The sequence below is a fragment of the Engraulis encrasicolus genome, chromosome 1, assembly GCF_034702125.1.
Source record: "Engraulis encrasicolus isolate BLACKSEA-1 chromosome 1, IST_EnEncr_1.0, whole genome shotgun sequence".
Lineage (NCBI taxonomy): Eukaryota > Metazoa > Chordata > Actinopteri > Clupeiformes > Engraulidae > Engraulis > Engraulis encrasicolus.
Genome location: NC_085857.1, coordinates 57,824,233 through 57,940,001, shown reverse-complemented (window position 1 = coordinate 57,940,001; position 115,769 = coordinate 57,824,233). Strand labels below are relative to the sequence as shown.

Genomic DNA, 115,769 nt, shown 5'->3' with positions numbered 1-115,769 from the left:
GTCGCAACGTCGTGCACACGAGGATTTTTCTAACTTGTCGTGCGCCACCAGCGACCATGCAGGTAGGCAGACAAAGCAGGAGTTGCGAAGAGAGGCTACAACTACTGTAGGCTACTACAGAATGGATCCTGCATCATTTTGAGGATAATAAATGTCATAGAGAGTTATTTTATCTTCTCTCTTAAATGTTGTTCAGTGAAACAATTGTTTACTTTGTTCAGAAGCACGTTGTGTTCGGCGATCTATTTATAAATTCTGCCGCCAGAACAATGCTCTCACATGGTCTTGGAATGATCTGGCAATGTAGGCTACAACAAAAAATATATGTTTCAATGTGGTAAGTCACAAGTCAGACGTTCAGTAGCCCTACAGCAGCCGTGTTTGGCTCTCTATTTTATATATCAGTAGAACTCACGCTGCGAGTTGCGAAAAATACTGCCGTTTCTCTCATGAACAGCAGAGGGCACTTCCGACAATGCGAGCAAGGCGCTTTTGAAGTATGAATAGTCTGTCGCAAGTGATGACGTCATTAATGGTTCTCGCGCCACTCGCGACAAAGTGCGCACGTGAAGTATGCAGAGCCCTCAATGCTCCCTCCTGCTGAGGCTGCTACATATCCTTATGTAAGTCCTTTGGTGCCCCCTGCAGTCTGAAGAGTGCCATAACACGGAGCTTAGCACCCATGCTGATGCTCCCTCTCTCATCAACCAACCGTGTGTGTGTGCGTGCGTGCGTGTGTGTGTGTGTGTGAGGGGCTGGACTATGTCAAAATGAAATGATAATATCATAGAGGAGTAGTGGGCTGGACTGTGGCAAAATGAAATGATAATATCATAGAGGAGTAGTGGGCTATGTGAGGGGTTGGTCTATGCCTAAACGCCCAGGATGTTTTTCACTCCCAGTACAGACCTGTGCACCTCTGTCATTAGATACATACGACTTTGATGCACTAGATCGATGTTGACAAAGCATGTGAGCCAGAACTCTCGTGTGTATTGACCCGTTTACTGTTTGTAAACAGATATGGCGTTTTTTGACTAAAAGAGGTTTCTGAGGTCCATGTCGTGACACTGGTCAGACTGCAGAGGGAGCCAGAGAACACACACACACACACACACACACACACACACGCACACACTGGTATGAGGACATCATCAGGGCTCACCTCTTTTAGTCAAGTCAAGTCAGCTTTTATCGTCACTTTCTTCATATGCACAGGTCATACAAGGAAAAGGAAATTACTTTTCTCTCTCTATACCATGCCAAGACATAGACATACACAGGACTGACATTTTACAGACTGACAAAATGCAGGACAGGACAGGTAACTGTGTTGGACTGGTAACAATAATGAAAAATAATAAATACAATGAACATTTAACATTGAACATTTAACATGTAGACAAGGAAGGATAGGAAATATAAGAATAAGATGGAAGACATTACAATAATAAGACAATAATAATACTGACAGTAGCAATAATAACATTAAATAATAATAATAATAGTTATGTACAAAAGTGGTAAGATTGGAGTAGCAGAAGTGTAAGCAGCATGTTAAATTGTCTTATTGTTCAAGTGAGGTAGTGCAGGAAGGTGCAAGACACTTAGTGGAGTTCAAGGGAAAGCGTAATGTGGTTCTTTCTGCGGGGGGGAGGGGGGGGGGGGGTGGTGTTGCAGGATCCAGGCAGTTCTTGTTAGTGGAGGACTGAGGTAGTTCAGGTAAGGTGCAGTGCCAAAGGTGCTGTGTGTGTGTGTGTGTGTGTGTGTGTGTGTGTGTGTGTGTGTGTGTGTGTGTGTGTGTGTGTGTGTGTGTGTGTGTGTGTGTGTGTGTGTGTGTGTGTGTGTGGAGCAGGTGCAGTCACATAGTGCAGTTCCATATGTACTGGTGTGTGTGTGTGTGTGTGTGTGTGGTGCAGGTGCAGTCACATAGTGTAGTTCTGTGTGTGTGTGCGTGTGTGTGCTTGTGTGTGCGTGGTGCGTGCGTGCGTGCGTGCGTGCGTGCGTGCGTGTGTGTAGTGCAGGTGCAGTTCCATATGTACTGGTGTGTGTGTGCTCTTGTGGGGTGGTGCAGGTGCAGTCACAGTGCAGATCCAACGCCAAAGGTGCTGTGTGTGTGTGTGTGTGTGTGTGTGTGTGTGTGTGTGTGTGTGTGTGTGTGTGTGTGTGTGTGTGTGTGTGTGTGTGTGTGTGTGTGTGTGTGTGTGTGTGTGTGTGTGTGTGTGTGTGCGCGCGTGCGTGCGTGTGTATGTGTGTGTGTCCTTTTTAAGGTTTTAAGGTGTGTAGGATGGTGGCCAGGCCAGAGTATGTATTGCAACTATGCTGCTCATTGAATTTGGCAGTACACGGCACAGTTTCAATCTTTTCATAAATATTAACTAAATGTTGAACTCATATTTACTACTATGACCAAAAAAAAAGTTTTGCAGCTAAAAAATTATATTTCTGGAAATTCAACATTACGGACGATGGAGAAGATCCCACTTCTCCTGTATAGAAAGTGCCATTTTTCCAGTGGTTAGGAAAACTTCGATGGTGGCAACATTTGTGAATGGGCAGCATGAATTCTGGAAATAAGTTATTAAACATATTACACATGGCATCTTTCAAGGCACTATGTTATAGCTTATCTAATATACCACATACTGTATTTCAATGCATAATCTAAAAGTAACATATGGAAATCTAACATAATCTGTCATCATTAAAATATAATTAAAACATGTATCTTTCATGTATGTTGTATAAAGTGTATTATTATGCACAAGTTGGAATGTGACTCCCAGTGTTCCTACTGGCATCAATCTGTGATGATGCTTCTTCTTTACCGCTATACGCCTCTGTCATAACTCTTGCACCAGTTGGAATGTGGCTTAGTTAAAAATAAGTAATATCATGCTACTATTAGTGTTATAATTACATCCGTAAATCCGTACTTAGTCCGCTTTTACTTTATTAACCTCTGTCAAAGGCTGGGGCCCCTGCTTTACTGTATAGACCTCTGCCAAATACTGGGCCCATGGTCTACTGCACTGGGCCCCCCCTGTTCTACGGTATACACCCCTGCCATCAATGGGCCTGTTGCTTTGCACAGGTTGATCCTGGTGAGAGCCCTCCTCACGCTATCAACAGGTAGACACAGTGCCTGGTCGTGTGGCGGGGGAGGTGTTTTCTGTGGATGGGTCTTGTTTTGTTCCTCGAAGCGTGCGAAAAAGCTGTTGAGGTCGTTGTGTGTTGTTTTCGCAGCTCAGACGTGGCGTCTTGTAGTCAGTGATAACTTGGATGCCCTTCCATAGGCTACGTGCATCTTTGCTTTCACTGAAGTGGAGATTATTTCCTGTGTGTATTCTTGTTTTGCATTACTAATGCCTCGTGACAGGTTGGCCCTTGCTGTTCTCAGGCCGCTTCATCCCCAGCACTGAAGGCTATGTCCATGATATGATTATTGTTTTTGTGTCTGTGACGTCGTCTATGCATACCGTATTGTTTTTGTCTGTGACGTGGTCTATGCATACCATATTGTTTTTGTGTCTGTGACGTGGTCTATGTATACCCTATTCTTTTTGTGTCTGTGACGTCGTCTATGCATACAGTATCATAACTGGCATATTTGTGTTCTGTGTACACCCTATTCTAAAGCTTTAATGAAGGGTTATGTATTTCTGTAGACTAGTCTACAAATTACTACATGGTTCAAAACTGGGAACCATCTAGTCTTTCTTGAGGAACTGGTTTCTCTTCATTCATGGCCTTTTTAGTCATTCATTGAGGACTCGGACAATAGCATGTCTTTAGCTGGAAGGCATATTTACTGAGGTGGCCTTTCACCGGAAACCATACAGGTACATAACCAGCACAGAGGACCCTAACATACCACAAACCACACCCATGTACAGTAGATGAACTTGGCAAATGGGAGAAAGCAGTAGTACTTGATGAAATATACACCAGTCAAATGTTTTAGAACAGTACACTTTCCCAAATATACTTTTTTTTTTTTTTACTATAAGTTAGGTTAGGTTTAGTTTCTTTATTGGTCTCCACAAAGGAGACATTTGTCTTGGAGACAGGGAAGTTGCAGCACCATACAACACATAATGTCAGTTGAATATCCTGTAAGGTGCAGTTATGTAATTGACAGAGCAGAATAGGCTAAAAATAGTTCACTTTGGTATGCAAGCATGAAAATTGGCTCACTCTTTCAGCACAGGGCTTTGGCCACACAAAATTCCAAGATGGCCACCCTCTCCACTTGTAAATAAGGCCAAGAATTGTTCACTTAAGGATGGGAGCATACAATTTGATACAAATGTTCATTATAATGCACTCTTCTATGAAAAAGCATTGGCCATAATAAAATCCAAGATGGCCAACCTCTCCTCTTGTAAATAAGGATAAGAATAGTTAGCTGACTGATGGAAGCATATACTATGGCACAAATGTTCAATAGAATCCACTCTTTCAAAAATGTGTGTTGGCCATGAGAAAAAATCCATAATAGCTGCCTTTTAAAAAACGGAAAAAAAAGATGGCCACCCTTTTCACTCGTAAATGAGGCCTACGATAGTTCACTTAATGATGCAAGCATGACATTTGGCACAACACTCTTTGAATAACAAGGTGCAGGCCATAGGGAAATCAAAGATGGCAGCCGATTTTCAAGATGGCTGCATTCCACCAATGGTTTCTTATACCCTTAGGCTGAATCTCAAATGGCGCACTTGTGCACTTCGGGCACTATGTTTCAGTGCGTAACTAATACGGCATACGCACTGAAACATGAACATTTAAGATTCAGCCCAAGTCTCAATCCTCGCACTTGTGTCAGTGCACTGACAGTTAGTGCACAGTGCACACAGTGCACTGGGGTCTTTGGGGCATAGTGTCGTGGAAAAGTTTGAGCACTATGCACTGTGCCCTCGCTGGAAGTGACGGTTGAACATAGCATTAGCTCACCAAAATATCGGTTGACTACTGTTTGCATTGCACAGCGTCTCAGGCTTGTATTTACATTTTCTTCATCCCAAAGGGCAACCATCACACACACAATACTTGGCTTGGCAAGAAAAGGTTGGTGTCTCAGCAACATTATTTACAGAACTAGGACACTGTTGACCAAACTCTACTGAACTGAACGCCACGTTTCTTCCGTTTCATTGTCAACATGGCTGCCGTTCATTGCGTGTAGCGTCCATCATTCAAGCACTGCATTTTTCGCCATTGTTAGGGGATCATCCGGGTGCTTTCAGTGCACCGACTCAACTGAAATGTTCATCGTGAGCGTCCTATGCACTAAAACACAGTGCCCGAAGTGCACAAGTGGTACACTGTGCAGGAAATGGTCATCGTTCAAGCACTGCATTTTTCGCCATTGTTAGGGGATCATCTGGGTGCTTTCAGTGCACTGACTCAACCGAAATGTTCATTGTGCGTGGATTGAGACACAGGGACCGTTAACTGATTTGCAATATGTATAATTATGTCAAGAAAAAACTAAAAGCATGATTGCTTTTTAAGTGTGACTGAATACATCGAATCAAAGTTGGGAAAAAAGTCTGTGTTTTTTTCTAAAATAGCATTCTTAATGCCAAATATTCAACAAATACTTTAAGTGTATGTCACGGGGTGACAAAAGCTGTTGGTGGTCGGATCTGAAAAGTGGTTTCTGTTTCTCAGGGGAGGGTTTTAACTAACGGACATAAACAAGAGACTGGTTGTAATGTGGACTAATGAACTTGACTGTGTGCAGGTGCGAGGTGTGGGTGTCGGGAGACGTGATTGGTGCATATTGGGTGGGTAAGGGTTTTTATGCGCAGGTGATGGAGCACTCGGGAGCGGAGGAAGCGGACGAGTGACGACGCAGCAGGGGGAGGCGAGAGGAAGAGAGAGAGAGAGAGAGAGAGAGAGAGAGAGAGAGAGGGGGAACCAGGCGAAGATGAGACGCGAGACGTGACCTGAGCCAAAGCCGTGAAGCGGATGCCGGAGGCCTGGGGGACGCCAAGCCGGTAGCCGGACGGGCCTAGGAAGAAGTCGGACGAGCACAGATGATCCTACGGATCGAGAATGGCCACCTGCGACCCAATGGAAGAGGCGGACGGCATTCTGCCCGATGAGAGTCCGTGACCTGGGCGCAGTGTTTTATGCCACGTTGGAAATGGAGGGGTGAGAACGCTCGCCCCTCAGAAAGATAAGTGCATATTTCGTGACCTAGTCTCCGTGGCACTTCAAGTCTAAGAAGCCCCCTCCCTCCAAGAAGGCAGACCGCTCAGCCCTCCTGCTCTCTCTCTCTCTCTCTCTCCCTCGCGCTCTCCTCTACCCTTCCACTGCTTCCTCCGACTCACACACTCTCTCTCTCTCCTGGGCCCCAACCTCGTCGCCTACGATCGTAGTGAAATTATCCTCAAGATGCATAAACATGATGGCCGTTCCTAGTTTCTTTCACTGTGTGAAGTTTGAAGTGCAGTACTAATGTGTGCCGAGTGCTATGGTTTTGAACTCACGTGTGTTATCAGAAAACGGCTATCCCGTGCGCATATTTATAAATAATAAGAGTAACGACGGTGGCATCATGTATGAACACTGGCTGGTGACGTTTTCATTGTCATTCCCAGCCTTCCGCCAGATTGCCGGGATGGATATGGAATCTCTGATGGAAACTAATGGACTGGTATTGACTGGGGGCCCTACCGGAGAGAGAGACAAATGGACCCGCCCCCGTTGATGAACTGGTTGCACGCATCCACGCACGCACACAGACACACACACACACACACACATTACACCACATTAGGCCCACAGGATACTGTGTCCACTTGAGAGAATAAATACTTAAACCTCAACTGCTCTGGTGTCTTGGTGTCTTTGGTTGTACACTGCTCCTCGGGGTATGCGATAGTAAGTGGAGGTGTCGCCTGGCAACGTGCACCTCCCACCTGTGACATGTACTTTTATGAGAAAAACCTCAACAGACATGATATGTATCGAATGATCAAACAGACTAAACTTAACATGTTATATAATGCTGGATAAATAAGACAAAGCCTGTATCATTTGCACCTTTCTGAGACATTGTCAACTCTTCGCAATGGGAGATCCAGTTCCCCAGAAGACTTAACATTGTTCATCAATCTTCTGGATTTTAACTAGTCTTGGCCATATCAGCAGATAAATACCAAAATACCTCAGAATAGCAAACTTTCTCATCCTCAGACAAGTCAAGTGTAGTGTAGTGACTGCTCTTGCCTTGATGGCATTTAACTCTTTGGAATCATGCTGTACTGGTAACACCAGCCCCTACACCTCTCAATGAGTGGAATGTGGCCAATAGGTTTGATCTGAACCAGGTGAACCAAGTCTCCTGAACAAGTTAGAGCAGTTTTTCAAACCAGAGCTGACCTCACTACTCCCACCCAAGCGCTCCAGGGCATCAAGGATTGAAACAAAAAAAATTACGAAGTAATTAGTCTTATTACTTGGTCCTGGAAAGGGTGGCCATCTAGAAGAGGGCGACCATCATAGATTTTACTGAAGTCAATGCCCTTATATAAAAAAAATGGATTCAAGTAGACATTTTTGCCAAATCTTATGTTCTCATCATTAAAGTAAACTCTTGTCCTTATTTATAAGTGGAGAGGGCGTCCATCTTGTAAAAATGGTGACCATCTTGTATTTTTGCGTGGCCAACACAATTTTTTGAAAGAGCGCATTCTTATTAACATGTGTGCCAAATTGCATGCTTACATTATTCCTAATCGATTAAAAATGTTGACAATTTTTCTAATACTATTATGATATGATAGCCTCGCGAGCCATCCTACGTACTTCCGCCAAAGGATTGGCTCCACTACTGTAGTCTGGCCGTGCTTCTCTGTGGACTGCCTGGAGCAGTAGAATTTTGATCGCAACGCCCCCCCCCCCAGAAAACAGCCAATAATCGAATGCGCCCCCCACGTGGGGGCGAAAGGGGGAGGACGCTTGTGACAATGACGTACACATCTGCGCCAGAGCCATTGGTCTGCGCTATGTTGTTGTTGAGTAACTGCCAGCGATTGGGTGAGAGGTGTCCAATAATTTCAAACCATAACAGTGCAAACTTCCTGCTTCCTACAATCGCTTCAGAGCAAACAAATGCCAGACCATAAATACGAAATGAAATGGTAGTATTATGGGATGGTCAGGACCAGGCTAATGATATGATGCACTACTTGCCGAAAACCAAATACAGCCATTTTTGCTTGTATAACTTTAAACAAAACAAGATGTTGCTCCCTTTTTTGAATTTCATCTTTCATTCCAAAATAGAATAATGAATGAACGAAAAAGCACTACTCTCGCGGTCCGTGTACTTTTTCGCTCATTCATTATTCTATTTTGGAATGAATGATGGAATTCAAAAAAGGCTTGGGTCCGTGTACTTTTTCGTTCATTCATTATTCTATTTTGGAATGAAATATGAAATTAAAAAAAGGGCCCAACTTCTTGTTCTGTTTAAAGCAGTGCAAGCAGAAATGGCTGTATTTGGTTTTCAGCATGTGTTGCCTCATATCAAAATAGTATTAGAACATTTAACAACATTTTGATCGATTTTCAATTAGCAATATTTGATTATTCATTTATTAAAATTAATTTGACTGCGCTTTTACCCGGAAGGATATACCGTCCGATTCGCACCAGCGAAAGTAGATACCTAGCGACGACCTAGCAAACGCGTTTCATACACAGCCAGGGTAAATGACAGAAAAGTAGAAGAATGAAAAAAACACATCCTTGGCATGTGCAGAGCAGGCGTAGACGTAGTAGGCCTATGCGCGGCACGATATGGCCAGGCCAGACTCAAGCCAGACTCAAGAACGACCGTCTTATTGAATAACGAGCAACATTATGGACATAATTTCATCAATCTAAGGGTTACTTAAATCGATAGCCTTCATAGCTTATTGTTGGCTTCATTTTCACACGTAGGATATACACCTTAGGGAACAAATAGTTCAAATCAATGGTGAATGCGACAGGCATGGTTAGGTTATTGTGATACCTTATGTCCTGCATTATTATTTTGCCACCGTTTTCTTTTTTGAAATCTTGCAGGTTAAACATTCATCTCTGTGAACGGACGCCAAGAATAGCCTACAACAAAGTTTAGTGGGCATATTCTTTCGCTCTGAAGTCGGGGACAACGTGGAGTCTGAAGTCTGCACAACGGGGACATTGACGGGAACGTTGGCAGCCCTGATGATCAGCAACCTTCACCATTTACCCACACAGCAGAGGACTCTGATGCGGATCCACGTTCAAGTCACCACATCCGTGTCACTGGGTCTTTCTCAAATGCTATGCCAGTGTCCTTCCAAGTGTATCAGCCTAATTAGTCACGCCCAGTGATTGGATACTTTTTGGTGAACTCTACAGAATATCCAATCACTGGGTGTGACTAATAAAGGGTATCCAATCACTGGGTGTGACTAATTAGGCTGATACACTTGGAAGGACACTGGTCTAGCATTTGAGAATGCCACATTCGTTTGGGTTCCACTTGGTGGATCAGAGTCGCCACCGTGCGCCGCCCCAAATTCTACTGTCAAAATGCGGACCATAACCGGATCCATATCTGATTCACAAACGCGGACGCGCCGTAAAATCTAATGGACATTGGTACAGTTTTTGCTGGGGCAGACACGACCAAACAACGCTCTCCAGTAAGTATTGATTTATTTATATTAGGTGATACACAAAGGTTCAAGAAGTATCTGAAGCTTTTATACTATCAGTGCTTATTAATATTTCGTAGGATTTTATTTTATGACTTTAAAAAGTGTATGTTAACCCTAGTTGTTTTAAAAACGAGACCGCTAATTCATTCATTCAATGACATGGAGAACTACATTGGCTATTGTAGTATTTCCTAAATGCTGTTAAAATATGATGCCATTCGATACATGGAGGAAGTGCAGTTGAATAAAAATTATCTATGTTGTGCCCATTTTAACAGCCTTGTTTACGTTAGCTTGCTAGCCAGCTACTAGCAAACCGGTTGACTGAAGCAAACTTGTGTAAAGTTAAACGTAGGTCTAAGTGTTCAAATACTCTCATGAAACGGCTATATTGGTCTGAATTTGGCTCGTGGTACACTTTTACACGGATTGGTGATGCTCTCAACAGGTTTGGCACCAACTGTGTTTTTAACGGTGCAAATCCACAAGCGGTGGCATCATGTTCTCCTCACGTTAACGAAATCCAGGCTAATTATTTATTAGCAATTAATGGATGGCCATGAACTGCGCCCTCGTCCCATATTCTGTCCATCATTGGTGAATGAATGAAGTAGCTGGGCTCATAGTTTGATATAGATGTCTGTGGTTGGGCTACGGATATCTGAATTTGTTCTGAATCTTGTGCAACAGTAAACAGGTGGAATTACCTCTGGGTCGGACAGGGCTAGCCAGCTGTTATCCACCCTGCTACGGTGATGCCCGCCTGCCTCCCGGCTTTTACGACCAAGAGTAAGTAGGACATTGTATATCTTATAATATTCAACATCATTACTGTCACGGGATAGAGATGTGAAAGAGCGTTGTCCATTCCATATGCAATGCAATGTCTGATTGTCATCCTTCGAAATTTAAATGAAAGTTTAGCTCTAGACCTGTTGCCTTTTCAGATCGGAACGTTGATGTGATGTTTCCCCGTCAACTGGAGAGAAGGAAGAGAAGGCAGCCACGACACGCGATTGTTCAACATGACAGTGAGACAGAAAAATAATGTCAAGATAAATAAAAAATCATGATGAGTGAAGTTCTCCGTCAGGTTGTTTTTTTCGGGAGCTTATTTAAACGGTGTCTAGGCTAGGTCTGTGTTATCTGTAGAATTAAATCTAAATGCTGTTTGAAACGGTTAACTGGTTTAGTGTTCGTTTATTGGGATTATAGCATAATAAGAAAGTAACTTTATGAGCACGGATCCAAAATGGTCCCGGCCCGGAACATCTATGAGTCCGGAATGGGTCCATAACTGATAAAAAATAGTGGATCCGTGACGGATGCAATAAGTGGACACGGAATGAGTCCGCATCGAATGTCGCGCCTCCGAACCGGGCTCACTGCGGAGGTACGCTTCTGCACGCGGATCCGTTGCGGGTGACAAACGGGTCCCCTTTGAGTCCGCACCACGCTTCCGCGTTGGATGATAGGCGGCGTGCAAGTGGACGCCGATACGGATCCGTTTACCTCCGGATGGTGGACTTCGGGGCGGATCCATTACGGAGTACTTTTGCTGTGTCTGGCCTGTAGATGTAGTCAAACTGGAAGTACCCATGCCACTTGGTCCGTGTAACGCTTTGCAGTGCTTTGATCCATTTTTAGAATTCACTTGGAAAATATGAAAATTGGTTTCAAAACTTCAACTTTCAATTTTAAAGTTAGTCCGTAAATAGGTAATTAGAGTTATTGTTTCATTCAGTCACTGATCAAACACGATGAAAAAAAAAAAAAAAAATCAACTGAAACAAAAGTAAAATGAATGGATGTATTCGTTGTATTGTTTACGACTTAAGTTGGGCTGAACTATAAGTGTGTGTGCGGTTGGGGGGGGGTTGACTCATATAAGGGGAGCACAACCCATTTACTGTTCTCTTGCCTACTGCTGTTGAGATGAATGGCTATCAAGTTCAGTTTAGTGTTCACCAGGGCTCAAAGAGACTAATAATGGCGGCGTGTGATATCATGTGTGATAGACTGGAGGCGATTTTCAAGGTGAGAATAATTCTGTGGGTGAGAATATAACGTAGTGGTTGCCATTCCTTAACTTGTATTTTCGTAACCTAAGATACTTGCTTGGGCAAGTTATTGTAGCTAGCTGATAACAGTTAGCCATCTTCCATCAGCTAGCAAGAAAATGAATCCTTCTTCATACTTTTTCATATAGATCGAGCCAACCTCTATGTATTTAGAAGATGACATCACAAGGGAGACGTTTTTTCCGGATACAAACGGGATTTTTGACACCAGCATCATGAGGGACAGGGGCTCATTTGCCATTTCTGGCACGATGAAGGAAGTCTTGGCAGGACCGTCGACGTCGACTTCGGTCCCAACAACATCAACACCCACACCGGTTCATCCCCTTCCCTCCATTCACCCCAGAATCGGTGGTCATCCTTCCAATTCATTCCAGAACCCGCTCCTAAGAGCGAAGTCTGTAAGGAAGCAGATATATGTGTTGAATGTCCTGGACAGCGGAAAAATATCTGCCTACAGTATGTCTATCTGTTAAAAAAACCTTCAATGTCACAGAATTCAATGTCACTGAAAATTCAAAACCCTAACTCAGTTTTGTTTTAATGTTATTTTCTATCCTAGCGACTGTCCATGTGACCATTTGCGAATGCCAAGGGGTTCCGACGGTTGGCCAAACGGTGCAGGAGTACTTAAATTCAGCTGGCAGCAATACCATTTGCGATACTAGAGACCAAAAATGGGCCATATCACTTTTACAAACAAATGCTTTAGCTGTTTGGCTAGCCTACTGTAAAACTACTCAAAGAAAGTTGTTGAAAGTCTGAGGACCTAGAAGAAAGGCCAAAGAAAAGGGTAGATTGTTGATTAATTAAAAACTGTTAAAGCTTCTACAATTGCAAAGAACAGTAGCCTACTCAGGTCAACATAACTTTAATATGAAACTGGTTTGACAACAGTACAGACAATCAAGGCGATTTTCAATGAGAAAGGCAAACATTCAACGTGTTTCTGATATGGCAATGAAGTCCTGGCCTCGTTTTAGTAAGTAAATATTTGCTGTGCTTTGCTGGTGCAATATGCTTTCAACATATTAATACCTTTTCTTTTTACATCTTAGAACTGGACTTTTGGAAAACACCAGGGCTGTAGTGGAGGGTAAACGCACGTAAACGCCGTTTACGCACCTCTGGAATTTAGGAAATAGCGTTTACCCACCTCTAAATAGCGTTTACCCACCTCTAAATAGCGTTTACGCAGCTCTTAATGGCAATTACGCACGTCAAAGTTCCCTGCGCCTTGTGATCTGCCGTTGGAATAATCCAAAATGAATTTGGTGTCATTTAAAAAATATTGTTGAACATACTTAACGCTTTAGTAGGAATCATTTTCATCCACTCCAGGTTTCTCTCTACCGTTCGCAAATTAGTCACGCCCTTCTCATCAAATCTAGCCACTCCGCAACGTTTGTCCGAAAGAAGTAGGGGACAAGCCAGTGCGCCCCATGTTTACAAGCGAAAGCGCATCTGCCCGCCGGTTCTACGGACGGCAATGCCGATAGAAACGCAAATGCACGTTCGCGGTGGAGTTGGGGAAAAAATCCCGCGTGTGAAGCCAGGTATGAAAGTAAGCCAGGAGTAAGCCTAGTAACACCACCAAATCCATCATTTAGGGAGGTACAAGTTTTGTTACACCTTGTCACAAGACTTAGCCTAAAAATTATTTAATGATCTGACATGTCCAAGTTATTTGCAAAAGCAATTTCTCAGAGCTAGAAGGACTCATTCCTGAGTAAAGAAATTATAAGCTTCTTCTTCTGTCTATTTCCTTTGCAGTTATTGATAACGCTGTATGGGTTAGCTTATGAATGGTAGGTAAAACTCCAGTTCCTCTCTTAATGGCTGCAGTGCCTATTGCTAATCTATGAGCACCATGCCACTACAAGTAGGCCCTAGCCTAGCTAAGTAGGCCTAATGGTTGATGGTGGTGGGGTAAATTGTGAGGTGTCTTATAAAAATATAAGCCTAAAATGTAGCCTAATAGCACTTCATTATCAATTCAGTTGAAAACCACAAATGCTGTGTTTTTTATATTTAGTTTCCAATGTTATAGCCTAATGCCATTCATCTTTGTGGGGAATGGCTGAGATGGGCCTACAGTACATGATGATGAATCTATTTTTAAAAACCTAATGCAGAAAGTGGAATAGGCCTATGAAATTGAACTGCATTGTTATGCTGTTGAGCTACTCCAATATAGGTGTTAGGCCTACTATCTAGGATTGTAGCAAAGGCACACTCTGCATCATATGATCACACAAATTATGTGATAGGCCTATAGGCCTAACTGAAGAGATTTTAATTGTCATTTATAGTAGACAAATGAATGTGCATGCCAAAAAGTTCTAGTGGCTTTTAAACAAATGACCATTTTGGATGCGTTGATACCGATACTTTATAGGCCTACTATCATGCCTGGCCTCAAACCCATTTTCATACCTGTAGATACACAGATACACCGATGATACACGCGTCGCGTCGCGTCACGGTCTGTCTGATCAAAAAATTCATAGTTTACCCACCTCTAATTTGACCACTACAGCCCTGGAAAACACCATCCCGAAAGTTGTACGCCATCAAGAATCAAGACCTGTCCAAACGGAAGACAAGCAGACGAGAGAGCACAACAAAAAAGAAAAGGTAACTTTTTAAAACACAGATACTACTCTAGTGTCCCACTTTTTAGGTTATGGTGCCCCACCATAGTCAAATGTGCCCCCCTCTAATTTGCATTCATGCGTTTTACTGTAATTTACCAGTGCTAATTCTGGAGCATAGGACTGTAGGAATGGACTAGTTTAAGTACTGTTAATCATTGGTTCTTAATATTGCCTGCAGGTCCGTGACAAAGTTTGCTACCTAAATAAACTGGTCTTTAAGAGATGGAAGTACTCAGACACGACCCTGTACCTGTAGACCTGTAGAGAATAACTTTTGGATTGTCATATTTTGTCACATGCAATGTAACTTCCATTTTAAAGAACCAGGGGGTCAAGAGCACACAGATTAGAGGAGGATCGTTAACATGCGCCATTTTCAAATACGTATGGCGTCCTAACTTTGAACCAGATAGCTCATGCACGAGAGTGATGTTGGGCACAAGCACATGCACATACAAATTGGTGGGTGGCTGCATGTCAGGCGCTTACAGCTAAATTTTACCCCAGGTAGAGTAAAAGCAATACTCCATGATCTTTGGTTAGTCTTTGCTTATTTCTTGAGGAGCATATGAATTAAACGGGTATTGTCATGCATGTTATAAAACGTCAAACAGGTTCTGTGTTATTTCCAGCTGTGGAACTTAGCGCATGGGCAGCATGGGCAAAGCCGTGGTTCAAAACTCCAGTGTTCATAATGGTGTTGACTATTAATTTGCATTATTTACTAGCCTAGCTTTGGCCATTTAGCTCTATGGAGGGTGGGTTAGTCTCCAGTTTATAAATAAACTCTTTGTAAAGAAGAGTAGCTATATAGTTCCACATAAGGAGTCCCCAGCCCAATTAAGTTTGAGAACCCCTGCTCCTGCTCTCTACCATTCTTCTGCAAAATGCATAGGTCTATACTGTGTGCTGATATTGTCCTACAATTGTGTGGCTTACTGGCCTAACAGGGGTCAGTACTGAGTGTCTCTTGCATTGCTCCATGTACAGTAACAATTGTGATCAGAAATACCCTGCTGTGTGCACACAAACATACACGTGCACACATACACACTGTCATCTGTAGATCAAGCTCAATTTTAATAGCTTGACAACAAACAACATTTTTTGCTTTGAATTTTTCCCAGACATTAAAGTAATTACGGTTGATAGCAACTGAATTTGTGTCGCTTTAATTTGTAAGCATGTCACTGTAATAATGATTGTACCAATATATTTTTAGGATGGACCCCGAAGAAAATGAGGTGCTTGATGGGCTGCAAGAAGTAGAGCTTGAAATAAAAAATGCTACTGCCAGGGTGTCCGAAAACCTAGATGAAAAGTTAAACGAGCTCCAGATTTTTGTCGGGCATATTAACACTAATGTGAGGAGATGGCATAACAATGTCAGGTGTTACAGATCGCCTCTTTTCTGCCACAGGCATTAACATGCAGAATGTGTACAGCTATTCCAGACACCGTCCTTGTTGTAACCATTTGCTGTGGGCAGGTGGCAGGGTGTGGCCCTTGTGTCCAGACCTATGTAAGTGGGAATGACACCTGTCTGTTGTGCAAGACTCCAATGTTTGCCAGCAAACTGGTATTTTTCAGAGGTCTGGCCGAGGTACTGTCTAAACTTAACAACTAGGCAACATAAACAAAGACGCAAAATACATTACACTGTATTTTTTGGTGTTTCTGTAACACTTGGTTTTATGGTTTCCAATGACGGACCATCGCACCTACGTTGCAGGGCCGGGGCATATCACCAATGCCCCCTCAACATTTATTTTTGTATGTTATGTAGTCATCCTATGTGTGTTTAAGTGATTCTGAGGGTTAAGATGGAAGCTTGTTTTCTTTGGGTTTGAATTTCCGCAGGGTCTGGTTGGAGTGGGGTTGTAGTCTTTCATTTTCTTGTGATGACATTGTGTTTATATGACAGCCACATATGTATATGTACTAATGTTTGGGGTTGAGATAGGTGTTGTATTAGTTACAAGGCTTTTTGAGTTGTAGAGTAATGCAATTTATAATGTAGGAAATAATTGGGAATTGTACAAAATTCATTGCATGGATAGACATAAAGGTGCACTGTTTGTAATGTTTTTAGTAGTTAATTTCCAGAGTTCATGATGTTGATTCACAGGTGTTACCTTTTATTTGTTTAATTAAGAAAGAATAAGCAATTCTACTTTTTCACACACACACACTCAAACACACTTTTCCAACGATCAAGTTTAGCACTTTGGTAAACTACATGCTAGCATGGGGCTGGTGTGATTTGTGAAAAAGGGCCTGGAGTAAGTTGTGCCTCATCCAATCTTGGCTGACTCATTTTCTCACTCTCTATAACACACACACACCCTATCCTCAGAGTTGACAGTCATACCACCACATCTACAATACTCAAGTAAACATAACTTTAATGTCATGGACAAAACTGGTGTGCCAACAGTACAGCCACTCAAGGAGATTGTCACAGAGAAAAGGGAAGACAAAACGTGCCTGATATGACCAAGAAGTCCTCGCCTTGGTAAAGAAAGTCAACTTTTGCTGCGCTCACCTGGTGCAATATGCTTAAAATAAAACTTTGTTTTGAATTTATAGCATTATTTTTTCTGAGATCAAAATATATGGTTGCACTTAAAATTCCAATGGCACAATGTATAGATAATTTACAGTACACACCATGAGTAATTTTAAGGCCATTCGAGTTCTCAAGTAGTAGTGCAGAGCATTATGTTGGGGCTGTGTTGTGTGATTTTTGTTTGCAGAAACGCAGGGCAGAGACGGTGTTGGGGAAGTTATGTGTGAATGTGTCGGTCTGACACTGTTGAAATGTAATAACTAATCTTTTATTTTTAGTATAATTTACTTGCGCTAGGAATAATTCAGAGGAGTAGACTACTTGATCTGTACATAATTACAAAGACGTAATCACAGGGTTACATGGCATAGTTTCTAAATGGCCACGAGACTCAAGTGGCTTATTGCGTATATAACACTATTACACTTAATCGCTGACCAAATGTCTTTCAAAACGCTTTAATGACAGTTAATTTCATCCGCGACGAGTTGACAAGTTGAGGAAGTGATTGTGGTTACCCCGGCAACGTTACTTGGCGTGCGTGCGTCGCGTTGCCAGAAAACACACTTCGCTTCTAAAACTCAGCAAGGGGTGATAAACACCGCAGGAATGAAATGTGTTTGCAATCACACTGATACCCCAACCACAGATGGTGCAAAAATGTGCTCTTCTTGCTGCCCTACCCCAACTACAACATATTCTCATTACCGACGTACAAACCCCAACTCCATAGAGGTTGGGACACAAGGTAAATTGTGAATAATTACAAAATACTGCCATTTTCAAAACGTATGATTCTTACATATCATCTTAGATGAAGAATGGCACAAAGAAACCATATCAGCCATCAAAACTGACCAAAATTATTGTTTTGGGGGATATTCGTGAATATGTAAAAACAACACGTCTCAAAAGAGTTGGGACGGGGACAATAAAAGGCAGCAAATGTTGAGGAAGACCAAAAACAAAACAAAAGTCAACACTTAACAGTTAAATACATTAACCGATGAGATGGTTTTATATAAAAAACAGTGTTAATTCCTATCCTCGACATGATTTCAACAGCTTAAATGGTGGGTGTATTCCTTGTCATGTTTTGCATATTTTCCTTTCTCTAGTCCTTACAGTATGACAGGTATTGAGCAATAGCCCGGCATTTTATCATCTGCTGGTCCTTATGATTAAATGTATGGGCTTATACCTGGACACTCATGTTTTCTTTTTTGGATATTTATTACATTTCACTGATCCCCGTCCCAACTCATTTGAGAGGTGTTGCACTTATCAAGTTAGAAATTAGTACATATGTCCCCCAAAACAATATTTTTTCTCGATTTTAACACTTAGTATGTTGTCTTTTCAGTATTCTCCATCTAATGAATGGATTTGAATGTTTTGAAAATGATAGCATTTTGATTTTATTCACTGTTTACCAAACGTCCCAACTTCACCGGAGTTGGAGTTTGTAGTATGCATCTAATGACAGAGGTGCACAGGTCTGTACTGCCCTAAGACCAAGAGCAGTTAGTCCTGTAACTACTTTAGTCAAAACTGAGTTTAGACTGACAATGGTCTTCATTACATCTCCTTTATCTTGTGACAAATCCTCATGGATTTTATTCACAGTTTACCAAATGTCCCAACTTCACCGGAGTTGGGGTTTGTAGATGCGCTGGGTCTAACTTGGACGTGCATAGAATCTTCATGTGAAAGGTGTAGGTTTACGCTCTATTGACCACAGCTATCAGCCAATCAGAATCGAGAACTGGACCGCACAGTGTTAGATTATCAAACATGACATGAAAGGTGCGAGGCAACGTCTGCTAGCTGTGGAGAATGTCTGACTGGAGTGCACTAGATGCATATGAAGTTATTATCCGTAGGTTAGTGGAGGAGCAGTCCTGTTCGTGTAAGCAGGTCAGGGAAGCGCTGCGGAATATCAATGTGGTCTCGAGAACGGTTCCAGTCTTTCCTCAATTTCGAATTTGTGCTCGTAAGAAAATTCAAAGATATGGTTACTCATGGCTTGGGTAAGACGGTGTAGAAGCAGTCGTGCCTCCAGCAGTGGCCGTTTATGGCAGGAAGGTGATGACAGGCATGCTGAGAGCCTCAGGATACAGGCTGGGCGAACGAGTTGTAAAGGGCCGTACACACACGTCGCTGCTATTTACTCGCTACTTGCTCACTCGTCTACTTGCCACTCGCTCTGGGTGATTTTGTTTACTGGTTGTCATGGTTCCCGCTGTCCGCACCAATAACGTCCGTACGAAACAAAATGTAGGCCTACGCTGTTTAACGTTGAACGTGTGCTGTGCACAACCATGCATATGAGCCTTTGATGGTGTACACTGTATGTATTTTCCTCAACACTTTTAACCAAAGTGTGATGGCGTGCAGAAGTTGGGTGGTCAGAACACTACAGGGGCAACGTCACCTGTCAATAATCTGTATTCTGCATTCCAATTGGTTACTTGCTTAACTCGCGTCGCTCGAAGATAAAATCAGTTTATCTCGGAACCCGCCCGCATCGCATCGCTTGTACTCTCCTCGCCTACTCGCCAGCGAGACTCACTGGAACACGTAGACATTCTATTGACTTCATCCGCTGAGCGAGTAACTAGCAGCGACGTGTGTGTACGGCCCTTTAGGCAGGCTCTGACGCAAATGACCCCACAGTAAACCCAGATGCGCAGAGAGGGGACGGCTCGCCAAACAAATCCACACCTTTACTATGCGGAGTATCCGGGGCATAAATTGCACGCAGATCAAAATAAGAAGTTGGTGGATTTTGGGGTTACAGAAGTTATTGCCTCAGATGGTTTCAGTTGGAAAATATTGGCATTTTCTGTCATGCCCATAAAAAATAACCTAACAATTTATGATGAAGTTTACCAGGATATTTGCTTAAACAATGGCCTTTTTGACCAATTAAGAGTGGACCATGGCCGTGAGTTCTACTTAGGTCTTTATCAACAACACAATCTCCAGGCCCTGCGCACTAACGTTAAGAGACTGCCCTTCATTCAAAGCCAATCAAGGCAAAACCATGCCGCAGAGCGAAAATGGGTTGAGGTCAACGCAAGAACCAATAACCCAATCAAACACATATTGTGTGCGTAGGGTGGCCATCGGTCCGTTTTTACGACCTGTTCACGACGTCCGTGTGTCCCTCTCTTTGTCTTTCCTTTCCTCCTAGCCTTTTGCTTATGTCCTCGAGTAACATGGAGGCCGCAGATATCGGAAACGCGACCGACTGTCAAGGTCTAGTTTGCGTCAATGACGTTGCCTCGCATCTCGAGGCCATAAGCAAAAGGCTAGGAGGAAAGGAAAGACAAAGAGAGGACGTCGTGAACAGGTCGTAAAAACGGACTGATGGCCACCCTAGCCGGAACCCATGTATAGCCTAGGCTAGAACTCTGCTCTACTGACCGTTTTAACAAAATGTAGGCCATTCGTGCCCAAATAGGTGGCATAGGCAACTCAGCCAGAGATTGTTTCTAGCAACCATCTCTGACTCAGCATCACCGTTTCTTTAGCTATAGGCTACTGATTGATGCAAAGGCCGTAAAACATAGGCCTATCACAATATGAAATCATGCCGCGAATAGGGTACTGTTTTGGAAAGTTTGCAGGTTGGCATAAAGCTGAGCAGTCGTTCTGTCAGATCTGTATGTCTCAAGCTGACTTGCCGTCCATTTCATTTGTAGGCCTATCTCTTCATCTGGCGCTATTTGAGAAGAGAGAATCTTTCTGTTGTAAAATATTGTTTTCAGACTCAGAGTACACAGATGTGTGGCAAAAAATATATTTTACATATTTTTCTGACATTTAAAAAATTGCACTAATTTACTGTGAAACATTGTGTACCACATGAAAGTGATCTCTTGTATTGCATATTTTGGAACTAAACAAATGTGTGTCCTTACTGCATCCATTCTTATTTCATTAATATCACATGAAATGTGTATCCTTATGGGATGACTTCAGATTGTAAACAGGTGTGAAGAGAGTTTACCCATATGATGATGAAGTGAACATAGTATGGCAGTTGATTTTGAATGACAGTGTGTTCCGTGTGAGAAGCATGGATTTTCTTCAAAATTGTGCCTATAGCCGGGGAGCCAAACTCTCAAAAGTGCTTTAAAATGGGAGGAACCTGACATGGCCTGCCATACTTTTTATTCGTGATTTTTTTGTTAGTTCTATCCCTTAGGACAAATAATTGGAGGGTCTGCTCGGGCGGAAATATCGCGAAAAAAAGTTGTGCCTATTTGAATGTATGTACCCTTCATTTTTCGAGAGAAATTTCTGAAAAATGAAAAATGACCTGAAATCCTTGGTGGCTTGGGTAAGCTGTCAATAAAGGCTTTCCAGGTGCACAGGACATACATGCTGACAACATTCAATTGAAAAAATATTTTAAAATCACATTTCAATAGGGTTTTGACTCAATTTGATGCTTCAAAATTAGGCGTTTTTTCACTTTTTTGCTATATTTACATCTTTACCTCATTGGCAATCAAGTTTTTCTTCATGTTTTGACATCAAACAATATGCCATTCTTTGTATTAAGAAGTATAGTGATACCACAACAAAAATTATGAAAATACAACCAAAATCAATGGATCTGTGATGACTGTAGTGTATGTACCCTTCATTTTTAGAGAGAAATTTCTGAAAAATGAAAAATGACCTGAAATCCTTGGTGGCTTGGGTAAGTTGTCAATAAAGGCTTTCCAGGTGCAAATGACACATCTACTGATGATATCCAATTAAGAAAATATTGTTAAACCACATTTGTACATGATTTTGGCTCAATTTTATGACCTAAAATTAGGCGTTTTTTCACTTTTTTGCTATATTTTCATCATTTCTTCATTGGCAATCAAGTTTTTCTTCATGTTTTGACATCAAACAATATGCCATTCTTTTTATTAAGCAGTATACTGATTCCACCGCAAAAAAGACCCAACTACCATAATCAATGGATCTGTGCGACTTCACCTCTAGTTGGTGATCAATAGGCCCGGAAACTCAATAGGATTGCCGGCTACAATCAAAATGCTGAAAAGCATACTGTATACTTAGCAATGATATAGGCCTACATCCTCTCTCACACACACACACACGCACACAAGTAATTTGGGAATTCTACAATGATTTGCACCCCAGGTGACACCCCCCACAATGTACATGTACTACGTACAGTACATCACCCGTACACTCTGTACATACTTTGTGGATGTGACAGTGAGCTATTTTCACAGAAGGGGGAGACCGCAGAATTACACAACTACCATTCAACACCTTCTGCCATCTACAGGCACAGTAACCCAGAGGAAAGCCTAGACTACTCTCAAAATTCTGAAAGATACACTGTGTGTACTGTTGAGTAGAGTACATAACTATCAATCCTGAAGGAAATTAAGGTCTCTAGCAGCATAAATAAATAGATATGCAAAACATGATACATATTATTGCACAACATATTTAACATGTAACACACATTTAGCCATAAGGCATTTCACACAACCACACACATACTGTTCTGTAATACACATCATATACACACAGCGCCTATACATACAGCAGTATGTCATGGAGATGAGGTTCTAGCGATTAAATGCCCATTCATTACCAGGAATAAGCTCACTTATAGCTTGAAAGTTGTGGGCCCTCATCTTCCAGAGGGTGGGGTAACCATAATAATATGTATCAAATTCAGGCAGGCAAAAAATGCATATGGTGCATATTATAAGGTCATACTCAATTTGCAATATCTGGACTTTTCCCATCTACTGTTGCTTTAAGTTTTTACCAAGGTATTGTATGATGGTAGAATTTGAACACTATGTAAAGCCTTCTCCAACCAACCTCAAGAATCTGAATGAGAGATCTAAACTCTGAGGAGGCTAATACCAATTGTGTTCCCTGAACCAATAGGTGCAACAACTTGTTTCTAAGTTCTTAAAACTTCTTTAAAGAAATGACCATATAAGGTCATATAAAATATGTCTGTTTGAGTGGTTAAATAATTTCCATCAACAGTCACTGAAATACTTTGTATTTGGAAAGCTGAATCAATATGCAATTATATCAATGGATTAAAAAATATATATACAGGCATATTTCAAAATTAATCAGGCTCAAATTATAAAATCATGATTCAGGAAGCATGAGCGATCATTGTTACACATGGATTGGCCACCACAGAGTCTAGACCTCAACCTCACTGAGAATCTTTGGGATATGCTGGAGAAGGTGTTACATAGTGTCCAGACTCTACCATCATCAATACAAGATCTTGCATTGGTGAAAACTTGGTGAAAGTAAGTCCATACATTGTATACATTTATTAAGACAATACAACACCAAATTTGTATCATAATTTAAGAAAAGGGTGGTCATATAACACAACAGTGTGTGAGACCTTTCCGATGCTGATGTTTTAGACCACACTGTGTAGAACCCTTTCTGATAGAGTGGAGGGGTGGTTCTCCTTATGTCAATCTCTAGTTTTTATGGAATTCCGCTGCAGCTAGTTGGTCCGGCACCAAGTTATCCACCTGTCGCCTGTACTCCCCATCCTACCCACCCTTGATACATCTCACAATTGCAGTGTCATTATGGTAACTTGCATGTGGTAGGTATAGCAAAAGCATGTGGTAGTGCTGTAGCAAAAGTAGGTGGTAGGGTGAACAACACCAAGGAGAACACCATTGTGGCACTCCAGTGCTGCTGACCACAGTTTGTGATGTAAGGTCATTTAGTCTGATGTGCTGGGGTCATTTATCCAGGTCACCAGAGCTGTATCCACCATCTGCAGAAGTTAGTCTCTCAGCAAAAGTGTCTGGATGTTTGAGGCACTACTAGAGAAATCAAAGAACATTATTCTCACTGTCTCCTTTGTCCAAGTGAGAATGTTCCCTATGTAGCAGTTACAGGATAACGTTCATAACTCCCACATTATCCTGATAAATAAACTGTATGGAATCCAGAGCATGGCAAACCTGGGTTTTCTTTCTGTTGAGCAGCAGTACCCACTCAAATGTTCTCATTATGTGAGAGCAGCTGGTCTGTAATCATTGTTGTGTTGCTTTTTGGGGACTGGTATGAGAGAAGAGGTCTTCTACTGTAGGCACTATCTACAGGTGCCTTAATCATTTATACACTCTTGTTGAAGATGTGTTGCAGTGGCTAAGCTACCTCTTTTGCACATATTTTAAATAATATTACAGGCTTGAGGACCAAAATGGATACATGAAATACACAGTACACCAATACTTCACAACAGCATACTTTCATACAGTAGCCTACATACAGTACATATAAACAGGGAAGCTAATGAAGGCACTTATACCAGTGTTCCCAGCTCATAGACATGTCCCTAACAAAGCTATGACCTGGATCAACCTGCGCAATCAGTTTCAGCCATCAGGATGCAGGATGCACCACAGATACTTTGTGGCATTTGCTACTGCCAGCTCTTAGATAGATAGATAGATAGATAGATAGATAGATAGATAGATAGATAGATAGATAGATAGATAAACAGGAGGGAACTTGAATCACAGTATCACACTCTTCCTAACATTGTTATTAATGTCAAACTCTACCTCATAATCAGAACAGATATAAAGGGGCTGTTGGAACTAACTCTTACTTGGAGATAGAATGGTAAGGTTGGCTGCATATAGCAAGTGATTAGTCAACACCAACTATCACCAACTATAAAACTTGTTTGTCATACCTCATTTCATCCATATAAGCATTGAATAAGGCTGGAGATAAAATGTTCCCCCGTCATACCCCGTTGATAACATTAAAACGTGTAGAGAGGATGTTTGCCCATTTAACATGCACACACACAAATTTGTACCAAACTACTGGGAACTCCCCCATGCAGATGTTTCAGCAGCTGCAGAACAGACCAATTAGTGGAGTCGAAGCAGTATTTCAGCGCTTCTTCTGCTTTTGGTGTCCACATCCTGACAGTGCGTGTGGTTGATAGTACTAATCTCTGGTAGAGGCATCCCAGGGATTTTCTGAGCTGTTGTCATCACATGCTGGAGTGCCTACTTGTCCTCTGATGGCACAGATGTGGAAGTTGACCAACAGTGGCTTCAGGATTTGGTAGCCCATCAGTTTATTCTGGTAGAAGAGACATTTTTGGACCTTGCTGACCACTGAGGCCATGTGAATACTCCAGGACACGTTCTCCAGGGATTTAAAGCTGCTGACCCTCTCCACCACTGTAGGAGTCACCAGAGGGGTCTGTGACTTCTGTGATTGTTTTTGTGAAAGTCCACAATGATTCCCTTGTTGATTTTGGAGTCCAATACAAAGTAATTGTTGTTACACCACGGCGGAAGATGTTTTGTCTTGTTCCTGTAGTATGTCTTGTCTTCATTCATAATTAGTGCGACAACGTGTCAGCAAATGAGGAGAAAGAGGCAGTTGTGGGTGGATAGGGTGTAGAGCAGAGGGCTTAGCACACACCCTTGAGGTGTGCTGGTGTTGATAACAAGAGGGAGCAGTTAGAGAGGAAATCCACAGTACATGATGGTTGTACAGTCTCAGATGGTGGGGTTTAGAACAAAGACTCTATGGCTGGATGGTGCTGGAGGCCAAACTGTGGTCCAAAAATGTGCATATATGTTCCTCAGCTCCATGTTCTCCAGTAGTGTATGAAGCATGCTGGCGATGATGTCCTATGTAGAACAGTTTGCCCTGTGTGCAAACTGCAATGGGTTATGTGATTCCTGAAAATATAGGCTTTCCAGGCTTTGTGTAGGCCCGCCTTTGCCCCCATCTGTGTAAATAGCTCACTGTGTCACATCCAGGAAGTAGGGCTATGTATGTGTAGGGTATGTACGAAGCATGTACAGTATGCAGGGTGTCACCTGGGGTGGAGATCATTGTAGGATCCCCAGATTAGGTGTGTGTGTGTGTGCGTGCGTGCGTGCGTGCGTGCGCGTGTGTGTGTGTGGGTGTGGGTGTATGTGTCTGTGTGTGTGTGTGCGCGCGTGTGTGTGTCATATTGCTCAATATTCAGCATGCATTTCAGCATTTTGATTGTAGGCTGAAATTCTATTGGCTTTCTGGGCCTGTTGATCACCAACTAAAGTTGGAGTCCCCACAGATCCATTGATTTTGGTTGTATTTTCATAGTTTTTTTGCTGTGGTACCACTATACTGCTTACTAAAAAGAATGGTCTATTGTTTGATGTCAAAACATGACAAAAAACTTGATTGCCAATGAAGAAATGAAAATATAGCAAAAAAAAGTGAAAAAACGACTAATTTAAGGTCTTAAAATTGAGCCAAAATCATGTACAAATGTGGTTTAACAATATTTTCTTTATTGGATATCATCAGTAGATGGGTCCTTTGCACCTGGAAAGCCTTTATTGACAGCTTACCCAAGCCACTAAGGATTTCAGGTCATTTTTCATTTTTCTGAAAATTCTCTCTAAAAATGAAGGGTACATACACTACAGTCATCGCAGATCCATTGATTTTGGTTGTATTTTCATAGTTTTTGTTGTGGTATCACTATACTTCTTAATAAAAAGAATGGCATGTTGTTTGATGTCAAAACATGAAGAAAAACTTGATTGCCAATGAGGTAAAGATGAAAATATATCAAAAATGTGAAAAAACGGCCAATTTTTAGGCATAATATTGAGTCAAAATCTTATTGAAATGTGGTTTAAGAATATTTTTCTATTGAATGTTGTCAGCACGTGTGTCCTGTGCACCTGGAAAGCCTTTATTGACAGCTTACCCAAGCCACCAAGGATTTCAGGTCATTTTTCATTTTTCAGAAATTTCTCTCAAAAAATGAAGGGTACATACATTCAAATAGGCACAACTTTTTTTCGCGATATTTCCGCCCGAGCAGACCCTCCAATTATTTTTCCTAAGGGATAGAACTATCCAAAAAATCACAAATAAAAAGTATGGCAAGCCATGTCAGGTCCAACCCAATTTTGGGACTTTGGCTCCCCGGCTACTAATCCAGAGAATTATGTGTAGTCTTTTGAAAAGAATGTGTTTTAAAAACTGAAATGTGAGTGCAAAGAAGGACTTATAGTTGCTTATTTATAGTGCTTATAGTTCAGTGACATTGGTTAGGGGAGTTGGGAAATGGGTGAGATGTTTCCAGAACTGTGTGTGAAGTACCAGAAATTGAGTGGAAACAATGGAGAAAAACTGTTAACAGGCAAACGTCATAGGAAGAATATATCATAATAAAAAGTAAAAATTATCATCTCAGACCTATGCGGGAGAAGCATACCATATCACAAGCATGTTTGTGTTCTGTATACACCCTATGCTATAGTTTTAATTGGGGGTTATGTAGGCTATGTCAGGAGACTGACTAAGAAGGCCATGCATGAAGAGAAACCAGTTCCTCAAGAAAGACTAGATGGACTAGATGGATGGCTGGCCACTTGCATCTCAACCGCAACGGACTTAAACATGCTTTCATAAATCAATCGATTCTAGGGTTACTACAAGGCTCACGTGAGATTTACTACAAATGCGTACCACAACAATCCTATCGTAAGAAGGAGCAGCTGTTGATAAATCCAGCATCTGAAAACCATCGTAATTAGAATAACGCCTTCTCTAAAACGGCGGGAAGGAGACCGCACCCCTCAGTTTGCGACATGGAGAGATGCAAACCGGCTAAAACCTCTGCGTTTCTGGTTGAATGACAGCTTGAAATTAGGCATTACGGGAGGTAGACAACAAAATAACACGTGGAAATAATCAACAACCGCAGTTAACAGTGTTTCAGTTGTCAATATGGAAGGAGGTTGATTGATTTCCTAATAATGATCATTATAATTAAATATTTGATTGACTACAGCAGAAGTATTGAAGATAATGATACACTTCTTTTAAATAATGATAATAAACTTTATTTGAAACAAGGTCAAGAATAAAGGGTCCTACGTGAAACTGGCCAACAAACAATGCCCAAACCATTTCTTGGGGAAGGAGAGTTTTGTCCAGTGCGGTGTGCGCCACGTGTCAAGTGTATTCGGATAGTAGTTGTGTGCGAAACTCAACCGGGAGCTTATTATGTGTTGCTTGATGTGCGCCTGAACTTGCAGCTGTTAAAAAAGAAGGGACGTCAGTTATTCATGGATGCTGCAGGCACACTTGTAGCAATTGTACAGTCCGCCATCCAAAACCTGAATGTGCATAGCATGTGCATTTGCATTTGTGCTCTGTTCCTCAGGACCATGGGATTCTCATGACCCACTCCATGGGAAAAAACATCTTGTGGGTGTCACTCAAGTAACCTACCTATCTCACCCGTGTGCCCACCAGCGACCACGAGCGTTAGGACACCGCTGGTTCCATTGTTCCCACGACTGAAGGCACGCTCCAATACGTGTTGTATATTGCACAATTATTCACACATCACATCAAATCACAAATTAGTAGTCTCTTGGTGTTGTTGACCTATGCCAAATTGAAGCAGCGCTCCCAGCAAGGCTGCACCAATTCAAACGGGTAGAGAAGTTGGGTTATAGTCAAAATATGCAATGTAAAAATGTTTTGTAATTATATAAGGCCACATATTTATGATAATGACTTGTTGGCTACAACTGCTGCTCAAGTGTGCGATCATAGTCATCTCAGGTACAACTTGAAAACTGCGTATCCCATCTGAGACCTGTCGTACCAATTCCATCTTCCCTGCGCTTACAATGAGATTTGATAAATGCCAACCTGTCGCAGAAAAGAACGTACGCATCATGTACGCATGTTTTTCGTCTTACGTTAGCTTGATAAATGAGGGCCAATGTGTCTCTGCTGTTACCTAACTAATACGCTTATGTTACTAATAGTCTTAAACATTCAAGCAAAATTCCTCTTGAATATACATCTGAAGAGCTCTTTTCCAAAATGAGAGATCCATTTTATAGAATGTTGGGAAATTGACATTTTTGTATTGGGAATTCCATTGAATTGCATTGCAAAATTATTTCCATGGAGGTTTAAAAAGTATGTTCTCAAAACATTTGAATGGCAAGAATTCACACAGAGATGATAGGACTTCTTAACAGTCAATTCCAATATTAAACTGCAAAAAGTCAAAAATGGTGGATATAGCGTTTTGGAAAAGAACTCTTCATATCTTTCTGTATATTTGGCAATATGTTTATTTATTCTGGGGTCATATTGACCCTGAGGATAATAGATTAGGTATAGGTTACCATCCTTGATAAACAAATTTGTTTTTCTTTTCAGATGTTATAAATAACAGAAATTCATAGAGTATTCAGAGTATATGGAGCAACTGAAATTCCAATAATATCTGTTTATCTGTTTTAGATGAATCACTGACATTTTATTGCTATTTTCAAATTTTCCTCATGGGTTAGTTTTTTGGTGTGTGGGTGCTGGGATGTATTGACTTTTATGTCACCAACAGAGCAACATTAAATATCTGAGACGAAAAACGTGTGTGTCATGTTTGGTTTCTGCTGATTTTGAAGACATTTTAGTGGCTGGAGTCAAAATGACTGCAAGGATCACGGATGTTACCTAAATCTGAGGGTAACACACACTCACACACACACACACACACACACACACACAGAGGTATAAACACGCCCACAACCAGTTAACTGTCAAAAACCCCCGCAATTCCATGAGCACTAAGTTGTTAAAGACACCCACAGATGCAGGTGTACAAAAGGCCGAGTTGGACGGAAGGAAGTATGGCCATTGGGTGTGCTCTACATACTTTAAGTGATGACCAAAAAGAGGCAGTTTGGAATGTTTGGAACTTTACCAATGTACACACACACACACACACACACACACACACACACACACACACACACACACACACACGTAGAAACACACCCTTTAAGACACCCACAGATGCAGGTGTGCAAAAGACAGATTTGGAAGGACAAGTGTGGCCATTGCCATCCTGAGACAGAGAGAGACTGACAGAGACAGAGACACACGCTCGTAGACTAGGGGGAATACAGAAAAGAAGAATTACCTAAGAAACTGAGGCAACCTAGTTACGTGGGGTGGACTAATACTGAGAAAAACAAACTGTGACAAAATCTGCATCTTCTCTACTAGAGAAAACGTATTATCTTAGAGACTCAGAGTTTCAGAGAAGGGGCCTACTCTGGTGCTAAGGAGAACTGAAGAGGAGGGTCTTGGTTGCCAGGGACAACTAAAGAGAGGGTCTTGGTTGCCGGGAGCGACTGGGAGATGAGGGTTCCAAGCAGTTGGCTGTGCCTCGTGGTGGTGGTTGGTCTCCTGATGCAGGGTGAGTCTCCCATTGGCCAGACAGACATCTCACTGCAATTCTATTGGTCGAACTGACCTATTAACAATGTTTAATTGACAACTTAATTGACCAATTAATGTTACCATTTGCTAATTAGTGTTACCTTTGCCTCTGACTAGAATTGTGTTGGTCAAGAGGGATGAAAGCTGACATATTAAGAAGTTGTTTGATTGGTCAAGCTGGATTGGTCAATTAACTTGTCAATTAGTGGCATTGTACCCGATTGCTGCTGACGTGTCGTTGACTATTTCGTTCTTACACACTGTAATGAAATGCATTTAAATAAGTAGCCTAAAATATGTATGGAATAGCGGCCGACGAGGTGTCCCGATATCAAGGGAAATAATGGACGAGGCGGAGCGTTCTAAACAGCCCGACGGCGCAGCCGAAGGGCTGTTCGCTTCGCCAAGTCCATTTTCCCTTGATATCGGGACACCCCGAAGGCCGCTATTCCTCTTATCACCCGGTTACCAGCATTTAAGTATTAATTTATTAATATGTTGACCTAAGGCTTTGTGAGAAAGTAGATTCACTACTGCGCTTGGTACGTTGCTATGGGCACCACTTCCTAATCTAGTGAGACTAGAATTAGTAACGGGGTCTTGACTAGACAACCAGATGCGATAGAACTAACGACGCGGTTTTAACTAGACAACCAGATGCAATAGAACTAGTAACGGCACTTCGCCAGAAAGTTAGAAAAGAAGCAACTTGGACGCCCGCATGACATCATAGGTGTCCTGCTACCGGGGAATAAAGGACACCTGCTCAGCCAATCAGAAGACGTTCCGTCTGCTCACTGGGTGATAAAGGCTTAAATCATTAACAATTGGCAAGATATATGTCGCGGTACAGACTTTTGGCTGTTGTATGCATTTCTGAAAAGTTGATGGTTGCTCTTTGGCTTCAGTTTGGCGAAAATACCTTTCTTCACTTAAAGTTCATTAGCCAGGTTTTTCATCATGCAAATCCAAAATGGCCACTGGGCAGTCCCATAAACTGCAATGTGTCATTTCTCCTGTGAAAGGAGTACAGCTGTATTTCTGGTGTCTATACTCATATGTTTTCATGGGCAGGTAATCCATTTCTGTGTTGTATTATAAGAATTTTGCTAATTTTTTGTTATTACATGTGTGCATACCAAAAACATAAAAAAAACATATTTACCATAGTGGCTGCCAATGTTGGCACCTTAACATGTAGAACGGGTCTTGCACTTTCCATAGAGTTGATGTGCCAATGAGCTAATGATCCAGATTCATAGCTTGGTGGATTCAAATGAATTATATGATTTCCCATTTCCTTGCATTAGATTGGCAGGATAATTGTGACTCTATCCGAATCGTTACTTGCAGTATTTACCACACTAAGATTATAGAAAAACAGCAAGTCAACACTTTTTAATATTCATGTTATACATTGAAAAATTAAATAAGTTGACATTTTGCCTTTATCCTGCTATACATTTCTTCAGGGTGGTTTGGACCAGAACATCAAACATGTCTCTATTGATTATAGGTTTTAATATTGGGAGAAAAATGATTAAAGATTTTTTGGGTTGTTGTACTACCATATCAGCTATAAGACATGGATAACATAACTACTAATTGTATCACTTTAGGAAGTATAAAGAGTGAATTTGTAGAGGTTTTCATAGTTTTGGTGGTCAAAAAACGAGTTGCTTATTGAAAGATAAAATACCTGTGAAGTCAAAAAGATGAATGCATATAATGGTATGGATATGACTGTATACTAAGTTAACTATGAGATGAAAAACCATATTTGATGAGAACTAATCTTTTTAGGTATGGCTGAATTTCTATCATGGGTCAAAAATGACCCGTGAATGCCATAGGTGTATACAGCTTTTCAATTAAACTAATGAAGTCTCTGCGGGCCAGATGAAATGACTCAATGGGCCACATGTTGCCCAAGCATAGTTGCTAGCCACCTTGGGTAGTTGCCAATGGGAAATCTCATTGCAAAAACAACAAAGTTGCTAACATAGTTTAGCTAATACAGTATGCCTTTGAGGATTGCAAGACCAACTGGAAGCAGATGTGTCTCATCCCGAAGTGTCCTTGACCAAGTCACCTAACCACACTGAAAGCTGGAGAGATTTAAATTTCAAATGATTTCATGACATGTTCAGTTGTTAAATGTTAAATTAAATGTTCATTTCAAATATTCCAGTTATTGCGCAAACGCCCTAAAGCACTCATGGACTCTAGTTACTCCGTGACTGAGCTGTTTCCCAGGTGAAGTAGGGTAATGGTAAGAGTACCTTGAGCAATGTGAAGGTCTGGACCTCACTGATTTTGTCCAAGGTTTATTATTATTATTATTATTATTATTTTTTATACATATATATTTTTACGCCAAATATGCCAAACTTAATCAAACATACAAAATTCAAAACCTCTGTGAAATGCGCTTTGCAAATTGTGCTTAACATCCATGCGCTATGTTTTCTATTTTTAACTTTCTGTGCTCTGTTTGTTCAACCACCACTACAGCTCCAGCGACCACCACCACCACCACCACTACAGCATCAACCACCACCACAACTCCAACCACCACCACCACTACAACTCCAACCACCACCACCACCACAACTCCAACCACCACCACCACTACAACTCCAACCACCACCACCACCACTACAACTCCAACAACCACCACCACTACAACTCCAACAACCACCACCACAACCACCACCACCACCACTACAACTCCAACCACCACCACCACAACAACTCCAACCACCACCACCACTACAACTCCAACCACCACCACTACAACTCCAACCACCACCACCACTACAACTCCAACCACCACCACCACTACAACTCCAACCACCACCACAACAACTCCAACCACCACCACAACAACTCCAACCACCACCACCACCACCACTACAACTCCAACCACCACCACCACAACAACTCCAACCACCACCACCACTACAACCACCACCACCACCACTACAACTCCAACCACCACCACCACCACCACTACAACTCCAACAACCACCACCACAACTCCAACCACCACCACAACAACTCCAACCACCACCACAACAACTCCAACCACCACCACTACAACTCCAACCACCACCACTACAACTCCAACCACCACCACCACTACAACTCCAACAACCACTACAACTCCAACCACCACCACCACCACAACAACTCCAACCACCACCACAACAACTCCAACCACCACCACTACAACTCCAACCACCACCACCACCACCACTACAACTCCAACAACCACTACAACTCCAACCACCACCACCACTACAACTCCAACCACCACCACCACTACAACTCCAACAACCACCACCACTACAACTCCAACCACCACCACCACCACTACTACTCCAACAACCACCACAACAACTCCAACCACCTCCACTGCAACTTCAACCACCACCACCACTACAACTCCAACCACCACCACTACAACTCCAACCACCACCACTACAACTCCAACCACCACCACTACAACTCCCACAACCACCACTACAACTCCAACCACCACAACAACAACTCCAACCACCACCACCACCACTACAACTCCAACCACCACCACTACAACTCCAACCACCACCACCACTACAACTCCAACCACCACCACTACAACTCCAACCACCACCACCACTACAACTCCAACAACCACCACTACAACTCCAACCACCACCACCACTACAACTCCAACCACCACCACTACAACTCCAACCACCACAACAACAACTCCAACCACCACCACCACCACTACAACTCCAACCACCACCACCACTACAACTCCAACCACCACCACCACTACAACTCCAACAACCACCACCACTACAACTCCAACCACCACCACCACCACTACTACTCCAACAACCACCACAACAACTCCAACCACCACCACTACAACTCCAACCACCACCACCACAACAACTCCAACCACCACCACAACAACTCCAACCACCACCACTACAACTCCAACCACCACCACTACAACTCCCACAACCACCACTACAACTCCAACCACCACCACTACAACTCCAACCACCACAACAACAACTCCAACCACCACCACCACCACTACAACTCCAACCACCACCACCACCACTACAACTCCAACCACCACTACAACTCCAACAACCACCACCACTACAACTCCAACCACCACCACCACCACTACAACTCCAACCACCACCACAACAACTCCAACCACCACCACCACTACTACTCCAACCACCACCACTACAACTGCAACCACCACCACCACTACAACTCCAACCACCACCACCACCACTACAACTCCAACAACCACCACCACTACAACTCCAACCACCACCACTACAACTCCAACCACCACCACCACCACCACTACAACTCCAACAACCACCACCACTACAACTCCAACCACCACCACTACAACTCCAACCACCACCACTACAACTCCAACCACCACCACCACTACAACTCCAACCACCACCACCACTACAACTCCAACCACCACCACCACCACTACAACTCCAACCACCACCACTACAACTCCAACCACCACTACAACTCCAACCACCACCACCACCACCACTACTACTCCAACAACCACCACAACAACTCCAACCACATCCACTACAACTGCAACCACCACTACAACTCCAACCACCACTACTACAACTCCAACCACCACCACCACTACAACTCCAACCACCACCACTACAACTCCAACCACCACCACTACAACTCCAACAACCACCACTACAACTCCAACCACCACAACAACAACTCCAACCACCACCACTACAACCCCAACCACCACCACCACCACTACTACTCCAACAACCACCACCACTACAACTCCAACCACCACCACCACCACTACAACTCCAACAACCACCACTACAACTCCAACCACCACCACCACTACAACTCCAACCACCACCACTACCACTCCAACCACCACCACCACTACAACTCCAACAACCACCACAACAACTCCAACAACAACCACCACCACCACAACAACTCCAACCACCACAACAACAACTCCAACCACCACCACTACAACCCCAACCACCACCACCACCACTACAACTCCAACCACCACCACTACTACTCCAACAACCACCACTACTACTCCAACAACCACCACCACTACAACTGCAACCACCACCACTACAACTCCAACCACCACCACCACAACTCCAACCACCACCACCACCACCACTACAACTCCAACCACCACCACCACCACCACTACAACTCCAACCACCACCACTACAACTCCAACAACCACTACAACTCCAACCACCACCACAACTCCAACCACCACCACCACTACAACTCCAACCACCACCACTACAACTCCAACAACCACCACCACTACAACTCCAACCACCACCACTACAACTCCAACCACCACTACAACTCCAACCACCACCACTACAACTCCAACCACCACCACCACTACAACTCCAACCACCACCACAACTCCAACCACCACCACCACCACCACTACAACTCCAACAACCACCACAACAACTCCAACCACAACCACCACCACTACAACTCCAACCACCACCACTACAACTCCAACAACAACCACCACCACCACAACTCCAACCACCACCACTACAACTCCAACCACCACCACCACCACTACAACTCCAACAACCACCACAACAACTCCAACCGCCACCACTACAACTCCAACCACCACTACAACTCCAACCACCACCACTACAACTCCAACCACCACCACTACAACTCCAACCACCACCACCACCACTACAACTCCAACCACCACCACTACAACTCCAACCACCACCACAACAACTCCAACCACCACCACCACTACAACTCCAACCACCACCACTACAACTCCAACCACCACTACAACTCCAACCACCACCATCACCACTACAACTCCAACCACCACCACAACTCCAACCACCACCACCACAACTCCAACCACCACCACCACTACAACTCCAACCACCACCACCACCACCACCACTACAACTCCAACCACCACCACAACTCCAACCACCACCACCACTACAACTCCAACCACCACCACCACCACTACAACTCCAACAACCACCACAACAACTCCAACCACAACCACCACCACTACAACTTCAACCACCACCACAACTCCAACCACCACCACCACCACCACTACAACTCCAACAACCACCACCACCACAACTCCAACCACCACCACTACAACTCCAACCACCACCACCACCACTACAACTCCAACAACCACCACAACAACTCCAACCACAACCACCACCACTACAACTCCAACCACCACCACTACAACTCCAACCACCACCACCACTACAACTCCAACCACCACCACAACTCCAACCACCACCACTACAACTCCAACCACCACCATCACCACTACAACTCCAACCACCACCACAACTCCAACCACCACCACCACTACAACTCCAACCACCACCACCACAACTCCAACCACCACCACCACTACTACTCCAACCACCACCACCACCACCACCACCACTACAACTCCAACCACCACCACAACTCCAACCACCACCACCACCACCACTACAACTCCAACCACCACCACCACCACTACAACTCCAACCACCACCACCACTACAACTCCAACCACCACCACAACTCCAACCACCACCACCACAACAACTCCAACCACCACCACCACTACTACTCCAACCACCACTACAACTCCAACCACCACCACCACTACAACTCCAACCACCACCACTACAACTCCAACCACCACCACCACTACAACTCCAACAACCACCACTACTACTGCAACCACCACTACAACTCCAACCACCACCGCCACCATTACAACTCCAACCACTACCACTACAACTCCAACCACCACAACTATAGCTCCAACCACCACCACCACTATATCTCCAACCACCACCACTTCAGCTTCAACTACCGCCAGTGCAACTCTAAACACCACCACTACAGATCTTAACACCACCACCACTACAGCTCCGAACACCACAACTACAGATCTTAACACCACCACTACCACCACTACAACTCCAAACACCACCACTACCACCACTTCAGCTCCAAACACCACCACTACCACCACTACAACTCCAAACACCACCACTACCACCACTACAACTCCAAACACCACCACTACCACCACTTCAGCTCCAAACACCACCACTACCACCACTACAGCTCCAAACACCACCACCACTACAGCTACAACCACCACTACTACAGCTACAACCACCACCACCACTGCAGCCCCCACCATCACGCAGGTCCCAAATCCGACGGTTGTTGTGCAGGTTGTGATTGTCATCGTCTTCACCCAGGAGCTTACCGACACCCAGAGTTCTGCATTCCAGAAGCAGGCTGCGGAGGTTGAAGCAGTGGTAAGTCTAAAGCTTTTATAAATAATATTAATGATAATAACAACAACAACTATTATTATTGTTATTAGTAGTAGTAGTAGTAGTAGTATTGTTGTTATTATTTTGTTGTTGTTTCTGTCGTTGTTATTGTTGTTGTTGATGTTGTTATTATTAAGCGGGCTTGCCACGCTTTTAGTGATCTCTAAGTCCTGTTTATTATTGGTTATCTAGTGCAGGTCTGTAAAAATGGAAGCCGCTTCTCCTCCCAGGGCTTTTGAGAAAGACACCGTTCAAACACTAAAACAACCGGCTCGGCTTGGAGATTTCAAAAAATGCTTTTTGTGTCCATACCCCTTATCGTTTTTTTCCGTTTTCGTCGATTTTGTGCAAGTTTGGGTCCCCATAGAAAACAATGGTAGAATCTTCCGTCCACTCTACAGATCAGAGTGTAGGAGACTTTTTCCTTCATAAATCATCAACACTTGCACCTAGAAGTTTAGTTGACGCGTTGTTAGCCTGCTCTATGAGATGACTCTAAACGGTGAAAAGTTCATGTCCCAACTCCCATTACTTTTTAACCCTCTGGTTGTGTTAGAAACATGGTTAGTAGTTTGTTTTTAATTTAGGTATAGAGATATCAAAAATAAAACTGCTCAGCTCTGCCCCAAAAGGCAAGCCCGCTTCCAGCATTTTCTGCGAAAATGCAATCTAGTTATAATTGGTACCCCGCTTCCTAAGACATATCATTGTCATACATAACCATGACAGAACACTTGGCATGAGCATTCAAGATTTCAATGACTGTTGTCATTAATTATCATGTAGTCCATTATGCCACACTTTTTACAGTCAATCTGACATTGTTGAGATGCCTTTGTTATGACAACATCACATTTACCACGATGACAAAGACTGCTCATGCCTTTGTCACGACAATTTGACATTTGCTCAGAACCCTCGCTGGGAAGCATCTATGTCATGGCAACTTGACATTAATGACTTGACAATTATTGACAGCAGTCATTAACATTCATTAATGTTATGTCATAGTTATGATTATGTTATGCCAGTCATATGAAAGGGGGTGTCAAGTAAAGTGTTACCAATAAGGGTAATAATTAGTGCTGTCAAAATTGTCAAGTTAACGCATTATTATTGAGTTAACGCAACTCCTTTTAACGCCAATATTTGTTTATCTTAAGTTTAACGCTCACTGTGCCCCAGTAATTTTTGTTCAAAAACTGGCTAATCGCCGAGTTGTTAGACTACAACTCCCAGCATGCCCGGTAACAGACACGCTGTGAAGAGTGCCCCCTCGGGACTCGGCAGTTGGGAGCTTCAGCTGTCAAATACACACGCACACAGCGTCCGACCTCCAACAGTGAGGTAGACAACAAGGAAGGCGTTAATAAATTAACTAGGCCTATTTCATAGCACTTAAGTTGGAACTAGGCCGACACTTGAAAATTGTCATTATTAATGTCAGGGCTGTCATAAGCAACATTTGAGCTTTATCTTCAGGCTTGTTGGTTTTCTAACTAAGTAATACATCTTTATGAATGTAATAGTAGTCTGCAAATATCAGCTGAAAGGCCTAAAATATAATAGGCCTATAATTCTTCAAGAGTGGCAAGGTGCAATCTGTTTTGCTCACCCCTATTTTTATCATAGGCCTATGCTATTATTGCAGATGCCAATATATTTAACCGTCCATGTTTTCAGTTAAAAAAAAGTACTTTTGCACAAACCTAGCCTATTTTCTGTACATTGATAATCGTATTAAACATTATTTTCAATGAAACAAAATTGTGTGATAAAAATGTGATTAATCGTGAGTGAGTTATAAAAATGTGATTAATCGTGAGCATTTGTGCGATTAATCGAGATTAAAATATTTTAATCAATTGACAGCACTAGTAGTAATAAAATTGATAATAATGATGATAATAACAATAACAATTACTATAATAATAGTAATAATAGTAATAACTAATAACTGCACTCTTTAATAGTAATAGTAATAATAATAATATTAACTTCTCTCGTTCATTTCTCTGCAGTTTGATGGTATCTACAAGAAAATATATGGAGAGCGTTTTGAGAGGACAATTGTCACGGGCTTCAGGTAGGCATGTGGGTTGAGTGTGTATGTGTGTGTTTCTGTGTGTGTGTGTGTGTGTGTGTGTGTGTGTGTGTGTGTGTGTGTGTGTGTGTGTGTGTGTGTGTGTGTGTGTGTGTGTGTGTGTGTGTGTGTGTGTGTGCGTTCCTGTGCGTGTACACTTGCATATTAAGTTTGTGTGTGAAACTAATCGTCTGTTTGCATCCTACCATAGGCAGAAAGTGTCTGGTACAAGCAGCAGCAGCAGGACGGACAATGTGGAGACGGATGTTGAGCTGGTGTTCAATGAGGAGTCCACCGACCCACTTCCTGCCGATACAGAGATAAAGGAGGCACTGGTGGAGGCCGTCAACGAGCCAGGATTCAACAACACACTGAGTCTGGATACCAACTCTGTTGTTATCACAAGTAAGGATCTACACACACACACACACACACACACACACACACACACACACACACACACACACACACACACACACACACACACACACACACACACACACACACACACACACACACACACACAACCTAGGGCTGTCCAATATGCCAAATCTGTATTGTGATATCAATATTGCTGTCAAACAATATCAAATTCCATGATATCGAGTTGAAACTATATTGTCATTTGCCTTTAGTGCCAAAAGGTAGGTTAAGCTAAGCAGAATACATTCCCCTCCAATTGAGCTACTGCGAGCACAAAACAGATTTGCTACCCAACACTCATGCAGAACACCAAGGTGTGTTTCTCTATGGCCCTCCACTTTCACTGCTGAAGGGAGGGAAGATTGTTAATTGTTTTGCACAATTATTTGTCTTTAAAAGAAATATCATCTAAAAAAATGTCAATATTGACTAATAATCGTGATATTGATTTTTCTCATAATCGAGCAGCCCTAAAACACTCATGCACGCCCACGCACACACACACACACACACACACACACACACACACACACACACACACACACACACACACACACACACACACACACACACACACACACACACACACATACACACACACACATACACACACACACCATAGACTCCACCTAATGAACCCATGTTGTCATACTTCCAGGTGCTCCGAGGTCCACACCTAACGTCCAGTTCAAAACCAATGAGACGTTTACAGCCGACCTGACCAACTCCAGCTCCACAGCGTATCAGGACAGAGCCATGCTCATCAAAAAAGAGGTAGGAAACGTCACACATACAGTACACTACAGAGAAGGCAATGCCACACATGCACTACACAGATACACATGTATAAGGACAGAGTCGTGCTCATCAAAAAAGAGGTAGGTAGTATAATGACAAGAGCTAGGCTCATCAAAAAAGAGGTAGGCATTTCGGGGCAGTATCATGGTTAGGGAGTTGGACTCTAGATTACAGGGTTGCATGTTCAATCCCCACCCATACCAATCCCTCCGCTCCGTGGATAGAGTGTTCTGGAGCAAGGCACCTACTGTATCCACACACTGCTCCAGGAACTGTGACCAATACCCTGTAATATCTGTAAATCACTTGCAATGTTATTTAACTGCTCCAGTGACTGTAACCGACACCCTGTAATATCTGTGAGCCACTTGCAATGTTATTCAATTCAAAATCAAAGTATTCAATATGACTGGAAAAATTGCGCTTTTCATACATGAAAAGGGGGATCTGCTTGATGGTCCGCCATTTTCAATTTCCAGAAATAGCCATTTTTAGCTACGAAAATGACAGTACTTGGGCCATACTAGAAAATATTAGTTTATTACTTAGTAAACGTTCATAAAAAGATCAAATTTGGCAACAGGCAACCCAGTTTCAATGAGCAGCATAGTTGCAGTAGGCCTACCTTTTTGACCATTTCCTGCACAGTGTACCTTTAAGCATCAGCCAACTTGGGACGTAATTAATTAACCTTTTAATTCTACCCTATATCCCTTTAATGTGCATAATGTGGCCAGCCGTGGCCAGGTGATTAAGAAGATGGGCTTTAGCACAGAGGGTTGTAATTTCAAATCCCATCCCTACCTCTCCTTACCACACTCCATGGCTGAGGTGGCCCTTGAGCAAGTCTCCTAAGCCCACACTGCACCAGGGACTATAAATAATAACCTGTACTTAAAAGAACCGTAAGTCGCTTTGGATAAAAGTATCAGCTAAGTCTAATGTAATTTAATGTAATTTAATGCATACCCAAACCTACAAACTGTACTAATGTGGCAAATGTTTCTTCTTTCCAGCTTGAGCCGTTCTTCATTCAGGATTACTCGCCCTTGTTCATAAGTCTGACCACCAGGAATTTCAGGTTGATATTAAATACTTTAATTTGATGAAAACTATTAATGATTTGCATGGTTTTGACTGACCGTGTGCTTGACACTCCTGTGTATTATTATTGCTATTGTTATTGTTATTACAGTTTTTTTGACAACCAGGGATTTTCTTCATGAAAATTGGGTGTAATCCAGATAATTGTGTGTAGTGGTTTGAAAAGAGTGTATATTAAAACTGAAATGTGAATGTAAAGAAGGAATTGTGCTTAGTGTTCAGTGACATTGGTTAGGGGAGTTGGGAAATGGGTGAGATGTTCCGAGAATTGTGTGTGAAGTACCAGAAATTGTGTGGAAGCAATCGAGAAAAACTGTATTACCTCTGCCAAGGAGATTATATTTTCGGTTACGTTGGTTTGTCTGTCTGTCTATATGTCAGCAGGATACAGTAACTCAAAAACTTACAAACGGATTTGGATGAAACTCTGGAGTTGTTGGAAATGACCCAAGGAGAAAGTGATTAAATTGTGGTGGTGATCCGGATCACGAACCGGAACCAGGATTTTTAAAAAAGATTCTTCACCATTGATAGCCTAGAAATCTAGTCGCCCCTAGTGACCGCAAATTGAATTGCGGACAGGGTGAATATTGGCATTTCAGTTTCTAACTCCACAAAAAGAAGGCAGAAAGATTTAAAATAAAAAATATTGTGTAACATAGTCAAATGTCCTATCAAACAGCTTCCTTGGCAGAGGTCTGCACTCTCTGAGTGAATTTCTAGTTATTAATGTTTCCATTCTATTTTTATCTAGTTTTTTCTATATGTTAAATGTTCAATGTTAAATTTTCAGTTGTTATTTATTAATTCATCACGTCATTGTTACTACTTCATCACTGTTATTTGTTCTGTCTCATACTTTAATGTCTGTCTGTAAATGTCCTGGCCTGGTATAGAGAGAGAAACATAATTTAATTTTCATTGTATGACCTGGGGTAATGAAGAAAGTAACAATCAATGCTGACTTGACTTGACTGTGTGCTTGACACTCTTGTTCTGTTTATCTGATCTTTCAGCCAAGGCTCGATCATCCATAACACGGATCTGACATTCACGGCCAATGGCACCCTTCCAAACACCACAGAAATATACACCACCATGCAGCGAGCTGCCCTAAGTGGAAACCTCACTTTCACTATCACCTCGCTCAACGGTATAGGTGAGTCACTTATTACGTAACTAGCTGGTGAAAAATGTCAGAGGTCAAATATATTATTTGGCATATTCTGTTTTAAATCACATCTTCCTCTTTTATATCGCATAACTCTGGCTACAGTTGAAATGTGACATAGGATCTATACAGCATAGAAGAGACAGAAGGATAACTCTCACTCCAGTTGGAATGTTACTGACGTGCTCATGGTCCTTCTATGTAGCATACAGCTCATACCACACTAAAATGTGACGTGATTTATTCAGCATGGAATGAATAAAGGGATAACTCTTAATCCAGTTGAAACATGACTGCAATCCTTATGTTGTATAATTCTCATAATCCCTCTCCAGATGAGATGTAATTGATGTCCTTGTGTGTCTTTTATTTCATGTATATAAATCCCGTAAGTCTTGCTGCAGTTGAAAAATAGTTGATGTCCACCATTGTTTTCCTTCTATTTTGTATAAATGGGTAACACTTAACTTGACGTGTTCCTGCATAACACATTCATAGCAGCTGTTATAAAGTCAGCATGAAGCATTCATGATTATTTTTGTTTCCTTCTGCCATCAGCTGTTTCCTCTGGCATGGCCTGCAGTGTCAACATTGTCGTCACCTGGATTCTGGTGGGCGGGGCTCTCCTGCTACAGGGGCAGTGGTTGGCTCTGTGAAACGCCGCTCACCAAACCATCCAATGATGTGAGGACTTACTCACAGAGGAGGGTGAAGGATCCATTCCAAATGAAGGACTATTATCATATGTATAAGAAGTTATTTAAAATATTCTTAATATTGTAATCATGCTTTGACTTATTTATGTCTTCTCTGTCTGGATTACACATATGAAGTCCAAATAATTTATCATATGTAATGTTTCGGTGACAATAGTTTAAAATGGGAGTTTCCTGATTTTACATGCCTCACTGTATATGTCAAATAAATAATTTATTTTCTTTGAGGGTACAGTATGACTTTTTTTTAGTACTTAAGTACTGAGATTTCAGATACCCGTTCACAAATACAATCTTTTCCCAGTCTATTTATTACCATTGTCAATTCAGTATAGGCCTTTTCATGTTTTCATAAATATCCGGTTAACCCCTTAGTGCCCGAGAGAAGCTGTGCACCCCCAACCCAAACTTTTACACATGCACTCATAAAAATGGGGAAGTGTTTAATTACATTGACTCTTGCTCAAGACCTTAATGACTTAACATGAGGACCAAAACATGTTTAAATTTGGTTTTGATTTGGCCTAAATATAATCTTCACAAACAGACTTTTGGTCACAACCTCAACACTGACAAAAATCTGCGGACCCCCTGCCCTGTCTGGCATGCCCCCAGGGGCTGCCTGCATCCCATGTTAAGAACCATTAGTGTAGTGTAGTGTTGCATGCTGGGTAGTGTAGTGTAGTGTCACCCCCAGGGTCTGCCTGCATCCCAGGTTAAGAACCACTGGTGTAGTGTAGTGTTGCATGTTGGGTAGAGTGGTGTAGTGTCACCCCCAAGTTAAGAACTACTGTCTAAATCTGTAATGTCATACCAACATTGTTATGAAGTATTTGAGTCTTTTCATCGAAGAGAGAAAGGGTCTGCCGGCATGCTCTTCTATTCAAAGAAAATAATTAATAGTTGCCAATACCTGATCTGGCTGCAATCCTACTACATGCTCTACCTTTAAACCACTGATGCTGGATGTTGCGTTGCACAACATTGACCTTTGGTGCCTGGAGCTGCATAACGCAGCATTCAGGCTCATGAGATTTGAGGTATTTTATTAAAATGTTGGTATGTTACAACTGAAAGAACACATAATTCAAAATGCGCGTCTTAGTATTTAACCCGTTAACCGTAGAGGCTATTTTTGAGTTCTTTGAGTTCTTGCATAAGGCCTACTTAAATGGTTCCTGTGTCTGCATACTTTGACAGTAAAATTGGTCTCTTGTTTGGATAATCCAACTGCGTTCATAAGAATTTTGTTTGTTCCTTATCATTTTGACCTTGATCCCATTGGAGGTCAGTGAAAGATTTAAAAGTGCGTGCATGCATTGTGTTGGTCATTGAAATGAGACAATTGGCTTTTTTTCCTTGATAGCCTTGGGCCACTCATAGCTGCCAAGGAATTCGTAGACTACGTTTCCAATTAGGGCTATTGTCGGGCTTTTGGCAACAGCGTCTATTCCCAGGGGTTTTCAATCATCATGATATCCCGGGAGTCGAGATACCGTTTCATCTTGACAGGCTTAAAGGTACACTGGGTAACATTTTCAGTTGTTTATTTCCAGAATTCATGCTACCCATTCCCTAATGGGTAACACTTTACAATAAGGTTACATGAGTTATGACAGAATAATGTCTGAAGTAATGATTGATTAATAGTGAATAAACAGATGAGTCATGTATACAGTAATGTCTACTCCATTAGTAGTCATTAATTACTGATGGCTGGAGTAATAATGATTCACTATGAAGTAAATGTGGTACATCAAGGGTTAATTAAGAGTGTGAGTTCCAAATGTTAGTAAATCATGTGTTAACATTGCTGAAAAAGATCATACCATATCTTTCTGATCATATATGAATCAGACCTTAGTTAATGGTGCATGAGTAATAATGGAATGATTTGGTCAGTAATTTCAATTCATGGTCTATTTATGGTGACATAAATAATACATTATTTTTGCAGTTTTAAGTAACATGTCTCACAGCATGTTGACAACAGCCTGCCATGCTCCAACTAATTCCCCACGTCCTGTTTCTAACACTGTGACATCTTATGTCAAAATAAAATTTGTATTCATGTTTTACATGTATTCATGAATTACACACTGAATAAAAGTCCCAAAATCTTTCATATCTGCCTGAAGGCAGGGTTGTAAAGACACTAACTCAGGGAAGGTTTTCTTAACAAATTATAGTAGCATCACACAATTTTCTCACTCTTTCCACGGTCAAATTCAGGTAAAACTGTCCCTGGATCGATATGGCATGCCTTTTTCTGCAATGGTAATACTGGATTGGTAAAATCCTGCAATTAATTCATCAACGATGAACCACATTTACTTAAAACTGCAAAAATAATTTATTATTTGTTTCACCATAAATACAGACCATGAATCGGAATTACTGACCAAATCATTCCATTATTACTCATGCACCGTTAAAGGGACAGTTTGGTCAATTTCAACATGCAGTTGTATTGCTCACGCTACCCTTGACTTGTCAGTACCTGGTGATGCCACATTTTTCGGCTCAGCCCTTTCCGAGATATGAGCAATTCTAATGGGGGCAGCGTTTGTTTACATTTTTTAAAAATGAAACATATGCCAACTCCAAATATTTTCCCAAAAGGTACTGCTGTTTGCTAGTTGTCTGCTGATGTTTTATAACCTTTTGGATGTTTTTGGGAATAAATAAAAATGTTTTTTTGAAATGTAAACAAAGAGCTGCCCCCATTACAATGACCAGGATCTCGGAAACGGCGGAAGAAGAAGAAAAAAAAAATCTCAGGTACTGACAAGTCCAGGGTAGTGTGAGCATTACAACTGCATGTTGAAATTGACCAAACTGTCCCTTTAACTAAGGTCTGATTCATATATGAACGGAAAGATATGGTATGATCTTTTTCCGTTAACACATGATTTATTGAGTGGAGGTGCAAAACGCACACCAGAAACAGAGGTGCTGGCAACCAGAAAATACAATTGTAGAAGGAGAGAGGTGCCGCACACTCACAAGTTAAATAAACAGTTTTTAATGTGACAACGTTTCGGCCTGTCGGCCTTCTTCAGGTCACGTGTCACACGTGACCTGAAGAAGGCCGACAGGCCGAAACGTTGTCACATTAAAAACTGTTTATTTAACTTGTGAGTGTGCGGCACCTCTCTCCTTCTACAACACATGATTTATTAACATTTGGAACTCACACTCTTAATTGACCCTTGATGTACCACATTTACTTCATAGTGAATAATTATTACTCCAGCCATCAGTAATTAATGACTACTAATGGTGTAGACATTACCGTATACATGACTCATGTGTTTATTCACTATTATTCAATCATTACTTCAGACATTATTCTGTCATAACTCATGTAACCTTATTGTAAAGTGTTACCCACTAATGTTACCTTTTTCATGAATACTTACCACAACCATCAAATTCTAGGTATTCATTATGACTGGAAAAATTTTACTTTTCATACGTGAAAAGGGGGATCTTCTCCATGGTCAGCCATTTTGAATTTCGTGAGCTTAGAATTATAAGGTTCTATCTCCGTTTAGGTTAGTTCTGAAATATTGAGCATCAAAGTTTTTACATCCCAGTCGTTTTGTGAGATAGAACCTTTTTATTTTATTAATAACAATGTGAAATAATACTTTTTAAACAAAATAACACCACACAGGCATTAATAAAAATGTCATGGGTCAGATTATGTCAAAAACTCAATTTTACCAAAAATGGAGATAGAACCTTATAATTCTCAGCTCACGATTTCCAGAAATGTACTTGCTGTACTTGAACTGTACTTGCGCCATACTAGAAAATATTAGTTTATTACATAGTAAACTTTCATGAAAAGATCAAATTTGGCAATAGCCTAGGCAACCTAGTTTCAATGAGCAACATAGTTGCAGTATCTTTTATGGCCTTTTCCTGCAAAGTGTACCTTTAAAGTTTAATAGCACGACATGTCATACCTTTATTATTTCCTTTTTTCCTCATCTGTTTATTCAAACGCCTCCTTTACTGATGGGCACGCGTTCTATTTTTAACAAGCAGGATATCCCACTGCAACGCAACTAATTTTTACGGTCATAAAAGGAGTGGATACATAGCCTACAGTAATTAAAACAGACCTTATTGTGAATTCATTTCATGTGATTGGTTAACACATTTGGCATGTGACATCCTTCCTGGTGTTCCTGTGTTTGCCTCTGGCACCATATGGTCGTCTGCCTATTTCTGATGGATCATATCCAGTTGTGAAAAAGTTCATTTAGAGCCCTGGATGTGAGTGACTTATCAGCATCTCTATGGTTTCTTTCTAATATGCGGACTCCCGTCCTCTCTTGCGCCCTTGCCTGCTTGTGGCCTCGTGATGGCGTCACTGACGACAGAAATGTATTTCAATATCTTGCAAAAGCGCAATTCTAATATCAGTTTCTCATTTGCAATCGGGATGGTGAGTGAAGAATTGTGCGCCAAAAGCTGCTGTGGTTAGGCTGACAGCAGGGATACTTTATTGTTTTGTTCACGGAGGCGGGGCGTCAGCGAAGCGTTAGACCACAAGCACAGGCCGAGGACGGGAGTCTGAATATTAGAAAGAACCCTATGTGTGTCTACTGATTTGAGTGGTATTAAGTGCAGCGTTTGATACAGTTGATCATGCCATACTACTACATAGACTGGAACACTGGGTTGACTTTACAGGCATAGTGATCAACTGGTTAAAGTCTTACCTACAACAAAGAAGTTTTTTGTCGCCATTGGAAGACATACCTTATCACCGATGTCTCTGAACTGTGGGGTCCCCCAGGGCTCCATTCTGGGACCACTATTGTTCAATCTGTATATGCTGCCACTGGGACACATTATCAAGAATAACTCAATAAATTTACATAGCTATGCGGATGATACCCAACTCTATCTATCTATGTCCCCCAATGACTACACCCCCCTTGAATCACTTGATCGTGGCATTGACCAAATTAACAAACTGATGTCTCACAATTTCCTCCAGCTGATCACAGATAAATCTGAAGTAATTATATTTGGGAAAAGAGAGGGGAGACAATACAGTAGATTGCTACTATCCTTGAAAGGAAGGGACTGAAAGCAAGGGATACAGTTAAACAATCTTGGGGTCCTCATTGACAGTGACCTAAACTTTAACAGTCACATGAAAGCCATTACTAAGTCTGCATTTTATCACATAAAAAAATGTCTCTGAATTTAGGGGCCTTATGTCAAAACATGATCTGGAGAAGCTACTACATGCCTTCATTTCTAATTAGGTTGATTACTGTAACAGTCTTTTTACAGGCCTCCCCAAAAGACCACCAAACAGCTTAAACTTGTACAAAATGCAGCAGCAAGGGTTCTTATGAAAACAAGGAAGTTCGACCACATTACTCCAATCTTGAGATTGCTGCATTGGCTCCCAGTAAGCTACAGAATTGATTTTAAGGCAATGCTGTGTTTAAATCATTAAATGGAATGGGACCCACCTATTTACTAGATATGTTTCAGCTGTACGCACCAACCAGGTCACTAAGGTCAACGGAGAAGAATTTGCTTGTGATTCCAAAAGTCAAAACAAAGTGTAGAGAGGCAGTTCACATTATATATCATTCTTATTCATATTTTTATGTTTATTTTTTACCATATGTTTTTATCTTAATGTTTTAAATGCTTAAAATGTTTTAACATGTTATCGTAATGTTTTAAATGCTATTTTACGCTAATATCTTTCTTTCTTTCTTTTCTCATGTCCTTTCCTTTTTTGAACCACATTGAGTTGCACCTGTGTTTGAAATGCGCTATAAAAATAAAATTGACTTGACTTGGTATGCATAAATTACCAGTATTTGTGTCTACTTACAGTATGTGAATGGATCCCCAGTTAGAATATCCCTCCCATCCTGGTGTTCCGTCTGGCATCAGGCCTAATGTTGAACTCTGGCTCCATCTGATGTCTGCGGTGTGACTTACCAGTATGCATGGAGGAAGGAAAAAAATACAAATATAATCTCTTCTGTTCTGCACTTACAGTGTTCGCTAAAGCTCACTTTTTGTAACTGTTAACTGTTTGTGGAACTCTTAACACAGATGCACAACACAAGGAAGCTGTTTGATAGAACATTTGACTATGTTACACTCTAATCTTTTTCAAGCCTTTCTGCCTTGTGTGTGGAGTTAGAAACTGGAATGTCAAAATTCGCTCTATACCACAATGGTGTAGAATCTTATAAAAAGTTCCTGGATCCGGATCACCACCTAAATATAATCACTTGTTCCTTTTGTCATTTCCAACAACTGTTCATAACTTTTTGAAATATCCTGCTGACAGACAGACAAACAAACAGACAGACAGATAGGCAGACAGACAGACAAACCAATGCGACCGAAAACATAACCTCCTTGTTGGAGGTAATTAGCCAAACTAATGTGTGTGTGTGTGTGTGTGTGTGTGTGTGTGTGTGTGTGTGTGTGTGTGTGTGTGTGTGTGTGTGTGTGTGTGTGTGTGTGTGTGTGTGTGTGTGCGCGCGTGCATGCAGGCATGTGTGTGTGTGTGCCTGTGTATTTGTGTGTGTGTGTGTTTGTGTGCGTGTGTGTGCGTGTGCGTGTGCGTGTGCGTGTGCGTGTGCGTGTGTGTGTGTGTGTGTGTGTGTGTGTGTGTGTGTGTGTGTGTGTGTGTGTGTGTGTGTGTGTGTGTGTGTGTGTGTGTGTGTGTGTGTGTGTGCATGGTGGTTTCCCATCAGTCAACCATACATTCCGCCAACCCACATCCTGGGTCAAAATATCTTCATGTTCTGGGAAAAAACAGCCTAACCTGTCAAACCAGTTTGCTTTTCAAGATAAATATGCATTTTAAAAAATGACCTTTTTAAAGGTGCACTGTTTAGGATGGTGGCCAGAGAAGGTATTGCAACTCTGCTCATCCTTCAAACTTTGCTGTCTATTGCCAAATTTAATCTTTTCATGAATATTTACTAAATCATAAAGTAGTATTTATTAGTAGGACCAAAGTACAGTATGTTTTGCAGCTAAAAATGTCTTCATCTGGGAATTCAAAAAGGCGGACATGGAGAAGATCCTCCTTTTCATGTATGAAAAGCACAATAAAAGTGAAGTTAAAGTGAAAACCCAACTGGGAATCTCCAACTCCCATTGTCATTCTGACACAGCACTTCACAGCACACAAGTGAGCCCTGCACATTGTACACATTTACATTTACACCTCAGCCTCACCCGTGCAAGGGGGGAGCCCCCAAATGGCGCCTGAAAGGGAGCAGTGCGGCAGGACGGTACCATGCTCAGGGTACATCAATCATGGAGGTGGATGGGGAGAGCAGTGCTTAATTACTCTCCCCCATCATCCTGGCAGGTCGGGAGCCAAACTGGCAAACCATGACTGCCCCATTGTCCCAGTTGTAATGAATACTTAAAAATTGATATTCAGCAGTCAGAGACATGGCCGAGGTAAGAAAGGCTAACACCAGACAATCAGTCGACATTATTAAGTCAAGAAATATCTAAACACCTGAAGAGTTTCCAAAGGTATTCTGTGTATGTATTACCAAGGTCTGAATCTCATATGGAAAGCCATTTTCATTCTTTCAACACGGTATGCTTTTCTCCATCAATTTTAAATTGTGGGCACAAGTAATTAAGTACACACGCGTGCACACACACACGCACGCAGACACACACACATACACACACACACACACGGAACACACATACACAACAAATGACTCAGGGGCGGATCTTTTTTTGTGACATGATGTAATTTCAGGGAAATGAAATGACATAGCAATAGCAAGGAGACACTTGCTACGTGTACATGATGTTTTTGAATCGGATCTAATAGATCGGATTTAAGTAGATCGGATTAAGAGTTATTTTGCGACGTGTATACATGGCAATTTCACTTAAATGCGATTAAACGTCTGGGGAAAATAAAGCATTGCGATTGGACTGAGGACGTACGTGCTGAGTGAGCCAAATAAGGCGTGGGGGCGTGGTCGCCAAACCTCCGGGGAACTACTGGGACACAAGCTTATCTTCAGCCCGAAAATGAATTCCCTCAGTGGACTCAAGGCTGGTAAAATCCCCTTTGGGTCTGGTTCTTTCAAATGCTAGTTAGCACCCTCCTAGCTTAGAAAAACGAACTGGTGAAAGGGTGATGTGGAGTAACTTTGTTGTGCTTAATTACTTCGTGGGGCACTTTTACATCAATATATGGGAGCCACAACATTTATAGTCGCTTAGGGACTTTAAATTAAGCAAAACTTTCATGTGAAAATCAACAGGAAGTGCCGCCATCTTTTTCTCACTGACAAAGAGCACGGGCTCTTGGCGCCATCGTGTGGTCAACGAGCATGCGTGGAACGACCGGATTTATTGTAATTCTGATTAAAAGGTTACATGATAGAGGAACGTGTTTAATCGGATTTAAAAGAGGAATAAACCACCCACTTTAATCGGACTTAAGTTTAAATCGGAATAAACTTAAATCCTGTTCGGTAAGTGTTTACATGATGTTTTTAAAGTGGAATTAAGTTTTAATGATATTTAAAGTGAGTTAAATCGGATTTAAATGCCTCATGTAAACGTACCAATTGAAACATTCATGCAGTCTGAACTTGAAACAGGTAGGCCCAGTTTCCATGTGTGTGTGTGTGTGTGTGTGTGTGTGTGTGTGTGTGTGTGTGTGTGTGTGTGTGTGTGTGTGTGTGTGTGTGTGTGTGTGTGTGTGTGTGTGTGCGTGTGTGTGTGTGTGTGTGTGTGTGTGTGTGTGTGTGTGAGAGAGAGGATGGTATACACACACCCACACATGCAGGTATAAACACCCATATAGACACCCACAAATGCTGACAGGCCAACCTCTCGGAGACATGAGACATGCAAAAGGAAGATTTGGAAGAATATGTGACATACTGACATACAGAGAGAGAGAGAGAGAGAGAGAGAGAGAGAGAGAGAGAGAGAGAGAGAGAGAGAGAGAGAGAGAGAGAGAGAGAGAGAGACTGTGTGACAGAGAGAGACGGAGACACACAGCCATACACTGGGGGAAGATATAAAAGAAGAAATGCGCAAGACACCTCAAGAAACTGAGGCAACTGAATTATTTGGGGTATAACGTACAGCCTTGAGAAAAAAAATCAGACTGCAACAAAATCTTCTCTAATAGAGAAAACTTCCTCTCAGAGAATCAGAGTTTCAGTAGGAAGAAAAGTGGACTACTCCATTGTTAAGGATAACTGAAGAGGGGTAAGAAGAGAGGGTCTTGGTTGTCGGGAGCAACCTTCCTGGGATATGAGGGTTCCAAGCAGCTGGCTGTGTCTCGGGGTGGTGGTTGGTCTCCTGCTGCAGGGTGAGTCTCCCATTGGCCAGACAGGCCCCTCTCACAGCAATGCTATTGGTCAAGCTGACCTATGAAGAATGTTTGATTGGTCAATTGACTTGTCAAGTAACTTAACCATTTGTTAACTAGAATGCACTCTGAGAGTGCAGACCTCCGCCGAGGAAGCTGTTTGTTAGAACATTTGACTATGTTGCACCTGATTTTTCTTTAAAGGTGCACTGTGTAAGATGGTGGCCGGAGTAGATATCGCAACTATGCTGCTCATTGAAACTGTGCTGCATATTGCCAAACTTGATCTTTTCATGAATATTTACCAAATTATGAACACATATTTACGTATATGATCAAAGTACAGTAAGTTTTGCAGCAAAAAAAATCAATTTCTGGAAATTCAAAATGGTGGACCATGGAGAAAACCCCCTTTTCATATGTAAAGTGCCATTTTCCCAGTCATAATGAATACTAAGTATTCATGAAAAAGGTAACATTTTTGAGTGGGCATCATGCATTCTGGAAATAAACTGCTAAAAATATTACACAGTGCACCTGTAAGTCTTTCTGCCTTCTTTTTGTGGAGTTGGAACTGGAATGTCAACATTTGTCCTGTCCCGCAGATCAATTTGCGGTCACTAAGGGTGTCTAGATTTGTACGCTAGATTTTTTAAAAAGTCCTGGTTCCAGTTTGTGATCCGGATCGGCAACAGAATTTAATGAGTTATTCCTTGGATCATGTGCAACTACTCCACCAAGTTTCATCCAGATCCTTTCAGAAGTTTTTGAGTTATCCTGCTGACAAACAAACAGACAGACAGACATACAAACAGACAAACCAACGTGACCAAAAACATAACCTTGCCAGAGGTAATGAGTGTTACATTGTCTCTGTGATCAGATTTGGGCAGCCGTGGTGTAATGGTTAGGGAGTTCGACTGTAGATCATAGGGTTGCAGGTTTGAATCCAACCCTTACAGTACCTTTCCCTACACCTCCATCCCTGGCTGAAGTGCCCTCGAGCAAGGCACCTAACCCCTCATTACTCCAGGGATGTTTACCAATAGCCTGTAATATCTGTAAGTTGCTTTGGATAAAAAGTCTCAGCTAAGTATATGTACGTAATGTCACCATTGCATTGCTATTGAGAATTTGTTTGATTGGTCAATTAACTTACGAGTATTAATTTATGTTGTTTTACCTGATTGGTTGTGGTATAATGGATAGAGAGGTGGTGGGAAATTACTTCTGCTCAAGGGTCACCATGGGTTTAGAATTATACCATAAGGCCAGATGTCACAAGCAACCTTCAACATCCCTGTCCCTGACTGGCAACCTTTGGGCTACAAGTCTGACGCCCTAACCGCTTACCCATGAGTGCATACAGTATGTGCTTGGTTCATTTCAAATCCGCAAGATCCCATTTTATGAATGTTGGGGGAGTAGTATTAGCCTGACAGGCCATACCATTCATTTTTTTACTAATTGACAAATGGTCTAATTACGTTTCTCTAGGAAGGGTTTTCTGGTTTCTCTGGTTAAGTTGGTTATTTGTCAGAGTAGCAATGTGAACGAACCAGTTAAATGGGCATTGTGGGGTCTGGCGCTGTGCTTGAAGGGCAATGTGGAGTCAGGTGCCTTGCTGAAGGGCAGTGGGGGTTTAAGTGAAAGCCCCACTGGAAAACTCCAACTCACATTGTCATTGTGACACGGCACTCCACAGCAAACAAGTGAACACTGCATATTGTGCACAACAAAATTGCATTTATGCCTCACCCATGCCAGTGTAGCAGCCCAAAATGGTGTGGCGGAACGGTACCATGCTCAAGGTACCTCAGTCATGGAGGAGAATGGGAGAGAGCACTGGTATATTACTCCCCCCACCAACCGGCAACCTTTGGGCTACAAGTCTGATGCCCTAACGCCGTTACCCATGAAGGCATCTTGCTGAGGGGCAGTGTGTGTGTGTGTGTGTGTGTGTGTGTGTGTGTGTGTGTGTGTGTGTGTGTGTGTGTGTGTGTGTGTGTGTGTGTGTGTGTGTGTGTGTGTGTGTGTGTGTGTGTGTGTGTGTGTGTGTGTGTCTGTGTGTGTGTGTGTGTGTGTGTGTGTGTGTGTGTGTGTGTGTGTGTGTGCGTGTCTGTGTGTGTGTGTGTTAGGCGTCCTGCTCATGGGCAGTGCTTCATTGTTAGGCATCTTGGATTCGTGAGCACGCCAAAGTGCATTCCTAACAAATGCATTTTGCTACTCTTGCTATAATAAACTTGAGCCCACTGACGTACAGTATGTAAATGGACAGCGTGCTTCTATTGTATTCCATTCCACGGTTTTGAAGCAGCCGCCTTAGTTTTCCGCCCTAAATACCCGAATTCGAACCTTAGCAACGCTGACAAGAAGGGCTGATAGGACAGCGGCTGCGTTTGACAGTCAGTCAATTCTAAAAGAATTCTGTCAATGAAAACAACTAACAATGCTCATTGGCCATTTAAGCAATTTTAACAGCTCTCTGAGATAAAGGGTCAGCCCGAAAAAAAAAAAATTGACTTGCTTGAAACGGACGGGAAACTATACTGTTTCCGTGAGAGGGAGTATACTCGGCATGAATTGGCAAGGAGAGGAACTGTTTCAAGTCTCCCGTATGAAGAGATTTTTTCCCCCTGGTTTCTGATAAATGAGAATTCTTTTTCTGGTTTCCATGTCTAGTCCCACCCCCGCCATTGCTTCACTTCAGAGTAGAACACAGGCCTATTCATTGTACACAGGGAATCGGACAGGAGAGGACAAACAGGTCTGTTGTCCCGGGCTCAGGCAGAGCGGGGGCCCAGAATTTGCTTCCCATTACATTGTATGTATTGAGCCATGCTGCAAAGTGTGTATTTCAGAGAATGGCTGTGTGTGTGAAGAGCAGTTCCGATCAGACACACCTTTTCTGTATGTTGTCTTTCCCTGTTATTTACATGTCCCCCCACCCATCAGAACTTTCTGTCATGTCCCCTCTTAGTTTTTTTTCTTTTGGCTGATTGTATTGTTCGAATTTGTGAACACACCAAAGTACATTCCTAACAACCTCATTTTTATACTCTTGCTATGATAAACTTGAATTTCAACATGAACTTGAACACTTGTATCAGGAAGCCAGGTGAATTCTGTTCATCTGTAAGGTGCCTGTTCCTGTAAATTACCTATTCACTTCACAGGTATGAGGAAGTCAGGTGCATTCCAACCGCAGTAATTTTTTTGCATTTCAGAGAATGGCTGTGGAAATAAGCACTGTGTGTGTGTGTGTGTGTGTGTGTGTGTGTGTGTGTGTGTGTGTGTGTGTGTGTGTGTGTGTGTGTGTGTGTGTGTGTGTGTGTGTGTGTGTGTGTGTGTGTGTGTGTGTGTGTGTGTGTGTGTGTGTGTGTGTGTGTGTGTGTGTGTGTGCAAATGTTTCAAATGTTCAATGCTGCAAGGCAAAGAATTGTCTTTGGCAACCAGCATCAGTGATGGAGTTTCTTAGCACTTTTGTGGTGTTATGATGTGTCTGAATGTTGACTCATTGTCCTACATCGCTGCAATAAATCTTCAAGAGCTGATATACTAACATAATGTGTGATAATTATTTGATGTTATTCTTGCCACCACAATCATAGCAATTATGTGAAAAAGGTTCCCGTGAAGTACCTGCTCACATAAGGAGTATAAGTAATGCAGTAATTTGTTTGTATTTCAAAGAATGGATTTTTAAGTAAGCTCGTAATACGCACTGTGTGTGTGTGTGTGTGTGTGTGTGTGTGTGTGTGTGTGTGTGTGTGTGTGTGTGTGTGTGTGTGTGTGTGTGTGTGTGTGTGTGTGTGTGTGTGTGTGTGTGTGTGTGTGTGTGTGTGTGTGTGTGTGTGTATGTGCATGTCTGTACTACAGGGTTCCCACGGGTCATGGAATTTCTGGAATATCATGGAATTTCATACAAGGAATTTTACCATTTTGCATGCATAGTCATGGAATATCATGGAATTTTCTGAACAGTTGTGTAAAAGCAAAACTCCTTTGCTTGATTTGTAACACTGTTTCTTACTGGTTATACTACAACGCTTCGCCAACATTCTACAATGCAGTGAACCCACTGAAGTCTAGTGGTGGCTCGGCGTCTGCTCTAGGGGTGAAACTAATCTTCAGTTTTCACACTTTTAAAAACGTTTTAATGTTATTTCTTTTTATGGAAGTGGTCATGGAAATTCAGTTTTTTGGGTCTGGAAAGTCATGGAAAATCATGGAATTTAATATCTGAATTAGAGTGGGAACCCTGGTACTACCATTTCAGAAATGTTTGCTCTGTGCAGTAAAATGTGCAACAGGTTGAATGACATTTCTCTCTCTCTCTCTCTCTCTCTCTCTCTCTCTCTCTCTCTCTCTCTCTCTCTCTCTCTCTCTCTCTCTCTCTCTCTCTCTCTCTCTCTCTCTCTCTCTCTCTCTCAGGATCCTGGGGACAATTGGAGGGTGAGTACACAGACACAGACACAGACACAGACACAGACACACACACACACACACACACACACACACACACACACACACACACACACACACACACACACACACACACACACACACACACACACACACACACACACACACACACACACACACACACACACACACACACACTTGTGCCCTAAATGCATATATTATTGCCTCTCATAAATAAATATATATAAATATATATATATAAATATATAAACATATAAATATATTGTAATATTCTGTATTTCCTGATTCAAAATATGTGAAGAACAGAGGTGTCAAAAATAAAAGTAAAAGTACTTTTGTGGTGTAATTATAACACTAGCACATGGCATTGCATAGGTGAGATTGATAGACTGTGTTATTACTGAAAAAAGGACCCACCACAAACTTGATCCAACCAGTGCAGAGTTTGCTGGTAGTAAGACACAAACACGTGTCTACTGGTTACTCAGATAAGTTACTCGTGTTGGAGGGAAACCGTGTTTCTTTTTTTTAACTTTTACTTTGACTTTTGACACCTCTGGTGAAGAAATATATATAGCCTATTGGAAAAAGTGTGTGTGTGTGTGTGTCTGTGTGTGTCTGTGTGTGTGTGTGTGTGTGTGTGTGTGTGTGTGTGTGTGTGTGTGTGTGTGTGTATGTGTGTGTGTGTGTGTGTGTGTGTGTGTGTGTGTGTGTGTGTGTGTGTGTGTGTGTGTGTGTGTGTGTGTGTAGTGTGTGGCCGTCCTCCTCTGAACAGCAGGATAGTGGGTGGCCAGGACGCCCCAGCAGGTAGTTGGCCATGGCAGGCCAGTCTTCAGCGCAATGGCGGCCCTTTCTGTGGAGGATCCCTCATCAGCAAACAGTGGATCCTCTCAGCAGCACACTGCTTTGACAGGTAAGGACAGTTTACATAAGCACACTACAGTATACATCAGAGAAAGTGTAATACATGATTAGGTTCACTACCTCATCAGCAAACAGTGGATCCTCTCGACAGGTAAGAAGAGTTTATGTGTTTAGTGGATCCACACTGCAGTGCATCTCTTGGTCCTGACCACTACTATGGATCATAGCAGCAGCACACTTCTGTTATTTATTCCACTTTTCAGTCATTGAATTTAGAGACACACACTAAAAAACACCAATTCATCGATGAGAGATAGAATCCATGCTGTGTTTCAGATTGGAATGATCGTACATAGCAGCATTGGGTATGCGAAAGCAAAAGGAGTTGTGTCTGTTGTTTGAACTCAAAGCAGCAATTCAATGCTACACACAACTTACCCTTTCAGCTGCCGATCCTTGGCAATGGCCTAGTTTGATAACCTAGTTGTGACAGCCCAACAAAATATTTCATTTTTGGTAGGCCTAAGTCAAGTCACACGATCTGGATCTTGTCAAAGCAATTAATGCTTCAGAAATAATGGTGGCTCACATGGAGTAGTCACGCAACAACTGTATTGTAGATTCTACCAGATAGTCATTCTTTGAAATATTAATTGACAACGGTTTTGAAGGAATTTGTTGGTGGCAAGGACGGACAAGTGATTGATGAAGCCATGCCTTCTGAAAACAAATCCAACACACACTTCCCCAGACTTAGTGGCTGGAGATTGCAAAGCCCTGTGTGACTACACAGGTCTTGCGAGAGTTAGCCAAAGTACTCTTCAGTTCACTTTGTGAACCAATTTTCAGATTCCTGAATTGACAGATTTTGGGCATGAACATGTCGGCTTGGCAGGAACTTTTGCCATTAGTGTTCCATTGTCATGGATGCAATTCTAATTGACCTTGATGTTTCTCTATGTTCCATGGTCATGGTTGTTATTCTAATTGACTTGGATGTTTCTTTATCCTCTGTGGTCATGTCTGCAGCACTTCTAATGCTGGTCTGACTGTACGTTTGGGCCTGGAGGCCCTTGGAGGCACCAACTCCAACAGTCAGACTTTGACAGTAAACCAGATCATCCGACATCCCGACTATGTCAGTGTTTCCACTGGCAACGACGTCGCTCTGCTGCAGCTTAGCTCCTCAGTGGCCTTTACCAACTACATCAGCCCCGTCTGCTTGGCTGCCACCGGGAGTGTCTTCAGCAACGGCACCGTTAGCTGGGTCACTGGATTTGGAAACATTGATGAAGGAGGTGAGCAACACTGACACACACACACACACGCACGCACGCGCGCGCGCGCGCCCACACACACACACACACACACACACACACACACACACACACACACACACACACACACACACACACACACACACACACACACACACACACACACACACACACACACACACACACACACACACACACACACAGACCTGTCAGGTCAGGAGCAATAAAAATATAATTTCTGAGTTCTGTAATCAGGACCTCCACCCACTTTGTTTGGAAGAAATCGACTTTGAGCAGCTCCAACAGCCCTGGGTAGTGGCTTGTTCAAGGCAGTGATGTGGGCTAAGCAGAGACATTCTATTGGGACTAAGAAAATGTTTGGCTTACACTTCGGCATAGCCTTTTCTGATCTTGACCAGTAACAAACCCAGGGAGGCGGGTTAACCAGGCCGTTTGGGAAACATTATTTGTTATCGTCTTGGTCATACCAACATCTCGGTACGAGATTTGAAAGTCAATGATAATCAGGCAACCCATCCTCTCTTTTTTGTGGCCTTAGAGCCCAAAGAGAAAACAAGGTGAGAGCAAGGTTAGCGAATGACAAAATGACCTATCAATTGTGCTTTTGAGAGATATTGAATAAAACGGCATCATCTATGACATCTTGCCTGGCACTACGAGACCACAAGCAAATGAAGGGGATGGAAGGGACTAGATTGAATTAGAATAGTCAGTCCCTACAGAGTCTTTCCAGACCTGGTAAACACTTACTAACACACACACACACACACACACACACACACACACACACACACACACACACACACACACACACACACACCTACCACTGACAACTTCACTCCCAGCACAGCACCCCCTCCTCCATCACACTTTGACCCTGCCATGGGCTCTCCTCCCCCCCGCACCACCTCTGAATGCTCAACAGCAACGACCCCACCCCCTGTGAACTCGCCTCCCCCCTTGATGAACCATCAGCCGGAAGAACTCTCACCATTCTACCCTCCCCCAAATCTCACCTCTGAACCAGCCCCCACCAGCACAGTATCACCTGGAGAAGACAGAACACACTCAATACACAAACCACCACCCCTGCAAAACCAGCAACCCCCCAATGTCACAGCTGAACAGGTCACAATCACACTTAAGAGGCTCAAAGTTAAGGCATCTGGCCCTGATGGTGTCTGTGCCAAATTACTGAAAACCTGTGCTGAGGAGCTAGGCCGGCCACTACAGTTCATTTTCAACAGAAGCCTAGAGGAGGGAAAAGTCCCTACACAGTGGAAGACATCCTGTCTCATCCCAGTTCCCAAAAAGCCACATCCCAAAGAGCTGAACGATTTCAGACCAGTTGCCCTCACCTCACACATAATGAAGACTTTCGAACGTGTGCTGTTGACCAACTTACTGAAGCCCCAGGTCCAACATGCTCTTGATCCCCTGCAGTTTGCCTATCAGGAGAGTGTGGGAGTTGAGGATGCTATCCTGTATCTGCTACACAGGGTGCATTCTCACCTGGACAAGAGAGACATGGCTGTGAGAATCATGTTCTTTGATTTCTCAAGTGCCTTTAACACCATCCAGCCACTCATGCTGAAGGACAAACTGCTGCGAATGGGAGTGGAAACAGGACTGGTGACATGGATAACTGACTACCTCACTGGGAGGCCCCAGTTCGTCAGGCTCGGCGACCATACATCCCAGACTGTAGTCAGTAACACGGGCGCGCCACAAGGGACGGTGCTCTCCCCTGTTTTGTTCACCCTGTACACCTCCGACTTCAGCTACAACACAGAGACCTGTCACATGCAGAAGTTCTCTGATGACACTGCTATTGTGGCGTGCATCAAGGATGGACAGGAAGGAGAGTACAGGGAACTGGTGGAGAACTTCGTCAGATGGTGCCAGGATAATCAGCTACAGCTGAATGCCACCAAAACAAAGGAGATGGTGGTCGACTTCAGAAGGACCTCCCCGCCACTGGTGCCTGTCTCTATTGAGGGAGAGACAGTGGAGACAGTTGACACCTACAAGTACCTAGGTGTACACCTGGACAACAAACTGGACTGGGCTGCTAATTCAGATGCTCTGTACAAGAAAGGACAGAGCAGGCTTTACTTCCTAAGGAAGCTCAGATCCTTCAACGTCTGCAACAGGCTCCTGCTGATGTTTTACCAGTCTGTCATGGCAAGTGTCCTTACCTATGCTATCGCCTGTTGGGGAGGTAGTATTAGGAAGAGGGACGCGGGGCGCCTTGACAGGCTGGTGAGGAAAGCTAGGTCTGTGGTGGGCATGGAATTGGAGGACCTCACTACAACAGCCGAAAACAGGACACTGAGCAGACTGGACTCCATACTGGAAAATGACAGACACCCCCTGCACCCGCTTCTGGCCAACCAGAGGAGCGTGTTCAGCTACAGACTCCGGGCCTTACCCTGCCGTACAGACAGACTACGGAAGTCATTTGTTCCTAGGGCCATCCAGCTCTTCAACACCACACAGAAAGACACAATGAAAGAGATTGTCATTGGTGACTGGACTGCCTAAACCACCCCACCCGATTTTTTATCTCTACTGAACAGCTACACTTCACCCAACAACCCCACCCCACCCCCATGGAGCAAGCGCCTGCACTACCTTGGACACTTTAAGGGACTGCTCAACACAGGACAATAAACTCACTACACCCCACCTCAGCTACCTCACCTATCCCCTGGGATAGCATCTGTGAACTATTTATTTCTGCAATTTATTCTTACTGGACTATCTCAACCACTGGAAAAGCTACTGTGAACTGCGTTTTTTATTACTTTTATTTTTTAACTGAGGGACTTCTACATGCACAATCATTAGAACTATTTTGGCTCTTTTATGTGTACTGAACACTTTTATCTTGACTTTTTGTGTATATGTATGCAACATGATGCCCTACAAGAACCTTGTGTGTGACAATGTGTGTGTGACAATGTGTGTGTGTGTGTGTGGGTGTTGGGGGGGGGGGGGGTGAGAGAGAGAGAGAGAGAGGATATGTGTGTGTGTGTGTGAGAGAGGGGGAGAGGGTAGGAGGGAGGGAGGGAGAGAGAGAGTGTGTGAGGCGATATACTTTTACTGTAATGTGCATTTATGTGTATAAGTTCTTTGTGTACGTTTGGATTTGTGTATTTGTGTATTTATGTAAGCTGACAGACACCTTAATTTCCTTCGGGATCAATAAAAGTACTCTACTCTACTCTACTACTCTACACACACACACACACACACACACACACACACACACACACACACACACACACACACACACACACACACACACACACACACACACTACTCACTATGTTCCCTATGTGTTTCCCCAGTGTCACTGCCCAGTCCTGGAACTCTGCAGGAGGTCGATGTCTCAGTGATTGGCAACACACAGTGCAGTACTCTCTACTCCGGTGACATCACAGACACCATGATCTGTGCTGGCGTGCTCACTGGAGGGAAGGACTCTTGCCAGGTAATATTAACTACCAAAGAGCTGTATATTACAGTTAAACACAGCAAACCCAGCATACCCAAAACAAAGGAGGGAGTTCAAGTTTGGTCTCCTAAGGGGGCGTTGTCTTCTTCTTCTTCTTCTTCTTCTTCTTCTTCTTCTTCTTCTTCTTCTTCTTCTTCTTCTTCTTCTTCTTCTTCTTCTTCTTCTTCTTCTTCTTCTTCTTCTTCTTCTTCTTCTTCTTATTCTTCTTCTCTCTCTGTGGTGTTTGGTGGCGGCTTGCACAAGATGTGCACTGCCGCCATCTACAGTGCAAAGGGAACTCCTAACTGAAAGTGTCCTAAAGGGACGTTCACCTGACATCACATGGATACAGGAAACACACAGGTTTGATGTAGTATCTTTACTTTAAAAGTTTTTTGCTACTACTATTACTATAAATACTATTACAAATACTATGGATACTACTACTTCTACTACTACTACTGCTACTGATATCTCTTTCCTCTCCCTCATCTCTCTTTCTTGAACACACACACTTGCATGCGCACATGAGCAATAACAACAACTAGCTGACCATTTTTGTGTCCTCCAGGGTGACTCAGGTGGGCCCATGGTGAACAAGCAGGACTCTGTGTGGGTCCAGTCCGGCATCGTGAGTTTTGGTATCGGGTGCGCTCGACCCAACCTGCCCGGGGTCTACGCCCGCGTCTCCCAGTACCAGGACTGGATCAACTCCCACGTTGGTTCTGACCAGCCGGGATACGTGCAGTTCACCTCCAGCGGGGCAGGGGGAGCTAGCACCACCACCACTCTGGCTCCTGCAACGACAACATCCCTAACTACTACCAATGGACTCTCTCCTCCAACCACAACAAAGGCCTCAGGTCTGACGACCAGAAACTCAACCATGAGCCCAGCAGCACAACAGACCCCCATGATGCCACCACAGAGCAGCCCAGCCTCAGGACAGACCACCTCGGACCCACTTCTTGGTTTGTTAATTAAACTACATATTTGTATCAAAGATGTTCAATATGGTACCCAAGATGAATAACTATGTGTATGTGTCACCAATGCAAAGTGAGAATAACACCAAAACGGGTGTGAATTTCCAGCTCTATCATACCCACATAGTATTTAATAAAAAAATTCTCAACAGCCTGAATGTTGGGTCTATATCGCTCCAGGTGCCTAGATCAATGCAGCATATACGCAGCATCAGGCTAAAATGGGTTAATTAAAACTACTTGTAATGAAGATGTTCAATATGCTAACCAAGAAAATGAATAACTCTATGTGTCACCAATGCAACAATGTGGAATTAACTCCAAAATGGGTGTGAATTCCTAGCTCTAATATATTGTACCTACATGCAGCTTCAGGCCACAATGTTTGAATATAATGAAAAAGTTTATTTATATCCATAATTCCATCAGTAATGTTAATCTGTCATGGTTTACGGATTCATTGCCCACATTTTGAACTATTGCACTCATACCTTTGTTAATTCTTACATAGTTTGGCCTTTCAGATAAAAAAAAAAACATGAACCGAGGATTTCACAAAATTAGAATATTGTAATAATATCACAATTTTCTTCAGAAAAAAGTAAGAAATTTGGGCCACACCAAATCAGTTGAAATTTGGTACTTTCCACACAACATGGCAATGTTCAATTGTTGGTTATGAATCAGCATCAGGCAAAAATGGGTTAATTACAACTACTTGTACTTAAGATATTCAATATGGTTCCCAAGATGAATAACTCTATGTGTCACCAATGCAACAAAGTGGAATTGACTGTGGTCTTCAAAATGGGTATGACTTTCACTTTGCCCCTAAATGGGTTTGACAGCTCACTCATAGACCTGCAGTGTAGACTTTAAGTCCTTATGAAACCTTATCAACCGTCTATGCAGCTTGTTTTTTTTATAACAAGCCATTTAGCTGTGTTCATGTCATGCTAAGCCCTCCTAGCAGTAGTAGCAGAGCTGGCTAGTTTGTGTGGCTTACACTGTGTTGGAGGATAAAAGTATGCAATTTGGGGGAAAAGCTGCAAAATAAAGACAAATGCTGAAGTCGAAGTGGGATACAAACGTTTCAGGACTCTAGCCTAGCATCAGTGTTCCCAATAAAATTGGTAACACTTTAGAATAACAGGCACAAAATATTAGTAACACTTAGTTAATAATGAACTCATAATGAACAAGACATTTACAAATATTTGTAAATGATTAAGAAAGTATATTTAAATACTATAATAAATGAACTATGAAGCTCATTACAAAACAATTATACAGTATTACTTACACTTTGGAAATAATAAACGAATTATGAAAAAGACATTTACAGACGTTTGTATATAATTAAGAAATAATATGTGAATAGTATTGTAAATAATGTATAAAACTCCTTAGCAATTACATTAGTACCAGTAGGTAAAAAAATAACGAATTATTAACAAGACATTTACAAATACTATTTTTTATCACTATTTATTTCCCCAAGTGCTCTACAAACAAGTGTTATTCTTAAGTTTTACTGATCATTTTAAAAGTTGTCCATATTGTACACATAAGACATAACATTTTATTTGTGAATTTCATTTAGCTGAAGTTACCACTACACACGTCATGCTTAACATACTTCAAATGAACTCACTCACTCAACTAACTTTGAGGGCACTTTCTACAGTCGTAATCTAGTTAATTGCCTTGATTTTGAATAAATAAATCAAGTTTACTCATCAGGACTAGATGAAAGCTAAATCTGGTGCATGGAATAGAAACATGTATGCTTTAATTGTACATGGTCCTAATAAACTTGAATTGAATTTAATTTGACTTATTTGAAGAGGAAAAAGGAAGGAAATTTTTGAATTGAAGCCTATTTCAAGAGGAACAAGGAAGGAAAAAAAGCTTACATCATTGGCAGATTTATTTAGTTTTAAATGCCTCAATACTACAATGCCCATTTTGAGCAATTCCATTTTGTCAAGAGATTAAATGAAGAATCGACAGATACAATGGCATTTGCCATAAAGTCAAATATCCGAGTCCTCACCAAGAAAGAAAAACAATAGGACATGTATATATCCCCGGTTCTTAGAGTGAGATGAGGGAGTCATCTCTATGGGAGTAGTTCATTGGCTGATGACCTGTGACAAAGACTCAGTAAAATCACTCCTGAAAGGCTGAATTCGCGCTGAGGGCGGCAACGCCTACCGCCTTCATAACCGCAGTCCAAAGGGCGCAAACCTCACTTTTGAGTCACAATCTCTTCGGATGACACAAGGAGGGTGTACCAGAGAAATGGCACCCTCATCTCCTATTGTTCTTATTCGTAAAACTCGGTCACCATCTCTATGGGAGCCTGCAATCACTCCAGCTCGGGGAGCTTCACAAACTGACTGTCCTCAACCAAGTTGATCACTGCTGTGAGTGCACTTCTTCCATTTCAGCAGCTCTTGCCTTGAGTTCCTCAATGGGCTTCTCTCTATGCAAGAATGCTTGAAAAATGTGAAACGTGCAGGTTTTTTTACTAGATAAGTTGTTCTCAAGCTGTGGGTCAAGACCCCCTGTTTTGGGGGGTGGGTCATAATGTAAGGACTCTCAAAGTAAAAGACCTTCACTGCATCCAAAGTAATCATCAAACAATGCAAAAATATCGGCCAAATTGTCAAATAATAGCCTACTAAAAAAGACACATTGTTAAAATAGCCCATCTACAAGCCCACTACGCCTCCCAATTTGAGGAATTGTGGGCTTGTATATCAGCTATTCTCTCAATATCTTTACATGAGAAATGGAGTCACACAAATTGGGAGGTTCCCAGTCCAAATATGATCATTTTGGGCGGTGACGGCCTAAAAAGGTTGAAAATAACGGTTCTAGATGGAGGCGATCTTGAATTTCGCTGTCAAAACAAAGTTTTATAACCAAAATGATGTCAGATCTGGAATCCTCATGGTTGACTTGTATGAAAAAGTGCCTTCATACATGATTCTAGGTCATCCAGATCAAAAGTTATTTTTTAGAGATGGCGCCGGACGCCATTTTGAATTTGGCTCTCTAGCAAAAAAGCCCGGGATTTTTGTGAGGGACATGGGGGCTAAATCTTTTCTAGAGGTCAAATCAATCATCAAAACATTGTTGCCAGAGGATATTCACGGAACCTCCATTTATGACCCTACTATTTGACGGAATTCCACTTGAACCGTCGAAGTGGAGCTTCAGAAATATTCGTAGAGTAGTTTCTTCCACTTTTCTTCGGTAGAGTGACCGAGCGTCCAGAGCAGTCCTACACTCAGCACACTTCTATGTTGGACAGTTAAACTCGGTCGGTCGCGCAGTCATCCGAAGAGAGCTGAAAGTGAGGTTCGCGCCCTTTGGACCGTTGTTATGAAACCGGTGGGCGATCCCGCCCTCAATGCGAATTCAGTCTTTCAGGAGTGATTTTACTGAGTCTTCGTCACAGGTCGTCAGCCAATGAGCCACTCCCATAGAGATGGTGACTGAGTCTTACGAATAACAACAAACACACACAAACCAATTGGTAATTACTCTAACTATGCATATTAACCAAGACTCAAATTGTTTATAAAGGTGTATCAAATACTGTACGAGGGCAAAGATTAAGATGGGTAGTTGCATATTGTTTGTATTGTGCATGATTGTATCTGTTTTGATATAGTGTGTGTGTGTGCGTGTGCGTGTGCGTAGTGTGTGGACGTCCTCCTCTGAACAGCAGGATAGTGGGTGGCCAGAATGCCTCAGCTGGTAGTTGGCCATGGCAGGCCAGTTTCCAACGCTATGGCCGCCATTTCTGTGGAGGATCTCTCATCAGCAAACAGTGGATCCTCTCAGCAGCACACTGCTTCTCCAGGTGAGGAAGGATTGTAGTGCATGACTGCCCTAGCATATGATTGACCCATGACTGCCTAGCATATGATGGACCCATGACTGTCCTGGTTCATACGCACCACTCTGGTCTTCTACCTATGTAAATATTTAGAGCGGGTTCTACCGTCACAAAAACAATGTTAGGAACATTTTATATAGATTTTTCCAAATTGTGTTTTTCATCAACTACAAAGCCCATAGTCTTCAAATCCATCTGTTTCATTTTTTTCTGAAGTGGAAACGCCCAAAATCCAAGATGGTGGATATGCAGTCATACTTTTTACAGATTTTAATGTAATTTAAAGAAACATGTCGTACATTTTTGGAATTGATGTTTTTTATATTTCTTGGACCACCTGAATACAAAACAACCTGTTTTCATTTTTCCCCTTAATTTTAGTTCCAAAGTCCAAGATGGCTGGCATAACATTTAGCAAAAAAATACATATTTGGTGTCTCTAAAGTCATTTCTTGTATTTGTAACATTCATGATGGATACATACCTGACAGAACATACTATTTCATAGCCTTCAGATGAGCTGAAGCTGACCCTAAAACAACTTTGTAGGCCTTGACCTTGACACAGGCAGCCAATCCAGTGAAAGTGCAATATTACAGTGAGTACTGCATAATAGGTACTGTACAGGAAGTTATTCATAGCTATTTTTTCACAAATGAATGGCCAGGCTAGAAATAAATAAAAATACATTTTCCAAACTTACATATGAACCAGGCATAATGCTGCCCTCCACTGGTCTAATCCAGAACTACTTAAATATATTATAGTTAGATGAAGACGCATTATTTTTATTAATTGTGGTAATGTTTGTCCCAGCACTAGTTAAATGAGAAGCTGAACTTCAGTGAAAAATACATGAGCTCGGCGGCAGCAGGAGCAGTCAATGGAATGTTATTTTTTTCGTAACACAAGCTTCGGATGGTCGCTCTCCCTCTCCGCACTCTTCTAGGCGGGACTGGCTCATTAATACCTGTTGTCTGTCCCTACAGTTAGAGTTTCTGTTATCATGGTTGCAGCTCTGGCTCCCGCTTCTCAATAACATTGTTGGTAATCAGTTAGCAACTTAATAAGTTCTCAATAAGAAGTTGCGTTGCAACCAAACACTTTCGAGAAACCCTCCGTGATTGACTTCGATCTTTCTGTTCTGTCGTCACTTGTTTCTGTTCTGTTGTCATGGTGGCAACTCTAATTGACCTTGATATTTCTCTATGCCCCGTTGTCATGGTGTTTCTCTGTGTTCCGTTGTCATGGTCGCAATTCTAATTGACAGTGATGTTTCTTCATGTTCCTCATGCCTGCAGCTCTTCTACCGCTGATCTGACTGTGCGTTTGGGCCTGGAGGACCTTGAGGGCAACAACACCAACAGTCAGACCTTCACAGTGAGACAAATTATACGACACCCCGACTATGTCAGCTCTTCCTTGGACAATGACATCGCTCTGTTGCAGCTGAGCTCTTCAGTGGCCTTTACTGACTACATCAGCCCTGTCTGCCTGGCCGCCACCGGAAGTGTCTTCCATAAAGGCACCCTGACCTGGGTCACTGGATTTGGAAATGTTGGAGAAGGAGGTGAACAATAATATCTTGATGTCTCTCTCTGCCTTCTTCCGTCTCTCTTTCTTTCTCTCTTTCTTTCTCTCTTTCTCTCTCTCTCTCTCTCTCTCTCTCTCTCTCTCTCTCTCTCTCTCTCTCTCTCTCTCTCTCTCTCTCTCTCTCTCTCTCTCTCTCTCTCTCTCTCTAACACCTTGTCTACTGTGTGTCCATGTGTGTAACTGAACGGTGCAAATGTTGGGTAGTAGCCACCTTGCACAGATGGGCCCATCAGGGGCCCATTCCCTCATTACTGAAAAGACTACATAACAACCTTGCTATTACATTACCGAGGCCTGTAGCCTGAAGCCTGTAGCAGATGGGGTCGCCGGCGCTATATAAAACCAAGTTGCGTGACACAGCCATACAACCATAGCAAGAGAGGAAAAAAATACAAACAAAAAATGTATTCCTGGCTATATTACCTGGTCATGTAAAAAGGTGAAAATGGCACCTTTACAGGACTTGGTCATTACAGTGATCATCATCATCATCATTTTAACCCCTTTGTGCAGAACCTAGGTTCTGCACAAAGGGGTTAAAATGATGATGATGATGATCTCTCTCTCTCTCTCACTCACACACACACACACACACACACACACACACACACACACACACACACACACACACACACACACACACACACACACACACACACACACACACACACACACACACACACACACACACACACACACACACACACACACACTCTTTAACACCTTGTCTACTGTGTGTCCATGTGTTTTTGTAGTGTCGCTGCCCAGTCCTGGGACCCTTCAGGAGGTGGATGTGTCTGTACTGGGCAACAGACAGTGCAATTGTCTTTACAATCCCATATTCGGACTTGGCAGCATCACGGACAACATGATCTGTGCTGGCCTGATTACCGGAGGAAAGGGATCGTGCCATGTAATACACCTATCTCTCTGTCTGTCTGTCTGTCTGTCTGTCCCTGTCTCTATCTCTCTCTCTCTCTCAGTTCTTTTGATGGATGTGAATGAAGAAAGAAATGAGGAAATAAATGTCTCAGGTTTTTTTAACTCCAGGGTGACTCAGGCGGGCCCATGGTGAACAAGCAGGAGTCCGTGTGGGTCCAGTCCGGAATTGTGAGCTTTGGTTGGGGATGCGCTAGACCAAGCCTGCCCGGGGTCTACGCCCGTGTCTCCCGCTACCAGGACTGGATCAACTCCCACATTGACTCTGACCAGCCGGGCTACGTACAATTCAACTCCAGCGGTGTAGATGGCGATAGCAGCTTCTTCTGTGATGGACTGCCTCCTCTCACCAACACATCAGAACATACAGCTAATATATCAGCAGGTACGTATGGCCCCATCTGAACAACAGAATACCACTGACTTATGGCTCTTTCTTCTGAAACTCGGTTATGGGTACACCCGAGTTTGTTTCCCCAATAACTGCTGTAAATGGGTCATTCCGCCGAATCTGTACATATTCCCAAATCCACATGTCCCAGAGATAATGGCCATGAAATCATTACAATAATAATTAATTACATGCATAATTTAAAACATTGACATATCTTTTGTCACCAACCTGATCTTAAAAAAAGGTAATTTTCTTTTTTGTGGACAAAACAGTGATTTTGGTCTGTTACTCACAGTAAAAGTTATCTTTCAATGTGTCTTTTATTTGTTGATTATAGGACAAATCACATTATTTTACATTTTTACGTTGTTTTGGGAGTAATTTACAAGTTAAGCAATGTTTTCAACATACATAAGTGTAATATCTATAATTTTGTCATAGTTTTTTCAGTTCTCCTGTTTTAATGTCAACCCTGTTACTGAGATAAAGAAACACATGTAAAATAATGATTCATTCCCCAAATTACATAATTTCCTGGAGGTTACATCACTCACAGGAAAAGGATTTTCACCACATTAAAAAATAAGTAATATACAGCCGTATTTAGCATGGAATTATATTGGACTGTTGGGGGTGGTCAAACAGCGTAATTCCTGTTACCACTTTTTAACCCATTACTTCAAAAGTTATGGTTTATATATCAATATTCACCAAATTCACAAGTAATATCCTTTTAGAATCTATGATGTCTGCTCTTGTGACCTTAACTGCAGCTGGCTATGAGCAAAAAAGCCTGAAATTGCAACCGTAACTTGAGCCATTCGTGAAGTCTTTAAGAGAAAAAGTGAAAAAAATCAACTTCAAGCTTCGTGGTGCCATTACGAATAGCCTCGTTTCTCGTGGTTAGGTGACGAAAGGGGGAACTGACAATTGGGGTAGTTTGGTTCTGGGGGGAAGAATAATGCGGACGGACGTCAACAATCGAGTATGAGTGAAGGCTAACTGGAAACGACGGTAATCAAACATTTCAAACAAGTGATTTACTATTAAGTTTAGGGTTAAGGTTAGGGTTAGGGTTAAGGTTAGAGTTAGGTTTAGGTTTAGGGTTAAGGTTAGGGACAATGATCTAGGAAGGGAGACATGGCATGAAGCTGACACAACGACAGCGCTCCCCTCCCGGAATGCACGCTGCTCGGGTGGTCTCTCTCTCTCACTCGCTCTCTCTCGCCCTCTCTCTCACCCAGTCTCGACGACAGCGCGCGTAGGCCAACTACGAAAAATGAGGCTCTCGTAGCGGCACCACGAAGCATAGAGTTGATTTCCCCCAAGACTGGGCTCGAAATTGACAATCCTGTTAAGCTGGGCTTACACTGTGCGACTTTTTGGGATTCGGGCCGATTTCTTGCTCACTCGCAGGTCAATCGTGAGTCTCGCAACGTACAGTGTGCATGGGATAACGACAAGTGATTTCGCCTGATGATCGTGCAATCGCAGGGCCGCAAGAAAATCAAAACTGTTTGAAATCCTGGTCGTGCCTCGTGACTAAATCGCACAGTTAAAGCAGTACTACGACCCGATTTGTTTCTGACTACCGGGCTTCAAAAGAATGCACCATTAGGCCGTGGTGAAAATACGTAGAAGCATACAGAATATGTCCTTCCACAGCAACACGGCCGTAGTGGCACGTGAGTTGGCTCCGTGCTGTGCTGCATTTAGAAAATACAACTCAAGAGGAATTTTGACAGCGGCGGTCGGCAGTGTCCTGTTGAAATGAATGGCAAAGTAGCAAACTAGCATTTGCTGTGGGGGGCATTTTGAACAGGACTGGCCGCGCACGCCAACGCTGTCAGTGTGTAAGGCAGAGTAGAACACAGCGCCTGATACTCGGCTGAAAGACCTCCGTCTTCTCGCTGCCGCCACGCCATGCTCTTGTGTGTATCTGGCCTTATAGCTTGGTCAGTTAATTTTATCTTGTAACACTACTTTCTTTTGAGTATTTTTGTCAACATGCTGTACAATCTTTGCCATTAGTTTTTCTGTCAATCCATGTGTTTTATCACGTCATTGTTCACATTATTTTCTGTAGGCAACAAAACTTTTATCTTGCCCAAATCTGCCCTTCCTGCATTCACTAATGATTAATCTTTGTTGGGTGCAACACATTTATATTTTTTAACATAAAACCTCTTTTGGGAAGGTTGTAGCTTTCATATGAGCAACTTCTGAAGCCAATTGACAAATTGATTGTCAGGTTATTAGCTGTTATTCCAACAACATGAATAAGCGACAAAACTTACGGCAAGAACTGTACACAGTATAAATCAAAATGTTTGCAAAATGAAGTATTTTCATTTTAACTTCTCATCAGTACAATCAGTCCATTGCTGTTTGTATAAATTTGGCGAATATTACAAAACATTAAGCCAGTTCCAATTGTGCTGATGCTTGAAATCAAATTTCAGACCCATTTGTGGAAGTTGCATGTAAATGGCTGATGTACAGTAGTTGTAGCGGACGCCAACTAGCAGAGCTTCACAGTTTACTGATTTACAGTCAGATGAAATGGCATTTCCCATCATGTGAAATATAAATAGTTGTTGTGACTGAGGGCAGAGACAGACACAGGGTCCCTACTGTGTAGATGGTGCAGTCATATCTGAGTCCCTAATAGGATAGAAAAAACAAGTACACACACACACACACACACACACACACACACACACACACACACACACACACACACTGTTTCCCGCCCAAATGGGCTGTTGAGGATGACCGTCTGTGGCTAAAAAGGGTAGAAAATGGCATTTGGGCAGGGCTTTGTGCAGATATATGGCCATAGAAATCAAATGGAAATAATCAGTCTCATCTGACAACCCTAACACGCACACACACACACACACACGCACACACGCACAGCCAGTTGTCTGCTACTTACACATATTACTGTATCTTTTGAATACGGGATGTCCACAAATGGCTATGATATGTGGCCTTTGCAGCTGGATACTAGACTTCCTCTCAGCACGGAAACAGGTGGTGAGAATGGGCTCCATCACATCATCCTCCTTGACCATCAGCACGGGAGCTCCGCAAGGTTGCGTTCTGAGCCCTCTCCTCTACTCTCTATATACGCATGACTGTGTGGCTATACACAACAACAACACCATCATCAAGTTTGCAGATGATACCACTGTTATCGGTTTAATCACAAACAATGATGAAACAGCCTACAGGAAAGAGATAAACAACCTCATGGAGTGGTGTAGAGGAAACAACTTGTCTCTGAATGTGTCCAAGACAAAAGAATTAATAGCTGACTTCAGGAGGAAAGAACACCAGTTTGAAACCATTAACATCAACGGTGAGACAGTGGAGAGGGTGAGAGACTTTAAATTCCTTGGCGTTACCATCTCAGAGGACCTCACCTGGGACAGTCACACACAGCGCATTGTTAAAAAAAGCCAGCAACGTCTGTACCACCTCAGACGATTGAGAAAGTTTGGGATGAGACCCAAGATCCTGAGGTCGTTTTACAGAGGCACCATTGAGAGCATTCTGACAGTGACCATTATTGCATGGTATGGGAACTGCTCTCAAGCCAACAGGAGAGCTCTTAAGAGGGTTGTGCGTACAGCTCAGTACATATGCGGCTGTGACTTACCCTCCATACTGGAACTGTTCGAGGGAAGGAGCATCAGGAAGGCAAAAAAGATCTTGGCTGATCCTAGTCACCCCAACCATGAACTGTTTACCATATTGCCATCTGGGAAACGGTACAGAAGCCTGAAGTCTCACACTACCAGACTCCAAAGTAGTTTCTTCCACCAAGCAGTTAGATTACTGAATTCATGCTGAAGACAACAAGGCACTTTATTTGCACTTTTTTCCACCCCCCCCTCCCTTTTTTTATTTTTATTTTTTTTTATCTTTTTGAGGCCACAAGAAAAAACACAACAATTTTTACTCTTATAGGCTTCAAACCTATAATAAGACGTAATAAACTAATCTTGAATCTTGAATGAATCTTGAATCTTGATATCATAAAACTGTACTTGAATATAAGGACTTAGATTAAGGTCGGTGGGTGAGTTATGCGTAGGTTATGCATGAATGTTGTTGTGTTAATATGGTGTGTGTGTGTGTGTGTGTGTGTGTGTGTGTGTGTGTGTGTGTGTGTGTGTGTGTGTGTGTGCGTGCCTGCGTGCATGCATGTGTGTGTAGTGTGTGGCCGTCCTCCTCTGAACAGCAGGATAGTGGGTGGCCAGGACGCCCCAGCAGGTAGTTGGCCATGGCAGGCCAGTCTCCAGCGCAATGGCCGCCATTTCTGTGGAGGATCTCTCATCAGCAACCAATGGATCCTCACAGTAGCACACTGCTTCTCCAGGTAAGGAGAGATTACCACACTTTCACACACTCTGTTTAGACCAGGGGTGTCCAAACTTTTTTAGTGAGGGCCGAATACAGGAAAATGAACAAGGGGCCGGGCCGCACTTTAGCGGTGACATAGCCTATTGTGTGATGACCGGTAAGGTACCAAATACACAAGGGAGACAAAAGCTGTCTGGTAGCCCATGATTTAGGCTATTTCCAATATTTTCAAGAGGCAATGTAAGAAAAGGTAACAAAAATTGCAACAATATTATTGTGTCAGTGTATGAATTATGCACATGTACACAGTTAACAATTAAGCGTATTATTAATTGTTACTGTGGGAATACATCTACTGATGCAATCTGGACACATCGTCAGTGATGTTCCTGGTATCATTGGGGGGTTTCGGGTCTTTCAACATCATACCCCCCGTCAACCAGGCGACCCAACTGGGGGTGATCAGGCCCCAGCTTGTGTTCAGATGGCCCTCCAACCTGACTGCTGGCACTCACTGACCAGCCCTGCGTACTTGGAGAGCTTCCTCTCAAAAGCTTCTTCCAGGCGGTCTTCCCACGGGACTGTAAGTTCCAGCAACACAACCTGCTTGGTGGACTCTGACACAAGGACGATGTCAGGGCGGAGGGTGGTGACTGCAATGTTGCTGGGGAACCTCAGCTGTTTCTCAAGGTCCACCAGAAGCTGCCAGTCTTTTGCTGAGGTCAGTATGCCTGTTGGTGCCTTGTTTGCTGGGGTAACCTGCTCTCCAGCCTTGACAAAGGTGATGTTGTTCTTGGGGGTACGCTGCTGTTTTGCCCATACCAGTCCTGTGCTGATAGCTTCGGCTATAGTCTTCAGGACTTGATCATGCCTCCAGCGGTAACGCCCTTCACCTAGTGCTGTTGTACAGCAACTAAGGACATGTTCCAAGGTGCCTCTCTTGGAACATAGTGGGCAGGCTGGTGACTCTGCTAGACCCCATGCTTGCAGATTTGACGGACTGGGCAGCACATCGTACACTGCCTGGATAAGAAATTTAATGCGGTGGGGCTCAGCTCTCCAGATCTCATTCCAGGTTACTTTCCGCTCCAGCGCATTCTCCCATCTTGTCCAGGCCCCCTGCTGTCTCATGCCCACGGCCCTACAGGATCGCATCTCCTCCACATCAGCCCTCACCTCCTCTTGAATCTGGTGCCGCCTCTCTTTCCCCCATGTGTTCATTTTCGGGGTTGGAAAGGATCCCAGACCCGCTCTGCCTCGTGTCACAACTCCCACCAAAGCCTTGTGGCGCAGCCTAGCTTCAGCCGTCTGTACGGCCTCTTCTGCCTTCCACTTCCTGCCCGTCCTCACTTGGATTCCAGCATTGGCCACCTTTGGATCACTGGAGTCCCTGTACAGCACCACCTCTCTAACCCTTGCTACCTTGAACTCCTCCTCCAAGGATTTAAAGGGCAGCTGCAGCTTGTTATTGCGCCCGTAGAGTGCGATGCTGCTCAGACTTTTAGGTAACCCCAGCCATCTCCGCAGGTGGTTGCTGACTTTCCTTTCCAAGGTCTCTACTGTGGAAACTGGGACGGCATAGACAAGGAGAGGCCACAAGATTCTGGGGAGGATGCCATGCTGGTAGACCCAGGCTTTGAACTTTCCAGGTAGCCCAGATTTGTCCACGGCTTTCAGCCAGCCCTCCAACTCAGCACAGGTGGTCTGGATAGATGTTGCATCCTTCAGAGAGCTGTCAAACACCTTTCCCAAGCTCTTGACTGGCTTCTCTGTGATCGTTGGGATTGCGGTGCCTGTGATGTTAAACCGGAACTTGTCCTCTACCTTTCCTTTTCTCAGCACCATGGATCTGGATTTGGCTGGCTTGAAACGCATTCGGGCCCACTCCATCATCTTCTCCAGGCCCTTCAGTATCCACCGGCATCCTGGGACTGATTCTGTGGTGACTGTAAGGTCATCCATGAATGCCCTGATGGGTGGCTGACGTTGTCCAGAGTTCATACGTGGTCCTCTGCACTCTGGCTCCGCAGACTTGGTGAGCATATACATGGCCAAGGAGAACAGCGTCACAGAGATGGTACACCCTGTGATGATGCCTATGTCTACCTTGTGCCAGCTTGATGGAGTTGCTCCTGCAGAGACCCTCATACTGAAGTTGTTGTAGTAGTCAGCGATGAGGTCTCTGCACTTGCTGGGGACATGGTGTTTCACCAAAGTGAGCTGGACAAGCTTATGGGGGATGGAGCCAAATGCATTTGCCAGGTCAAGCCAAAGTACTGACAGGTTACCCCTGTTTTCTCTGGCCTCTCGGATAAGCTGTGTTACCACACCAGTGTGCTCCACACAGCCCGGCATGCCAGAAATGCCACCTTTCTGGACTGATGTGTCGATATAGCTGTTCCTTGCCAGGTAGCTGCTCAGCCTCTTGGAGATGGTGCTGAAGAAGATTTTGGACTCGATGCAAAGGAGGGAGATGATGCGGAACTGGTCGAGCTGGGTGGAACCTTCCTCCTTCGGGATCCAGACCCCTTCTGCCATCCGCCATTGTTCTGGGATCTTCCCCTTCCTCCAGAACACTCGCAGGATCTTCCACAGCCGTAGTAGCAGTTTGGGACAGTTCTTGTACACCTTGTACGATGTACCACTTGGTCCTGGAGCAGAGCCTGCTCTAGCTTTATGGACAACCTCCTTGATTTCCAACAGCTTCAGTTCCGCCATGTCAAACTGCACCTCTGGTTCGGGTGGATCAATGAGGATATCACATTCACCCAGCGCCTCCTCTCTTCTTGGATCACTGAACATCTGTGCGAGATGCTGGTCAATGTCTTCCTTTGAAGAGGATAGTCTACCGCTGCGCTTTTGGCCTAGCAGGTCTTTCGTGAACTTGTAGGGGTTCGCGATGAAGGCCGCTCTTTTACGTGATCTCTCCCGTCGCCTCCTCCGATGCCACTCTGCCCGGCGAAGAGTCCTTATCCTCCTCCGGTGCATGGATATTAGTTGGGCTAGGCCAAAGCGTTCCTCATCTCCTGCCTCCTTGTATTGAGACTTCAGTGCTTTCATCTCCTGCCTTATGAGGTGGACCTTCTGTGCTCTGTGGTTCCTTGTGTAGGACGTTCCCGAGCTCTTCCTCTCCTCTTCACCAAACCTCTCAGCCGCCATCCTGACAATGATCGTTGTCATGGCTTGCAGCTTCCGTTCTGCCTCTCCCTTAGCCACAGACTCCAGAATTTGGTCCACGTCATCATCGAACTGCTTCCACAGTGTAGTCATGGTAGTTGCCGGCCACTTTATCCGCCTCCGTTCCGACTGGGTGCTTGAGGACTGTGGCACCAACACTTGGAGGTTCCGAGCACTGTGGGATGACTCCGGGCAAGGCCCCTCCTGCGACTCACCAGGTGGAACACCTGTGCGTTGTGTTGCTGCCGTTCCCCCCAAGCACTTCATCTTAGCTTGGTGGATTTTGAGACCGCGCACGTTCTTGCATACCTTCCCACACGTACACTGTGCGCTCATAGTCGTTTGTCCATTGCCTAGGTCTATTGCCGTTGAATCAGTCCGGTTGGGGTGCTCATTCTCCCCCCCTCTCGGGCACCCCTGGGGGTATTTCTCCATTAAGTTCATCGTAGCTTGTTTTGGGTGTTCTCCTCACGGTGAACACAGATTGGGTTGCCAGCCCGCTCTGCCCCGATTGCCGTCTCTCCGAGCCGTCACTGTCTCTCCAGTAGTCACCACTCTATTCGTGGTTGTCATCCAGTCTTTCCTGGCTGTCACTGATGTTCTCAGGGTACTTACTGTGGGAATACATCTACTGATGCAATCTGGACACATCGTCAGTGATGTTCCTGGTATCATTGGGGGGTTTCGGGTCTTTCAACATCATACCCCCCGTCAACCAGGCGACCCAACTGGGGGTGATCAGGCCCCAGCTTGTGTTCAGATGGCGCGCTAGCTACCACGACTCCATGGTTCTCCTCTCTTGAGCCACAGCCATCTTGAGGCTCTCTCTGCCGCTTCGGTGGTATTGCGGATGGCTCTCCTCTTATGCAGTCCGACGATGCCTAAATGCCCTAATGCACTGGCCAAGGACCGGGCAGCAAAGCCTCTGCATCCTACCTCGACTGGTAGGCACTTCGCCCTCCAACCTGACTGCTGGCACTCACTGACCAGCCCTGCGTACTTGGAGAGCTTCCTCTCAAAAGCTTCTTCCAGGCGGTCTTCCCACGGGACTGTAAGTTCCAGCAACACAACCTGCTTGGTGGACTCTGACACAAGGACGATGTCAGGGCGGAGGGTGGTGACTGCAATGTTGCTGGGGAACCTCAGCTGTTTCTCAAGGTCCACCAGAAGCTGCCAGTCTTTTGCTGAGGTCAGTATGCCTGTTGGTGCCTTGTTTGCTGGGGTAACCTGCTCTCCAGCCTTGACAAAGGTGATGTTGTTCTTGGGGGTACGCTGCTGTTTTGCCCATACCAGTCCTGTGCTGATAGCTTCGGCTATAGTCTTCAGGACTTGATCATGCCTCCAGCGGTAACGCCCTTCACCTAGTGCTGTTGTACAGCAACTAAGGACATGTTCCAAGGTGCCTCTCTTGGAACATAGTGGGCAGGCTGGTGACTCTGCTAGACCCCATGCTTGCAGATTTGACGGACTGGGCAGCACATCGTACACTGCCTGGATAAGAAATTTAATGCGGTGGGGCTCAGCTCTCCAGATCTCATTCCAGGTTACTTTCCGCTCCAGCGCATTCTCCCATCTTGTCCAGGCCCCCTGCTGTCTCATGCCCACGGCCCTACAGGATCGCATCTCCTCCACATCAGCCCTCACCTCCTCTTGAATCTGGTGCCGCCTCTCTTTCCCCCATGTGTTCATTTTCGGGGTTGGAAAGGATCCCAGACCCGCTCTGCCTCGTGTCACAACTCCCACCAAAGCCTTGTGGCGCAGCCTAGCTTCAGCCGTCTGTACGGCCTCTTCTGCCTTCCACTTCCTGCCCGTCCTCACTTGGATTCCAGCATTGGCCACCTTTGGATCACTGGAGTCCCTGTACAGCACCACCTCTCTAACCCTTGCTACCTTGAACTCCTCCTCCAAGGATTTAAAGGGCAGCTGCAGCTTGTTATTGCGCCCGTAGAGTGCGATGCTGCTCAGACTTTTAGGTAACCCCAGCCATCTCCGCAGGTGGTTGCTGACTTTCCTTTCCAAGGTCTCTACTGTGGAAACTGGGACGGCATAGACAAGGAGAGGCCACAAGATTCTGGGGAGGATGCCATGCTGGTAGACCCAGGCTTTGAACTTTCCAGGTAGCCCAGATTTGTCCACGGCTTTCAGCCAGCCCTCCAACTCAGCACAGGTGGTCTGGATAGATGTTGCATCCTTCAGAGAGCTGTCAAACACCTTTCCCAAGCTCTTGACTGGCTTCTCTGTGATCGTTGGGATTGCGGTGCCTGTGATGTTAAACCGGAACTTGTCCTCTACCTTTCCTTTTCTCAGCACCATGGATCTGGATTTGGCTGGCTTGAAACGCATTCGGGCCCACTCCATCATCTTCTCCAGGCCCTTCAGTATCCACCGGCATCCTGGGACTGATTCTGTGGTGACTGTAAGGTCATCCATGAATGCCCTGATGGGTGGCTGACGTTGTCCAGAGTTCATACGTGGTCCTCTGCACTCTGGCTCCGCAGACTTGGTGAGCATATTCATGGCCAAGGAGAACAGCGTCACAGAGATGGTACACCCTGTGATGATGCCTATGTCTACCTTGTGCCAGCTTGATGGAGTTGCTCCTGCAGAGACCCTCATACTGAAGTTGTTGTAGTAGTCAGCGATGAGGTCTCTGCACTTGCTGGGGACATGGTGTTTCACCAAAGTGAGCTGGACAAGCTTATGGGGGATGGAGCCAAATGCATTTGCCAGGTCAAGCCAAAGTACTGACAGGTTACCCCTGTTTTCTCTGGCCTCTCGGATAAGCTGTGTTACCACACCAGTGTGCTCCACACAGCCCGGCATGCCAGAAATGCCACCTTTCTGGACTGATGTGTCGATATAGCTGTTCCTTGCCAGGTAGCTGCTCAGCCTCTTGGAGATGGTGCTGAAGAAGATTTTGGACTCGATGCAAAGGAGGGAGATGATGCGGAACTGGTCGAGCTGGGTGGAACCTTCCTCCTTCGGGATCCAGACCCCTTCTGCCATCCGCCATTGTTCTGGGATCTTCCCCTTCCTCCGGAACACTCGCAGGATCTTCCACAGCCGTAGTAGCAGTTTGGGACAGTTCTTGTACACCTTGTACGATGTACCACTTGGTCCTGGAGCAGAGCCTGCTCTAGCTTTATGGACAACCTCCTTGATTTCCAACAGCTTCAGTTCCGCCATGTCAAACTGCACCTCTGGTTCGGGTGGATCAATGAGGATATCACATTCACCCAGCGCCTCCTCTCTTCTTGGATCACTGAACATCTGTGCGAGATGCTGGTCAATGTCTTCCTTTGAAGAGGATAGTCTACCGCTGCGCTTTTGGCCTAGCAGGTCTTTCGTGAACTTGTAGGGGTTCGCGATGAAGGCCGCTCTTTTACGTGATCTCTCCCGTCGCCTCCTCCGATGCCACTCTGCCCGGCGAAGAGTCCTTATCCTCCTCCGGTGCATGGATATTAGTTGGGCTAGGCCAAAGCGTTCCTCATCTCCTGCCTCCTTGTATTGAGACTTCAGTGCTTTCATCTCCTGCCTTATGAGGTGGACCTTCTGTGCTCTGTGGTTCCTTGTGTAGGACGTTCCCGAGCTCTTCCTCTCCTCTTCACCAAACCTCTCAGCCGCCATCCTGACAATGATCGTTGTCATGGCTTGCAGCTTCCGTTCTGCCTCTCCCTTAGCCACAGACTCCAGAATTTGGTCCACGTCATCATCGAACTGCTTCCACAGTGTAGTCATGGTAGTTGCCGGCCACTTTATCCGCCTCCGTTCCGACTGGGTGCTTGAGGACTGTGGCACCAACACTTGGAGGTTCCGAGCACTGTGGGATGACTCCGGGCAAGGCCCCTCCTGCGACTCACCAGGTGGAACACCTGTGCGTTGTGTTGCTGCCGTTCCCCCCAAGCACTTCATCTTAGCTTGGTGGATTTTGAGACCGCGCACGTTCTTGCATACCTTCCCACACGTACACTGTGCGCTCATAGTCGTTTGTCCATTGCCTAGGTCTATTGCCGTTGAATCAGTCCGGTTGGGGTGCTCATTCTCCCCCCCTCTCGGGCACCCCTGGGGGTATTTCTCCATTAAGTTCATCGTAGCTTGTTTTGGGTGTTCTCCTCACGGTGAACACAGATTGGGTTGCCAGCCCGCTCTGCCCCGATTGCCGTCTCTCCGAGCCGTCACTGTCTCTCCAGTAGTCACCACTCTATTCGTTAAAGTATTATTAAATTGATATTTTATTATTGCCTACAATCAATCAATGCATGTTTATATGCTGTTTTATTTGTATTTAATTCTTATTATAGCCACTACTTGCTGTTCCCCGGCACTTCATGGGTTAATGTGAAACTCGCGCTGATCCAATCAGATCAAGTGCCTCTCTCTCAGACGCATGCAGGCAGGGATGAAAACAAAAGGGCCAGACAGCTCTTCTCTCTGTGCCTCCCTCAGTTTAAATGAGCTAGAACTAGTTCTGTCGTAACCTAGCATGTTTAGCTAACTTGCTACAGCCAAAGAGGCAGTTTTACAGGATGGATTCACAAAGCAATCAAAAAATAATGTCACTTGTGCAAAATGTGCTTACAGTACAGCATGATACTATTCCAACTGTGGGTTAAAGTTACAGATAAAAGTGCTAAGCAATCGCTAACGCTAATTAAGTTTGGAGTGTTTATAAGCAGCTATTGCCGTAACTGTCTCCTATTATTTGGTGACGGAAGGCGCTAACATAACAATGCCATAATACCATTACTACCAAACCGCCGATTACATCAAGGTGATGAAAAAGTAGGCCTACCCAAACTACCCCAGCCTGTCATCCTGAACTTAGCGTGAACAGGGTTCCCATGCATAGGATTTTGCAAACTAGTTCATCTGTGTTTGTTAGAAGGCATTGCTCATTTGTGGTCAAGTCAAAATATTTCCTTTGAATGCAGCAACTTATTAGCAACCATCATTTCCCCCTTGTTTCTCTGATAGGACTACTACCGTAACAAACAAGAAACAACTAGCCAGGTGGAAGTGGAAGTTTTAGCGGGTGGCGCCACTTGGTGTTCAAACTCAGAATTGCAACAGAGTTACAATGTAGGTCAAATGTAATGTGCGGGCCATGTTCAATCACATTTTAAAAATCTGCCACGGGCCAATAAAAACGGGCTCGCGGGCCGGAGTTGGCCCGTGGGCCTTAGTTTGGACAAGCATGGTTTAGACCTTACTCTGGATATTTACTGGATGTTCACTGCAGCACACTGTTTCTCTGGGTAAGCAGAGTTTAAAGGTGGACAATAGTTGCCAACTACAACTATGCCTGGATCTAGGAAGACGTGCCATCATCGGGTGTTGCAAATAACAGCAATAATAGCAAAAGAGGAATTAGGCAGTATACGAGACAGACTGTCTACCATATAGTCTGCACCGCTTCCCCATAGCACCATGTTAACGTTAGCTTGAGACGAGAGTCAATACGCCAGTGTGATCTGTCTATTTTCAAGATGGAGTCTATCTTAATTTAACATACCTACATATGAAAGTTAAATTATAGCTGCAATTTCACACTGAAACAAATTTAACCACATAGTTTAATTAAATGCCAGTTAGCCTGCCCAGTAGGTCTATTCAGTGTAGCCTGTGTTTACATGTCCAACTTGAATGTTTCATTAGGCTAACATTAATTTATAAATTCTATCAGTTCATGATATAGCTTCATCAGTCACATCTGGCCACTGTCTGACATCGCCAATCCATGAAACTTTATTCAGACTGTCATTTCGATGCTGTCAGTCACGAGAATTGATTAGCGTACAGCAACTATTTATTGATAACACTGGCACTCCAGCAATGGCGGCGGTGCAAGATGGCAATGAACATGAATCACTTCTCAGATCAGTGCATAAGGGGTTACATTGCAACCAAGCATTTTAGAGAAACCCACCCTGATTGACTTTCTGTCTTTCTGTTCTCTTGTCATGCCGGCAGCACCTCTACCGCTGGTCTGACTGTAGTTCTGGGCCTGGAAGACCTTGAGGGCAACAACACCAACAGTCAGACCTTCACAGTGAGACAGATCATCCGACACCCCAACTATGTCAGTGCTTCCTCTGTCAACAACATTGCTCTGCTGCAGCTCAGCTCCTCAGTGGCCTTTACTGACTACATCCTGCCCGTCTGCCTGGCTGCCACCGGGAGTGTCTTCCACAATGGCACTATGAGCTGGATCACTGGCTTTGGAAATATTGACTCAGGAGGTGAAATACACATGCAGGCACAGTTGCACCCATACGCACGCACACACGCATGCACACACAGAAACACATCCTCACAATGCAAGGCACGCATACACACATATCCTGACAATGTTCATGTTGGGTTTCCCCAGTGTCCCTACCCAGTCCTAGGACCCTTCAGGAGGTAGACATTCCTGTGATGGGCAACAGACAGTGCAACTGTCTCTACAATTTTCGTGGCATCAGCATCACAGACACCATGATCTGCGCTGGACTTCAGACTGGAGGCAAGGACTCATGCCAGGTAATATTAGTAATATAATAACAAAACAACAACAGCAAGAACAACAACAACAAATAAAAATAATGATAATTACTGTAGACAGCCAGACTGCTGACTGGAGGCGAAGAGTCTTGCCAGTTAACAGAGAGACACAAGCACTAGAAATATTGATTCAGAAGATGAGATTCACGCACACACGCACTCATTCACTCACGCAGACAGACAGACAAACAAAGGACAATCCAATGTGACCGAATACATAAACTTAGCAGAGGTAATAATAGTAATAAGACAAAGAAGATGAAGAAAAAGAAGAAGACATGGTCTGCACTGGCCTACACCCTGAAGGAAAGGACTCCTATCAGGTAACAACACATACACTCACACACACTCTAACCCTGTATGATGTGTGTTCCCCAGGGTGATGGAGGCGGGCCAATGGTGAACAAGCTTGACTCTGTGTGGGTCCAGTCCGGCATTGTGAGTTTCGGAATCGGGTGCGCCCTACCCAACCTGCCCGGGGTCAACGTCCGTGTCTCCCAGTACCAGGACTGGATCAACTCCCACGTTGGCTCCGACCAGCTGGGCTTTGTGCAGTTCAACTCCAGTGGTGTAGATGGCGACAGCAGCTTCTCCTGTGATGCCGATGGACCTTCTCCTCAACCCACCACCACCGCAGCCGCAGAACTCAACACCACGGACCTACAGCTCGGTTGGGTCTTCAAAAACTACTTTTTTGTTTTGTTTTGTACTTTGTTTTTTTCTTTACAAAATTTCAATATTCAAAAATGCATGTGTTTCTTGTGCTTCTCATTTCTTCTCAGTACTCTCAGACTTGTGTTACTTGCTTACATTTGGTACCCAAAAAATACAAAACATTCAGGCAGTTCCAACTGCTCTGATGGCCACATGAAACCATTTTCAGAGAGAGTTAACAGTTAAGCAGTTACAGATCTCTGCAACAAATTTCAACAGTGTCTTGGCAACTTGTCTCCTATTGCCAGAAAGATCGATGCGCAAGATCAAGCCCCAAGTGGCTCACTGAGCACAAAAATTCAAATGCAGGACTTCAATTGTAAATACTTGTACTTCTACTACTTGATTGACAATTTCTTTTTTATATAGTTTTAGTACAAAGTACAAAGAGTACAAAGACATCAATAGTCGAGCAGTAATTCTTTAAACACCCACAACAGAGATCTTACAGAGAGAGATACTTCATTCTAGTTCTTTTCCGGTATCCATGTGATGTCGGGTGAACGCCCCTTTAGGAGACCTTCGGTTAAGAGACCTTCACAGTCTTGAGGTTGAGGATAAATGGAGTCCCCTCAGCGCTGTAGATGGTGGTAGCACACTTTGTGTGCAAACACCTCAAAAAGAGAAGATGGAGGGGACAACGCCCCCTTAGGAGACCCAATTTGAGCACATTCTTTCGCATTGGGTGGGCAGAGTTTGGATCCTCTGTATTAATCTACCCTCTTTGCTCGCAATACCCAAATACCAAACATTTTGAATACTTAATTACTTCCACATAAGTATGGTGTTCAAAGACTTCTATTTTTGACATAGTGCTTATACTTTTACTCCACTCACCTTCCCCAGCACCTTATACATGTTTCATCTACAGTCATGTGAAGTCAATGGCCTTTGCTATCATGTGCTATGATGGTTGTTGTGACTGAGGACAGAGACAGATGCTCGCAGGGTCCCTACTGTGTTGGTAGTGTTGTCATATCCAAGTCCTCACTAGGATAGAAAAACAAGTACACACACACACACACACACACACACACACAGAAACACACACACACACACACACAACTCATACAATTTAAGGACTTGTAGATATTTATCCTGACATGTTAAATCTGGTCCATTTTTTGACAGAGGTGGGCGGGTTCTCCATTGACTTGCATTGACTGAAGCTGCCTACACTACCTACACAAGATGGGAGGGTGCATGTGCCGTTTCCATGTGCTGTCGCGAACTGCCGGGTCACCTCTAGTCTTATGTTGTACCTCTATGTTCATGTCAACTTCTATGTTCATGTCAACTACGCATGTTCAACTGTCATCCTCCTGGGTTCGGAGGATGTTAACTGAGCGCGAGGGTCATATTGCTTTTATACAATAGTTCAATTGCCAACAAAAATCCCAGAATACATTTTCGGACAAATGTTTATTAGTTACTTTCCTCATTATTTTTTACCTCCTCTGCTAAGTACTTCCATATTGACAGATTGTATGGTTGCTGTGCAATGATGAACTGACAGTGCCAGAGCACAACGTTTCATGAAACTGTATGTGATTTGCGCATTTCCGTGTGGACTGCAACTTGACTTTCGCCTACTAAAATGATGATGCATGCATGATGCATGTAAACACAGTGCAACTTCAATCTTCTTAGTTACATGCCTACCTCTGTAAGCCTTTTGGCCTACATTGATTTTCACATTTCTGTGGACTGCAAGCTTGCTGATAAAACATTGTTATTAGCTGCATAACGACACACCTCCCTCGTCTCCCTCCCGCATGAGATCAGAGCGCTGTTCTCACACACACAACCACATAAATCAACATCCCTTGTAGGCCTATGATACCCCAGCATCTGCTTTACAGCTGTAGGCTGCAACTTTGCTGCTGAAACACTTTCTAAGGCAAACGTTTGATGTGGATGCCAAACCCAGGAAAGGGGTTCGTGTTTTCCCTCCCAATAACCTAAAAGGCTACTACACAACTCATTCCAGTTTCAAGCGAAAATTGCATGGAACCCGGTATCTTGCTTGTTTTCAGCCAGATACCTACTTTGTACACCTATACATTGATTTGCACGTGGATGGCAAGCTTGCTGATATATTTAACTCATTGGCTGCCTTGGGCGGCGAATGACGTCATTTCAAATAGTGCCTTTGGCGGCGTCCGCTGATACTTGCGTTTTTTTTACAGCCACGCCTTGAGGACGGTCTGTCCTATATTGTGTGAATTTCAGAGCTCTACACATGTTCTAACTGCTCCTGTAGGTGGCAGAAGTGTCCTTAGGAACAGTCAGGGCAGGGCATCAGCTCAGAGCAAGAGGAAATGTCAAGACGAAAACATCCAATTTTACTATAATAATCTCAAAAGTAGCAGAGCAAAATCATTTTTGAAAGTAAAGCACCTGTGACAGTAGTCTTCTTTCTTGCCCTCTAGCTAGCTAGTAGGCATTGTAGCTAGCTTGCCCAAAATACACGAAATCGCTAACAACTTAAAACTAAGCCTAAATAAAGGAGCCTTGGTAAGTCAACTATTTTACTCATTTTACGTACAGTTACTTGTTATGGATCTGTATAGTATGATCAGCTTACTGTATCATCAAAAAAGACAGGGGGGTTGCAGATTCCTGGAACAGAGTAGCCTTTGTGTCTGGTCAGATGCATTCAGCTCACATGAGAAAGCATTGCACTTAGCCTCAGAGCAGCTAGCCTTCACCACTCCAATCGGCTTGTGAGATGTTGGATATGTGATCAGTACTTTATCAAAAGAAAAATCATTGAACAATATATGAAAGGATCACTATAGCAGAAACATGATGACAGTAATCATCAATCTGCAAATTGTCCGCTCTGCCAAAGAAGCTGCAGTAAGCTAAGCTGGGCTGCCTGCCTGCCTCCCCTTCACACACACACGGTACTGGAGGAAACAAACCAGCTGTGATTCGTTGCCCAACAAGAAGAGAGCACAAAGTAGGCTAAACAGAGGGAGGACGATGAGACAGTATTTCTCTGAGTTCACAGAGTTACGTGCACCTGCTGTCATGATCCATTGTGTGCGCCAGCAACTAAACCAAAACACTCTTGTTTTCGAGCCCACCCGTTATATTTCAGTACATTATTAGGTTGAAAAGTTCATACAAACGATCTTTTGTTCAGGCTACAGATGACAAAAGACTCTAATAGCATCTGATAGGTTTGGAGTTGTTAGGACGATGTCATTATGGGCAAAAACGTTTGCAGTTATAGTACTACTTCAAATGGCGTTTTCTCAGCTTTTTGGCTAGAAAGCTGCATTTTGGTGAATTCCACTTATTTTCAACGAAGAAGATCTTCATCTTCAAGAACGGAAAGGGGTAGAGAGACACCGTTTTTTTCTGATGACAGATGAGCGTCTAATCTGTGTTTTGATAAGTATGGTGTTGACATAGACACATAATTCTGTGAGCCTCCAAAAAACACCCAAAATGCTGGAAAATCTCTGGCACTCTGGGTTACTCTTTTATGAAAATAACTGGCAGCCAATGAGTTAAGGGCGTTTCTTTCTCATCCTTCCCTCTCCCACAGCGCAAATGAGATCCAATTATGATGATTCTCATACACACACTCCAACAAATCAATACCTCCTATTCCTATGTCTCATTATTTGTCCTATGTAGGCTACAAATGCTTGGACTATTATGATGACAGGATATCATGCTTGTGTTCGGCCTCTCGTGCATTCTCCGCATGCAGAAATGGAATAGAATGATGGCAATATGCAGCACTGTTTACATTCTATCCACGCTGGAGTGATTACTAGGTGTGAGGAGACTCCGGGGAGGATGTCAGCAGGGCTGGCCTAACGAACAGGCTAGCTATGGCTGTAGCCTAGGGGCACCAGACCATCTTAATCCAGGCCTGGATGTCAGCCTATACAGTTGAGGACGATATTATAAGCCCCCCTCCTGAAATTAGACATATCTCTTCATTGATCATTGAGAATGATCATTATTAATAAATGTATGTTATTCTGGAAACGAATACACCATGGAGATAGTATCCAATAAGTTAAATTTGGACTTTTCCATTTTCACAATGAGTTTAAACAAAAAAGTGTAAAAATGGCAAGGACAAAATTATTAGCCCCCTTATCATTAATAGTCAATACAGTGCCATTTATGAACAAAAATTGACACCAGGCACTTTGATTAGTTGTTAACTATGTTGGCACATGACCTACCAGGGATTTTGGCCCATTTTTTTCATTGCAAATAGTTAAGCTGGTCCAAATTGCATGGATGTTGAGGATGGACATTCATTTTCAGCACTCTTCAAATACTATCTAAAGGATTGAGGTCTGAACCACTCCATGACCATGGTTTTAGTATCCTTGAAGAAAATTTTAACTATTTTGGATGCAAGTTTTGGGTTATTATCTTATTGAAAGATCCAGTGAAGATCTTAACTCCCTCTGTGAGCATATTTTTGCAAGGTCACTTTCCACGTTCTATCATAATTTTCAGTTTTTATGGTGCCGTACACCCAAACAAGGTTTCCTGTGGCTGAGGCTGCCACAGAATGATGCATCCAGCACCATGTTTAATTGTGGAAACCATCTTATAACGATTCAAGGCCTATCCCTTTCTTCACCTGACAGAAGCAGAATTCATGCATCAAAGCAGGTGCAATTGAATATCATCAGATGAAATCAGAGACGTTCAAAACTCATTTTTGACTTTCAAATGTTCACAGGCAAAGCTCAATAACACTCGGATATGCACTGCCTTTAGTAAAGGGGTTCTTCTGTGATGATGGCCCCAAAGCCCAATATGATGACAAGCCCTAACAACTGTCTTTCTTGGGGGGGAAAAAACCTCCAGGTGAGGCCAGGTCAATAACAATCATCTAGGCAGGTGTCCAATGCTTCTTTGGTCTAATGAGGCTAAGCAGTTTCCACAGTTACACATAGTGGAAGGGCATCAAGTTTAGTCTGTTATTCAGCCTCAGACACAGGGAGTCTGGGTCTGAATCTGGATGGCTGGGTCTTCCAACAACATTGTAACCCAAAGCATACATTTAGAGGTTCTTCAAGGACACTAAAACCATGATATTGGAATCACCCGCTCATAGTCCAGTCCTCAATCCCACTGAAAGTCTGTGGTTAATGTCTATGCTCAGCATCCATGCGATTTGGACCAGCTAGAACACTTTGCAGTGAAGAAATGGGCCAAACTCCCTGGTGGGGCATGTGCCAACCTAGGTAGCAACTTATCAGAGCCTGTTGTCAGTTTTGGTTCATAAATGGCGCCATATTGACTATTAATGATCAGGGGGCTAATAATTTTGTCCTTGTCATTTTTGCCCTTTTTTGTTTAAACTCATCGTAACAATAGAAAAATCCAAATTCAACTCATTGAACATTATCTCCATCAGTGTATTTGTTTCCAGAATAACAGAAACGGTGAATAATGGTCATTCTTACTAAGATATCAAGAGAAATGTCTAATTTCAGGAGGGGGGCTAATAATATCGTCCTCAACTGTATATCCTCCTGCTTACCGAGGTGTAGAATGCCAATTGAACACGTCTCATCCAAACAGATATCGCAAAATATATTGACCGTATATAACTATTGTATAATTATGCATATTCTTCTTTATACCAAGATGTCTTTTGACTCTAAATTGTTTTAAAAGGGATATCAAACACAATATGAGGGCAAAGATTAAGATGGGTAGTTGTATATTGTGTGCGTTTGGCATGATTGTATCTGTTTTAATAGTGTGTGTGTGTGTGTGTGTGTAGTGTGTGGCCGTCCTCCTCTGAACAGCAGGATAGTGGGTGGCCAGGACGCCCCAGCAGGTAGTTGGCCATGGCAGGCCAGTCTTCAACGCTATGGCTTCCATTTCTGTGGAGGATCCCTCATCAGCAAACAGTGGATTATATCAGCAGCTCACTGCTTCTCCAGGTAAGGAAAGATTATAATACTCTGTTTAGGCCCCTACTATGGCTGTTAACCAGATCTTCACTGCCCACTGCCTCGACAGGTAAGCAGAGTTTAAGGGTGCACTATGTAGGATGGTGGACAAACTTGGTATTGTAACTATGCTGCCCATTGAAATTGTGCTGCCAAATTTGACTTTTTCATGAATATCTAATGAATTATAAACTAATATTCAGTAGTATTAGCTGGGCAACTTAGACCCTTATTTGGGCCTGATACTTCAGTTTGAAATACAAGCACCCAAATCAAAAAATATGTGGGCCACTTGAAATTCAAAATGGCTACCCATTTTCCAAGATGGCCACGATACAGACAAAGAAGTTGGATATATAATAAGAGGAATCGAAACACGCCCACTCAATGCAAAAGCGTGTGCTCAAAATTTGGTCTCCTAAGGGGGCGTTGTCCCTCCTTCTCTTTTCATGGTGTTTGCACAAGATGTGCGTTACCGCCATCTACAGCGCTAAGGGGACTCCATTTATTCTCTACCTCAAGACTCCGAAGGTCTCCTAATCGAAGGTCTCCTAAAGGGGCGTTCACCCGGCGTAAAGTGAATACCGGAAAAGAACCCGCCTGCTTTATCTCACTCTCATATACGATTCTCTGATACAGATATGAATGGGGCACTTAAGTCTCCACCCCTTCCGGGCGGCTCATGGGGCTGTGAAAGCCAAAACTTTTGACTGGGCAGTAATGGACTGATCAAAGCTATTTTCAGATCCACCTTGCATTACCACGTCGATCACACATATGCTGTAACTCAGAATTAATGATAACCAATGGTGTGCTTGTTGACTTCACTTGGCAAGCGATTTTTGAGTTGTTTGCGTGTAAAAATATATAAGTATTTGGACTACAAAACAGAAGTCGCATGTCCGACGTGGAGCCACTTCAGCCACGGTAGAGTAGTGGGGTTTGGCTGTGCCTCGATTCACGTCAAATATGCGAGGCGCACATTGTAGTCTCTAACACAGTTTGCTCAAAAGCTAAAATGACCTCTCTTGCATGCCGAAAATTAGTGGTCTTATGACGCATATCCAAACCTTAAAAATTCGCTACCATCATATGTGAAATCCGGAGCACATGCCAAGCGGGATGAGGCTTGTCTCGGTCCATTTACTCCCATTCAAAATTTTGAGAGCTACAGCCCCATGGCTCGGAAGTAGAAGGGAGTGACTTAGGTGCCCCATTGGCAACTGAAACAACTGTTCAAATGGCGATTAGAGGTGTGTCGTTCATGAACGAGCCGGTTCTTTTGAACGGCTCCCTGAAGTGAACGATGGGAACCGGATCACAGCTGGGGGAGCCACTCGACCGTTATTTCGTTCATTTCTCATTCATTTTAAGCACGTGACCTCGACCAGAGTAATTCAATTTGGGAAAAAACACAATTGTTTGTCTCAAAGAGAGGCAAAAACGGTCTTTAGAAGCAGGAGAATAATCAGTTGTTGTTTGGACAAAATTACCTTGAGGAGGAGTCAAAATATTACATTCTTAACACTGAATAAATAATTTAAAAAAGAGCCAAAATAGCCAGTTTTTTAACGGCTCTTTGAAAGGAACGAGCCACTAAGATCCGGATCCCGAAAAAGAGCCATAAATCCCATCTCTAATGGCGATACAAGCACCAAAATTGTCACACTTATTTTTAATAGGCATGCACTTGACACTTGAAATCTCAGAGGGCCGACCATTTTCCATGGTGGTCACCATACATGTGTAAATGGTGACTGAAACATTTGTTACAATAGTGATACAAGCAGTTTTACAATACAATTTTAGTAATTGCCAGCTGGTTTACTAACCCATCTGAATCCATTCTTTGCCCTTTCTGCCTGCTTTTGACAGCGAACACAGTTTGGAACAACTCCCTAAAACAAAACGGACTACTTACTTCAAGGCTGTAATGTTTACAAGCCCAGATAGATTAGATATAATGTGCGTTTCATGGACTTCACCAGACATCTTAACATAGGATCGCATTCGGATGGAATTAGTATTGCATGCAGAGGGTAATTTCTCCGGACCGTTTCACAGGTGGTGAAACTCTCTGCAAAGTTTGGCAGATATACTCTGTTATATTTACTGACATGGCGCGCTCGAATGGGACTACATTTCCTGGTTATTATTACTTTACCCCAGGTCCCACCATTAAATTAGTCTCGTCCGAATAGGGCTATAGTTTCAGTTCTGACTGACCTGACTTCATATTTTTTGTTATTTTGTCTCAGTTCCGTTCCCATGGTTTCACCTCTGATTGACCTCAGTGGTCTTCTGGCAACTTAGCTAGTAATGACATATGAGAAGCACACCCCTCATTGATCTTGATGGTTCTGTTCTGACGTAATGGTTGCAGCTCTATTTGACCTTGAGGGTTCTGTTCTGTCGTCATGGTTGCAGCTCTTCTACCGCTGGCCTGACTGTAGTTCTGGGACTGGAGGATCTTGAGGGCAGCAACACCAACAGTCAGACCTTCACAGTGAGACAGATCATCCGACACCCCAACTATATCAGTGTTTCCTATGGCAACGACATCGCTTTGCTGCAGCTCAGCTCCTCAGTGGCCTTTACCGACTACATCCTGCCCGTCTGCCTGGCTGCCACTGGGAGTGTCTTCCACAACGGCACCCTGAGCTGGATCACTGGATTTGGGACTATTGCTTCAGGAGGTGAGATTCACACATGCACGCACTCACGCACACCTGTGTGTGTGCATGTGAGCACTCATGCAGGCACAGAAACACACACATTCTGAACATGTTCATGTGTTTCCCCAGTGTCCCTGCCCAGTCCTAGGACCCTTCAGGAGGTAGACATTCCTGTGATGGGCAACAGACAGTGCAACTGTCTCTACAATGTTGGTGGCATCAGCATCACAGACACCATGATCTGCGCTGGACTGCAGACAGGAGGCAAGGACTCATGCCAGGTAATATTGATATGAAAACAACAACAGTAATGCTAATTCATAATAATAATAATAATAATAATAATAATAATAATAATAATAATAATAATACACCCTGAAGGAAAGGACTCCTACCAGGTAAGATCACACACACTCACACACTCTCAGACCCTGTATGATGTGTGTTCCCCAGGGTAATTCCTCACTATGACCCTGTATGATTGTCATTGTGACACAGCACTCCACAGCACACAAGTGAATACTGCACACTGCACACAACAAAATTGCATTTATGCCTCACCCGTGCAAGGGGGCAGCCCTCAGTGGCGCCCCTGGGCAGCAGTGCGGCGGGATGGTACCATGCTCAGGGTACCTCAGTCATGGAGGAGAATGGGGGAGAGCACTGGTTGATTACTCCCCCCACCAACCTGACGGGTCGGTAGTCGAACCTTTGGGATACAAGTCTGACGCCCTAACCACTTACCCATGACTACCCATGATGTGTGTTCCCCAGGGGGATTCAGGTGGGCCCATGGTGAACAAGCAGGACTCTGTATGGGTCCAGTCCGGCATCGTGAGTTTTGGGATCGGGTGTGCTCTGGCTGCCTTCCCCGGGGTCTACGCCCGCGTCTCCCAGTACCAGGACTGGATCAACTCCCATGTCGGCTCCGACCCGCCGGGCTTCGTGCAGTTCAACTCCAGCGGGGTAGATGGTGATAGCAGCTTCTCCTGTGATGCCGATGCAGAACACAACACCACGGACGTACAGCTCGGTTAGTTCAATTTAAATTGGGAAACTGCTTGGGGTTTTGGACTATTTTTTTAACAAGCTATTTATTCAAGTTCGTAATTATGTACAAAATGCAGGTTTTATTGCGCTTCTCAGTTATCTCAGTCTTTTGTTCTTTGTTTAAACTTGGTACTTGAAAACATTAAGGCAGTTCCAATTGCTCCAGTGCTTGCATAAAATGAATGAAATCAGAAAGATTTATTCATATTGCATGAAAATCATTTTGTTACCTATTACCTATCCACTTCGTGCCTTGTGGCACAAAAGGACTTTACAGAGCACTTCCACTTCTCCCAGCCAGCTGCTGCAGTCCTTGCTTCAGCCCATGATGTCCATCCTCGCTCTTCTCTTTCTTTCTCCATAGTACGTCTCCGGGTGGTCTTTGGTCTTCCTTTTCTTCTTTTCCCATTGCTATATTGCAGTCGTTGTTGTGGTCCTGCCGTAGTATGTGTCCAATCATTTTCCATCTACGTAGTGTAACCTGACATAGAACCCAACGCCGGTATTCTAGACTTGTGCTGCTCCTTTAGCTCTGGACTGTAGAAAAGATTTCATTTTAGATCCTATTTACCAAGTACCGTATAATAATGGAGTCCCAGTCGTGGATCTCCCTAATCCCAAAGTAATTGTGTGATTGCACTCAATTAACGTGAACTGTTTTTAAAATGAATATTCCAACAATCTCGGTTATGTCTGAGTTCAGCTGGCAAGGGTAACATTTACTTATAGAACTGATTTGCATGCGGCCCGACTAATTTCTTTATGCATGTCCATCCCATATGAGAGACGTTCAGAATAAAATAGAGGTCATGTCGCTGGACGGTATCTATACTGCTGAGATCTAAGTCCCACACACTTTACTCCTGGTCCACTGTAGCAGGAAGCAAGAGGTGCGCGCACTACACTCAAAAGATATGATCACCCCGCTTAAGTTCAGTTTACGATAATAACATACTTTCATCGTAAATAGACGCCAGTGACTCGGGTAGATCTCTGCTAACCCGAAGTGTGTGCATCCCACTCCACATGGAGAAATGTCCTTGTGCTGTACGTTTCGACAGAACAATAACTTTATAAAGGAACAAACGGAATTCTATCCCAAAGGTAGTAATGAAAGTTTTATTACAAGACAGATGTAGGGCCTCATTTATAAAACTCTGCGGAAGAAATGCGCCAAAAGATGGCAAAAGCACGAAACTCAATGTGCGTGCGCAAGAAAATATTCCGATTTATAAAGCATGGCGCACGCACGTTCCACGTTGCGGCACATGTGCACACCTATGGACACACCCATAATTATCTATGAATATTCAGTGAAACGCCCAAAATGAATATTTTTTATCTGTGGACGGCGTGCAGAAAGCAGACGGGATAGCCTATTTACCACATCTGGAGCAAACAGTTTTATTAGATAGGCCTAGAGAACGTTGGGCAATGTGGAGCGGTTAAGTTTGGGAAGTCGTACAAAAAACAAAATCCCTCGAATTGCAGCATGTGGATGGCTATGTTCGCAAAAGTCACGCTATACCAGAAGTAAAAATAAATAAAATAAGGATGGCATGGACATGAACCTGCCAAGTCATGGACATGTAGTATTAATTGAGTTGTGAACAAGGGGGAAAATAGCTGCGTCAAGGAAACATCTTACATGGCATGTCCCCATGTGAAATTCACCGGTAGAAAATCTATTCGCTGTCATATGCACCAGGTTTACCGTTGGTCACTGCGCGCAGCTGTCTGCTTTCAAAGTGACGCCCCAACTGTCGATCGACACATCCACAGAGAGCATGACATCTATGGGCATTTTCTAGTCTGTATTTATTTAATGTGTGTATTATAAACGTGCATTATCAGTCTATAAGGCCAGCAGTCTTAGAAATGCACACATCTGCTCATTTGCTGACGAACCGCATGAAAAAGAAATGGCATGCAACAACAGAAACAAAGCTGTCCATCAGTATGGCACTTGGCTGTATGCTTGTCTGTATGCCGAATCGCTGAGAAAACCAACCATTATCTTTCTATTAGTACAGCTGCACGTGGGACTCGAGCAGATGATTCTGCAACTGGCTTAAATGTTGGCGTAATTCCTTGCAGAATCGGAACGCAGAAACGATTATAGCCTACAGATATACTGGAAAGGTCCATGAGTAATTTGGGTATTTCCAAATGTAATGTACCCTAAATATAAAATTTGAGGCGTCGGTTACTTCCTTACAAAACATGCATGTGACAATGGATAGGCCAGCTAGGCCTACTAATTTTTTTCCACCATTACCAAACAAACAACAAACAATCACGTTTTTCATTGAGAACTGGATTAATGTTAAAGTGGCTATCGTGACATGTGACCTCCGTTTTTCCCCTTACCAATTTCGGGTCGTTCTTCCAGCTACCTCCCGAGGTTGCGCTTTCCGCGTTTGGTCTTTTGTTTAGGGCGTACGCATGGGTAAAACTTTGCGTGGAGCTGCGCATGTTTACCGCCAAGTTTCTATAAATACCAAATCTTGCGGTGAACTTGGCGTGCGCAGTCTTTTGTGCGTACGCACCCGTTATAAATAAGGCCCCTAGTTTCTACGACAAAGTACACTGTTGAGAAAAGTCAATGCACTAGCCTACCTAAATTAAGAGAAAATGGTTACATGGACGCAAAGTCCAAGGGAGCCCTTTAGCGGGGTTTAAACTCAAAGAATTGATAATTACATCAAAGTTTAATACCTGGGTACCAATACCAATAACCTGCCGCCATTTACCTGGGCTGGGGTTAGCACAATGACGCGGGGTTGGGTTGTAAACAACACTGCAGTCAAATCCTATGATTTTAAATCTTTAATAAATTGACTAGAAGAGTTTCAAAACCAAGACCTGTTCACCACCCGAAATATTTCCATCAGATTGATACCAAACATATCATAGCAAGCATTTAAACCACACATATTAGATCCGGCGGGAATTTGAGATATCTCTCGGCTCTTAGTCTCAATTTCTGCGTGGGCAAACCGCTGGGGGTTTCACCCCGGGAGGTGCGTGCTGGAACAGGTGGCCAGAGGTCTCCGGAGGGTCTCCGGTCACCCGAAGGGGGGTCCTCACTCACACAGTGCTTTTGAGATCCAGATTCCAGATATGCAACGTTTATCTTTGAAATTAAAAGATAACTCAGAGTAGTAAAACAAAAGCGAAGATAGTAAACAAAGGCAGCAGAGTAAAGAAAAGAATCGTTAATACCGTGCCCGTGAGGTACGGGCACTGCGGCGTCTCTTTGTCAAAGGCCAACATGGGGGGATCTTACAGTAGCTTCTCTTCTTCACTCAATGGCTTCATCGCAGCTCTTTCTAGCAGGTGTTCATTTCTGACGTGATCTTGCCAGTGTATACAGAGTATTCTGTGTAGGCATCTATTATGGAACACATCCACTGCTTTGTTATCTCCTTTATTAATTTTCTATGTTTCACATCCATATAGCAAGACTGCCACCCCTAGTGTTTTGTAAAGTTTTAGTTTTGTTTTCCTTCTAATGCTGTTCGAGTTCCAGATCTTCTTGAGTCTGATGAAAGCGCATCTTAATTTTGATTAAGACAGATACAGAGACAGTTCTTCAGGTCCTTCATTCCACCTTCCTCTTTACAAACTGTGGCTCCCAAGTATGTGAACTGCTCCACCTACTGTATTCAATGTATTTTCCATTGATCTGAATTCTTTCCTGGTTGCTTGCGTTAGTCTTAATTGTTGTTGTTTTGTTGTGTGATCTTAAAACCTACTCGGCTGGCCTCTCCATCCAACCGTGTTGTTTTATTCTGAATTTGTTGGTTGGTAGAGTGTAGTAATGGATTGTCATTTGCAAAGTCCAAGTCATACAGGTTTGATGTTAGCTTCCATCTAATTCCATTTTCTCCCTGTCAAACTGTTCTTATCGTGATTCAATCCATCACAATCAAGAATAAGAATCCTGACATATTGCAGCCTTGTTTGACACCCTTCTCCCTGGTCTTCAGCAGCACACTGGAAGTCTTCATAGAACGTTCTGACCATTTCTCCTCATGGATTCCATACTTTTTCATGATTATCCACAGACTCTTGTGATGAACAATAGAAGGCCTTCTCGAAGTCTGAAAATGCATGTACAGTGTTGCTTGTCACTCATTAACCTGTTCTATGATGTTCTGTACAAAGACTTGCTCTGTTGTTCCCCTTCCTGCCCTATAACCTGCTTGTTCTTTTCTTAGTCTGCAGTCAACTCCATGTCTTATACGGTCTGCTAGGTATCTTTCCCACAACAGATAGTATGGTTATGCCTCTTAAGTTCATACATTCTTTGAGGTTCCCTTTCTTTGATAGTTTGATGATAAGCCCCTTCTTTCAGTTTGTTGGAATCTTTTCATGTTTTCATACCTTTTCTAGTAGTTGGTGCACTTTTATTGCCAAGAAGTCTACATCAGCTTTTAATTGCTCAGCCGCGATGCATTCGATTCCTGGTGCCTTACTGTTCTGCAGTTTTTTTTATTGCTTCTTTGACTTTTTCAACAATTCATGGTTCATTTACTGCGATCTCCTTGATTCTGTTATTGAAATCACATTCGTCATCTTCTGTTATTGGGTTTTATGGTTCTTCTGTATTAAACATGTCCTTGAAGTGCTCTGTCCATCTTAACTTAATTGTGTCTCTTCCGCTGATGAGGTTACATCTTTGTCTAGTACTGCTGTGCTCTGTCTGTCTGGGTCTCTCATTACTAGTGCTGGCAAACAATTAAAATATTTAATCGCAATTAATCGCATAAATGCCATAGTTAACTCACGATTAATCGCATTTTAATCGCATAATTGTGTCTCATAGAAAATCATTGTAATACTACTATCGATGTACTTTGCAGGCCAACAAAAATGAGATTGGCTAGGTTGGTGCAAAAACCGTATTAGCCCGAATATGAGACAATTCTGAATATAAGACGACCCCCAATTTTCAGACTCATGTTTTGGGGGAATTTTTTTTTTTGAAGACTAAATTTTGTTTCACATTGGAAACTTCTTTCCAAATGCAGTTTTTGATTTGTTTTAAAATCCGAGGCTTTCTACATAGAACAGATTTCACAAAACTGTACAATTTTCATGAAATTTTCATGATAAAAGACCACAGATGGCTACTCATACCCTTTTCCTTTCTTTTCTCTCTTTACCTATCAAGCGCCAATAGGCTACAGCCGCCTGGGCCCGCTTGTTCTAAGTGCGACGCGACATAGCCTACACTCAGAGCATTAGTCTGCGCCAGCCAGGCAACCAGTCCAATAGAGATAGGCTAGGCCTACCTATTGTGCAATGCACAGATTTTGCAAAATGCAACAAAATGACAGCAATATCTAACCAGCAGCCGTCTCGCCAAATCACAGTTCATTTTATGCATCCAAAGTTTTCCTTTGGACTGTAACTGAACGTGACCAAAAGCAGATAGATGCATTGCATTTGAAACCCATGCGTGCCAGCACCACGTTGACATTAGAAGTCCGATTGGTATTCATTTCATACCAAGGGTAAAACTCTTAGTGATTTTATATGAACAGGACAATCTCTTGCCCTAACCATTATTCTGTGTTGTTGCATCGTTGTGAGGCATATCGTCAAATAGGCACCGCTTGTCAAAAGGCGCCGCTCTCTCGCACACACAGCATTGATTGCAGGGCTTGACACTGGCACCTGCCAACCGGCCAAATGCTGGTAAAACTTGGCTGTGGCTGGTAACAACATCAGTGTCACTAGCCAATTTGGCAGGTAGCTTATTCTATGGTATGACATATCAGAAAAGCGTATATTCTGTACTTTGACCCTTGTGTATCAATTGTTTTAAGTTCAAGAAAAAGCTCAGTTACTCAGCTTTTATTTGTTCGTTTTATTTCCATGTAGAAACCCATGAACTAATCTACCTGCTTTAAGCTCCTCTTCTTCTGAGGTTAGATGCACAGCGTCATGATAAAAAAATAAAATTAGTGGCTAGTAGAATAGCTGGATGGCTAGTGACTCGGGAAAACCAATTGCCACAGTGGCCGGCAAGTGAAAAAGTTAATGTCAAGCCCTGATTGATTGGCTGATTACAGCATCCAAAACTTAGCCTACAGGTTGTTCGACAAATCACCCTTCATTTCTTTAGTTTCAAGTGGTGTTGTCGAGTGACCAGAGAGAACAACCAAAGCTTTCTTGATGATGAGACTGTAAAAACGAACACAAATAAAAGCAGAGCAATGAGCCGCAATTGACTGTTGTGTTTTCCGCCTTGCACTGTCGGCCGCATCGAGTTGACATTGACAGTTGATAGACGTGCGGTGCAACAGTCATCACGAAACAATCATCTTCAAATTTGAAATGGACAAAACAATCTCTTCACTTATCCATTATTGCTTTTTCTGGCATTGTTGTGAAGCATAATGGTCGCATTCAGGTTAAGCAAAAAAAAAATATTGACGCTATTTAGTCTAGCGTGCGGAAATAAGACGACCTCCCTTTTTAGAGTACTATTTTTATAACAAAAAACATATCTTATATTCGGGACAATACGGTAATCCTAAACAGATAACAAATTATCTGAAAACAATGAGTGTTAGACACCCTAATGGCATATGATATTACAAATAAGGGGGAGAAAATAATAACCAAAAAAATCATAAATTGGCCTATGCACAAAACACACAGCAGATATTTAGTTTCCAGAGACAGGAGGGGAGAAAATGTGCCTCATACGGCAGGGCTACATTGTCCTGGAGAGGTGGGATTGTGCCTTGGTCTCCTTGGTATTTTTTTTTAGGCTAAATGACATGATCTGATAACCTGTATGCAGGCTAGCCCACTACATTCATAAAGATGTATTTCTTAGTGAGAAAACCAATAAGCCTGGGGATGACACTTTTCAAACAAAGCTAGAACGTTAACCTACTTATGACAGCTCTGACATTCATAATGAGAAGTTACAAGTGTAGTGGATGCAGGAAGGAGAGAACCCACAGATGTTCTAGGAAGGGGCTGTAACAACATCCCTTTATGTCAACAAGAAAATGGCACACGATTTGATGCTATGTTGATCATATGCAACAGCCAATAGAGCTCGAAAGTCCCGCCCCTTAGTTCCGCGTTTCACGGGACCTAAGCTGACCATCTAACAACATGGTAGAGAGTAAATATCTTCTGATCTCAGTCATGATATGCGCTGGGCTACAAATATGCTGTTTAAGAGGCTAGATAAAGATTATTCATGCAGAAGTATCAATGTTTTGTTCCGAGGCCGTCGGCATGAAAAATGTGAAGAAACACAGCTTTCTAAAAAGTTTGGGGGTTCATACGAAAAATTAAGCAAAAATATCAGAAACAACATACATGGAGCTCGTGGCACAACTCGAAGGGGATCGAAATATCATTTTAATACCGCCATTGGATTACATGCTACGATTTTCGGCTAAAAACGCTGTTGAGGTCCCATGAAATCGGGGGAAGTGACGTCACTTTCGAGCTCTATAATAACTCTTGAAGTTGCTTAAAATTTAGTTTGTGATCTTACAATGGATTTAGGATTCAACATTAACAATAGAGCTCCGAAGTCACCCGGAAACATATAGCAGACTGTAGTATTTCTTGTTAGCATTTAAGGACTTTCCGGCTCCCAGCGACCGTCTCAAATAAGGTGTGTGTGCAAACACGCGATTAGCGAACCCCCGCAAACTGACGAGGGTATTACAAATAGGCTGTAGGGCTGACATGATTGATCATTTTTGTGTCAAACGCCGACATAAATGCGATGTTGCTTAACCTGGAAAACTGGTACACGACAGGAGTGAGATTTCATAAGCCGTGACCATGGTAACCCACGGCAAACCGCCACAAACCTTTCTAGTACGAGACTTTGGAAATACTTCTAACAAAGCTCTGATACGGATTGTTTTTCACTCCTGGTAACACTCTTTTGATAAAACGTAAATGTGGCCATAACTGCAATTACTCCAATCGCCTTGGTTTAGTAGTATACTTTCAAAACTTACCATCGAGGAGAAGTTTGCTAATGCGACTATTACCTCACGCGAGAATGTGAGATGTAGTTCCCAAAAATTCTCGAGTAGCCAAGGTTTACATTATTAGCCAACATTACTTTATTATCGTTATGTTTAGGTTGATAAATACACACGTGTTGTTGTGCTGCTCCATTTGTTACCAAGGAAAGGATGCGGGGATAGGTGAATGACGGCTGTCAACGTTTGTCTTATATTTTTGTTAGCCCAATGTTAAAACATATATTCCTGGAAACCGGATTTCCGTGAAAATGCGAATCCGCGCATACAACTCGTCGTCACCCACTTAGGAGCTCTATTTGGGGGCTGTTTAAAAGTTATGCAATGTTTATAAAATTAGTTTTAGAAATAACACTAGTTAGCTGCCAGCAGAGATAAAAGGCATCAACAGTGTTAGCAGCTAGCTACAGTTATTGTTCAACCAATCGGGTCCTTCAGCACACTGCAACAAATATTAGTCCATAACTTTCAAAAACGAGGCATAGAGAGCTTTGAAAATCATTTATTTACAGGCTGATTCCGTTTGTGTTGTCTACCTCACTGCATGCACAGACTAAAAGCTCTCGAAGCGAAGCAAGCAAGCCAACCGAGTAGGGAGAGACACAAGGGGGAGGGGGAGGAGCAGGGGTGCACGAGGCTCTGCTAGCGTCTTCTGTAACAGGGCATGCTGGGAATTGTATTTAAGCTATCGCTGCAACCCGCGATCGGCCAGTTTATGAAAAAAACTTCACAGGGTCACATCTAGAGTTAATCTCACCATTAAAAAAATTATCGCCGTTAAAGAGGGGTTGAGTTAACGCGATCATTTTTACAGCACTACTCATTACATAACATACATGAACAACACATATGAAGAGGGAAAGTAATCTCATCACCCCCTGCTGGCAGCGTTCCTAGCCTCTGTATCAAATTAATGAGAGTTCTGACAACGAAGTTAAGGTAGTGGCTGTCATATAATATGCATGTTGGTCCGTTTTACTGATTCTGGTTTTGCATCTATGGGATCTCATCTATGGGATTTTCAATAGGACCGCCCTGAGGTTAGGAAGAGCAACAGCTAGGATCGCTGTTTTCCACTTTCCCTCCCTATATGGCCTCACAAAGACTTCAGTAAATTCCTCAGCGTCTACGCCAGATAGACCAGGTTCCACCGCATACCCATTAACCACCCCTGTGTCATCTCCACCATCAACATTCCATCAATCTCATCTCCATAATCACCCCTACACCATCTGTTAGACTCCGCCCCACCAATTTTTGAAGGAATTTGTTGATATTGAAGCAATAAATGCTCTGATTATTTTTTGACTGGAGAAATGGAATCCTGCTACATGCTCCTAGCCAGGCCATGCCCTCCTAGTGACGCAACACCTTCGGCGTTGCTTCTAGTCAGGCCAAGAGCAATGTAAATATCGTTTCTGATCTCCCGAAAATTTGGGAACTCCACCCACTTTGTCAGGAACCAATCAACCAGCAGCAAAACAAGGGAGGCAGGTCAACCATGCTGTTTGGGAAACATGAATTGTTGTGCTCTACGTCAGACGATAATCAGGCCAACATGCTCCCAGACAAAGTAGTTGAGTTCACAAAGCTGAGTGGCACTACTGGGGTGCATTTCTCGAAAACAAAGTTGCTTACTACATTAGCTATTTTGTTGTTTTCAATGCATTTTCCCAATGGCAAATACCTAAGTTGCTAACAGGCTAACAACTTCTCTTTTGAGAAATGCACCCCTGGGTGGGCCAGAGCGAGGCAAGGGTAGGGAAGGAAATAGAAGGAAACTACTTGGTATTGTTTAGGAAAATATGTTTCTACCATAACAAAAGAGATAAGGGGACTAGAGAAAGCAGTGTGAGATCATCTGTATAACAAGTCATTTGTCTTATCTCATGTCTTTGCTTGTGATTTGTAAGGGAGCTGTTCCTCTCCAACTACACTCTGTTGCCCTGGTCGAAATGACAGCTGCAGGCGCAGCTACTGCTACTGTGATGAATACTGCCTCACAGTCAAGGACTGCTGCAGTGACTACAAACCAACGTGCTGCAGTGACTACAATTCAACGTGCTGTAATGACTACAATTCAACGTGCTGTAGTGACAATTCAACTTGTACATCACCCGGTAAGAATTAAATACTTGCTTATCTAAGGTCCATGGAAGTCACTGTATCAGTGATATACACTATTATTTTTACTCTGTCAATCAACATGTGACTTCTTTAGTCTCGGTACAGTCCATACAGTAAATGCAACTTATTTTTATCAATTTGTTTATGACTGCTGTGTGACAGCAACAGAATGGTTTTATGTTCATATAGTACATGTAATGTTTCATTTAGTAATGTTTAGAACAAAAATGTATTATCTCCACCATTCGGATTACTTCTTGGAATCAATACAATAGAAATTAAATGCAAACACTTGTCTACACAGCAGTGCAAACTACTCAGTCTCCTACGGCTCTGCCACCGCCTACAACTGCAGAACACAACACCACGGACCCACAGCCCGGTCAGTTCATTTAATATTGGGCAACTGCTTGGAGCTTTTGACTTTGTCAACAAGCAATATATTCAATTCATTGTTATATACAAAATGCAGTTTTTTTATTGCGCTTCTCACTTCTCATCAGTAATCTCAGTCTTTTGTTCTTCGTTTAAACTTGGTAAAGACAAATCTGAAGACATTAAGGCCAATTACGCTGATGCATAAAATCAATGACATCAGACAGATTTATTCAAATTGCATGTAAATTTATTTTGTAGCAGTACTTGATTGACAATTTCTTAATTATTTTTACTAATATGTTTTATTGGAGTACAAAAACAGTTGCTTAGTAATTCTTAAAAAAAAACTCACAATACCCAAGTGTCAGACATTTTTAATACTTAAGTACTTCCTCATAAGTATTGTGTTCAAAGACCACTTCTACTTCTACTCAAGTCAGTTTGTTGACATAGGCTAGTGCTGTACTTCTACTTCACTCATTTTCCCAAGCACCTTATTAGGGGTGAAAGTAATAATCAAAATGTAACGATATATCGCAATATAGTCTGATGATTGAATCGAATTGCATCGTATCGTGAGGCATTCTTAAGTATCGAAAATAATCAAATCGCTGCCTCCTGCCCAGTAACATAATAGAAGTGGATTTGGGAATTGGAAAAAAATCTAATCGAATCGTATCGTATAGTATCGTGGGGCAGGCCAACATGCTCCCAGACAAAGTAGAGGAGTTCACAAAGCTGAGGCAAGAGCGAGGCAAGGGTAGGGAAGGAAATAGAAGGAAACTACTTGGTATTGTTTAGGCAAATATGTTTCTACCATAAGAAAAGAGATTAGGGGACTACAGAAAGCAGTTTGTGATCATCTGTATAGTAAGTCATTTGTCTTATCTCATGTCTTTGCTTTGCTTTGCTTGTCTTATCTCATGTCTTTGTAAGGGAGCTGTTCCTCTCCAACTACACTCTGTTGCCCTGGTCGAAATGACAGCTGCTGGCGCAGCTACTGCTACTGTGATGAATTCTGCCTCACAGCCAAGGACTGCTGTAGTGACTACAAACCAACGTGCTGCAGTGACTACAATTCAACATGCTGTAATGACTACAATTCAACGTGCTGTAGTGACAATTCAACTTGTACATCACCTGGTAAGAATTAAATAGTTATATCAGTGATAACCACAATTATCCATTCCCTGTCAATCAACATGTGATGTCATCAGTCTCGGTACAATATTACAGACCATACAGTAAATGCAACTTATTTTAATCAATTTGTTTATGACTGTTATGTGACATCAACATAATGGTTTTATATTCATATGGTACATGTAATGTTTCATTTAGTAATGCTTAGAACAAATATGTATTATCCTCACCGTTCTGATTGCTCATGCTCCATGTGCACTCCTTGGAACCACTACAATAGAAATGAAATGCAAACGCCCGTCTCTGCAGCAGTGCAAACTACTACGTATTCTCTGTCAGCTTCTCCATCTTCAGCTCCACCACAGCCTACAACTGCAGCTGTTTCAACCACACGCTGCGTGTTCATGTGTTTGTGCGTTTGTCTGTGTTTGTGTGTGTGTGTGTGTATGTTTCTGTGCGCCTGAAATTTGTGCTCAATAATGCACGTCATGACCATCTGTATGAATGCAGTATTGTAACGCCTGGACAGCTAACCTGATTATCGCTTTCTGACTGTGTTTCGCCAAACTACGCACCAGGGCATCTCACAGAAGGCAACTTCTGCAACAAAATGACATACTGTAGTCTGCATTATAATTGCGAGCTCGTAATTGAGGACAACATGATTTCCATCTGTGTGGAGGAATATTAACAAGATTTAAAAATACTTGACAATAATTTTCAAATTTTCAATTTCACATTGTGTCAAAATTCTGCATTTATTTTGCCTTTTCATTTTTCTCCCCCTTTGGCCAGTCGGGGCCCCCTGGCAGGTGTGGCCCCTTAGGCTGCACCCTGTACTTCTTCCTTAACCCATTTTAACCCATTTTCAATATCTCAACCTCCGAAGCAGATAAAAACATGAAATAAATTGCACAAAAGGAAAAGGTTTTCTGAGCGCTCTTGTTCTCCAATTTTGTAATCTCCAAACTGTAGGTGCTCTTGAAGTAAGAAGACTAAATTCCTTTCATTTAGATCGTGGTGGCACTAGAGCAGACTTCAGGCAACTCCACAGGTCGACAAGGATTATTATCAAAAATCCTTCTTATTAAAACTCTTTATTTAATGTGGGGCATTGTTACAGAAGTAAGCCGCCAACCGTTTTCAACCCACACTGGGTCTTTATCATGGCGTACAGAGGAGGAGCCCCAGAACTGAGAAGTGGGTCACCTATGGGACTCCTCCTCTGCACACCCTGATGAAGACAAGGATAATCCTTGCCGGTTAGTAGATAGGCACTTAAGTGCCGAACGTAACTGGTTCTGGTCAGCCTGAAAACCCCCTTAGAGTGTAGTCAAAGTCATTTAGAATAAGTCCTTTCACTCGGCGGCCATCTTGGCTACGCCTCAGGGTCGCAATTTGGGTCGTAATTTCAGATTAGTCACAGTGTTGCCAGATTGGGCGGTTGCCCACCCAATTGGGCTACTTGGGATGGCTGTCTGCGGGTAAAAACGGAAAAATGGGCCATTTGGCATTTTTTTAAGCAGTTTTGTGCCCATAGAAACCAATGCAATTTGTTGAAATTGGGTGGAATTTAGCACATTTTGGCGGTTTTTGAGAACTTTTTGTTTGGGCGGGATATGAGCAGACAAATCTGGCAACACTGATTAGTCTGACCAGGGCTGCGTTTCTCAAAAACCCTTAAGTAGTACTTAAGCCTAAGTAGTACTTAAGTATGAGGGGCCACCTAAGCAATATATCATATCACTAAAGGTGTATGCATACAATAATTTTATAGGTCTACGTACAATATTTTTTTCTTGCGCATGCAAATAAAATGGTTGCCCTAAGAGCATTTGCAAGGTAAAATAGTGTATAGACTTTAAGTGATGATGTGAGACTTATTTCTGATATATTGCCTAGGCGGCCCCTCATACTTAAGTACTACTTAGGCTTAAGTATTATTTGAGAGTTTTTGGGAAACGCAGCCCAGGTAAGTCGAGGCAGCGAGGTGAGTGGATAAATGACAGCGCAGCTCAGCAAGCAATTGACTCTTGTTGCGAGCCAGGTGCAAGCATGCGCCATATTGATATAACAAACTGCCCCTGTTCATTCCTATGGACGCTTTCTGAAGTGTTCTGTACAGACTGTCTGCACAGACAGTCTCTGGTCTAGTTCCTAATGCCTCTTCCATGCCTCTTTTTAATGTGATATGTCGACTGATTGGGTCTTTCCTCCTCAGCAGCCACCCAATCAAATGTCTCGACAACAGCCACTAGCCAATCAACTGTGACAACAGCAGCCGCCACCCAATTACCTTCGTCCACTGCTAGCTTGAGGCTGACCCTTGACCGGGAATTTAGCAATGATCTGGCCAACCAAACATCCACGGCATATCAGGAGCTGGAGCAGCTCATCAAGACACAGGTGAGATCACAAAAACTTAGAATGCACGCACGCACGCATACACACATATACACATACACACACACACATACTATACATACACAGAGCCTGCTGGGAGTTACATGATTTTGAGTGAAGAATATGTGTGTGTGCGTGCGTGTGTGTATGTGTGTGTGTTCATGTCATCTACAATATTAAACACCATATATATGGTGTATTTTACTACAGATGGAGCCTGGTCTTCGAGCAGCCTACCCCACCTTTACGGGTTTAACTGTCAACAGCTTCAGGTAAATACCTCCCCCTGTCTGCATTTGCGTCCTCAGTTCTGGCTCCATCATAGCTGACACCACTGTGGTTTTCAGACCCTCATCAGCTCCCTCTACAGACAGCATCACATCCACTGTCCAGTCCTCCATTAGTGATAATAACAATAACAATAGTAATAATCTCTGTATGTTTCCTCCCTTTCCTCTGTGTTTGCATCCATAGGTCTGGGTCTGTAATCGCTGAAACCACTCTGGCCTTCAGCTCCTCTTCAGCCCCAACTTCAGACAGCATCACCACTACTCTCAACTCCTCTATTGCTAATGGTGATATAATCCTCAACATCACCTCCTTCCAGGTGACCACAGGTAAGAAAATCAACATCGAGCAAAGAAAACACCCACATCCATCCGTCTCAAAATCATTTGCTGCTCTTGAAGTGAACACACACGCACACACACACAAGGCATGGTATTATTGGTGTATGTCTGTATATGTGTGTGTGTGTGTCCTGCATGTGTGTATGGACCCTGAGGGAGCTACACAACACATACCGACGTTATTTCGAATTTATTGCTGTAAATTGTACCATTATCACAATTCCTCAGCTACCACAATCACTACTGCCGCTGCCACGACAACCACTGCAACTTCAACCACTACTACGACTCCAACCACTACAACTACAACTCCAACCACCACTACTACAACTCCAACTACCACCACCACGACTACCACAACCACCACCACCACTACCACTACAGCACCAACCACCACCACCACCACTACGGCTCCAACCACCACCACCACTACGGCTCCAACCACCACGACTACCACCACCACCACTACGGCTCCAACCACCACGACTACCACCACCACCACTGCCGCCCCCACCACCACGCAGGTCCCCAAGCCCACGGTTGCTATGCAGATTGTCATTGCCATTGTCTTCACCGAGGAGCTTAGCAACCCCCAGAGTTCAGAGTTCAAGAAGCAGGCTGAGGAGGTCGCAGCAGTGGTGAGTTTTACTCTGTAATAATAGAATCAGTAATTACTATAATATTATCAACAACAATAATCATAATAATTATTACTACTACCACTACTACTACTACTACTACTACTTCTATTATTATTATTATTATTATTATGATTATGATTATTATTATTATTAATAATAATAATAATAATAATAATAATAATAATATTTAATAATAATAATTATTATATTATTATTATATGATACTGTCCCATTTTTGGAAATAATCTTATTTTACACCTGCCCTTGAGTTAAATAATAGAGTTCTACCGTTCTCCTGTACTTTCAACCGTTCTCTGGGTATGGCAGTGCAAATTTTACCCCCATGCTAGCAGTTAACATTGAGTCCTATGAGACCAGCTCGCGGCTAACTAGGACTCAATGTCAACTGTTAGCTTGGAGGTAAAATGTGCACCGCCATAACTAAAAACGGTTGGAAGTACAGGAGAACGGTAAAAGCCTATTATTTAACTCAAGGTGAATGGGAAGCATGAATTCTGGAAATAAACTACAAAAACTATTGCACAGTGGACCTTTAATTGTGATATGAAACACTTTAATTGACACCCCCTTCATAAGACTGAAATGACTTTGTCGTAACTATGACATAACACTTGCCATAAACATCAATTCAGGTTTATGACAAGTGTTATGTCATAGCTATGACATCATGTCAGTCTTATGAAGGGGGTGTCAAGTGAAGTGTTATACAGTCATACAGTCATACAGTCATACAGTCTTTGTTTTTATTATTATGATGTTGTTTTTATTGTAATGATTGTGCTACCTGGCTCCTGCACAGAGGGTGAAATTAAATGGAAATGCACGAGCCAAGCAAATGATTGTGATGAAATGGGTATTCATAAGTAATAACTGCACTTGCTCATTTCTCTGCAGTTTGACAATATCTACAAGAACAAATATGGAGAACGATTTGAGAGGACAATTGTCAAAGGCTTCAGGTAGGCCTTAGTGTTGAGTGTGCGTGCGTGCGTGCATGCGTGGGTGGGTGTGAGCGTGCGTGCATGTGTGTGTGTGTGTACGTGCGTGTGTTTGTGTGTGTGCGCGCGCGTGTGTGTGTGTGTTTGTGTGAGTGTGCGTGCGTGCGTGTGTGTGTGTATATATATGTCTGTGTGCTTGTGTGTAACCTGTAATAAACCAAACTTCTGTGTGTGTGTTCCCCAGGCAGAAAAAGGCGGGCAGGAGGAGCACTCGCTCAGCTACCAGGACTGACGACGTGGAGACGGATGTGGAACTGGTCTTCAATGAGGGGTCAACCGAGCCTCTTCCTGAGAGTACCGACATAGCAGACACCCTGGTGGAGGCCGTCAGCAACCCTAGCGCTAACATCAGCCTGAATATGGATACCAGCTCTGTCACCGTCACAAGTGAGGATCACACACACACACACACACACACTCAAACACTCAGAAAACACAGACACACGCACACACCGTGGACTCTAGGTCTAATAATGTGTATGTTCTCATACCTCCAGGTGCTCCGAGGTCCAGCCCTAACGTCCAGTTCAAAACCAATGAGATGTTTACAGCTGACCTGTCCGACTCCAGCTCCACGGCGTATCAGAATAGAGCCATGCTCATCAAAAAAGAGGTAGGCAAAGTATACGGTACTGTGCATGTGATAATTTGGTGGTAGGGATGAATACCTGATCCTGAATACCTAATCCTATTCTGATCATCACATTGTAATGCAGTGAAAACCATTGCACAGTGTGGAGAGCACAGTAATATAGAGACACTTATATAGACATATATATATTTTTTATTTTACAATGTAAAACATGCTCAATAGCTTCTCTTAAACATTGAGAACATGATCACCACGTTCTTACATATGCGGTAGGATTCGGTATGGTTTGCGCTCTAAGCCCAAACGGAACCCCGTCAACAAGGCAGAATCCAACTGAATCGGAAATCGAATCTTGGATTCATACATACCTTTATTGTACTACTGTATACATTTATACTTACTACACAAAATCATAGCAGTAGTTCTACTAGTTTTGTAGTTTTCTTGAACACAGTAGTTTAGTGCCTTGTGTGCTGTTCAACCAGTGGCACATTGCAATAGTCACTGAAAAAAACTTTACTACCATAGTATTACACCACTGAGACAATACATAGGACCTTTGTTTATACTTTAAGACTAGGACAATGCCATTCTGGTAACAGCTAATTTATGGCAGGGGCCATGTCTTACTGGGTTAAACCTCTTTGTAGTCTGTGTAACGACAATTAAGGATGGCTACTCTGTTCTATTTCATTAATGTGAACCCTATGCTAATGGCAAACATTTTTTTCTTTCCAGCTTGAGCCGTTCTTCTTCCAGGATTTCTCAGGATTGTTCATAAGTCTGACTGCCAGGAACTTCAGGTTGATATCACAATTCTTTCATAATCATGTGAAACATTGAGAAGCATTATTAATCATTTGCATGGTTTTGACTGCCTGTGTTTTCGGAATTTGTGTTCTCCTTGTCTAATCTCTCAGCCAAGGCTCGATCATCCATAATACGGATCTGACATTCACGGCTGACGGCACTCTTCCCAACACCACGGAGATATACGACACCATGTTGAGAGCAGCCCAAAGTGGAAACCTCACTTTCACCATCACCTCACTCAACAGCATAGGTGAGACATTTTAACTAACTGTTAAATCGATATCGTACCATGTCTGCAAACAAGGTCATTTTACACCTCCACTTAAGTTGAATAATGGAGTTTTATTTTTGTCTTGTACTTCCAAGCATTCTATTAGTCCAGTCCAGTGGTTCTCAAACTTTTTCCATCCAGACCTCCTTGCTGTAAATCCTGTAGAGGGTGTGTGGTTTACGATTGATGGCGGTTGTTTATTGGGCGCTACGAATGTGTATAATTTGGCATACATAGCCATAGCTAACTTCCTTGTTTTTGTTTCCCTTCTGCCATCAGCTGTTTCCTCTGGCATGGCCTGTAGTGTCAACAGTGTCGTCACCTGGACTCTGGTGGGCGGGGCTCTCCTGCTACAGGGGCAGTGGTTGGCTCTGTGAAACGCCACTCACCAAAGCGTCCAATGACGTGAGGACTTACTCACAGAGGAAAGAGAATGATACAAATGAAGAATTCACTGTTCCACAAACGCCTGCCAACTTAGCAAGAGTTCCTGGATGATGTGGGACAATTGAAATTGTGTGGTATTTTCTTGGTTTTTTTTTGTTTTTTTTTCTTTGTGTTTTTTTTGTCCTTTGTGTTTCTTTGTTACTCATTGTTCAATAAAAAAGGTTTTTTTTAAATTCCACGTGATTGTGACAGCTTCTGTTGCTGGCATTTAGCTGGTATTTAGCTGGTGGTCATCCACATTGCTTAATCCACAGCCTGTATTTCTCTCCCTGGGTTTCGGGAAAGAATACAATTTAACCTCCCTCAAGGCCTTTTTGGATATCGGTTGTTGGTTTCACAGACACCATAGGCACACCGTTTAATTTTATCTTCGAGTAAGGTCTCTCCCATAGACTTCCATTCATCAAAATGGCATGTTTGACTGAGGTCTCGAACTTAGTAACCATTACTAATGCTATGATTGTTCAGTTACTGTTTGGGGGTAAGGCTGCGGCTGTGGAAAGGTGAATTCTGTTATTAGGTTCTGTCATAAACATTTTAGTCAAAAACGAAGGCAAAGAAAGAGAAATTACTTAGAGCAGCATTAATTTCTGATTGCAAACAGTTTGAGTGTGGCGGTACAGAGGAAGTCCCCTGACCATGTGACTTAGCAGGGTAATACTTGAGAATAACGGTCCTTAAAAAGCCTTGTAAACACTGTGCTAACAAGGAACCAAAGTACGAGTATGAATGAACAAAAACATTAATATTTGTTTGTTGCAAAATAATTAATTAATATAGTATGGTAACAGCTGCAGCAGCCCTGGAAGTCTACGGTGGAAACACTACTTTCAGCCAGGTGTTTGGCATAAACAGTAAGTACTGTACAACAGCATCATTAGCCGTTGTGGAACCAGCCCAGTTATTTTAGGCAGCGCCATTGAAACCCATTCAACATTCACTTGTACGCGATCGCCATCAAGTTGCAATACCACCATGCAATACTCCCATTCTCACTGGTTAAAGATCCTCAGATGTTATCAAGCATGAAACAATTTCTAAGGAAACTACAATTCTTAGGAAGTGCTTGATGCAGCACAGTATGAATAGTAAATTACTCATGCCTTTTGATAGTTAGACTATGGTCTTTTTTCAAGGTGCACTGTGTAACATAGTGGTCAGGGTAGGTATTGCAACTATGCTGGACATTGAAACTGTGCTGCCTATTGCCAAATTTGATCTTTTCATGAATACTGAAAAATAATAAACCAAAGTTTACTAGTATGACCTAAGTATGGTACGCTTTGCAGCTAAAAACGCCTATTTCTGGAAATTCAAAATGGAGCCATGGAGAAGATCCCGCTTTTCATGTATGAAATGTGCCATTTTCCCAGTCATAATGAATACTTACAA

At 43.1% G+C, this 115,769-nt stretch overlaps 2 protein-coding genes across 6 annotated transcripts; both read left to right on the top strand.

Annotated features, from left to right (window-relative positions):
• Window positions 1–34,899: 34,899 nt before the first annotated feature.
• LOC134458663 (mucin-2-like) lies at window positions 34,900–44,228 on the top strand (the record flags this gene model as incomplete). The annotated part of the gene is made up of 10 exons (XM_063211096.1): window positions 34,900–35,397; window positions 35,455–35,946; window positions 35,989–36,801; window positions 37,687–37,773; window positions 39,813–39,877; window positions 40,086–40,279; window positions 40,956–41,071; window positions 42,112–42,176; window positions 43,216–43,358; window positions 43,929–44,228. Coding segments are annotated over 10 exons (2,571 nt in total), but the record flags the coding sequence as incomplete, so codon positions are not given.
• Window positions 44,229–53,368: 9,140 nt separating this feature from the next.
• On the top strand, window positions 53,369–114,549 carry LOC134455456 (transmembrane protease serine 9-like). Of its 5 annotated transcripts, none has more exons than XM_063206522.1 (31): window positions 53,369–53,462; window positions 57,897–57,917; window positions 58,659–58,821; window positions 59,802–60,070; window positions 63,424–63,566; window positions 64,141–64,540; window positions 68,270–68,432; window positions 69,770–70,038; window positions 70,817–70,974; window positions 71,112–71,385; window positions 75,619–75,781; window positions 84,913–85,181; window positions 85,313–85,464; window positions 85,864–86,155; window positions 91,979–92,141; window positions 94,578–94,846; window positions 94,955–95,106; window positions 95,600–95,858; window positions 105,828–106,034; window positions 106,346–106,423; window positions 107,356–107,562; window positions 109,787–109,968; window positions 110,176–110,237; window positions 110,440–110,582; window positions 110,823–111,232; window positions 112,151–112,215; window positions 112,439–112,641; window positions 112,752–112,867; window positions 113,585–113,649; window positions 113,767–113,909; window positions 114,210–114,549. In XM_063206522.1, the coding sequence occupies exons 1-31, from the start codon at window positions 53,405–53,407 to the stop codon at window positions 114,305–114,307; spliced, it is 5,616 nt and encodes a 1,871-aa protein (XP_063062592.1). In that variant the 5' UTR covers window positions 53,369–53,404; the 3' UTR covers window positions 114,308–114,549. The 5 variants fall into 5 exon arrangements, with proteins under 5 accessions (XP_063062592.1, XP_063062582.1, XP_063062609.1 ...); XM_063206512.1 differs by having other exon boundaries at window positions 109,784–109,968; XM_063206539.1 differs by lacking the exons at window positions 106,346–106,423; window positions 107,356–107,562.
• The last annotated feature ends 1,220 nt before the right edge of the window (window positions 114,550–115,769 follow it).

Bases quoted from the DNA above. Each gene is read 5' to 3' on its own strand.
- LOC134455456 (XM_063206512.1), top strand. From the start codon at position 53,405: ATGAGGGTTCCAAGCAGCTGGCTGTGTCTCGGGGTGGTGGTTGGTCTC. The intron at 63,567-64,140 runs GTAATATTAACT...TGTGTCCTCCAG, and splicing joins GAGGGAAGGACTCTTGCCAG to GGTGACTCAGGTGGGCCCAT. The intron at 110,583-110,822 runs GTAAGAAAATCA...ACAATTCCTCAG, and splicing joins CTCCTTCCAGGTGACCACAG to CTACCACAATCACTACTGCC.